The sequence below is a fragment of the Xiphias gladius genome, chromosome 1 (genome assembly GCF_016859285.1).
Source record: "Xiphias gladius isolate SHS-SW01 ecotype Sanya breed wild chromosome 1, ASM1685928v1, whole genome shotgun sequence".
NCBI lineage: Eukaryota > Metazoa > Chordata > Actinopteri > Istiophoriformes > Xiphiidae > Xiphias > Xiphias gladius.
In genome coordinates, this window is record NC_053400.1 from 29417521 (window position 1) to 29560410 (window position 142890).

A 142890-nucleotide genomic window follows, 5' to 3' on the forward strand; every position below is an offset into this window, starting at 1 on the left:
TTCTATATTCATTGACAAAAGTTTTAAGCCAAAAAATAAATAAAAAAGCAAAATAGGTTTTAAAAAACAGCAATGTATCTGTCATTTTTCAAAAACTGATGCGCGATTGTTGCTACCTGGCTGTCCACCACATTACCACTGTTTTGAGACTGTCATGAAATTTATTTTGCACATTCACACTCCAAAGAGGAAGAAGTCTATCAAATTTGGTGACACTGTGACCTTTACTTTAAGGACACTGTCTAGCTGAGAAAATTACAAAAGTGACTGCATGATTGACCATTTGCTAGGTTGACTGACAACATTTGCTCGGCATATTTACACTAAAAAAAGGATCACACTATTAGGTTTGTTGACCTCATGACCTCTCTCTAGTGCCACCATCAGGTCATAATACCTCTCCCTTACAGTCCCACGTATCTTTCCTGTCACTCATTTGCTGTGGTGTGAAGAGGAGCCGGAGAGACGAGGTCGAAAAAAAAAAATCAGACTTCACCGATGTCGCGCTAACATCAGCGATAACAGAAAAAAAAAAAAAAAAAAAGTCTGGCAGTTGATTTGTGATATGCCAGTTTCTTTAAGCATCTCTGGCACTCAACTTTTTGGGTTTTCACAAATTTGGAAGTTATTCCAGACGCTTGACTCTTCCAACATCTTACTGACACTGAGCTGTGGACTGAGTTGTGACTGACAAAAAATACTATCGGTAAGATTAAATGTCCTTGTCTGAGACTAAATAATAGTTCATGTTGATGCGTAATGAATAACGTTGGATTAATATTTCTTATCTCAAGGGCTACTTGGGATTTTTGTGGTAATGCACATATAAATAATAATTTTTTTAAAAACGCAGGATTCAAATATTGATTTAAATAATAGAAACACAATAGAAAACAACTGTATAGAAAATAGCCCTAATGAAAATGTCCTGTTTCTGCAGAGATAAAAGAGAAATCACTCCAGGGAAAATGCTGAACAGCCACTGTGTAAGCCCTGCAATACGTCATCAACTTGAAATCCAGGCATTGCTCTTTTCATCACATTATAACAGCAGATCACAATCTGTCAGAGGGAGCAGGGCTACAGTGTAAGATGTTACACTTGACTGCACAATACGCAGATGAGTCATACACACATACAGGAGACGGGGAGAGAGAAACAATGATGTGGACTGATGTTAAAGCAATATCTCACCATTAACATGGAATTATTTCTATGAGCTGCACTCACACACTGCTGGTTCTTTTGGGATTTTAAGTCTAATCAGCTGAAAGAATAGCTGCTAATTTATACAATGCAAACAGTTTTAAAGAATGTAGATATAATTGAAATATCTCAGCCTGCTGTCAATTCACAGTCAGTCTTGGGGGACATACAGCATCTGTATCAAAACAGCCTTACGTCGATCCTTTCAAAACGATCTTAATGTACACAGTTCGTCCCTTTAGGACTGCAACTAACGATCATTTTCATCATGATTAATCTGCTGATTATTTTCAGTTAATCGTTTGGTCAATAAAAAGACGAATACAGAAAAATGCCCATTACAATTTCATAAAGCCCAAAGTGACATCTTCATATCCTGTTTTGTCCTGTTACTAAACCTCTAAACATCTAGTGGCTAATCCTTATAAATGAGATTTTGGAACTAGGGTATAATTGGCATTTTTGCTTAAAGAATTACTTAAACACTTGATCGGTTACCCAAATAGTTGCCTACTTTTTTTCTTTTGATTGACTAATCAATCAACCAACCAATTCTTTCAGCTCCTTTTCACCGTCCCTGCCAGAGACGTTATGTTATAAAGAGAGGAGACAAACCACTTAAAGAATCCTGAGTAGAAAAGTCCGTAACACCAAAGATGGCGGTTGTATGACACATATCCCGTCTAAAAAGGACTTTGGTCCAGCGTTACTGTCATATCGCAATCACATCAGAATATTCCTAAAAGACCAAAAAACGTCTGTCCGTGAATTGATATATTAATATTTATACGTTCAGTAAACAAGACCTAGCAGTCCCTGTTAGTTGGGGAAAATTTACAGTGTTGAAAACAGGGGCGTTTTAATATTAAAAGTTTTCTTGTTTTGATTTAAGTTCAATATGAGTCTACACAAAGTCATTTTCACAAAAAATATTTCACCCAGCTTCTTCCTGATAAAATTAATAATTTAGACAAGGTATCACCTCCACGATTCAATTAAATGTTAATTTACAATCTCCCGGTAACAGCACTCTGCACTCGGGAAGCACAACAGTGTTATTTAAATTACTGTGGTTTCATGATTTTCAGCTGAAAATATAGGGACTTGGCAGCATGAGCATGAATAAGGTAGGCTGTACTATATATCAAGCCAGATTATGCCACTGCCTGGCTGTCAGGCAGAGGGAAGTTCCTTTGGTTTCTACAGTCCTGTCCCTGTCCCTGTCCCTGCCCCTGTCACTGCCCCGCTCGGGTTTTCATTTCATACGTTATATCATCTTCACAGCTCGTTTCATGGCACTCGGAAAACTGAGGTCAACTCGGGCTAGCAGGAGCCCATCCTCAAGTGTGCAGTGAAATCCTCGGATGTAGGTACAGTCATGACGTTGTCACATCGGATTTAGCAGTGGCAGAGCACAACACAGCCTAAGGTTGTCAGATTAGTGTCTGTAGTGAATGAATTGCCATGGTCATTTTTAATGAGAGGCAAGAGATATTGCTCTTTTCCCAAAAGCATGATTCAATTTAGTTTATTCATACTTATATTAATGTGTGTCAGATATAAAAAGCTAGGTTATTGAATGCTGTTAGGGAATCAAAAAAAAACAATGCTGACATTTTTCTTTGTTGTTTAAAAAAATAAGGGCATTTTTGTCGGCTATAACCATTGTAAATGTATACATTTCTTTTCATCCCAACACAGACAATTTAAGGGCTAATTCAGAATTATGAGTTTCTTCAGTCTTTTAAAAATATGTTCAGGCTTACGGATGTGTGTGCCGCTTAAGTATTCTTCCAACTCTAAAAGTTTCTTTTATGTATGACATTCTTCATTTCTGGGCTGTTGGTGGTATGTAATGTTACAATAGAACTAATTTTATTACATTTTCATTACATTTTGTAGTGAATTACATAAAATATGCATGAAATGTAGGAGTTGCTCCAGTAACAGAACATAATGTGTTACACCCCCTAGCAATGCAGCCTAAATCAATCAGAGTGCAATTCACTGACAGTGGGACACTTTATTATGCAATGCCTTCAACTATTTACTTTTTTTGTTAAACGAGTGTTTGCATGAAATTTTAATTTGCGCAATTTCTGCAGTAATCAATTGCCACTTGATCACTTTGTTTCACTGAAACCTCTCAAGACATTTACATACACGGCTGCAGGTCATTGTACAAGGCAGACACTCAACCAGACAGACATTCAGCCCACTCAAGAGCGGCTGGAGAAAACAACGCTCCAACGGACTTCCAACGCTCCAAAGCCCTCCTTTCAAGGCGGGATAACGATCTGACAAAGAGTTAGAGAAATGCTGTTTTTTTAAAAAGGCCAAATTTACAAGAAACAGACCATTGCATATCCCGTTATTCACGTAACGGGCCCATCTGTGAGTCCAGTAAAAGTTTGAGTCACTCTCTGTCCTTGATTAATAAGTCTCTCTCTGGAAATATTTTGAGCATTTGGTGCTGGTAAAAATATTACCACCCCTTTATTCATCGTCTAAACACTATTTTTCCTGAATACTGATTGCAGTAATTTCGAGTGTGACTGGAAATCATTTTTAAGTTTTAATGCAGTTCAACATTCACAGCCCCCACTTACCACTATTCCAGGGAAAACTCCATGGCCATAACTTTGCATTAGCTCAGTCAGCCAACTCACAGGACACTTTGTTCTGTGAGCACAAAAATAAGTAGACTTGATATTTGGCATATAGTCAGACACTGTCGCTACCCAGAAGCAAATTCCAAGCTCGGCACAGCAGAAAACTGGGTAGTGACGATAATAAACATACCCCGTCCAATCATCGTATTAGCTATTAAAGTGAGATGGATCAATCTAAGGCCTGGAATCCACCTCATATGCCTCAGCAGCAGCAGCAGCAGCAGGATAAAACACACCACACTCTGCAGCGGATAATTTTTCACCCAGTCTTATCAAAAAAATAAAAATAAAAATCACAGAGCAGACAGCATCTTCATATGAAATGTTATGAGGTGTTGATGTGCAGCAGATGACCATCGGTACATGGATATACTGTAGGCTTCAGGTTGACAGAGTGCGGCCGAGCGAAGCAGCAGTGTAAGAACAGGAGCTCAGCAGTATAGATGTAATTACGATAAGAGGAACAGTAAAGCAGGCTGTCACAAAAATGCATTGCTGTGAGTTGAAATATTTCTCTAATGTGTAGCTGAATATAAGGTTTGTGGAGATAACGTGAATTACTCTCCAGCCCGAGTATTACACTGTTACAGAGAAATAATTTTGTTAATCTCCCCCTGAGGCCAATTTACGGTGCAATTTTACGTTTTAAAGAGACCCAAGTTTGCAGTGAGCTAATCATAAACCCCCCCCCCAAAAAAAAAAACATAACATGAGGAGAAACTTGTTCAGCTGATAACACTCAAACATGAATTTTCATATTTTACCACAACGTGAATAAACAATTGCCAAACCACAAAAAAAAAAAAAAAAAACTAAAGGAATTCCAAGTCAAAACATTAATTCGCCTCAGTAACTGAACACACAGCCACAGACATCCACTCACAACACACAGCATATGTTAGCAAAAAGCACCAAGTAGCCTGCCTACCTTGCTGTGGTGAAGCAAGGACTCCTGACATCTCGGCACAGAGGGAATTCCCTGGGAAAAGTCACTGTGGTCCAAGACTTCAATTCCGTCTTGAAGGGGTCTTTGAGGCCCACACAGAAAAAGTAGTATATCATTATATTATTGTTATCAATATCATTATTGTTGTTATATAACATTATTAGTCCGTCGGGGGCAGTTCCGCGAGCGAGCCACAAATCGTCCCGAGGCTTACCTGATTAGCTTTTTTTTTTTTTTTCGGAAACGCTCCGCGCGCAACAGGTGTTTTTCCCACGAGCTTTCTCCAAACGCGCTGTGACGCAGCGGGAAAGGGGCGGGGCGAGTACGGTTTTAGGGGGGACGGATTTTGTCGGCGACGCGGCCACCGACGGGAAGTAACGCGGGAAGTAACGCGGGAAGTAACGCGGGCTGGGCAGTTCACAGACACTTCAGGGGGGGGGGGTGGCGCGGCTGGCAGGCCAACAACAGCAGTCCACAAAGTTGTAAATTATATTTATTTACGTAATGTTTTATTTAAAAACATAACATCCGTCACTGTCATTGTAGGCGCTACAGCCAAACAGCACCACTTGTTCTCTGCTGCCTGTATCATTTCGCCCTGCGGTCATAAAGCAAGACTGTAAATAAGCAATTTTACCCGGATGAGATGTCCCTAAAAAGTCTCCCCGTTCCACATATAAAGGTATGTGAATTTTTTTATTATTTTTTTTTTTTTGATTTGCGCATGGATATGACGCACCCAATCAGCCTTGCTGCTCATTTGTCCCTGTGGCCACTCAAGGTATTGCAATCCAAAAAAAAACCCTGTGGCCCAAAAAACTTTTTTTTTTTTCTCAGCGACCACCATCATAGAAGAGACATCTGTAAAATTGTGGAAAGGACACCTGAAACTGCAAACAAGGCTGATTACTACTCTTCATATCACAAATCAGTGGAGGTTTTATACTTGTAAAACTTTTCCAGAGCCTAGAAAATTGATTTTCATTTGTGTGACGTTGTACCGCTAAAAAGTAAAAACAGATGATGGAAAAAGTTTGTGTCTAATGTGCCAGGCACGCAATTTTCATTCAAATGCCTGGGAGCCATGTTTAAGTCCAGTAGCTCTTATAATACATCCATGGTCTTGCTCTGCGTATTCTTTGTTGGTCGGCGCAGTATTTACCACTCCAGAGTTCCTGGTGGCGTTGTAACGTTACTAAACAGCGCCACCTTAGCTACAATGCTAAAAATTGCTAGCTGTAACTCAGACTCAAACAGTATTTTTTGTAACTAGCTAGGTATCTGCGGCTGCTTGCTGATATATCTCCAAGCAACCATCTTTTTTGGAAACACAAGTAGTTTATTTGTCCATCTTTCAGTTCAAGCAGTGGTCAACGGTAACATCCGTGCAGAGCTCTTGCAACACACCGCATACTAAATAGTGACAAGGCATGTGCAAAAGCTGTCATTTCACAGTAATGTGAAAACGCCGTTACTGCAAAGGTGTGTTGAATATGAAGTCTGCTGCCAGTTTATTAGGTACACCCAACCAAAGCTAAAGCAATAAAACAGCCTTGTAGTAAGACAGTGAAGGACTGACAGACCTGGAAGAAAATGAGAGACTTTCTTCTACAGTAGTCTGAGAAACATCAACCCCTGTTTACTTAGCGATGCTAATCAGTTCTCCTGCACCTTTCTGGGATCATCTGGTCATGTTACTGTTATATTTGTTATATTTATTATGGGTTTATAACAATATGATATGTTAACAGAAGTTGTCTGAGTGGCCTTTTAATATGTGTGTTACAGTAAATCTTTTGTCATTACACAGAATCACAGTGCTTAGTTGCACTATTACATCTGCTTAGGTACACTGTTACACCAACCCTGTCTCCTAGAAATTACGTTTATATACATCTAAACTGCAACAGCATAACACATGTTGTGTAGGAAACATAGTTGCAACCGGATTAGCCTGTGTTTTCCATGAACACAATGTGGATATGTTGTAAATTTACGTATCTGACAAGTCACAAATACGTTGATACTGAGCAAATCAGTAAAAGGTTTTGATTTGTTGTCCACCAAAATATTCAGTCTTGCAGTACAATATCCACTTGTAGTGACTAAAACATTATTAAACTTTTTTAGGCACTGGAAGCATTTGGTTAAAGGGGCAATGTGTAAGAATTTACCAGCGGTCAAATTCATACTCCAAACAAATAGGGGGCCACATATTACCAGAAAGTTGGGGTGTCCACCCCTATCTTAAGAAACAAAGAAATGCACTCTGTGGTCCCCGCTCAGCCCTCCTCTTCTCCTGTGCTCTCTCACAAAGAGGACAGATCGAATGAAAATTATAAGCCTTTATCCACACAAATTTGAGCACAAATTTTAATTTCCATTGACTGACCTTTTCAACTTTGAGGCAAACCACTTCCAAAAGGAACATTGAACAGTTTCTTAAATAGCCAGTGACAGCTGACAAAAGAACATGACTGCCTTTAATCCTCACAAAATCCTGCATAGTGGGTTATTTAAATGTTAGCTTGTCACCCTTCATTATGTCGACATAATGGCATGTTTTTAAGGGCACTACAAGTCTGCAAATTGGCGACATCTTATGTAGCCAGTGGGGCAGAATAGTTCCAATTTAGATTCACCAAAGAGGATTTTGAGCAAAGCAAGAGCCAGTTAAGCTCTGTTACTGTGAGCAAATATCAGGAAATATAAATATAGACCATGTTTGAATAACATTTTCTATATATAAAGTGTTGATGTATGTTCTACAGACTATGTTCTACAGAGCCAGAATGGTTTTGATTTGCTTCTCTAGCAATCCTATGAGCAATTCTCTGTGCAAGTTTTCTTGGTCTTCCGGACCTCGACTTGATCTCCACCATTCCTGTCGACTGCATTTTTCCTAATTAGTCCTAAAAAGTTAATTAAGGTCTGAGACCTCGGTAAAAGTTATCTGAGAGCTCAAATCTCTTGGGGTGCCGAAACGTTTGTGTGGTGTTCCCTTTTTTTTTCAATCTAAACTTGTACAAAACAAAAAAAATACACTGATACTACTTAAAAGGTTGAAAAAAATGTTTCATCTTTAACTTTATGCCATTTGGAGATCGGTTCATCTTCCTCTCACTCAACTATTCACAGTAACAGAAACTTTTTCAAGCCACTGTAAGGAAGGACTAAGGAACTACTGATTGCATTATACTGTGCAGGTGTTCATATTATTTAATCCACCCCCAGTGTATGTGTACAAAGGGTTAAGCTTCCGAGTTCGGGAGCCTCACATAACTGTGCTGACTCTAAGGCTGAGTTGAACCTTCTCAGCCGTATTTCCGCTTTGCTTATCCCCACTTGCCATGTGCTTGAATCCGTAACTAAAAGATACACAACACTATTTTCAAAATATAAACAACATGTCCAACATCCATTAAAACTAAAGCCAATGAGTCAGTATCATCCCTCCCCACCTCCTCAACTGCTTTTAATTGAATTGTATCACATCCTTGAGCTACTTCAAAATCCTCTTGGGACATTGGTGCCTTTAGGCCTCATGAGATGGACTGATTTTTGTTTTTAGAGTGTTGGTCACGTTTATATGTAGCATCAAAACCAAACGCTGCTATGACGAATGAATGGCACAGGCATTTAACATCAGTGTTCCCAGAGGCTTGAAAATATTCAAGACAGTTATAGCAGCACCTCGGATTATCAGAGATGTCGTCAAGGTTTGGCCTGTGATCCACTTATAGGCTTGATCCAATTTATGTAGCAGTTTGGAATAAAGGGATCTCAATGAAAACATAGTGAGTCAGAGTTACTTCAGTCAGTCCCTTGTTCTGTTACTGCAGTCTCTTCCTGTAGCTAACTCATACAAACAATCACTGCTCTTGCCTTCTCCCTGTCTTCTCTTTTTAAGAAATTCTCGGTTCAATTTTTGTTCCTTTTTTAAACTATTCATTATACATCACTCTCCCATTTCTTTGTTGTCATCCCGCTCTTCTTCTATCTGGCTCTCACTTTCCTTCCCACAGTTGCTCATCTCCCACCACAGACAGGACAGTGCTGTGTGATGTCAGGACAGGAAGGGACTACTTCTGCTTCATAGCACAAGACAAGACAAAAACCCACACAATGCACATCTCAGAGTGCTGAACATGCGGACTGGGCTTGCACTCGGCTGAGGCCTAGAGTCTTACAAATTGCTCTGCCAAGAAGTTGAGGCATTGTTTCCCTCATTTTCAGCCTTGCAAACAGCACAATGAAATTAAATCTGTGTCACACTGAGAGTGGACACGATGCCTGCAAAAACAATCTTAGAGAAATATCTTAATTGTAATGGCACACAGTAGGGTTAAAAAGTCTGTGACCACTAGTCCAGATAGTTCTCTTTTGCAATTGTTTTGAATGTAATACTATTTTTTTCTTTACAAATGAAAATATCAGCTTAACAATTTGAGCGAAAAGTTGAATCTTTGAAGAATATAATGAATTTCAGAATATCTTATAGAATATCTCAGTATTTGGTATGCCCCCCTTTTGCTTTAATGACAGCATGGACTCGAGCTGGAATGGACACTACGGGTTTGTGAAAAACCTGATGACCCATGTTATCCGAGTAGGATTTGTCACAGAATTCTTGGCTTCCTCAGTCTTCAAGTGGCCCCATAAATGTTCAGTGGGCTTTAGGTCAGGTGACTGTGGAGGAAAGTCCATGACAGTCAGGACTCCTTCACCTTTCTTGGTCTATGAGTAGTTTTCGCAAAGCTTTGAGGTGCATTTGGGTTCATTATCCTTCTGCAGTATGAATCCTTCTCCACAAAGATGCAAACAAGAGGGTACAGCATTTATCTTGAGAATAGAGTGGTACTTCTCCTTGGTCAGGGTGTAGTCAAATAGGTCCAACTCAAGAGTAGGCAAAACACCCCCAGACTTTAATATTCCCACCACCATGTTTCACTGTCTGTTTGATGCACTGCAGTATCATTCTCTCTCCTATTCGTCTCCTTCCATACACCCTTCTGTTACTGCCATAAATTTCAAGCTTGGATTCATCAGTAAATAGGACTTTTTTCCAGTCATCCACTGTGAAATGCTTGTATTTCTTAGCCAACCCCAAGTGTTTGGCCTTGTTCCTCCTCCTGAGAATAGGTTTAGAAACTGCTACTCATCTTTTGAGACCACTACGAGACAGCCTTCTGTTGACAGCACTTTTGCTGATTGGAGTCTTGCATTCTTTATTTAGTAAATTCTGTATCTGTAATGAAATTTGCTTTTCTCTCTCTCTCTGGAATTGTGGTTTTGTGACCGTGCTTTAGATCCAACTGATCCAGTTTCTGCAAAGTGCTTTAGAAACCTGCCTGTTTAGAAACCTTTAGTCTAGCCATTATTTGCTTAGAATAACAATTTGAAGTCCGACACAAAATTTTTTCTATATTATTAAATAACCTCCAAGCTGACCTCTAGTTGTTTAACTTCTCACCTTGCTGCAGTAATGTAGAAGTGTACTCCTGAGTGTCAGTGCACTGTGACATCACTGTTTGGCATGGTTACAGATGCGACACACTTGCAAATTTCACTTTGTTAGGGCAGTGAAACACAGCCTAACATTTAGTATATCTGTCAGTTCATCCATCCATCCATCTGGACCTTTAGATCAAGAAAAATCACCCAGAGTGATCTATCTCCACAACCACTGCCATGAAATTTTGTACAGACATCCCCAAAGGATGTCCATGAATGACTTTGCTGATGATTGTCATTTGGCATCACCAACATGTTAAAATTTCTACTCATGCGACACAAAACCTGCAAAAATTGATTTTTTTATTTATTTATTATTTTATTTTTTTTTGCCACTTTGGGGCAGCAGGAAAACCTGTGTCAGTACACAGTGACATTTTACATTGATTTATTATCACCATATAAAGTTGTTATGACAATTGTGGTAGAAAACAACTATTTACTCATCCAGCAGACACGAAGCAAGATTATCTTTTATTTAGACTTGTGTTTCTGGCCTCCTGATGAATGCAAGACCAACATTCACTCTCATCATAGCTCAGGTTTGGTCTCCACCAACACTTGAGGAAAATTCGTGGCTCTTTAGCTCCTGAGCGCTCCACTATGTTCACCAGTTATACACTGACTTTTTCACATTACATATTATATTACTGTTATTATAAATATTGTTGCTATATTGTTGCTTGTTATAAATATTGCTGCACTAAACTGTTTAGTGCAGCTTTAAAGTTACTCAAAGCAATAACTAAATTTGAGCCTCAGTTGTACACTGAGAACCCGGGGCTAACATTAGTATGCTAACATAGCAAACATGCTAAGTGTTAGCATGCAGCCGTGTCCGTTGTGTTTTGCTGCATTTGCACCTTCAACAGTACTCTGCCCATGTTCACACTGCATCCCCTCAACCACAGTGTTGCTTCACACATGGGAGCTTTTGACTAAGCTCACAGCCCAATTCACAATCACAGACTTACTTAAGAAAAAGACTTGAAGCATAAAAGATGCTTTGGTTGCAGTTATGTGCATAATGATGTGTGAGTTGTTAACACTGTGAGTGACAAGTGAGTTGTTAACGTGCCAGAGTCTTACAAGCTCCATCAGTGAGTTTTTCTGAAATGGCCACTGTGCATCCCATAAACTGTTTTATTTCAGTGCCACTTCCATCAAGTCATCTAACTGTGCAAAGCCTAAGTACACCTAATGTAAACGTTTTAATATATTGCAGAAATTCACAGACAAGCAAACCTTCACACCCCTTCCAAGCCCCAGCAGAGCACCTGTTCATGTTTAAGCTTTGACGAACACACTGAAACGCCAATTCAGGTACAGATCATTCTATCATCCAGGAACCTGGTAATGATTAGATTCATTGTGTATTTTAAAGACAGCCTAATGCTTTCACGTCATCTTGATTTGATTAATCTTGACTGTTCCCCAGTAAGTGGGTAATGCGACACTGGTAATATTACTGATAATAACTGCGTGATAGGATTGGATTTGATTGTAATAATTGACTGATCGCTTCTAATGCTTGACCTGATGGGGATCCTATATCTTCCATACAGTTTTTCTTTTTGTCTTCCTCTGATCATGAGCTTGTGCATTGCCTAAATTCCCCAGGCAGTGTAGTGTTCTTTAACTGGCTATGAATCATCACATACTGCATTGTTGATCAGACATTGCTGTATTGTGAGTTTTGCATAATGCTTAGATTGTTATCTTGATAAATTTAATAGACAGATTTTGCATAAAGTAATATACTTGGCACTAGACAGCGGTATATGCAGGTGGACAGGCTCCTAGATCTAGATGACAAGAATGAAAAGCAGCAGTAACTGGGACTATTTTGTTCTCTTAGACTGGATACCCATAAACACAATGTTCTATTGTATAGCAGCCCTTTATATTTTCCCTTCCACATTGTCTTACAGAAGATTTCTATGGGATTCATATTGCATAAAACTATTTTTCAGAACACAAGGCCCAAGCTAAATATAGACCACGTTTGGAAAAAAAGGCAATGACAGTATTCTCTACTGCAGCTGTATGCTATCATCATTACCGCAGGGTGCCAGTTTGACAATACAGTCGATCAATAATGACAGAAAAGGAATTCTCAAGCTCTGTGAGTAGTTATTTTACCCGAGCTTGAAGGGATGTGCACATGTGAAATAAACCATCATAACTGAGTTTTCAACCAAAATCTCCAATGACATCTATCCATCGATCTATTTTTCTATCAACTATATATATTTTCAGGGAAAACCCAGTTTTGCAGTTTCATGCTAGATAAGAGGAAGTAATGAGAGGATGCAGCTGTAGCTGAAGGGAAATATGACAATTTCAGCAACAGTAATTTTTAACAATTGTTTGATAGAGACTGTGTGTGCGATTCGACCTTTGAGAAGGATTTACAGTCTGCATTGCCTTTCAAAGCCTCCTTTTGGGAGATCTGTTTTACAGATTTTAGGTTTTTAGTCTTTAGGTTTTTAGTCGTTTTTAGTCTCTAACTACTATATGTTGCATTTTTAGGCAGTTCCTATACAAATTCACTCCACACTGAGAGAAGAATTCGAAATATGCTTGTTATCATGAAGATCTTTTGTTGGGATAAGATGCAAAATTTAATTTTGTTATTTTCATTTAAGGATCACTTTTTATGATGTTCATTAAAGTCCGGTATTATTCTTTATTTTTCGTAGTCATGAAATCCCATGAAAGGAACAAGACCAACAATGCTTTAGTCAATCTCTCGGTACTTTCAGGCTTCTCTTCACTGTCTCTGGCGCTCAGTCCCAAGCTCTTTTGTTCCTGCTAGAGATGTGCATCCTTAAAAATGGATAAGCAATATGTAGTTTAATATTTTAAAATGGCTAAATAATTTTCTACAACAGCTGGGCAATGTAGTTTTTTCCCCAAATATTACTCAAACAGGAGGAAATAGTGCAGTTGTTGGGGACTATTTTTGGCCATGTATTAAGACACATTTGGTTCACGAGTGAGTATTTACAGCAGCCGAACGTTGTATCTGGGACTGAGTCAAAATAGACTACAGTGCCCATGTTCACTGAAATGAGGGAACATGGCACCCGGCGCAATGGTGTGTCTCACTGATGCATTTTCATAATTTTTATGGGGCTGTATGGCACAGAGAATTAACAGGATTTGGTTAGACAGGAAATACTTGTTAGTAAAATCAACGTAATGTTGTTTTTGGTCTTTTCATGCGATTTGTTGACAATAAAATGTCACTGCCAGGTGGATACTGTATATTCTTGTCAAAATACAATAATTTCCCGGTATTTGTAGCCGTTTCTCACACTTCCAGTATGTGCAATCTTACACGAAATCAGATCAGCTTTAACAATATGCTTTCACAGCATCCATCTCTCTCCTGGGAGTATCATAAACACAGGCTGCCCTTGCTGCTTCTCTGCAGGCCACACGGCACGGGCGGCATGGGGAGCACTAGCACCCTGAGGACACAAAAAGCAGTAATTACACTTAACTCTTGGCATTTGAGTGACCAGGAAACTGATTCAGAAATAACCTATAGCAAAGAGTGGTGTTAAGTGCTAAGATCTTGCCTGAGGGGGCTATGAGGGAGCTGGGCCAACACATGAAGAAGCTGAGTTACTATTTTGAACAGAAATTGCTCTGCTTTGTGCATTTCAGAGGGCTCAACAAATATGGTAATCTGCTTTCTGAGACACAGCATGCTAACTAGATGAGACAACATATCAGCATGGATGATGGGTTTACCACTACTAAATCTACAGCTGTGGAATAGATACAGGCAGTTCCTCGGGTTGGATTTCAAGGACAGAGTGTTTAAATCATCCCTTTTGAATTTTCTTTACCCTCTGCAGTTCAGTCAGGTACGTGGATGGGCTCTGGGTAGATGGTTGTGTGAAAATATCCACATAATGGCCTGGCAAGCCAGTAAATCAATATTTATTCTTCCTGCACTGAGAGTTCTTGCTGTTAAAAAAACATTCAGATGTTTTGAAAGTCAGAAAAAGGTATATGTGCTTATCATTTTGCAGAATTATGTGGTTTGAATTAGTGACCAGGCAACATGCGCACAAACGTGGTGAGAATTATAAAAATTATAAGTAACTTTTAAAAAGCTTTTCTTTTTTTTTGTTAAATTTTTGTATTTTTGTTTTTTACTGGGATAGTCTGAGAGTCTCTAGAGACTTAAATCTATTTTGTGTTGGCTCTGGCTAAATTGGCTGTACATTTAAAAATTTACATATGCAAAAACATGCAAAAGGGAGAGTGATGTGAGGAAAACATATTGCCTTTAGCCATACATAAAAAGTATTGCTTCTGCCTAATTCAGGATTAAAAAGGTCAATTACTTAAAATCGAAGATCATTTAAAGCAAGTTAAGGTATTACAGCATTGTAAAAGGTTACTATTACTGTTGCTAATGTTAAAAAAACTGCTCACAATACACGCAGACATTCCAGATGTGTATATGTACACAGGTTACAATAATCTCTTTAGTCCCCACGTTAGCTGCTCCTGCGTCAGTCTCATCCCCCGCCTCCCTTTGTGTGTGTATGTCTCTTTTTCATATGCTGACATTTCCCACCTGCTCACCAGTCACCCACAGAGTGTTTTCCCTTGTGCCTGACTTCCTGCACAGCTTGTACTCCTCTCCTATATGCTGTGTCTCAATCTCATATTCTAAACTAATTGAAAATGTGTTTAGACTATGCAAAAAAAAATGTTATGTCCTGTTCCAAACAGGACATAACATTTTTTTTTTTTTTTAAATATGTATATTTAGCTGCCAGCCAATAAGAAACAACTGTTTTATAACAGCTGATATAATAGGAGGTAGAGCAAATGAAGGGTTGCGAAGCCACGTTTGGGTGATGTGGGTCATTAAAGGAGTACTATGCAGTTTCTTCCCGTTAAATAACACAAAACCATGGTTCTTTCATGTTGGCCAATCCTGAATTTGACCTTTGAGTAAGAGAAGGCTCATGTGCATCTTGTTTTCACAAGGAAGAGGAGCACTACGAAAATGATCACAAGGACAAACCTTGAAACAATAATCCTCAAATTAATCTCGACCGATGATCGTAAGGGTTATTGAGGGATAGGTTTTCTTAGTTCTGTATCAGTGTTGCGTATCCTGAATACAACATCATAACTCATATTTGTGGCTAACCAGGAGCATCCCTTTGTGGCCACGGTCGACCCGTTCTCCAAACGGATACGTCAGAGAGGAAAATGCAACAGGACGGTGGCTTCAGGATGGACAAAGATTTTTGTGTAACATCAACAGCTCTTTGTTGAGTCTTTTCCTTGAAGTATCTGCCATAAATCAAGGTGAAGAGCTGTAATGGTTCAAGTTAAGATGATAGATAATTGGCAGGCTACAGCACTGGTAAACTTCCAACAACCACTGCTTTCAACGTCATATACACTTGTCGACATTTTTGTGGACACTTTTTCTGCTGCTATTTTTCCACGGATACAGCTTCCTTACATTACGGCCCCATGCACATTAATATACCGTAGGACATTACATCACACTGTGGACACGAAACACATTTCAAGTATGATAATAACATCCAATACATTATATCAATATGACTCCAACTATTCCATTATAATGTTTATAGGCTGCAAACCAACAGTAGCATTTATGTGTGACTTGCTTTATTTGCACTTTTCAGTGGCTTTTTACCTGGGTCAGATCACTGGATGCATTTCGACCAATTGACCACATGAACTCAGAAATCTTTCACACTGAATTTCACCTTGATTTAAAAAAAAAAAAAAAAAAAATTGATTGAAAACAAAGTGATTTGATTCAGGATGGGCTAATTACATGGCTGCAACATGGCACAAAAGAAGAAAAAAAAACGAAAGTTTTATTTTCCAGCCAGCATCAGTCAAATCAAGTCAAGGTTGATTTTTAATTTCACATGGGAGTTCATGACGTTGGACTCTTTTTTTTTTTCTTTTTTTTTCTTTTTTTCGCCATCTACCGTGTGTTTTAGCCTCGAGTATCTGCGCATAGAATGAGGGGTTGCAAATGTACACCAGCCGCGTCCTTCAAATTTCAGGCAAAAGCGGGAACAACTTCGCGGGCTGCCGTCAGAGAAGCCTTTGGAAGGGGACAGCCTTGTCATATTTGGTCAAGAAACGCAGACCTCAGAGTACGCAGCTCCTGAATTGGGCCACAGCGAATATGTGTACAGCAGCATCGACTCAGTGACGCACATGCTGAAGACTCTTCATCATTATTAATTGGGTTATATCACCAAATGCAAAAACCCTCACCCTTCTTTACACATTATATACCATGGCTTGATTAGCCATGTCTTTACATGAATAGGCTTAGTCACTGATAATTTGTTTATAAGGCGTCGAGGGATAGCTCCCCCTTCCCTTTATGTGTTTATATTACTCATAAATATGGAAGACAAAACAGTCTGAGATCCCATGACTAATTCCTACTGACTGGGCATGAACGCTTGGACAGAGCGTGTTTGGAAAGGTTGTGTGTGGTGTACCCTGCAGAAACATTTCAACCTTATGTAACTGCCTATGAATTCAAAGCATTTATGAAAAGGAAGATGAATGTATTGGAAACTGCTGGCATTCTGCTTCTAATTTTTAGGAAGCCATCTCTCTATCTTCGCTCCTTCTCACTGTTTCTTTTTCCGTCCGACTCCGATTTTCTGTTATTTGAGATCATCAATTAATTACAGTGGAATTCAACCCCCCCAGTCAGTCAGATAAACTTACTGATTAAATGTTCTCCTGCTTCTTAAGTTAAATAAATCATTGTAAACCCCAGTGGATTAGCTGGAAAATGCATTGTCAAAAAACAAGGCGATTTTTCTTAGACCACAAAACGTCAGTGTGTTGGAAATGCATGGTTTTTTCCGGGACAGTGACAATATTTAGATCGCTTTGTTTTGTCTAGTGGAACAGTCCAACAACCAAAGGTATTCAATTTAATACCACGGAGGACTTAGAAAAATTCTGTCCTTCGCATAATCAAATATGGGAGCATGCTTGACCTTCAAGATTACTGCCCTTTCTGGTGGCACGGTGGTAACAGCGAGAAAACCAGTTAGAGCTTTCTGTAATATCTACCTGGCAACAGATCCTGTCATCACATGGCTGCCACTCGACTCCTGTTGAAATCCGCTGCAGTGAACTTGTTTTTCTTCTCCTTGAACAATCTTTGGCCCAAGGTCACTGCAAAAAAAAAAAAAAAAGAAGAAGAAAAGGAAAGGAAAAAAAAAAAAAAAAAATCCACAGGGTAACCTTGTCAAGCTAAGCCGCATGTGTCCCCCAGAGTTTCTTTAGATTGCACTACCACTAGGGCTGGTGACGTTACTTTCAAGCCAGAATTAATCAGACATAAATCAGGGAACAGGCACAATTTCATGAAATTTTTTTTTTTTCAGCTGTAAAATGTTGTATAATTCCTGCTCCTGTATGTATCAATGTGATAATATGATCTAATGTGATGTTATCATCTATTCATATAGCTGGGAGGGGGGTGTCCCCCCCCCCCCTTACTTTGAACAGCTCGCAGTGGAGGAAAGTAAGAGATTATGAGTGTTTCTGGTTGAAAAAGAGAACGGAAGGTTAAAACCCACAGTATATGCTCACAGTGCAGAGCTGCTCAGGGGCCGAGTTGCTCCGACTACTAATATTCACAGTCCCAGCAGTTGCACATCCGAGCCCTGTCGGTGACAGGAAACTGAGTACAGCGCCGGGGCATGCCCGAGACTTTCACACAGGGACCACTGCCTCCAACTTGGTTCCAAGTGACAGTTTAATGAGGGCAATGACTCATAGTCTGAACTTCATCTCAAACAATGGGAGGCCATTCTATGCACTTGTGCACAAATGAATTCAATGAATTCAAATCGTAAAATCCTTTCCTAAATAATACATTTGTTGTTGCAGTTCTACTGAATTCAAAAGACCTGTTCATGGATTAAGAAGAAGTGACAGCAGGTTCCAATCTTGCGTTTGGCGGGGGTCACCTTTTTTGTTTGCGTGTGTGTTAGGACTGTGCCTTTAGTTACCTTAAGTGTATAATTATCCGAGTGTGATGCAAGAGCTTTCTACCATATTGCAACACGATTCATTGGTAACCCCTGAGGTGTACAAGTGCTTTGTTTTCTGCTTATTCGGCATTGTGCTTCCAAACATCCACGCGTGGATAAATGCCCGTGAGGGTGACAGCCACCAAAGCCATTTTTGACAAGTACGACTGTCATCGTTCATGCGCAGAATGACAGCTGCACGACATTTGCGTTTACACGTTTGGAAAAATATTTTCAGTGTGGACTTTGTGTGAATAGTAATCATCTGGGAGAAGGGTCAGAGGTGTTTTTTTGTTTTGTTTTGTTTTGTTTTGTTTTTTTAACACATATCTGATGATGTAGTTCATCGGCTGCGGATCGATTTCGAGCGAGTTTTGCAAATCAGTGAAAGGTCTGAGCAGCTGGCGACCGACAGAGCACCGCCTGGCGCCCTCAGCTCTCCAGGCTGATAAGCGCTCCGAAAGAGGCAGGATATATTCATTCAGGGCTGAGACTCGCCATATCCTCGACAACCCAGGGAGCCGCAAAGTGAAATTAAAGAAACACCTTCCTGGCGATTTGGAGCAAAGTTGTGACAAAGTTTAGGTTGCACTTTTACGCGCCCTGGCGCAATCCGGCGTGCACCAGAAGGTGAGCGCACACGGGCGAACGTTTGTCCGTCTGAGTCGGTCACCGAAAAGTAACTGTGAAAAAGTTTACCCACAGACGGAGGAATAACGGGGGAGCTACAATGTCTCACTCCGCGCCCTATCAGGGGAGCACACGGAGGTCTTCTGGTGTGGCACGTGGAAAGAGACCACCGGATTTGGAGCTGTCGGAAACCACGTTCAGCGCGCCCGAAACGGGGACACCAGTGCGCAACGACACGTTTTCTGAAAGAGACAAAGTGCCAGAGGACGGTCACACTCCCACTGAGGTGCCCCCCGTCCACCTCCACCCGTACCTATCTCATCCTCGGATGTCTGTCCGGATGTCGGTGTACAGCACCGGGGTCCGACCAGCCCTCACCCGCGCCTACATCCAAGGACGCGTGTATAACTTTCTGGAAAGGCCGTCTGGCTGGAAATGCTTCGTGTACCACTTCACAGTGTGAGTGTTTTTATTTTCATAATCATCCAGGTCCATGGGGCATTCAAGGGTATAGTTGCAACTCCAAGATCCTAATTAAACAGGGAGGGAATAGCAGAGCCCTGGAAGCCCTGACAACTTAAGAAAGACGCTGCACGGACATAACAGCACAACTGGAGGTCCCTCTAGGAGCGCTGGGCTACATGGAAAGGGTAGTGTAGCCATAGCAGATTAAAAAAAAACAAAAAAAACAACACGTATAAATCATCATAGATAGCAGAATCCCAGGGGAACTGCGAGGCAGTCGTAAGGGCACCGGAGGAATATTAGACAGATCTTTCATTTGGGAGACAATTTTCCTCTGCAGCCAATATCATGAAGATGTCCCACTACGTTTCACCACCCAAAACTGATGTGACAGCTTTGTTAGGTAGCTTGAAAATCTTTACTTTTTGCCAAACGAAATGTTGTTACTAGTGATTACAGCGCCTCTCTACACCACTGATGTCAATACCAAAAGATACAGTACATTTCACTGTTTTCTGTTTGTTTGTTTGTTTTTTCTTCTTTTTTGTTTTGTTTTGTTTTGTCTTTAAGTTCTGTTTTGGGCACAACCCACGTCCGGGAAACCGACAGTCCAGTAGGATCCAGACTAGTGTTCAGACAGAGGTTAAGGAATGTGGGATGTGATCTTCCAGCTCACCCCCCTGTGTGTGCTGCCTGTCCCCACTTGCTGGCACTGATAGCAGGCAGCTAAACTTGGCAGCGCCTGTGCGCACTGTGGAGGGAGGCGGCGGCGGCCCTCTCTGGCGCTGCCACCCCGTGACCCTGCAGTGTCGGAGGGGACGCGGGGAAACGCAGGCTGTCGGAGCAGGTTAGAGTCTCAGTGACTCAAAGGGAGCGTGAGCCAACACAGTGCAACTCAAACACATTAGAACATTACCAAGAATAACTGCACAATACACAATAATAGGAGAGCCGGCGGCTGCTATGATAGCGGGAACATTTTTATTTAAACATCAGCATTTGATTATGATATTATGTGACTGCACATTAAGTGATGTTTTAATTTTTTCTGTAATGGCGACTACACGCTGATTCCGAGAAAGCTCGGAGTTTGCGAAATGACAGGAAACACCACAAAGTGTGTCTTAAAATACTAAATCTTTTTTTTTTTTTTTTTGATAAGCCGTGGCGTCAGTGGCAGTCTTTGCTGCCTCGGGCGTGTATGATGGTGGGGCCTTGGAAAACTGCTACTTCATTTTGTGGAAAGGATGAAACAAGTGTGTTTCGAGGTTGCCTTTGTCTTGTTGTTCAGTCTGTCACACTCAGCCCCGATGGCTGTTTGTTTGCTGCTACTTGGCTCCGCAAGGAGAGGCGGCTCTGTTTGACCTGGTTTAAAACGTTCGGTTGCAGTAAAGGCAGGGTGACATTGGCCTGCCATTGAAAGAAAAACCGCCCTGCACTCGGCCCTTGGTAATAAATATTGAACAGAGTGATCACAAACTCTAGACAGCCTGTGAAAGCGATGCTTCAGGTTCTCCTCCGACATTGCAAAATTGCGCAAAACCCGACGGTCCCTGCTAGAAACGTGACTTCCGCGTTGCTTCTATTGGCCGACTAAGCACATGCACATTTTCAAAGTTAACCAAAGGTGATCTTCAGACTTCGAGTCCACTGGAGGCAGCCGGGAGATTGCATCCAGACGGGGTGCAATGTCCTGTGCATTCTTTAATATGTCTGTTGCGTGGGCTTCAATTGATGCGAATGGGAGACGGAGCCAATATTTTTCAGGACTGAAGTGTAATGTGATCATACCCCTACTGACAAGGAAGGCAGGAAGCTGTACGCTCAGATCCAGTCTTCAAAAAAAAACACCTACAGCATATCTATAAAACACATTCCCTGCAGCGTTAAGCAATGCGTTCAGAGCTGTCAGATTTCAGGAGGTAGGTTCAGTTTTGTATCCTGTCTCGTAGTGTATTTTCAACAAAACTCTCAATTCTATAAAAGCACTAGGGGCTTTTTGTAAGAGCATGTAACCGGGATGTCTAGCCCCCCCATCGGGTTTCTGGGGTCAGTCAGAGTCATCTTACGCAACGGGAGGCCAATCTACACAATTTTGCACAAATGAATTCAGCCAATCGCCACATTTTCTTTAGAGATGAATCTTTCCTTAATAATAGTTGAATGCATGAAGAACGATGTGCAAAAATAAAAAAATAAAAAAAAGATATATTACGAGTGCATAGCTAATTGTGCATTTGTTTCAGTATAAAAGGGGGGTACACAGTATTTGCACTCACCTGCGGCAGTACTGGTTACTGCACCTGCTGAATAATACTGACAGTATGACATGATCAACCTTGTGTGAGACTCCAGTTACTTTTTACCTTAGTGGTTACACGTTCATTGTCTATATACCTTGCCGACTTTACGGAACTTATTCGAGAAAAATGTCTGCCCACAACTTATTCCTCATACGCTCAGCTTCAACATTGAAGCCCCAGTCTGTCATTTTGACCACATACACGTGAAGGTTGTTCACAAACATTATTGCAGCACTTCAATTACAAATAAAAGAGTTTACGTTTCCTGTTTCTGAACGGTCATAATTGAAGTTACAGACATATTGTCCCCGATTTTAGCACCGCATTTATGAGCAGCATAAAACAGGACTAATTCAAACATAATTGTCGTAGCTCGACTGTTATCTGGTGATTTTCTGATATCAAAAGGCCTGTTCATTGATTAAGAAGTGACAGCAGGTTCCAATCTTGCGTTTGGCGGGGGTCACCTTTTTTGTTTGCGTGTGTGTTAAAACTGTGCCTTTAGTTACCTTAAGTGTATAACTACCCGAGTGTGATGCAAGAGCTTTCTACCATATTGCAACACGATTCATTGGTAACCCCTGAGGTGTACAAGTGCTTTGTTCTCTGCTTATTCGGCATTGTGCTTCCAAACATCCACGCGTGGATAAATGCCCGTGAGCGTGACAGCCACCAAAGCCATTTTTGACAAGTACGACTGTCATCGTTCATGCGCAGAATGACAGCTGCACGACATTTGCGTTTACACGTTTGGAAAAATATTTTCAGTGTGGACTTTGTGTGAATAGTAATTGTAATTGGGGGGGGGGATCAAAGGTGTTTTTTCAGATCACGGGTCTGAAGATGTCGTTCATCGGCTGCAGATAGCTTTTACGCTGTATTAGTTGCGTTTGAGTGGGAGAAAAGCAGTTAAGGACAAGCGTGGCCTTATCACTGACCCAGAACTTGAATGTCTGAGTGACCCGAGGCCTTATCGGAGGTACCCTTGTGTGCGCATATTTGCACATGCATATGCATGTCAGTTTGTGTGTGCGCGGTGATACAGAACGCTTACAGGGACTCGCGTCTGTGTTATTATGGTAAAAAGAAAGCATTAGTGCATTCCTCTGAAAAGGAACATGGCATACATTTAGCTTTATGCAATTAATGAAGTAACACTTTAGTGAGAAAGGGCATTTGCTGGTTTAGCTCAACACTGGCTTGGTGTCTGTCCGCAGCGTGCCACAGTTTAATGGTAAACGCAGTATATTAGTCTGGAACAACATGGCTCTATCTCATATGCTGGTTATAAATGAGTCGACCGGGAGAGTTAAGAGAAAAACCCAAATCAGAAGAGTTCATGCTTTGTTATCCTTTTCAATTTGAGCAACATTTTTGGCTTGAGCTTTTCGGATTGTATCCTATAGTTTAGTAACCGGGGAAACGAAATCTGTGCTTTTATCTCTTCTTTCTTAAACTTCTTCAGTTCCCTACACTCCTGCCCCCTCAGTCACTCATCTTTCTTTCGAGCCGATTTTACAAAACACTGATTGACTACATAGACAAGGTCAATCACTGTTTACTACCTTTTATCTCTGAACTATTAACCCCATACAATCCAAAGTTTTGGCTGAGGCCCAGACAAGGGTTTCTACCGACTGCCCAAATTACAGACAAGGGGCGATTGGGCCTTGAAACCTCACCATAATACATTTCATTTTTTATCCTTTTATTACAGTGTACTTATCTTAACCTCTGTCTTGAGTTGCATTGCTTTTGGTTGATTTACATTTTGTCTATTATAACTCCAAAGCACGTTATAATGGCGAAAAAAAAAAAAAAAGGAATGATTGTTGTTTGACGGTAACAGCCAGAGACGTGGTCAGCAGCGTCACTACTAACTCTCATCCCGTCCCGTGCTTTGTCTCTAAACTCACTGCACGGCAGACCCCAAGTGACCCTGTCCATCAATAAAACCAGATAGGAGCGACGCTTTGAGCCTTTGTTTAGAGTTCAGCCGTGCCCATGCAGCTGAAGCCAGTGTGTTATTTTGTCTGTCGCCACAGCGGGGCCCACGGGTGCCGGACAGCGACACGAAGCCCGTGTTATCTGTAGGCCTGGAGGTAAGGCAGGTGAAATACCATGGTGCTGTTAGTAGAGAGAGGCTGACGAGTCTCTGATGGATTAAATGTCAAGCAGAAAAGTGTGTGCTCAGCATACTGAGTGTGTATGTTTACTGGCATTTCAAATGCTCCGAAATAATTTAAGCAGAGCTGCACTGACAAATTGCAACCATTAGCATACTGGAGTGTTTGGTGCGGAAAGTCTGATGTTCATTTATATTTCTTTTGATCCTCTTTTAAACTGCTTCTGTCGCATTTGAACATAAGGTTTTAGAAATTACACTGCGTCCTGACTTGTGAGCGTTTTTTGTTTTTTGTCCAGTCTGCTCTGCTTTTCTTAATAGACGACGTTGCTCCTCTTTACACAGGCAGCAGACTGTAGTCATTTTTGATGTCATGTTGCAGAAGCCACAGGTACCAAGCTACAGAGCCATTATGCAGTGTTGTATTGTCTACTGGTTCTTTCCTGTCGGGACCAGCTGCTTTGTTAGCCACGTTACACATCAGCCCATCTTCCCTGAGCAGGTCCCTCCTCTGTCTTTTATCTGTGTTGACGTGTGCCGTGCACATTCAAATCCGTGTGTGTGTGTGTGTGTGTGTGTGTGTGTGTGTGTGTGTATATGTGTTAGTTTAAAGGGGGGTACTTGGATTCCTGGCCAGTCTTCAGTAAACTCGAGCTGTAGCATGTGGTGATAAGGGCCTTCATAGTGCAAACACGGACTGGAAACTATATCTCCCTCTACACATAGTTTCCATCGAGCCTGCTCGTATAGGAAAGAGGGATTGGTTTTTTTAAAGGTTGTTTTCTGAACAATAGTTTAAAACAATGTCAACCAGACGAAAGTAGAGCGCATACGTCCACCGACGCTGGGCAGTATTGTCAAGATATGCTAGTTCCGTACCGGGTTTCTTCTATGTCCCAGTACCAACTGGATCCCCTAATGACTTTCCATGAAGTGCCGTCAGCAAGTCAATATTTTCAATTATCCAGGAAACAGGAAATGAGGGGAAAAAAAATACAAAAATACAAAAATCCTCCTCAGCTGTACTTTGTGTTTACTGCTAGTTAGCTTATGTTAATATGCTAACTTTTCAAACCGGAGATGGTAAACGTGGTAAACATTCAAACGTTAACACATCAGCGTGTGAGCACTGCCGCCCTGAGCGTCTTAGCCTGCTGACGTTAGCATAGCAGCACAGTGCCTAGAGCGGCTGGCGTGGCCGCAGACGCTCAGCCTTGTTATCGCATTTGGAGCAGCCTGGTTTGCGTTGGGTTTTAAGATGTTAACGTTTTAATTGTAACCTCCCCATTTTGCTTGTCACACTGCATCTGTCTTTTCCCTCATTTCCTTTTCAGGTCCACACTGTCTCTTACTTAGAAAAACAAACAAAAAAATCTGGCCACTTTCAAGCATTTTAGCCCATTTGTATGCCAACATATACTGTAGCCAATAGTGTCCACATTATCTTGATTAATATCTCATTGTTTTTTGCCTCATATAAAGAACAAACAAAGAAATGTATATGTCTTTTTAAATCTTTGAGTTTCCCTTTTTGAAGTTTTAAGAAATCTCACATGTCCATATCAGCCCTTCCCAGTTGCAGATATGCATACTGTATACACAAACGTATATGGCTGATTCATGCATCATCACATATGATAGGCTTAGAACTGCTCCTCTGTCCCTGGTCTGTACCAAGTTCTGAAATAGATACTGGCAGCTGGGTTCTACTGTATCTAAACAGGAAACTTGAAGCTGGAAGCTTTCCAGTGCCTCCATGGAAGTCCGTTCTGTTGCTGTCACATGAATCCATTCAGAAGTTCTGTCCTTCACTGCCACATCTTTTACGAGCGCAAATTAAAAGTTAATCCGCTTGTCCTTGCCACAGCGCCGACTTTTCTGCAAAGTTCCGTATAAATTATTCTTAATTTTAGAAGATATTCCGCTAACAGACAGAACGGGGTGAGGGCACACAGTTACTCCAACTTTAACTCAGATAGCAGAGGCACTACTGCACTAGCAAAAATAAAAACAGGAACTGAGGGCTGTTCCTGGCTTGGCGCGCTGAAGCACATGTGAACAAGGTTATGTGTTTTAGAATGACTCATTGCACTCAGCCCCGCTCTCCCATCTTCCTCCGCTACCATCAAATTAAACGGCATCTCTCCCCCCTGACTTTTATGAACAACTGTGAAAAATGAAAACTAAAATGAATTAGTTGTTCCAAGGTCCGTTTTTTGAAGGCCTTTGTTGTCAGCATTGGCTGCTCATTTTGCAAAAATAACAAAAACACGGTCATTCAAAAGATTACTGAAATCCTGTTGGTTCTCAAAGTTGTAACTTCTGCTGAAAATTTAAAAGTCAAAAACTGAAGGTCACGTAAGAGGCTGTCACTCAATGTTTTTGGTCCAGTGTCACAGCAGCTTGAAAGCCTTATCGCAAGGAAATGAAGTATACTACTCTCGGGTCAGTTGAGGAGTCACAGGCGTCTTAGTGTTGCTGCAGTTTAAACACCTGTGACCTTAAGGGGGAATAAGGAGAATGTTAAAGAACAGTTTAGTTGTTGTTGACACTGTGTGTAGCGTGTGTCTGCGAGCGAACCCGTGACGTCATTATCTGCCAAGTTTATCATGCACTCTGCGTTCATATGGTGGAGTTCAGAAGGTACACAGTATTTTCGCCGGAGGGCCGTCCTTGAATGTTTGCTTAAATCCAGTCACACTTTTCATGACAAAAATATAAAGTAATGTTATGCTGTCTTAAAACTTTTTTTTTTTTTTTTTTTTTTTAAAGTTGTTCCGAAGCTTGGACTCAAGCTACACAGCAAAGTCGACTGAAGTTTTTCTGTTTAAATCAAGGTGTGAAGTGCTGACATAAATATGAGGTGGAATGTTGAAAAGTGGAATGAGGGGATGTGTGTTTGCATGACTTGACTGATGACAAGGTATGTAAAGTTTTGATTTCGGGAAAATTACGTGTGTTAGTAACCAACAGCCAGTTGGACATTATTACGCAATTGGATAAGATAAGAATGATTGAAATAAAAATGACAAACATAAAAGTAATCGAGGCTAATGTATGATCGGCTTTTTTCCCTACAGATTCCTCATAGTTCTGGCCTGTCTGATCCTGAGCGTCCTCTCTACCATCGACGAGTACCAGGCCCTGGCTCACACAACACTCTTCTGGGTGGTGAGTGTTAAATTTGATTAAACTGAAAAGTAAGCAGTTTGTCTCAGATTTGTCAGATTGGGGAGACACCTCTGAGAGAGGCAGAGCAAAAGCTGCGGCTAAGCCGCCAGAGCTGAGAGCGGGGTTTGGTGTCAGATGGGTGGAGATGGTGCTCGTGGGTAGCTCGCTAACCAACAGGTCAATAAGTGAATTTAGTTCATTCGAGAGTCTTATTTGTATCGACTGCTCTCACGACTGTTGCATCTCCATCTGCATTGTGGAGCAGTTTACGCTCCAGCAGACCAGAGTTATATAAAGATGGAGTGACAAAACTAACATGATAGCTCTCTCCTTTTTTGGACACTCCGGGTCTCTGTTCCCTACAGTTTTGAACAGGTCTTTGATGTGAATTCTCAAGTCAACGTGGACTCCACGTGGAATTATTTTGCCGCGGAGAGTGGCTCTGGATCGTCTCCTTTACATGCAGGTGTGGCCAGACCGCTCCGGTTAAAGAAGGCCTGAAAGAGTGAAAGCTGAAAGCGATCCTGGCAACAGATAAGGAGAGTTTAAAGAAAAGAGATTTACTCCTTTAATCCCAGCTCCAAGACCTGTAGTATACTCAGTTAAAGATTATGAATGAATTAGTGCAGCACTTACAGGAACAAAACAACTTGTGTTCCCGCATGTCAAAGTGCCTCATGACGTGGCGCATTAACTGACCAAATCTACACACATCTTCCAAGTGAAGGTCGCGCTAGCACGGGGCAGCTTTGGCTCAGGTGGTAGAGCGGGTCGTCCGCTATCCAGATGGTCGGTGATTTGATCCCCGGCTCCTCCGGTCCGCATGTCGAGGTGTCCTCCGGCAACATACTGAACCCCAGTAATTGCCCCCGATGTGTCATTGGCGTGTGAGGGCTTGTGTTTACGTATAGGAAGCGCTGTGTGAATGTGTGTGTGAATGGGTGAATGTGGCATGTCATGTAAAGACGCGTTTTGAGGGGTCAGTAAGGCCAGAAGTGTATCTACAGTTGATGATATGCTCCATCAAGGGTAACAATGCACCAAGATCAAAAGAAGAACTCTCTTTATAGATATTTAATGAGATGGATGCATTCCACGAGTTTTTTTAAGCCTTAAGGATGCAGAGATTGTGTTTGTGTAAGACACACTGACTGTAAACAAAACCATGTTTGTTTACAAAAAAAAGAAAATCTCCACAGTGTACCTCCAGTGATCCTGATCAGCGGTCCATGAACCACATGTCCGAAAGACACAAATAGGGTGATTGAGATTTGAAAGAATCTGAATCTCAAGAGTAAAGCACAGCTTTTTTTCCCCTCTAACAGCACTGCTCACATTGTAGCTACAGCCTGTTGCCTTTTTCTCCGTCTGCTGCGTCCTGATCCGATCTTTCCTTTGACTTTCAGCCATCTGCAGTGCACTTCTGTTTTGTCTGTTTTTGTTGACTGGCTTCTGCAAACTGGCTTGGTTCTGCAAGAAGTAGAATATAAGTAAGTAAGGAGGAGTTCAGTTTCCATTCCGTGTCGAACAACTTATCTAAATAATTTAAAGATGATACTAATGCTCATTTTAAAAAAATGTAGTAAATAGACACTGAGTCTCTAAAAGGTCTTTGAAAAGACACACAAACCTTGTTTAAAAAAGCACACAATTACTTTGCAAGTAAACGGAGATGTGTAATTAATTCCAATCACAGTTTGTTGACTGTATATTCGTAAATGTGTTGCTGCAACAATCAACACCATGACAAAGATCTTTCTGAAACAACAAATATAAAACCTCAGTTCTTTTGTTTCAAAAGCAATTTCACGGGTTGATTGACCTAACCACTGTCTCACAAAAACAATTTAGGGACACATTGGTTGGACCTACATAGGCTTTCTCTCTGCAAACAATTTCAGGGTGTCCCGCTGGCCTAAGAGGGCAAAGGCACCTCCTCTAAAATCAATAGTAAATGGGATAAGCTTAACCCCGAGACACCAGCTGCTGTGCACAGGAACTGTTTGGGTGATGGGTGACTCACTCAAGATCACACAAAAGAAAACCCCAAGAAAGGATAAAAAGGACTTGAGGATTTTCTTCGAGGAGGACTAGAGCGGGCCACATGTGACAAGTTCACCTTGGCCTGAGGATAATGGGATGAAGCGGTCGTGGCATTTCGTGAGCAACAGAATCTCAAATCCTACCGGTTTATTATTGAGTCCAGAGAGATTCAGGCGGCGGCGGAAGCTCATGTCTATAAGTCAGACCTGTAATTAAAAAGAAAAGTGTGAATTCTGTCAGTGAAACCAGTTCCAATACCACAATGTCATGAAATGTTCATTTTATGGTAAAAATGTTTTTCTGCCTTAAGGTCACCCTCTGGAGACAATTAATCTTCTTATTTGTCTCTTCTACACAGATAATGAATAATTAATATTTGCAGTGCTACTAAACCTATAAAATCTTAAACATCCATCTTTTCCATCCTCCATCCCCAAAGGGGCTGTTTGGTACTTTGTGCTTTCCAGTTTAGAGATTTGCTCTGACCCTGCCACTCTTTCATTCTCTCGCCTCCCCCACCACAGATTTCCTTTGTCTTGTTTCTTTCTTCCTGCACACTCAAGGTTAACAGAGAGCTCTCTGTTATTTACATGGAGATGCAGCACTGGCTGACAGTGTTTGTAGTAGTGTGTTTGGCCAGATGCACGGTAGTTTTCCCAAAGGATTCAGATTCTCAAAATAATTTGTTTGCCTTTTGCTGTCAAATTGACTGTGAACTGTTAGAAAGTATAAGAAATCCTGGCACCATGACATGTTTTATTTGTGATTTCACCAACAAAGACCACTGAGTCACTTACCAATGCAAATTATATCATTGGAAAGGGAGGATGAACGAGGGTTGAAGACGGAGGGATGACGGGGTTGGAGATTGCAGGGTGGGATGAAATGAGGGTCGGGCACGTGGGGGTGACCAGAGGGTCGAATGGGGATCGATGATGGGTTTACATCGAAAGATGTTGTGGAGAGGAACTCAGGGAGCGAGACTCAGTGTGGGGTTGATGACCAGATGAGGCCGTCCTAGTTTTATCGTCCCCCTTGCGGTTCCCGTAATGACAGAGAAGGAGGAGAGGAAGCAGTGGGGGGAGGGATTGGAGGTGTGAAAACTGAGAGATAAGGAAGAGAAAGTGGTTAGGCACAGGTTGCTGGATGACATTTATCTTATAAATATAAATTATAACTCATGAAATTTTGTAATCGATGTATAATTTTTTAACCAGGTGTTTAGAAAAAAACATAACTGCAAACTGTTGACAGACACTATCAACACAAGGTCCACTAGCTCACTTGTTCTGGAGCTGTCAACTGTATCACACGGTCGAGGTCTTCATGGGTCCAAAGCACTGGACCTAATCTGAGATGGACCCACGGGACACCTACCTGAACCTGACTTACGTAAATGGCTTTTCGAAAATGTGAAGCCCCGATCCAAATAGTTTAATAAGACTTGATCCAAAATACAGAGTCGTAGACACAATTTTAAACAATTTATTGAAATAACTGAAAGTTTCATTTTCACCTCCGCCGCTAACAATAAAACATTCTGCTCCCAACTGGGCAATAGATAGACGGAGGATAACAGTCTCCTCCATCTAACATCTGCGAATCAAATTCCAAAAAAAAGAATTATCATTTAATGGAAGAAATCTTTTAAATAAGATAGTGATTTTCTAATGCAGCGATGGTGATGCACCATGTGCTCAGAGCTGATAGTGATATGCTCAGATCCATTAGCCACAGACCAAAGGAAGTCAAATAAGGTCCTACCTGAAACTCCCTAGACTGAGTATAGCTCGGACCCAGTTTCATTTTCTCAGACCCGTAAGGATCTCTATCAACCTGAACTTCGTCGGCAGATGGGACTAGCTCACTTGTCCTGTTGTGGGTGTTCAAACATTTCATTATTCCGAGCACTGCTGGCTCCAACGTTCAGCTGGACAGATCATTCTTGACGGTGGAATCCGCAGTTGACGGCGCAATCTAATCTCAACGTTCATTTTTGGAAATGTGTCACGCGGTCTTCGGTTTTTTTTAAGCCAAACAGCAAGTGTTTGATGACAACTGAGAAAATCCCCCCTGTTGGTGAAGATCATGTCATACCGTCAAAAGCTCTGGACAGGGCAGGTAGGTGGACATCAGAGTCAACTGCTGTTGCCAAGGTCAGAATGAACTGACAAGCTCAACTGTTTTGATTCTCCTCCATGCCTCTATGTCTCTGCGCCCTTCCTGTTTGTTAATGTGTTGCTTTCTTGGATTTGCTTTTCAACCTTAAGGCAGAAATCCTCGGTGAATGGATAAGGACATACAAAATTTCACATAATAGCCTCCAAGAGAACTATTTAACATATTATTGATCCAATTTTCGTTTTCTAAGATGCGCTGTTTTATATTCACTGACGTTTTAATCTTTTGCTCTAATGAAGAAAAACAACTCCAATATTTCTCCAGCATAAAACACCTCCTGCTGTACAATATGGAGCACATCCTCTGCCTGAATCCTCCAGTTTGTTGCTCCCATTATCCACTGCAAAAGGATTATGTCACCGTTAAAAATCAATGAAAGACTATTCATTTGCTTTCAGACAGCTTCCTTCGCAAATGCTTGTCAATTATTAAGAGAAGTGGAGGTAACTGCATTTTCATTCAGACCAGTTCATTAATTTCCAAATGTTGGTGTAATTGTGTGCTGTAATTGATTTTTTAAATCCATTTGTCTTCAAGGGGTACTGGAGGAAACCTGCACGGAATTGAAATAAAGAAGCTTTAATTGAGAAGCTTTAGTTGTATGAGCTCAGTGTTTGGCATTGGGCACATGCCGTTGTGTCTTCTTTTGGTTATGGTCACGTGAGTTGAAAATAATTAGGAGAATGACGAGAAGAAGAAAATTAGGAAGTAATCCAGATGCGCTACGGTGAATATGAATCCAGCCGGCAGCTTAGCACATAGACTGGAAACAGGGGGAAAACAGCTGGCCTAGCTCTGTTTTAGTCGTAAAACCAGAACGTGTCACTTTTACATTACGGATTTTGTATGGATTAAACAAACAGATGTGTTAATTAATGATCTTTAGAGGTACCAACCCTGTCTCCTAAAAATTATGTTTCTATGCAATTAAACTGCAGATAGCCCACGTTGTGTACAAAACTGAATTGCAACCGGATTACGTTTTTTTATTAACACACTACAGTTACACACTACTATGCTACAGTTGTTTTGTAACCCAGCTCTTAAGGCAATTTCATCAGCACCACAAAAGGCTTTTTGACGTGTGAATCGATGAAGTTCCTCTTCAAAATTCACGATATACAATTAAATATTATTAAACTATTCGTCAGGATACATAATCACTTATTTCATCTGTCTGCTCTATGTACATTTAACAGCTGAATTGAGGAATTAATCAATGATGTGTTACAAATTAGGAAAAGTGACAAATGGCATATCTGTGGAATGAGAATCAATAGTCCTTGATGAATTTCCGTGACATGATCAGGTTTGCGTGAGCAGCTGCAGAGCAGCTGTGCAACAGATGCATCTACGGTATAATTCTGCAGTATCTGTTTTAATGTACACTTTGCTGAAGTCTGAGCAGCTGTGCAGGTGTTGCACCGGATGACCTGCAACAGCATCTGATGTCTGTTTTTTTCCACCCGTCCTTAACCGTCATTTGTCTCTTGTGCTTGTCCCTCATTTCTCTGACAGGAGATTGTTCTTGTGGTGTTCTTCGGTGTGGAATATTTTGTCCGCCTGTGGTCAGCAGGCTGCCGAAGTAAATATGTTGGCCTGTGGGGCCGACTGCGCTTTGCCAGGAAGCCAATATCTATTATAGGTGGGAACCCCCCCCCCCACAAGCACCTATCACTCCCCACCCACACACAATATCACAATATGAAACAATGTCAGTAATATATCCTGAGCTTAATCCCAAAATGAGATAACTCAGACAAATTCAGCATGAAATTAAAACTGTCACTGAGATATTTTTTCAATTTTCAACCTTTTATGCTTAAAATTGGAAACTCTAGGTGTTTCCGAAAATTTCAGCAATGAATATTAGTGTTAATATTATTTGTAACCCTTGTCACCTCAATTTATTTATAGAATAATTTATGAAAACCAATGATAATTTCTTAACAGAGCACTTTCCCTATACTTTATATCTGCACTCTCCTCTTTGGCATATGGAGGACAACTCTTGTTTTGCTACTCCTCTGTATATTGAACAACTGCATGCTTATGCCATATTCATACTCTAAGCATCTTATTCTCCATCCATACAGATCTGATTGTAGTTGTTGCCTCAATAATTGTGCTGTCAGTGGGCTCCAAAGGTCAGGTGTTTGCCACCTCTGCTGTAAGGTAAGAGACAGTGTTTCTGCAGGTGGAAACTATATGGGCCAAAAGAATGTGGATACCTTGTGTGCCTCTGGTCTGGGGCTGTTTTACATGGTTTGTGTTAGGCCCCCTAGTTCCAGTTAAGGGAGATTGTAACGCTAGAGCCTATGACGTTTTAGATATTGGCGTGCTTCTAAATTTGTGGAATAGGTTTGGGGAAGGCCCTCTCCCAATCCAACATGACAATGCCACCCTGAATAGAACCAGCTCCATAAAGAAATGGTTTTCCCAGTTTGGCACGGAAGACACCAAAGACTAACCTGCACAGAGCCCTGGCCTCAACCCAATCCAACAACTTTGGGATGACTTGGCCAACTGTGAGCTTGGCTATATTGCCCAGCATCGGTGTCCGACCTCACTAATGCTCTTGTGGCTGAATTATGAGCAAATTTTACGGCCAGGCTTCAAAGTCGAGGGGAGGGCTTTCCCAGAGGAGTGGAAACAGTTACAGTGGTAAATGGTTTTGGAATGAGATGTGAAACAGTCCCATGGGTGTGATCTTTTTGGTCTTCACATACTTTTGGCTTAGTGCGCCAATAGTGTGCGTGTACATACATATCTGCATGCATTTGGTCTGAATACAATGTCAGCTCACTTTTGTTATTTTCCAGAGGGATTCGCTTCCTGCAGATCCTGCGTATGCTTCATGTTGACCGGCAGGGAGGAACCTGGCGTCTGCTGGGTTCTGTTGTCTTCATCCATCGGCAGGTACACAAACACAGCTTTAAAAGAACATTACATGTCATGTCCAAAACCTTCTGGGCTTCTAATTATTATTAGTAATCTGAAGGCTTTCTGTCTCCTATGGAAATACATCAGACAGATAAACGAATATTCAGCAGAAAGCCACAAGAAAAAAAACTACTGCGTAGTAAGTTAGGTTTTTAGGGTTATAGACTCTGCTTGAGAAGGCCCTGTCTTCCTCGAGGGTATCGTTCAGCTGAGACAGAGAGTGATTATCCCCAGTGGCCACAGTAGCTGTCTTCAGTGACTGTGTAAAAAGAGAGAGTGATGAAGGCGAGCAGAGTGTCAGAGATGTTGCTCATCCAGTATCACCTACTTTGCTTTCTTGTACTGGCCTTGGCTGGTGACCATATTGCTCACGGCTGATGCTGGTCGTCAGCAGTCACTGACCTCAGCTGTAAAGGAAGTGAGTGTCGGTGCAGGGAAGTACTGGGGCCTCTTCCCAAACCGATTCCTGCCAGGTAGCCATTCGGTGTCACTCTGCATGAAATAATGCCAAATTCACATCGTAATTTTTGACACAGACGATAACGCCCACTTGATGAAAAGAACTACAGATATGTCAACATACTGCACAACTGCTGGCAGTTACATAGAACTAATATCCAATATTAACACTAATTCAATCCATTCAGCTGATTTTATAGGAACTATACACTGTTTGCATCTTGTTTCACTTGGTAATGAACTCCTACTAATACGTAACACAACAAAAGTAGCTAATTTAGGCTGTTTATCTGGTGTGACTACAAGGTTAGCACTGGGGCTAACCACCTTTGAATAATGCTGTAATCCAGACAATTCGAAAGTCGAGATTTTCCGACCTCCTACCAGAAAAAGTTCAATGGAACGCCTCTCAAAGTCAAGTCAGAGCGTTCCTACTTGTGAATTTGGGGCAAATCCATCTACACCATCTTCATGGAGAAGCAGTTGTCTGATGTCACCCAACAATGGTGGCACCCACACAAGCCATTACCATTACACTGTAATGGTAATGGCTTGTATGCGTCAGCTGTGAAAAATTCACCCAAGAGTGTTTTTTCCTGCTCAGATTGCTTCATTTGAAGTATTTTTTTGAGGCGTTTTTGGTTCCCCGATGATGGAACAAGCTACCAAATGTTATCAGAGCAGGGGCGTCCCTCTTCCGCCCCCGCACACCTCTAACACCATAACGTGCCTAACTAGGACTTACTTCGCAATTTAGGTGCATTTCCTCACATGATCTCCTTGCACTTTGTCCTTTGAACAGACCCAGTACTTCGTACTTACTTCAAAGTCTCCTGCTGCACTGAAGTTTGTAAGGCAATTTGGAGAAAAGCGTCTGCCAAACGAGTAGACTTAATGTAATGTAAAGAAAGTATCCAATATTTCAAAGGAAACAAGTAAAAGTTTTGAGAAAGATCAGAAAAATTAACATAATTCATGTAGTAGAAATATTTTTATTTCTTATTCCTTTAATCATCTTGTGAACCGGGACTGGCCTTGAAAATGGGACCGGCCTTAATATGGTACACCCTTCACACGAATGCACAAATTCGTGTTCATGTTATTCTCTAGTATATGCGTATATGCTCTGTTAGGGCCCCTTGCAGTGCCAACAGCCTTAAGGGAAATACAGTGTGTACTCATAGGACAGTCGGTACAGTAGAGGCCAGATTGCCATCAACCAGCTTGACACTGGTGCATTGTCCCTCCAATATTTGTTCGTTGGCGATTATCTGACTGTTGTGGTTAAGTCAACACAGAGCCTGGATATTCTGTTCAGCCATTCCCTTGGATAGACACATGAAACCGCAGCCCTGTTTTTAAAGCCAGTGGAGTTTCATTCAGTCTAATCAGCATCCAGTCTTCATGTTATAATATCATTTAAATACACACTGAGCAGCATTCCGGCGCTTGTGGCTTGTAAACAAAATTTGCACAGTTGCTCCTCGCTGGCTCGCCGGCAGATGGGAAGCATACATTCCCTGAATGTGTTTGCCAGATCACAGCATCAGCAACACATATACTAAACCTTTGGTCGTGATTCAAGGAGGATTTACCTGAATTTATTTAAATCTGCTGTCTCAAGAATCACGCACTTATAAGTTGCAAGCAGTGATCTTAGTTGAAGTTGTTGCGGGCTACTCCGAAGGTTCGATGCCCATAAATTTCCCAAACTTTACGACAAAGGGTTGTAGTCACATAAAGGAATACAGACACAGACGCTGAGTACCAATAGGCCATAAGTTACATTACATTATTTGTGTTATATTACACTACGCTATTTTGGCAGTGTAATGTAAGGACGGGTTTATGTTATTTAGAGTTAGGAAAATACAGCTATTTCCCAGGTTGTTTTTTGCAATAATCTGCTGCTGCTTCTCCTCTCTGAAAAATCTGGGAGTGACAGAGTTTTTGGGCCGAGACACGAATAAGAATTTTGCTCATCAGGAATTCAGTCCAGTTTATTGCAGTCAGCGCTCGGGCACTCTGAGTGGTTAAACACAATTTAAATCACGTAGCAGGTGAGTGCAAAAGGAACATCCACTTAGAGAGCTCTTTCACAAATCAGTAGCCCAATTACAGTCAGACAGGATAAGAGCCAAGCCCAATTAGACATCCTGAGCAAATCAGAGACATCAGCTCCTTATTGAATCGGCAATAAGATGCTACATAGTTACTTTGAATACACAGTGAGAGTTCAGCCGTCTGGGTTTCAAGCTAACTCATAATGATTTAGTGCTCATCTGAATTCAGTCAAAACCGCTGCAGTGATTAGACATCATTACTGAATATACTCAAAGTTTACGGCTCCTTCACAGCTGCGTAAAAGCACAATGGTACAGATATTTTTTGTTACTTATGTTGCACTTTCACATCAATTGTAAGATAACGAATAAATATATATGACAATGAAGTAGTTATTCTGTCATCTAATTTTAGATATAGTCTTAGTCCTGAGATCAGAAGTCCACGTTACGTTTAATCATAGTTAGTCAACTTCATTGTTATTTATGAAACCAAATCCCCGGACGCTTTTGGTCAAAAATCATTTTTGTCTAGTTTTAGTCAACAGAACTTGACATTTTATTTATCAAAAGATTAGTTGACAAAAATGTTTTGAACATTTTAGTCTAGTTGAAGTAAAAACCAAGAATGAGCATTTCATTTATAAATTTCAGAAAACTGCTTTCAAATAAGATTTCTCCCAGTTGAATTTAGGCTAAAATAACAGGTACAAAATATTACCCACAAAATGACAGATTTTATGATTACGAAAGTGCTGCTTTGCAGACAGGATGTCAGGTCTGATCTTATTTATTTCAGACATGAAACACGGTCTGATTTGCACTTCAACAAACAAGGCTTGTGGCTGAAGGAAATTTGGTCTGTAAAGCAGACACCAATTATAAAGACTGTCAACAACAGCAACAACAATCGACACCTCTCTGACTGTGTCAGTGATGCGGTTTCAAGAAATTTCTGAGCCTTTTTAAAAAATGAGACTCTATATTCGTGACCCATTTATAGAGAGTTATGTCTTCAGCTGGATCAAACGGGCTTGGGGGCAGGGGGCCACAGACGAGGCGAGGAAGTCCGAGAGTACTGAGAAGCTGGCTAATGCAGTGCTCGTTTTGGTCTTTCCATTCGATTTTTTTAATAATAGCTAACCTTATCCTTTAAGTACAACATCTTTCTTCCAAAACGATAAGTAGCTACTGAGCTTAAAGTGTGTGAGAAGCCAGCAGAGATAGCGGAATACTCGAAAAAAAAAAAAAAAGTTCATATTCACAGCACATTTACATGAATATTCACATCCATATGTGATGGTATTAGCAGACACTGACACACTAGATGAGACACAGCCACACAGATATCATTTCATTTAATCTTATGTTCTTTGAAATGATCCTCTTGTTAAGTGAGTTTGAAATATGTTATGCATTTGTGCATGTGTATTTCAGGAGCTGATCACTACCTTATACATTGGCTTTCTGAGCCTGATCTTCTCCTCGTACTTTGTCTACCTGGCAGAGAAAGATGCCGTCGATAGCAGCGGGTCCATCGAGTTTGGAAACTATGCTGATGCTCTGTGGTGGGGAGTGGTAAGAGTGTGTGCGTGTGTGTGTGTGTGTGTCTGTGTGTGTGTGTGGACCAGGGAGCCAGTATTTACATTTAGATCAGACCTGGTCCGGTCACTATTGCACATGTCATTGTTTGATGTTTTGGGGTAGAGATGAGAAGATTAACCGCATTCCCGTGTCTGTAGAGGAAATATCAAGCTGAATTGGAAGGAGGGGGGACACAGCTAGCTGGCTTTGTCCAGAGCTAAAAAAAAAATAAATCTGCTTACCAGCACCTCTAATGCTCAGTAATTAACCTGTTGTTTCTTGTTTGTTTAATCTGTACTAAAACCGTAGTTCAAAATCAGTGTTTCCCCCTCCTTCCAGTCTTCATGCTAAGCCAAGCTAACCACCTACCGGCCATAGCTTCACAATTAACAGACACACATGAGAGTGGCATCAATCATCCCATTTAAAGCTGGAGTGCGAGACTTTTACATATAAATGAAGGTCCGTTACATTCAAGCCCCTGCCAAACGAGTTCACACAATGCTGATGAAGCCTATCAGTGCCAGGTAAATCGCTCTGTAATTTGCAGTATGCCGGAGTTTTGAATCTGGTGTCTGTGCTGACATTCCCGCGCTGCACACCGGTAGCGACGCGTTTCAGGTTCACCAGCAAGTTTTGCCAGAGCTGAGGAGGGGAGCAACCGTCGCGACGGAGACGGAGTAGGCTACAGAAACCTGAGAGCCTATGGCGGAAAACCTAGGGGGCGTCAGAGAAAAGGTTCTGATGCTCCAGATAAAAAAGAAACTCGGCGCTAAGAGGACCGATTCCCAGTCTCAAAAAGTGATCGGTGGCAAAAACAAACACGGATTACCACTGGTGTGGCTTTTCCTCGCTGGAGAGCGCTGAAAGAAGAGAAGGGACTGAGGGCAGGCACGGATGTCGCCCTACTGCCTTTGGATAGGTTGGCATTTGTAAAATATTTGGAGCAGGCTGTGTAGCCATTACATTCACTCTACCTAAACTACTGTACCGAAATGTTGTCTTGGAACTGTGGACATTTCTCTGTATGTGACAGTGTTTGTGTAATTACTCTCACCGCCAGAAGGGGGAGACAAAAGTTCCACACTGCAGGTTTAACTCAACAAGAAGTCCAAGAGGCATATTTTGAAAAATGCCAAGCTATTCCTTTAATTACCAGTTAATTAAGTCAACTTTAGTAAAACATAAATTTGACTTATTTCAATTATTTAGTAAATTCTTGCAAATAATTTAAGATTATTTATTGCTACTTGAAATAACTGTCAATGAGAAGAACACTAATCTTAACTGTATTATGTTTCAAAGAAGGTTTGATTGACTAATCTCCTAATATTGTTTCAGTAACATTCCCATCTTGCCAAAAGAAGGATTTTGCAGAAAACATTGACTTACTGAGAACAGTATTTTGGCGAGTGAAAGGTCAAATATAAACTTATCTGTCTTATCTGTGCTGCTGTTGTTACCGTAGGAGTTGTGTCGAAACCCTTGGGCAGATCAAGTGGGCCGCTAGTACAAAGCAGCAAAACAAGTAGTGTAGAGAATACGGGATGAAATTTTATTTTCAGACAATAAGTCACCGCCCACTCTGCTTCTTGGAAGCTTCAGGGACTCTGATTCTAAAAAACGTACACACAGACACACACACAGCAGAGTCATTAAAACTCCTGTAATATAAATGAAGGTTTATTTACAATCTTTACGTATTATGCTAGTACTGTGCTCATATCCCGATATGGGTCATTTCATACATATCACGATATAGCACATTTTCTGTAAATTCAAGTAATAAATAGTTTCTATTAAATGAACACATGCAAAGGCCTATTTCTTACTACATTAAATTAGGCTTGGCATTGTGTACCTTGGGTCGAGTGTTAGCAGCAACTCACAAAACCCTTGTTTCTTAACCGTGTAAGGTGGGGCCATGTCTTAGCAGATGTGAATTGCACTGGCAATTGGACAATTGACTGGCAATACGTTTCATGGCCAGGTGTGGCCTGTTCCCTCATTATTTCATGACAAATGAAGCAGATAAAAGGTCTGGGGTTGATTTCAAGTGTGGAATTTGCATTTGGTAGCTGTTCATGGGAACTCTCAATTTGCGGTCTAAATTGTTGTCAGTGCAAATGAAGGAGGCCATCATTAGGCTGAAAAAACAAAACAAGCCTATTGGACAGATTGCAGAAACTCTAGGAATGGCCAAATAAACAATGTGGTACATTCTTAAAAAGAAGGAATGCACTGGCGAGCTCAGCAACAACAAAAGGCCTGGAAGATCACGGATCACATCTAAAGTGGATGATCTCAGAATTCTTTCCCTGGTGAAGAAAAACCCTTCACAACATCCAGCAAGGTCAGGAGCACTCTCGAAGACGTAGGCAGATCATTGTCAAAGTCTACAATCAAGAGACGCCTTCATGAACGTAAATAAAGAGGGTTTACCACAAAGTGCAAACCACTGATAACACTCAGGAACAGAAAGGCCAGATTAAACATTGCCAGAAAACATCTTTAAAAAAACCTGCCCAGTTCTGGAACAAGATTCTTTGGACAGATGAAACCACGATAAACTTGTACCAGAACGATGGGGAGAGAAGAGGGTGGAGATGGAAAAGGAAGGGCTCATGATCCAAAGCATAAAACATCATCTGTCAAACATGGTGGAGGCAGTGTTATGGCATGGGCATGTATGGCTGCCAATGGAACTGGGTCACTGGTGTTCATTGATGATGTGCCTGCTAATAGAAGTAGCAGCATGAATTCTAAAGTGTGCAGGTCCGTACTATCTGCTCAGATTCAGCCAAATGCTGCAGAACTGATAGGATGGTGCTTCACAGCACAGAAGGGTAAGGACCCAAAACATACTACGAAAGCAACCCAGGGGCTTCTCAAGGCAAAGAAATGGAATATTCTTCAATGGCTAAGTCCGTCACCCAACCATCCAATTGAAGGTGAAAGTCTACACTTCAATCACATCTTGATGGCTTAGTTTCAAATCCATTGTGGTAGTGTAGACAAAATTATGAAAATTGTGTATCTGTCCAAATACTTAGGGACCTAACTGTATACTGTCATAACGCACAGCCCTGTTATATACCATGAGTTTTATCAGGTTTGACTCACTCTCACACACTCACGGTCTGTATTAGGGTACCCTAAGTGCATGATGATGTAAATGAGAGTCAGAGCTGTGAAAAAGGTCAGAGTCCAAGTCAACAGACAAAGTTTTTTCGTCATTTGTGGCATCATGACGTTCACATTTTTGGTCTGGAGTGAAATGTCTCAACAGCTATTGAATGGAAATTTGCCATAAACATTCAAACTTCTCCCAGGGTGAATTGTAATAGCTCTGGCGATCTCTTTTAATCTAGTGTCATCTATTTGAATGTAATATATTTGTCCAGTGCGTTGGTTAATGAAGAAATACCTGCAAAACAAATGGCGTTTCCACTGGCCTCAGTTGCACTTTGTCTTAAGTGGTAATTAGCAAATGTTGGCGTGCTAACACACCAAACTAGGGTGGTGAACATGCTTAACGCTGTACCTGTTGAACATCAACACGTTAACATTGTCACTGTGAGCATGTTAGCATGCTGAGGTTATCAGCCTCACAGAGCTGCTAGCATGGCTGTAGACGCTGAGATTCAGGTCTAGTCAAGCCACTGGAAAGTCATTTCTCACGTCCTAATTTTTGTAATATAAGTTAGACTCAAGTCTCAAGTCTTCATTTCTGCGACTGATCAATAAATGCTTAAAAATGTTATGGATAATTTTTTCTGCTGATAGTTTTTCTTTATTTTCTCTTCAACAGTTATTAACCGAATGTTGACAAGTGCTGGAACAGCCTAAACAGCAGTGTTAGTTTTTCACAGAATTAAACAGCCAGAATGAAAATTCTTGTATTAATTCCCATGTGTTTTTCTCAAAGGTGACAGTGACTACCATAGGCTATGGAGACAAAGTGCCACAAACCTGGATTGGAAAGACCATTGCATCCTGTTTCTCAGTCTTTGCCATTTCCTTCTTTGCCCTGCCTGCAGTAAGTGGAAAGAGAAATTGCTGAGCCACAGCATAGCTCAGGCTGAGGTCGCTTACATCCGCTCGAAGTGTTGTCCGTTGTGTTCAAATGATCAGGCCCTTCTCTAATGTTTCCTGTGTAGTGAGGGCCGTCCCTCCACAACCACTCAGGTCCTGCACAAGACATCTCTCAAAGTTGAGATAGGCTGGAAAGATGAACAGTAACAGCGACTTTGCTTTTAAACAGAATTGCAGTCAGGTTTTGTGTGTAAAAGGATCAGGATTAGGGAGGTAATGTTTGTTTGCATTATTAATTACTGCATTATTCTCTGGGCCAGTATTCATAGTGTCCTGCGTAAAATGTTAGATATTGTTAGAGCTCAAACAATTTTCAATCTGCAGTGATGTGAAATTTGGAAAAGCACGGAACCTTCATTTTTGTTTAACTTTGTGTGTATTTCTGTCTTTACCTGCCACGACAGCGTGGCTGTGTGTGTGTGTGTGTGTGTGTGTGTGTGTGTGTGTGTGTGTGTGTGTGTGTGTGTGTGTGTGTGTGCGAACATGTGTGATCATGGCAAAATGCGGTCCTGGAGACACCGACTGTAGCGGGAACTACCACAGAGGTGGTTTTGAGTACTTTGGCAGGTATCTGTCTGTGTGTCTGTCTGTCTGTCTGTGTGTGTCTGTCTGTGTGTGTCTCTCTGTGTCTGTGTCTGTCTGTGTCTGTCTGTCTGTCTGTCTGTCTGTCTGGGGACAGCTTTCGTCTCAACAATAGCATCACAACTGCGCGAGACGCAGTCACACAACGTTACAGTTGCGTAGCTGAGATCACAATGGAGGCCGAGTTTCGAAGGTGGGTGCGGCCTGACCCATGAGCAGTGAGTACTCATGTCTATTGAGTACTCACGTAATGATGTAATAAAGACTACTGAGTACTCATGGGTCGGAACGTCAACATGTTGACGGGGCGTCGTTGCCGGTGCGATTCACAAGACGGTCTAGGGCTCGGTTCATGCTGCTGCCCGTGAGTGCGTCGTTAAAACTGAAGTAATGAGCGGTAACTCTGCTGTGCTGCTGTTCACAGGGAATATTAGGCTCGGGCTTCGCCCTGAAGGTGCAGCAGAAGCAAAGACAGAAACACTTCAACAGACAGATCCCTGCAGCTGCCTGTCTCATTCAGGTATTTGACCAAAAAATACTGAAACAGAACTAGAATACAGTGGGGGCACTGAGCTGTCTCACATCCCCAGTCTGAGACCATCCTTTCATGTGAGCCTGATTTTCTTTCTTGCATGGCAGACAGGCTGGCATGAAATTTGTCCTGTCCAACCAATGTATTGCTTTTTTTCATGCCCCTCCAGACATCTTGGAGATGTTTTGCAGTGGAGAACTTCGATTCGGCCACGTTCAAGATGTTTTTGAGAAAGCGATCCAACATCCCCGCCTCCTCTTTGTCCAGCCCCAAGCCCAAGAAATCGGTTAGTAATCATTGTATAGATTCAGCTGTAGCTGCTTCTTAGACTCAGTTTCTGGTTTATTAAGGTACACCCAGGCCAATCAAATGCAGTCTGAAGCAACAGTCCTGTAACACTGTAAATCCTACTGTCATTGAGATTGTAATGTTTTGTGTTATTTTTTTTTTTTCCTGGAAACCGTTTTAGGGAGGTGTTGATTCAACTTTATGCTAATTTTGATTGCTGGCTAGTTTGTGGCGTTGTGGAGTTGTTTGTCTCTCTACTGAGAGATTTTTTCTAATATTTAGTCCACCCTCATCGAAATCCGTTGGACAAAATAACAGACGCACCTCTCACCGCTCTTAGTATAACACAGGTTGCAGGAAATAAATCAAAGTCAAAAGAACAGTGACTCCTTCACTGACAGCGCAGTGTCAGACAGACTCAAGATTCTACATTAAATTACTTAAAACTATTGAAACCTTTTCATAATTTATTGTTGTGCTGATTTGAAGGACTAAAAACCATCCAAATGTCATCGGCATTACTGTGATAGCTGCCAGTGTTGGTGTGAACTCTCCGCGGGGAAAATTTTTTAAAAATATAAGAAATTACGGCAGAATAGGAAAATAAATATGCAACTAGGAATACAGCCAGCAGCAGTTCAGCTCTCATATTGATTATTCAGTATTGCTGCAACTCGGGTATGACAACAGGCCCCCACGAATGCATACATTGAAAAATGGTGTTCACATGTCAAAAGTGTTCCCTCCAAACTATGTGGGGCCTCACCTTATAGTTGAGAAATGTGTTAGTGTAAATGTGAACAAGTAAAATATATCAATATAAATCATTTTACCCGACACTGTAACAGTCATTCCCGTTCTGCTGCGTTTAGACTCTCCATCAAATCATTACTCTATGTTCACGTATTAATCATCTACAAATATAGTAAAAGTGTTTTGTTTAAAGTGTAAAAAAAAAGATCAGGTTAGCATGGATAGAAGACCACAAGAGACGATCAAAAACAACAAAGTTTTCAACACAGGGTGAACATGGCTTTCCTGTTGTGTCACTCAGTGGTCAAATACCTATGTTCCTCCACAGGAGCGCTTTGTTGAGCTGAGATGTTTGCATTTCTTTGGGCAGGTGAAGATAAGGAAGAAGTTGAAGAGCAGCGACAAGGACAACGGCCTGACTTCTCCCACAATTCCCAGTATCACCTTCGACTCTGTATTTGACTGTGGGAAGGAGCTGAGCTCAGATGTTTACAGCACCGTGGGCACAGGTACTAAAAAACAGGACAAACTGTAGGATTTGCTTAAGTCCGATGCAGTGGGTTGGTTCCTAGGTCGCTTTAATCAGTGTGAAAAACTTTGTTCCACTGCAGAACATATTTCAGAAACACACGTCCTCACTCTTACATGGACGTCACAGTAAACCGTGCTCATACGTTAGTGCCAACATTTCTGCTTTGCTTCCGAAATCTAAAAGAGTCTGTAGATGTTAAACCCAGTTAATGAATTTCTCAGGTCGTGTACATGGTTTCAATAAAATCAGAATAAACTCCCGCCATGACACTCAAGCACGTAAGCGTAGAGAAGAAAAGACTGCATGCTGCACCGGCGGCACACCACACATTCAGGGACGGTACAGTAAAGAGGAGTAGTTGAACATGAACTTCAGTTGCAGCGCTGTGGCCACAGGAGGGGGGTGGAACAAAGTCCAAGCATTAAAGATGGATGAGCACATAGCAGCAGGAAAACATGAGGTTGCACTGACGAGGACGAACTTCAGCATTGCACTGCTGAATTTACAGAACTCCGTACAACGTACAGTATCGCTGGCTCAATGATGCAGCGCTGAGAGGGACGCAAAGAGGCAGGTTACATCCATACACTGTGTCCTTCCAACTTTCCATCTTGTCAATGCCTTTGCCCTCAGTGCCGGGTGTTACTGTGGCCGTGAAACGTGGTGGTTTTCGGTGACGACCGTGACCGTGAGGGACTTATTCAGGCTTTGACGATCTGATAACCTCTTCTAGGTTTTATCCACGTAAGCAGCGTGGCTATAAGGACGGAAGTGTCGGCCTGTCTGTCGGACAGTTGGTCCACCACTGTGCATAATTAATGTGTGCATTGGTTTGCCATGAGATTTTGTACAGACATCCATGGTCCACAGAGACTTGGATGATCCCGTGGCGTTTCTTCTAGTGCCATTAGCCAGGTCAAAGTTTTCAAACCATCCCAAACCCTTTGCTCGATGACAGAAAATTGCAAATGGAGTTATTCGGCCCTTGTATCTCATTCTAACCACTGTATAACATCAGCATGGTTTTATTTCATTTTATGAACGTGCACCCCCCCAATACTTGCCTGCCATTAGTCACTGGCATCCCATAGGTAGATAGATAGAGACCTTCTGACAGTCCTTCTCACAGGCTGAATAAAAGTAACTGAGTTGTTTTCATCAAACCTAAGCTGGAAAACACCAATTCAATATCATCTTTGAAATTCTCTCATTAGTTTTTTGCAGTCATTTCATCTTTAATTTTCTCTTATTCTCCCCCTTATTATGTCGCTTAAGAAATGAATCGAATGAAACATCATCGCGACTGTTATCGATGCTGAAGGCATTAATGGATTTTCTGTTCAAAGTAGAGGAAGAAATTGAGATACTGGAGAGGACGGTATTTTACTTTCAAAAGGTGACAGGTAAAAGCACTTTTAGCATGCCCAGAATATGAAAACACCTCATTTGATCACACTCTACATTGTGCTTCGTTATATAACATTTTTCTTTTTACACCAGCTGGTAACCTGGAAACCCCAGCGGCCTGACTGCAGAGCAGCGGCTTTGCCTCCGCTCCGTTCTCGGCACAGCGGACCAAAAAATTAAATTTTTGCCCAGTTGTACAGATGTATGCATGTCCGTCCGCTTCATGTGCGATGAAAATCGATGTGTCTGATTTGAAGCTAAATGGATTCCACAGGTCTTACTGCAGATGTAACATTTACAGCATGCTGCTTTTAACCATGAATCATTTAGCTAAATTGCCACAGTGCCATCTGGTGTGTGGTCATACTGGCGCCCCTGCTTACAGAGTTGTCAGCTAACATTAGTGTCCTGAAGTGATTTTCATAAAACATAACCCGAGTCTTTGCCATTTAAGTGTGTTGGTTTTGTATTTTTGAGATGTTGGCTGGTAGCTAATGAACAGATTATTAGACTACGTTATACAGATACAGTCAGATGCAGGAAATAGTCGATCGCATGCTTGTCTTCGGCAGTGGCGCAAATCAAATAAGTTCTACTACGGCTTACACTCAGCTGCCAGTTTATTATGTTTTATTAGAAGGATACTTCCTCCATGACTGGATTTCACTCATGCTCAGAAGAACTGTAAAGATTTGGTGATTTGACAAACCCGTCTCCCGTTCCTGTGTCTCTAAATCCGCTTCTCTCAACCAACCTCACTCCCTATTTCCTTGCTTGTGTCTTCTTTCCTCTCTCGATGTTTTGCCTGTGGACCCCGGTCTAGCAGGATCCCACACTCTGGGAGGATGTGGTGAGCTTCTGTTAGTGTCCATGTCCTGCACGGGTCCTTAGCACGCTCACTGTCCTCTCTTACTCTCTATTTTAACAGTCTCCTGTGCAGTCACGTTTTTACTTTCTCAATTAATATGACAGCATTTATGTTTTTTTTTTAAATCAGGGCATGATCGTGTTATGAGGCTTTTTTATAGAACGAAAGCAAAAAAAAAAAAAAATTCCATTCTAAGCACCGTCGTTTTTGACTAACATCCTTGCTGTTGTCATTTATGTGCTGTGTCAGTGTTGACGGCATCACCATGTCCCTCTTCATGTGTGCTTCAGATCACCAGCGGTCGTGGACGTCTTTGTCGTCCCTTCAGTTCAGCTCGCCACCTCCAGGTAACGCCGTGCGTCGATATGAGTGTGTTTCTGTTGCTCTGTCTCTCCCGGGGGGGAGAAGGGTTGGCTCACATGGTCAGGTGCAGAGTTAACTTTGAAGTTTAAAGCGCTGATACCTCAAGTGCCGGGGCCAGGAGGACACAAATGGCGGATGCGCTCAGTGGATCCGTAACGTATTGTTTTAAGTTGGCATTTGTTTAAAGCAGAGTTAACAGACCTCTCACTGTGGGATACAAATTTACAATTTGTATTACGTATTTTTCTCCCCCCTGAGTTTAAAGCTGTTTTTTTTTTTTTTAAAACAACAAAGAGAGATCATAGATCCAAATGTGTGGTGGAGCATCACACGAACCCAGCAAGTGGTACGAGCATTTCTCCGCACTCCTGTTAGCGAGGAAATATCAGTTGGCCTGTCAGGAGTTGTCATGACACACGACATCTGACATCTGTCCTGGCTTGACAGAACCAATTAAGTCCATTCTATTCAAAGTCCCCTTTAAGGCAGACGCGTTTCACACCACGTTTTAAGTTTCACACGTCACAGGCGAGCACAGGACCAGCTGGATCCCACACCTCTCTCGCTGGTGCAGTTTCAAAAACACTGCATCTGCAGCTTCAAATATTTAATAGGTTTCCACGGCCTTCCACAACAGCTCTGCTCTTTGCCGTAGATCTCTCCCTGCCGGAGAGGGTGACGACATGCACATGATTTCCGATGATGGTAAAAATGGGAGATTCTCTGTCTCCTGGAGTTAAAGTAGCCTTTTTTGTGTACATATCTTTGTTTTTATTTTATATGACACAGACACTCACACCTGACCAATTCTTGTGTTTTTAAGACCCGACCTTGTATGTTAGTTTGTTCTTTCCTCAGAAGGAAAGATATGTTCTCTTCACGCAGTAAGGTCTAAACCATCTGTTCTTCCTGCTTGTGGAAACGAAGCCCTGTTTTATTCTCCCTCAGTATTGGCCACTGGGGCTGTAAACTCAGATATTTTTTCCCATCTGAAAATGACAGTTCTGTCATAATCCAAACAATGTTCCCTCAATGAGGAGGCCTTCCCCAGGTCTTTAGGGAATTTATAAAAGCGACTAGTATTTTTTAAAATTTGTTTCTGCCATTTACTGTGGCTGTGATTTTTACGTTACTAAGCTAATGCAACAAATTGGCTCATTTCTTTCTCTCTTCCTGCTGCGCATAGTAGGATACATGCCGATGGCACGGCAAGAGATCAGATGAGGGCAGGTACATAAATTACACTGTAAATCACCAAACCTGAAACCTGAGCTATAGGTCCAAAGCCGTATGCAACAAACCAGCTCGGAACAGAGGCGGCATAAACCTAGTCAGCAGCATCACTGAAAGGTCTGGATGCACGGTTATATTTTAGAGTAAAATCTAATGTGTGTGTTTGCATCTTCGTCTGTGTGTGAACGTGCAGTGAAAAGAAACCCCGGCCCTTTGGATATCCACTCCCCCAGCCCCCTCCGGAGGAACTGCAGCTTTGCAGACGACCTGGAGCTGGAGTCAGAGCGCTACAGCGAACTGGCTCCCGCCACCTCAGTGTCACAGTGAGTTCACCGCTACTCCGCCGTTGCGTTGATGCTGTGCTTGCGTGTGAGTGCACCTTAATGAGCATTTTAGGGAGTGTTTCGCTCGTATCTTTTTGCTATTTGTAATTAACCTCCGTTATGTGCCAAACCCCGGAGCGCTCCTGTCCGCTCTCGTCGCGACATTCTGTCAGGGAAAAGCGCTTGGGCTCGCCGAGGCACTTGCACAGCGAGAGACTGGGAGTGATGTGAGGAGATGAGGGGTTAAGTAACCGCAGTGAAATGCAAGTCCACAGTAAGCGAAACAAACGGAGCGACAGTTTCGGCTGGTGGGACTTACTTTTCTAAACGGTGGGGTAATGATGCAGAGTGGGGATTGGATGCAGCGGCGTTGCTGGCAAAGATCACTCTCTGCTCTGCTGACTCCAAAATACCGACACCAAATAGATTGAGCCATTATGAGATACTACTGCTTTTTTTTTTTTTTAATCCGTGAACACAGTGTCTAAAAAGGCTGAAAAACGTGCTTCTTTTAACCACGTTAACACATTTCTGTGAAAACTCTTCGTTTTTTTTTTTAAGCTGGATCGCAGGTTGAATTCAAAATTCTCCATATTGTCTACAGGAGTGGAGAAAACTCAGTTAAGTCCTGGTTATGAGGTGCAGCAACAGTCGTATTTCAGCAGCTGCCTGGGTATTGACATCACCGTGCAGTATGTTTTGGAAAATTGAAAATGATTGAGGTACTGAGAGCTTTAACAAAATTACCACACAATTGTCGCAAACAAACAAAAATTACACTTGAAGTAACAGCGGGCCTCTAAAGTGAAACTAAAAGAATGGGGCTCGTAGCAGTTAGACTGACGGGAGGTCAAAGTTCACAGCTTATCTGCAACATTTTTCATATTGCTCGGTTTTGTATTGTTTTGCTAATAATCTGCCTCATTAAAGCCTTTTGGACCGTAAGCAAGAGAAAACAAACATTAGCTGTTGGCTTTATGCACTGGGGAGGCAACAAGCCAAGAGAAGGGGGCTGGACGTTCCCACAAATATATTTATACTGTAGCAAGTACTGAAACATATAAACAGCACATGCGCTTGCAACACCCAGTGTACTTGTATTAAACAACACTTACAGGTACCCCCTAACACTTCTGAAGACAAGGCTTCTCTGAGGTCAATATCCGTCCCAAAATTGTCAAGTCGTGCTGTGGGATTAAAAAAAAAAAAAAAAAAAAAACAACTTAAAGAAGTCACTCAGTGTCCAACAGAGACATGCATCATCTCCCGTGAGTCCCTTGTGCATCGGCAATTTGAAGTCCAATTCAGCGACAGTGACGACTACCGGCAATTTCTAAAACAAATGTCATAAAGAGGATCAAGAATTGGGTTGGATGATGAAAATCTTAAAGGAAGAGTGCAACATGTTTGGGGGGAACGCATTCTAGCTTCCGGTCAGCCGGCGAAGTCTCCAGGAAGAAGTGGTCTGGCATGTCCAACGCAAAACCCAAAAGCGGTTTGATTTCACATTTCAATTGTTCTATTTGTTTTTTTTTGTACAGATTTAACAAATTGGATTTAATTCGTTAATGAGTGAGTTTTGGAAGTGCAGGCTGGTGGATTGTTTTTAGCTTTGAATCGAACCAGCCGAGCCCATGTAATACAGACTCTCCCATCTAAGTCTCCGCAAGAAAAGCGAACAAGCGTATTTCCCCAAATGTCGAATGTTTCCTTTAAGGATTCTAACTTGAATGTTAAAATTTACACATGTTTGCTTATGTTTGGGTAAAAATAAGGAACACTTTTTCACTATTCAAACTTTACCTTCAGTAGAGTTCAACCTCTTTCATAAGGGTTCAAAGAAACTGTGTCCCACTGTTTGCCACACTGTCTATTTCTGGTTATATCACCATCACACAATCCCCTTTGTGCCGGAAAATGGAATTCTATAATAGCTCACAGGACACATTATTGACATTTCTTGATCCAGTGCTAATTTGACGGAATATTACGAAAGCTGCATTCGAGAGTCAGCCCATTGTACTGCCTGTGAAAAGTCCATTATGAGACACACACAGACCCTCTTTCACCTAACGAGATCTGACAAAGGGCTCACCGCTCTCCCCCCTCACATACTCATTTGCTGCTTTGCCAGGGTAATGACCCCCGATGAGTAATAGGACCTTAATAATTCCCGCAACATAACAGAGGCTAAATGTACTACGGTCACTCTGAGCTCTTTATGAAGGATTTTCAGAGAAACACAGAGACCCCAAGAATTCGCCCTTCCTTTGTTCTCAATGTAACTCACCTTGATCACATTCAAAGGAAGACAAGTCGTCAGGCAGAGGCTTTTGATGTAGACCGAAAAATAATCAGGAAACTGTGCTGCACTGAATATTTTCCCCTAAATTGATGGGTGTGAAGGCCACGCCAGCCATCTTTTCGTCATTCTTTTCATCGTTTCACAGTGACATTTGTTGCACACAAGAAAAAATAAAGCAACGGTCTAAAGCTACGGTTTCTCTGACGCCGCTGTTTCACGAAAAGCAATTTCGACGATAATTTTCACCACACTCTCAGTTTCATTACTTTCCCTCAGGAGAAATTTTCAAAGTGGCATGAACACATTCCTGCGAAACTCTTTTGCACAGATTGACAGAGTCGCACCGAATAGCCATCCGGGTGATCCAGAGAATGCGCTATTTTGTTGCCAAGAGAAATTTCCAGGTAAGTGTGGCACTGTTTTACAGCTAATAGCAAATTGGAAAACAATGATTTTTTTTTAAACGTCTTTGTGTATAATAACATAACTTCAAGTCAACTAACCCCTTTGTACTTTGAGGTGACTGAAGACAGTTTGGTTTCATTCACTCGCAGCTTTTCCACCCTTAACGTTGTAGTAATCCAATAAACCCTGAGCACACTAGTGCGTACAGTTGCTATTTGGTATCCGCACTCTGACTTCTCAGTACCTACAAGCAAACACCGAGCTCCGCAGCAGAGACTGGGGAGTGACGGGACCGCAAGCGACATAAGTGCAATACCATTACCTAAAAATGTAGTGTCCTATAATGACGTTATTTTATATAAGACAGACCGGTAAGTGTTTTACGCCAAAACACATTTGTGATGCAACTGTTTCTGTTGCAGCAAGCTCGTAAGCCATACGACGTGCGAGATGTGATTGAGCAATACTCCCAGGGTCACCTCAACCTCATGGTGCGAATCAAGGAGCTGCAGAGAAGGTAAACGGCTTAACCACTGTGAGCCTCATATGAAAAGGATCCCCTGAGTAACGCATGGACAAATTGTGTATGATGGGGGGGGTTTTTTTTGCAACCATGACAAAAAAAAAACCAAACAAAAAAAACAGAGAAATAATAGATAGTGGGGGGGGGGCAAGAGGGGAAATACAGAGAGAGTGTGCAAATGTGCAATATACTCTTCTGATCTGAGCCTCCCATTGTGTCCCTCAGACTGGACCAGTCTTTAGGAAAGATCACTTTGTTCCAGACGGGCTCAGGTAACGAGTCACTCCATTTTCTCTCTCAAAACATGTTACGGTAAATATGGAAAAAAAAAAAAAAAAAAACCACAGTCCTGATTCCTGCTGTCTTATTATTTACTTGACTATCTTCTCCCCCTGAAGACAGAGCCAGAGACAAAGGCAACAACTCGATCGGCTCCAGACTCAACAGGATGGAGGATAAGGTGGGATTTGTGCCATTCCAGTGGGAAACTGGAGCAATATTCCCTCGCCTTCTGCAGTTTCACTTCATTTCTTTTGTTTGTGAAGTAGCGGCCAAAAATGTACACGATCATGTTTGTCTTGTATTTATAGTTTTCACTTTTATGAAAATGTAACAAATAAGCTTTCAAGAGGATATTGACAATACAGTGGCACTTTCACTTCACCATCAAAATAAGCTCAAACTGAGAATAGTTTTGGATAATGCAACAAAAGATCCTGTCTTTTGTTGCATTATTATTATAATTGTCTTCAGATCCTGGCCCTGTTATTGTTGTTCAAATATAAAACTCTGACAGCTTGTGCCAGTTCTGCAGCGCAAAAAGGGAAACTGCGAGATTGTTTTTCTTTCATTTCTATTTATGAGGTGTCAAAACAAAGAAAAAAAAAAAAATTCTAAATCAAAACCACCCCTAACTCCGTCTCCAAGATTGCCTTACGTTCCTGAATTTTATGAATAACAAAGAGATTTTCTGTTTTACTTGTTATCAAATGAAAAAAAAACCAAACTTAAACAGTCGTTAAATAGGGCTGTTACAGTAAAGCTTACTTTGAAATGTAATTTTGTTTGATCTAATCATTATAAACCACGTCTAATACAACTGTAAAATAATTTGCCACAGGTTAAGAATCAATAAATGTGTTTGAACTCACATATCAACATTATTAATTTAGTTTGAATGACTAAAAAGCACCGTTAGTGGTGCATCCAGTGTGACGTGAATGCTTCAACTGATCAAAATGTATTCCACTTTAATAGATAACACACATGGACCAGACGCTGAACCGCATCGCAGAGTCCCTCGTGTTTCTGCTGGACCAGAGGGACATCGGCGGCGGCGAAGTTGGGGGCGAAGGCGGGGGCAGGCCGAGGCCGCGGCCCGGGCGGACCTTTAACATCGTCCCCAGCCAGGATAGCCTGCCAAGCTACGACCAGCTGTCTTCGTCACCTTCATCCTTCCCCTTCAACACCGCCAGCCCGGCGGCCGGCCCCAACCCGCCCCTTAGCACCAGCGCCAGTCAGGATGAGAGCTGCTGAAACCTGAAGCCAAACAACCTCAGAGTTCTTCTCTTCTTAGGGTAGTTCCTAAAATGTATTCACATCTATCTATCTACCCATCTATGCAGTAAATATTGATAGGCACATCTACCGGCTGCTGCTTTGCTGAATGTTGGCATCATGATATTTATGTGAAACATCGTATCAGAGCACATGGGATGTAGGGGAACGTACTGTATGTGACAGAGAAACAACAATTCAATGCTGCAAAGAAATGATTTCCCTGTTGGATTGTTGTAAAGTAGTTTTCTGCTTTTGATATTATACTTGAGATGTATTCAGGTTAATGCGAAAACACCGCTACTGCCACGGCACCATGTACTGTGATTCAATATCCTATACTTTTTTAAATTGCAAATTTAATAATATTCATCTTAGAGGGGACGCCTCATATTTCAATATTTCACTTGAAAAGTTTCAGTTTAATCACTGCTTTAATTTCATTTCACTTTTTTTTTGTAAATGTTCAGAAATATTCTTCTGTGGCAATAAAGGATTGTTGTAATTATTACGAAGTTGTTTGTGTAATTTGTCTGGTGCCTTTAGGGGAATGAATCTCTGACTAAAACAAATGAGGTAAATATTTCAGTTTCAGTCAGATTTTTTTTTTTTCAGAGGTGGCTTGAAAGAAAGCAAACAGTTGTGCCCCCCCCCAGTTGTGATTATTATTTTTCGTAATAATCATGTCTCGCCCCTGTTGGCAGCAGAATTTCCTTCACTGCCGTGATGTGGGGGTGCCTGTCGTGTCCCCACTGACTTATGGAAATGGCCCAAAGCGTGGCTAACACCATGTTCTTTGCACATGTAACCTTTGGGCAGCAGATGGTGACCTTTTCCGGCGGGGCGTCCGGGCATTCCTTCACACAAGTGGCCATGTGGAGAAAAAGGCCCAAATGACCATCTGCCTCTGCTGTCCACAACAATGGGCCCCACCCTCATTAAGTGTGCTGGGGGGGGGGGGGGGGGGGGGTTGGCCTTTGTGCTGACCGTGGGTTGGGTGAGGGGAGAGTTTCATTACAGCGAGGGTGTGGAGGTTTTAAAATGTTTTTGCCCCTCGGTTACTGGTGTTATTTCGGGTGCCGGGAGAGGAACTCAGTAATTGGTACGACAGTCATAAACACTCAAACAATGAGAATCCAAAAAAAACGGCAAAACTAAACAGCCTTTTTGCGTGAATAAGCGCTTTGGTGAAATAGTTACTGTGCAGATGGAGAGTAATATTTGCGTCGATAGGCTGCAATTGACCAAAACGCTATTTGCTGAAGCGTCAGACTAAAATGCACAAAGCTTTAAATGTACAGAAATTCAGAATGATTTTTGATGGATTTCACTTTAATCCTTCAAGCCCGTACATTTCTGAATCTACACCTTCGACGGCCAATGTATCAAATTAAGTAAAACTTAGCTCAGTTTTGTACCGACAAGTCCCAATGTCCACCGTCCCTGCAGTTTTCTCATTCAGCAGAAACATCACCTCGGTTTTCGTAGTGAAAGCTTCATTCACCGATGATGTACTGAGCCGCTTACAGTCTACATCTTTAAGAGAATCTAATTAGGTGTTGGGCAGGGAAATTGGGAACCCATGGGACCCCTTTGGACCCATGGGATAATTTGAATATTGATTTCTTGACTGGTAATTAGAAATAGAAAAAGAGCATCTGTCCCCAATTCAGAAATAACACACTTAACATTGGTTGTCCTTGTCACTGAGGCATTTAAGAACGCAAATGCGATGTTTGCTCTTTCTTTTTGCGCTCGTGCGCAAAAGTGACCACAGCCTCCTTGCTACGGTGGCACGCGAGCCCAAGCGAGAATAAGCCTGGCACATGTCAGTGATAATGGCTGCTTTGACTGTGAAAAGGGACCAAGTGAAAAGAGAGGAGTCGAGGAAAGGACCTGGGGAGGGGGGTCGAGGAGCTCCGAAGGCTGATTTGCAGGTGAAATAGATGGCGCACTCTGCTTTGTGGCCATTGTCCTGCACTCAGGCCAGATGGCCTCTTCCACTGCTTTAGAGCTGAAACCCCCTGCACAGTGCTCTGTGGGCTTTGGTTTCACTAATGGGCTAATTTGGCAGTTACAGCTCATATTAACGGATATAATTTTAAGCCTGACAGCACAGTTCCTTATGACTGTGATTATGAAAAATCTCATAATACATCCCAGAAAACGCAATTACTCTAAAACCTTTCCCTTTTGATAACCAAACTTGCAAATTGATTTTTTTCTAGGACTTCAGAGGGACACTTACTATCAACGTACTCATCTGTGGCTGCCACAGATTCAGCGTTACAACCAAAGATGTATGTTCTCACAAGACTGCAGTCATATTGAAAAAAAAAAACCCAATCGTTTTAAAAGCTGTTCTCCAGCCGGTGTAATTATGAATCCCAGATCACTATTTAGTAAGCCCATCGATAAAGTGTTAGTCAATCTCATTATGAGGACAGTTTTTTTTTTTTTTTAAATACCTGAAACTGCAGGTAAAACCAGCTGCGGTGTTCAACACTTGAAGGCAAGGCTGACAAGATGTGTGAGAAAGTGCGATTAGAAAGATGAAACTCTGCTCGGTGCAAAGTTTTTGGCTTCAGGCAAATTGTCGCGATGCAGAAGAGACGTGTCGCACAGGAACACATATTACTTTGAATGTAATTACAAATAGAGTAAGTGTTATTGCATCCTGAACCATCTGCAGTATGCGCTGGAGGATCCAGCCTACTTGGAAGCTTTAGACAACCCGGCGCTGGACTGTAGATGTGTGAAGCACTGACTGGAGAAGTGATGGGGCTTTCCTGAAATGTCTCGGCACCTTCTGTTCACGGTCGATGACTTGGGGAACCTGGTAAAGATGGGTAAGAATGCTTCAACTCGATTCGCATGTATCAGCAAGTAAATAGGGATCGTGGACGAGCGTCTAGTCGTCTGTAGCAGGAAAAGTTTCTGTGTACTGCATGTCCCGAAGCAGACTGCAGAAAATGCAATGAGCACAAAATAAGCCGTACAGCTAGTATCGCTGATGAGACAGTTTATTGAAAATGCAATGTTTGTAGGCATTTACAAGGTTCCTGATCTGCATCTCAGTTAATTTAGGGGAAAAAAAAAAAAAATAGTGCTTTTTTTATACAGTTGACAGAAGCAGCTCAGTACATCACATTAAGATGAAATGAAATATACAGGAACAAAAATTCATCCAGTCGTTTAAATCGTTTCTCGAAACCTAAAACAGTGATGCTGATGAAAATGATGAGAAAAAACAAAAACATCTTGATAAGTTAACAAACATGTTCGTGACATCACCGGCAAAGAAAATGGAAAGACATTAAATAAAAAAACAAGTGTCCATAAATAAAATAAATAACACAAAATTGCAAAGATTTCATCCCAGGCACAAATACCTAAACTAAACAAAAAATAAAATTAAAATAAAATCCCTTTGGTGCAGTGAATAGGCCTCGGTCCAGTCCATCAAAGTGTATGTAGGAATATAAAGTACAATTCCACTTTCAGCAGCATGTTCATCTTATTGTTTTGCACAGAGCTGCTTCACTGGAACTTGTGTGTAAAGGATTCAGGATGCTCTTGGTTTCTGTCGTCCTCCTCCTCTTTGGGAAAAAGTCTGCCAAGAAAACAAGAAGACGTTTGGTCACGTGATATATTTATAATTTAATTATATTATAATTTAATGAGTGGGGGAAAAAAAACGCTCTTTGTGGATCTGCAAGACCTGTTACTCACCTGTAATCCGCGCGTTGTTTCTGGGCTTGGCTGCCGGTTTGGAGAGAGTCTTCTTCCTCCGGACGGGCGTCACTTCAGCGGGACGCTTGTGCGTGTTGGAGACGCGGGAGCAGTTCTCCTGGTCGGTCCCCTCGCTGCCGTCGCGGCCGCTCAGCCCGCCGTGCCCCTCGGCGTCCGGGGCGCAGACGGCGTCCTGCGGCCGCGCGGACCCCCGGTAGAAAGCCGCAGCGCAGCCTGCGGGGATTTCCTCCCACTCGAACCTGCCCGGGAGCGGCGTCTCCGCCTGGAAGTGAAAGTTCCAGCGGCGGCTGTCCTGCTCGGCGATCTCGTTCAGCTTCAGCTTCAGGTCCCGGCGCAGTTGGTCGTGGTCCACGGGGCCAAACAGACGCCTGCAAACCGGCTCCCTGCGCCTGGCGGAGTCCATCCCCGTCCAATGGCTGTGGTTGAGTTAGGTCGGTAAAAAGTCTTGGTCCTGGTTGAAAGGGAAGCCGTCGCCGTCGCCGTCTCCCTCCGGCCTGCTCTGGTCGACACGCGGCTGCAGGGCTACTTAAAGGCTGCGGGGCGCACGATGTTCTGTTTGTACACAATGAGCAGAAGCTGTTGATTGGCTGCAGCTGTCTGAAGTGGAGGAATGATGATGATGATGATGGTGATGGTGGGGGGGCGGTCACACAATTCATTCATTGTGTGATGAGGACCCCTGACAGCATCAATGAAAGCCTCCGCTTCCGTTTGGGTTACTTTGTGTAACGATGTGATAAAGTCTGCCCCCACAAGGAGAGAGAGCAGTTTTAGGATGGCTAAGTGTACGGTCTAAAAGGAAAAAAAAAGTAGTTCAGATGGAGAGGCGAGATTTAGTTTAAGTCACATGCAGGTCAGGATTACGGTAATTAAAAAGCCATTGCATTAATTGCTTCTCGTCCCCACTGAAAGAGGCGTTTTCTCCTCGGGTTGGATCTGTGAAAAAGGTTCTCGGAGAAGAGCATTGACATTAGAAACCCGAACCAGTTTTCCCGCTCTGAGTTAATTGTGCTGTAATTCCTGCTCGATTAAATTGATTTCGCTTTTAAACTTTGGCTGAGAAACTTGAGGAAGGCCCTGTCCTCACTCACACTGCTAAACACTCTGATGGCTGCCGCTTAAGCCTCAGTCTGATTGGCTTGGCACTGGGCAGCTCCACCGGGGAAGATGGGGGTTGGGGGTGGTTGGGTGGGGGTGGGTGTGAGCTTGGGGGGGGGGGTCATGGGCCTTGCACAAGGCCCCCTTAGTGATGGTAATGCCGAACAGGGCCATTCACTTTCCCCACCTAGGTTCTGCTGATCACTTTGGTGGCTTTTAAGGCCCCCCACCTCCCGTCTCCAAGCTTTTGTCCCCCCCCACTGACTGGATTCACACCTGCACAGGGCCGGTTTTATGCCAGTGGTGTGATAAAATGTCGGGCATATTGGACCACGGTCCGGACGAATCGCGGCTTATCTACGTATCCGCCGTGCTACGATGACGGCTGAGCAAAGGAAAGTAGCCGCAACACGTGTGTGGAGCCACTCGAGCCGCCATGTGATGATGGCACACAGCACTGATCTGGAATTGGTCGGACAATCCCTCCGATATGTGCCGCACATTTGTCTCCCTTCAGCCCATATTGACTAGTGCAAAGCTGTCGCATTGACAGAGTGGTGATCAATGCTAAAGCTAATGGGGAAAAAAAACAACACTTTTTATGTTCATCTGTTTTCCATTCTGCTGTTTTGAAATTTTGATTCATAATTACGTGTCGTTCTTTGGCTGCGCGCCAATGCCGAAAAAATTCAGAGAGCAACACAAAAGTTGTCCAGCAAAGAATCCTCCTGAAGCCCGAAGCGTATCTTTGGGCAGCAGGAGCGTTTGGTCCTGATGAGGAGGGAGTGCAGCGGCCCGGCCGACGATGCAAAGTAATGCAGCGAGGCCGCGCCAGGATTGGCCCGAGGGAGAGCCCCACCTCTGTCCCACTTCCTGGTGGCCCAGGGGGTTCACCTGAAGGGATGGGAGGGGAAAAAAAAAACACAAAAAAAAAAATCCCTCAGTCCGTACAGGTGTGGTTTGGCAGGAGGAGTTGAGGAGCGTTCATTTCAGCCATGCAGGGGGGACAAGACACACCTCTGGTAAGTATATGCTGGCGTCGTTCTCTTTATCTATAAGAAAGCTCCCAGGTAAAATATATATTGTATACGATGACAAATGTGCGTCTGCTACTACTCCTCCACTCCTGCTGTATATTGCGTGTCAAAGGGTGGTAGCGCAATGTGGGAAAATCGTCCTAAGAATTAGGTGTCGTGCAGTGTGGAACTGTGTATGATTCCATATCTGGAGGATGTAACGACACAGTTTGAGGGGGTGAAGCAGAGGTTGTGGGTTCGAGCCCTACAGACTCAGGGAGACGCACTCACGTCCCCCTTGCGTGTCTTCACGAGTGTCACAAATGCAGACGAAGATTTCATGCATTTTCTCCCAAGCAAGGCTCAATCGATACTTACATTGATCATCACTCTCATGGTTTGTGGTGTTAAAGATTGCCCTTTTTTCCCCACAACGAAAAATATCGGGAGCCGGGTCGTTTGGTTGGATTTCATACAATATTGCTGCCCAATTACGTCCTTTCGTGGCAAAGACACTCACATCAACTGCATGCAGTCAAACTGCTCGGACTGCCAGGATTTTTCTGTGCTGAAAAGTTTGTTATTTCAACTATACGTGTTTCAAATTTGAAAAGGAATGGATTTCTGCTGGGGCCCTGCGGATTTACACTCGACCACGTACTGTGGGTGTGTGTGTGTGTGTGTGTCGATGGCTGCTCAGGCCCAGAAAACTGACTCGGACACCCCACGTCACGCTCTTCTCCTCGCGCGGAAGGAGGAGTTCATCGTGGCAGGCTCCGAGCGGCCGCGTTTGCGTGTGAGGGCGCGAATGGGCCCGTGAAAACACGCACGCACGCAGCTGGGCGTCCTTCCCTCTACCTTTGCATGCAAATCGTCCTGTTTGCATGCCCACACTCGGGCCTGTAGTCAAATAAAGGCGCCCACAACAAGCTGCTCACTTACATTAAAACAGATGGCTAAACGCTAATTGACTCTCAGTCTATGCGTTAACCATTGTACCACAGTTCTGCTAAAACACTCTCTTTAATTCAAGGTGCAAAGGGATATGGCTGCTTTTTTGTCAGAGAAAATATGCACTTTTGTTGCATTTTTGTTTTAAGCATCCTTCACAGGCAGCTCAAGTGCCCATGCAAATAAGGCTGGCTGATAAAAGTCTGTGTTTACTCAGGCAACTGGATAATCTTATCAATAATGAATGAGTTTCCTTTCTGAACTCGGTGCCATTTATTCGTATGAAAAGAATCATTAAGAGATAAACAGACCGTGGCTGTTTATCAGCGAAAAACAATAACTACACACAAGCCAAGTTATAATGTCAAAAGCACATTGCGCAAACTTCACATTGTATCAGAGGGGTTTTGTGTCCAGAGGTTCAGGTGGGAGCCGGCAATATTGTGGATCAGGTTTTTTGGTGTATTTCAAGTTCAAGGCGGGAAGCTCTTTGCATAAGAAGCGTGGATGAAAATCCTGCCAACTTTGCATTGACCACAAGAGATTTTAAGAACCTGGTAAAGCGAGTCACGGCAGATTTAGAGGAGAGTTAACCCTAATGTCTGTGCATTCATTTGTTTACAGGGGACACCGCAGCCGCGGACGCGGTGCCTGCGATGCGGGGACGCACTGGAGTGGTCAGAGGAGCACAGGTGCGTGCGTGGAAAGTCAGAGATAGGCCTGTTCCCTCCACATGAAGTGACATATACAGTACACTCGGGAGAGCCGCTAGAGGCTCTTATCTGAAACAAATTACCGTTCGTTTCGGTTCAGCCTTCACGATAAAGAACCCGCCATCAGCTCGTCCGGAAATAGACGTTTGCGAGCGTTCAGATCAGTCCAGCCGTGAGCAGGCCGCATGAGGAAGAGGTGCTAGAGCAAGCAAACATTTGTAGCCTTAACCAGTTCCAAGTATGTTTTCGATTTAAATTATTCACGAGAGCTGGTCATAACTTCCCAGCTGTAGGATGGAAGGCTTTAAATACTAAGAAAAAAGGCAAAGTGCTACATTCTCCATGCAGCGCATTTGAGGACAAAGCAGCCAAACTATAAAGCACTCCCAGTACGTCCAACACGGCCAGATCGTCCAAATGGGGTTATTTTTAATGACAGAACGTGTGTATAGACTTTTAATCCACCTCTGCATCTGGATGTGCTTCATTATAATACGTATCGTGACCCTGTCTGGAAATATTGGGGCTTTCCTCAGTTAAGGATGAAAGTGAGGATTTTATTCTGTGTGCTTTTGTTTATTTGTTTGTATAGTTTTTTTTTTATTGTGCTTTGGCCTGTTTACTCTATAAAGCACTTTGGGCTGCCTTTGGGTATGAAATGTGCCATATGAATAAATTTGCCTTGCCTTACAGTATAGTGGAGATTAATAAATTATGTTTCAATTATGTGTCAAACAAAAGAAAAATAAAATGTCACGTCAAAAAAACAAGGAATAACAGTGTTTTGGGATCTTTCTCATTGGAATGGAGCCATTCTTTGCCTCGCTGATCAGGGCTTATGATCCAGGGGGAATTCATAAGTGGCACTAATCTTTTCTTCGTTTGACCCACGGCTTTACTTGACTGCAAGCGTTTTTGAAAATCTCTTGATTGGCTTTTGAGACCCCCTGCTAAATAACACTCAAACAAACGAACAGAACAACACGATAACCCCTTTGGCGGACCAAACTGCAACTTATTGCAGTATAGGTCAAGATGAGCCGATGGTTATAGGACAGATTATGCCTTTGCATTTGGAAAAAGTAGAGACTAAAAATCTGAGCGGTGAATCTTGAGTTTGCGTTCAAAGATATCACAGTACTGTCCAGGTGCTAGGTGCACTGCCGGAGAGCAGGATGTTCCAGGTGAGCGGGTTTTTTTTTTTTTTTTCTTTTTCATGGTACAATGCACGTATCAATTTAATGTGTGCTTCTCTCAGTGTCTTTCGGGGCTGCTCCTACTGCTCCGCAGCGGATGGGAAACTGGAGAATGTAGCCAGAGGCCTGGCCAGCAGAATGGAAAGGCAGGAGGTTCACTGGGGAGCTGGGAGAGTGGGCGACATAGACTTCACTGGCCCCACTAAGACAAGAGGAAAGGTGAAACCAGATAACATATCAATTACTGAGGGTTCTATCACAGCGAAAGAGTTTGGAGGATAAATGTTTTGAGCAGAATGCCGACATCTCAACTCGTCTCTTTGTGCTCAGTTCGTGAGGGTGTGCGGCAACACAGACCCGGTGCTGATCTACCAGACGCTGACGGAAGCGTGGGGCCTGGCTCCGCCCCACCTGGTGGTGGCGCTGGTGGGAGGAGATGAGCTGGCTCAGATGAAGCCCTGGCTCAGGGACACGCTGAGAAAAGGGCTTGTGAAGGCTGCACAGAGCACAGGTTATAATCAAGGGGCCAAAACTGGGGGCGGCTTTTGAGATCAACACTCAGAGAATGGGCTCTCGGTTGCCCCCTGTTGACTGGTAGCAGAGCTACCAAAAACACATCACAGAGATGAAAGTTGGTCCTTTATTTAGATCTATAAGGTCTAAAATAAGAGTCATAAATTATTTATATTTTTTTCATGTGTTTTTTAATTGCATGAGTGTAAAAATATTTTCATAACTTTTAATGTATGTAAGGAGGACTAACACTGAATTCTTTGTTGCATTAACCAAATAAGGCAATAATCTAATTAGCATCATGAGTAGACCAGCTGATGACGTGCACTCCAGGACGCAACTCTCTAGTTTGATACACACAGATTTGCTTTTAGCTCCCCGAGACCCCGCTACCAAGTCCGCAAAAAACTGCCAACACCCCATGCGCACACGTATGCAACTGCCTCTCTGTTCTCTAGGGGCGTGGATTTTGACTAATGGCCTTCGCTTCGGCATCACCAAGCAACTGGGCCAGGCGGTGAGAGATCACTCCTTGGCCAGCACCTCCTCCAAAGTACGCGTAGTGGCCATTGGCATCGCGCCCTGGAACATGATCCACAACCGAGAGGCACTCCTCACCGCCAAGGTTTCAGCACGCACACACAGGGACGATCCAGCGCCAATAAAAAAAACCAAACAACAACAACAACAAAACAAAAACAGCCGCGGCGTCTAACAGCAAATATTTACATTTTTCTCATCAATGCGTTCATGCTGGGCTCTGTCTTTCCGCATACCTGTATTCATGTTCTCAAGGTGGATGAGCCTGCTGTGTACAAGCCACAGGACCTGCCTCATGGCTCAGTGTATTCCCTGGACAGCCACCACTCTCACTTTGTGCTGGTGGAGGAGGATCCCAACAGGCCCGGGGCCACCAGTGAAATGAGGGTGAAGCTGCTCAAACACATCTCTCTTCAGCGCACTGGTTATGAAGGTAAAACCCTTTAGGTCACAGCTGTGAACTAGGAACGGAGTCAGAAATCCTTTACTGAAGCGCCAAAATAACAATAACAGAATTTAGAATTACTCAATTAAATGTTAAAATCCTGCATTTATTTTTCCTTATATAAAACGTACAGAAATATAAAGTCAAATATTAAAGCGGAAGTACTCGTTCTGACAAATGGTCCCTTTCACGGTGTTGAATTATAGATGCATTAAGCGGGCACTGTGGCGATGTTCATAGCACAGGTAGCTGCTTCATAAACTGATAGCCTAAAATAAAGCCCTGCTTCATAATTTATGACCTCTTCACATGGCTTGTTGTAAAATCATATGATTCGAAATTGCACACAAGTGCAGTGGTAGAGTAAATGCACAAATCTGCTCAGATTTCTGTTTCGTGGTATGCCAGCGAGTGACATTCCGGTACAGACTTTTCACTGCCCATGGGAGGTGAAAAAAATAATCTGAAATACAGACTGTCTCCTAAAGAACAGCTAGTGAGCAGACTTGGATGTTTTCTCTCACTAGTCCCCATAGTATTTGGTTTAAAAGTGCAAACTAAAGATAGATTAGTGGTGCTTCTTCACAAAATTTCTGAGTAATCAAAGGTACTCTGGAGTTTTTCTTATAAACAAACAAAAGTTTGTGTTTACACTCAGTGTTTCTCGCCAAAATGCCCCATGTTTATCCTCGATGTCTAACAAATGTGTGTAGTGCATTTCCTTCCTCATAAAACATTTGTCAAGCCAATTTTTGAATAATTTAAATGATAAATATTAATATAAACTGTGCCTTGTTCACATCCACGTCTGTTAGCTTGTAGTCTCCCTCTCTGCTTCTGCAGGGGCATTGTGAAACGATTAACAGGAAATTAGGGGTAAAAAGCGGAATGCAAAAGACTTTACTCTACACTATTTTCTTTAATCGTTGAACTCTGGACAGTTTTACCTCCTCAGGCCTCCAAAACTGTTCAAATGTACCAATCTGATAAGGCAACATAATTCTTTGGTTCAACTGCTTGCAACTGGAAGACAAAGGGGAATCTGCGAAAAAAGGTGTCACTGTGTGTACAAAAAAACACTTTGGTCAGACAGGGGGTTGTTTTGCAGTTGACTGGAGACGCCCATGCATCATTCACGCAACGGTGGGACGAAAAAACCAGAGTGTTAATCATTTCAGACACTCTCAGACACAAACAATATTATTATGAATGGGATTTTCGGTGCTTTCAGGCGCAGGCAGTTTTGAGATCCCTGTTCTGTGTCTCTTGGTCCATGGAGAACCCAAGATCCTCAAAGTAAGTTTTATTTTCTTACGCAATTAGTAACTCACCAACTTTAAAGACACGACCTTTTAAAAGCCAGATATCTGTTTTGTCATATGAATGTGCGTAATCTCACTGTGATCAGTGGCTTGAGCAGGCCAGAGCCAGCCTATGAAACTAATTCTCTCTGTTTACTCAAAACAAATCTGTTTGACTAAAAAGCCTGTCAAAGCCACCTGTTTATTTTGCATAAATAGAACCACAACTGAGGAGATTAGAGACTACAGTTTACACTGATCAATATGATTCTATGCTGATGTTTAGTTGGAAGGTTAGTAAGTAAAAATGAGGACTTTTGTGAGTTGGTCTACATGTCTAAACACCGTGTCTCTTTCTACAGAGGATGTATAACGGCATTGGCAATTCAACACCATGGCTGATCCTGGCAGGCTCGGGAGGCGTGGCCGACATCCTCGTCACGTTTATGAATAGGGGCTGCTGGGATACGGACAGTGTTCATGAGCTGCTCCTGGACACCTTTCCAAATGCCCACCACAGCACAGACATTAGTAACTGGGTCAAGCTGGTGAGAGCGATGTGCACCGCACGGAGACAGGCACATACACAGATATGCACATCACAAGACTTTGCCAGAAAAAATGGGGCACAGTGGGAAAGACTGTGAGAGGCGCTAATGTAGGATTTTCATCCTTATCTTTGAAATTTGTATGTGATGACCTAATTAAGGATATGAAGGAGGAGGGAAAGATACCAATAATGAAATATATTTTTTCAAGCTGACATTCACAGTGAAGGGATTGTAGTTTTAGAAAACAATGCTTTAGTGATTTAAAAAAAAAAAAAATACACATCACCTCATTCCAGTGAGGTTATAGTAATAACTGACTGTCAACCTGCCAATCAGATCCAGAAGATACTTGATCATGGGCATCTCCTCACCGTCCACAACCCTGAACAGGAGAGCTCTGAGCTGGACACGGTGATCCTCAAAGCTCTAGTCAAGGGTAAAGTTCTTCTTGCGAGAGATATGTTATCAAGAAACTTGCAATTTTTTTTCTAAGGCTGCACAATTATATGTTTTGTGACTTGACAGTCGCATGCAGAGAGAGACCCTTGAGATTTGGAGCACTTGATAAGTTTTGAACCTGTTGACATCTCGTGTGACCTTTGTTTGTTTGTACCAGCTTGTAAGAGCCAAAGTCAGGAAGCTCAGGACTTCCTGGACGAACTGAAGCTGGCTGTGGCCTGGAACAGGGTGGACATTGCCAAGGGTGACATCTTTAATGGAGATGTGGAGTGGAAGGTGAGAGGAATACAGAGTCATTTGAATGGAGGTTTGTCACACTCTGGTAAATAGACTTGTCTTACATTCAGTGTGGTTAACACTGTAAAGTTGATTCATAAATGTCTGAACAAAATTTCATGGCGCTCCATCCAATAGTTTTTGAGTAATTTTAGTCTGTACCAAAATGGTGGCCCAACGGGCTGACTGACTTAAATTGCCATTTGACCACGTTTGTATTAAATCAATATGAAATTGACTTACCGACTATTGACTCACTAAATAGCACAGAAATATGAGGGGCAAGCCAGTGTCCATTGTAGTAAAGAAGAAAAGAACTCAACAATTAAAAAAAACCTTTTCACAGGAAGAAGAGAAGACTGCTTTATGAGTCATTGTGACAAAGACACATGATCTTTGCAGGCATGCGACCTTGAAGAGGTGATGATGGACGCACTGATCAATGACAAACCGGACTTTGTGCGCCTTTTTGTGGACAACGGTGTGAACCTGGGGGAGTTCCTTACCTACGGTCGTCTGCAGGAGCTTTACCGGTCTGTGTCAGAGAAGAGCCTGCTTCACAACCTGCTCCTGAAAAAGTACGAGGAGAAGCAGCTTCTGCTTGGAGCCGCCAGGACACCTGGCCCACCCGGGCACCATCCGTCCGAGCACGGGAAACCCCGCTTCACCCTCTACGAGGTTGCCAAAGTGCTGAAAGACTTTCTCCATGACTCCTGCAAAGGCTTTTACCAGAAGATCCCCACGGTGAGTGTACTCTCTCACTAAAGTTCCAGTAAATCGTGTACACTGTGCTGAATAAGAAATCCTTTCAACTGGTGAATTAGGTTCCACCTTGGACTGCGTCTTGCAGCTGTTCTCATCCTTTTTGGCTTGTGACACCTCAAAGTGAAGCGAAAAGAGGCAATGAAACAGACAACATACAGGCTTCACGGTAAACTCACTCCCTGGAAAACGTTGAGTGACCTCATCCTGCACTAGTGGGAGTGAAACATAGAATCAAACCAGTAAAGCCATCGTAATTTTAGTTAATCCTGCCCTTCTGTCCCTCCTTTCAAATCAGCCATTCTCTCCTAAATCTCTCCTGAACTATGGAAGGATCTCCATCTGCATTATGTCTTATCCCAAGATACTATATCAACAGGAATTACATCATGTTATTGAAGTCATGGAAAATCGGACAGGCTTTGTGTAACAGAACTATGTAGTTTTCCTGCCTTCCTTCCTGTTCGTCAACATGCAACCCCTCAGATTTTTTCCTCAGTGGCCCTCTCAAGGCCCAGACCCCAAGGGTTGGGGACCACTGGGCAGGGGGCCTTGAATTTCACCATAACTGCGGAGAGGAAGAGCTGGATCATCATCGCAAGCCAAACCTGCTGTCACATCCTGAGAAATCTTGTCTAAATATACCCTCAGGCTTTGCAGTTTAATTACCTCTCTCCGTGTCGTGTAATGTATGTTGCTTGTATCATGTTGCACAGCTTCAAATTAAAAAAGAAATTATACATGAGACCCTGACCAAAATCAAAGTCTTTTTTAGCTGAAGGTTTGTCTGTTCAGCATATTTCGTAGAGATCACTTCATGCATTTTCTGAAGTACCTATATTTCCTGTTGACAGACAGACAGAGAAACAGACTATGAGGCAAAAAATAACCTTCTTGGCAGAGGAAGTAATTGGTTTTGCAATAATGACTGCCATAGATTGTATGACTAATGTAATAATTGCTTGTTCTGTAAGCTGTGTAAATTTGACAGATGTAATGTACTGTCTGTGTGCTCCAGGAGAAGCCAGCAAAGGGTCGGCTGTTCCACAGCCAGAAGAATCTGGCTGAGTTAGAGGAGCGCTGTGAACATCCTTGGAGGGATCTTTTCCTCTGGGCTGTCCTTCAGAACCGACAGCAGATGGCTAACTACTTCTGGGCCATGGTCAGTCTTGTCAGCTTCTTTAGTCGAGTTCATTTCCAGCCTGTGCTATCTCAGCGCTGTGTAGTTCAATCGATAAAAGTCTAGCCGTGCCTGGCATTGGCAAAAAACACTCAGTCCAAACTGAAATGCGCTGAATTACACTCTGCTAGTTTGTACTCTGAATTCAGTGTGGACAAGAATAATATGGGCCAGCAGGTGCAGGTCAGTACTGCCATATGAAAATGTCACTTTAGATAAAAGAGCCCAACAAACAGCATATTTATCAAGAGCTAAGGTGAACTAAAAAGCTATCTTATCTCCAAGAACATTATTCAAATGAAGGTCATGCCGCTTGCTGGGGTAGTATATCCAACCAGCGGTATACCAGCGGTGAGGTAGTGTCTGAGGCAGACACATCTGAAGTCCTGAAGTTAATGAAAAATATATCCCGATATATAATTGATGCTCTTTGAATAGTTTAAATGACACCAGTCAATGGTAATTGCTCTTTGTTTTCAGCATCTTTTCAAGGCACCTTTCATTTCTTGCCCTTCCCTGAAGTAAGGGAACCAATTATTGTAATCTCACAAGCGTTCACCCTGATGTGCTCCTTTCCTTTCCTTCGTCTTATTTCAAACATTATCTGAAATTATGGTAATTGCATTCACTGTGTGTACATCCCCCTCTGAAAAATCATTTTACCACGCAGACTCTGGCCGGGATATCTGCATTCATGATTTGATTGTTTGAAGTATCTCTCATGTTGAGGGCCTCATGACAATTATCCTTGCAGGCTGTCTTGTGCAAGCAAAACATCTCATATTTAATATGTACATATATATGAACCCAGGAACATTATACAGCACAATATATAAAAATCATTGATCATTTAAATAAAGAGGTATGAGGTCTGCTCCACTAAGTTTAACTTCAAATGGAGAGCCCTCTGTTTTAGTATATTGCTCTTCATTTACACATTTGTGATGTTAATCCTGTAAATGTTTCTCCTACAAAGTATAGGGTCATTAAAGGTTCCCCTTACCTGGTGATTATAGAACATGACAATATAATACAATAAAGATAATGTACTATAATGGCATAACAGACAATGCCAGCCTCTGTCTAGAAAGGACCATGAAATGGTTTTCTTTGTAAAGAAGAAAAAAAAAAGAGATTACATTGGTTATTGGTTGGCCTGTTCACATAAACATATAAACATCCCATTCCTTCTAGCCTCACATGTATGTGTGATGGACAAGAAATCAATCTGAGGCTAAAACACTGGTTGAAAGAAACAGTTCAGCAATTCTGGAAATAAATTTATCTACTCCCTTGCCGAGAGAGAGATGGGAAGATTGATCACCAGATCAGTTTGCACTTTCAAGCACATCAGCATGCAACCACAATATATATAACTTATAGTGAAGTTAGTGAAGACTTGATATTCAGTAGGATGAATTACGGTATATTGAGGGAGTCTCGAGTTGTATTTTCATTGTGCGCTGAAGAGAACTGAAACAAGAACCCCTTGAACGTGGCAAAAAAATGCACACAGAAAAGGCTTTACACCAGGGGTTTGCTATAGAAAATGGCCAACATAAATGTAAATTGTTGGTGAATTGTAATAAATAGGCCAACATATTTAAAAACACTGGTAGGTCGCTTCAAGGGTGAAGGTAGGTTTCTCTATCTCAGTAGAAGACGCCACTTTAGCCACATCCAAGGTGGAATTTAAGACATTGATGTTATCTGATTATATGCTGTCAGAGCTTTGTTCAGATCTATACCGTTGGTAAACGTAGAGTGGATTATACACTGTATGTGAGTATAGCTGTAATTTACATGCTCAAATCAAAAAGTGGACCTTCAAAAAGGGGCGGACTTGCAGGTAGAAATGCATCTATTGCAGGCCGTTGCGCACAGCACGCCCATGTAGATGCAAAAGATGCAGCTCCCTTAAATTGTCAACTAGGTTTCTCAGATCCCTCTCATAGACCCATTTCTTGGCTTCGGCTTTCTTATAATTCTTCAGGGCCCCGAGGCGGTGGCGGCAGCACTGGCGGGTTGTAAGATTCTGAAAGAGATGGCACGGCTGGAATCTGAGGCTGAGTCTGCACGTAGTATGAAGGAGGCCAAGTATGAGCAGTTTGCCCTTGGTAAGTACATAAACCATTCAATGACAACGGCTGACAGCGTGATCAGAAGAAGTAGAGGTCAAACATCGTAAGAGTTGCATTCACTGATCTCAAAACAACACGGTCTCTCGCAAGCACAAGCAGATCCTGCTGGAGGGGAGTGAAATATGTACCTGAATGTGCGAATTCTTCAAATGTAGCTCCCTGGTTGACACGATCTAACAATTGTTGTTACTGTGACAGATGTCTTTGGAGAGTGTTACTCCAACAGTGAAGACCGGGCTTATGCTTTGTTAGTGAGGAGAACACGCTGCTGGAGCAAATCTACCGTCCTTAATTTGGCAACTGAGGCGGATGCCAAATCCTTCTTTGCCCACGATGGAGTTCAGGTAACAAAGAGATACCATCCATATGCTCATTTGGCTCCAATTTAACTGATTCTGTCAGCTATTGTGAAACATTAAACTTTCATCCAACAGTTTCAAAGTACTGTGCGTTTGATAAAGGGAAGTAGGTGATTTATTTTGCTGCCTTCTGTATTGAAATACTGTTGCTGCCCTGCAGTGACTAAAAACTTTTCCAGGGTATTGCATACTAATTTCACAGTCATATCGTTTTTGCTGCTCACTGAACTCCATTCACTGCACCGTTTTGCCAAAATATCCCACCAACAGAAGTTGAAGTAATATTTTATTTAAAGCACACAGATGAAATTAGCTTTTAAGCCTTTTTGGTTTTTTAAAAGGGAAGCTGTTATGGTTATGATTCAGTACCTGTGTAATGTTTCCAGAGAATGCGGATTTTACCGGTCTGTCACAAAGGGTGGACAACCCCTTGACTAAGCATGACATGTTCTTTCATGTAAGTGACCTCATTCCGAACTAGACAGTTGTGAAGATGGAAACGGTCCACACATCATGGGAAATGGTTTGATGAAGAGGGGAAATTATCTTTTTAATTTTTATTTTCCTGTGAACCAGCTGGGGGCAACTCCCTATATGATGCTTCAGTGGATACATATTCTAAGGCCTGCGGTGCCCTCTTGTGGTTAATTCCATTCACCTGTTAAATGAGTTTATTCCTGCTCTGAAACCCAATCCGATTTCTAACCCTAAATGATACAGAACTAAACTTGCACTGCAGGCTCTCCTCACAAAGATTTGGTGGGGGGCGATGACGACGGACACAGCCATTTCCAAACTCGTGGTGTCTTTCTTCTGTCCGCCGCTCATCTGGACCAACCTCATAAAGTTCAGGTGACCAATGTTATGCCGACCCACGTGGATGTGCTGTAAATCGTTTTGTTGCGTGCACTGACGCACGCATGTGTTTCTCAGTGATGAGGACCTTGATAATCATAACGGCCGTGAGCAGTTTGTGGAGCTGGACAGTCTGGATACGGAGAAGGCTTTACTGTTAACTGACGACGATGACCCTTTGTGAGTTTGCAATCATATCATACCTAAGTTGATGCTAAATAATCTGCAAATTATCTTATTATGTAGCTAGAAAGGAAGTCGCCACCGTAAGCATTATTTTAGTTGTTTTTCTGTTAAATTTGACTTATTCTTATTATTTCTTTCTAAAAATATGTAGCATGCCATTACCCTGCATTATATATTGACAATAAAACTGTACATGCCCTCAGCCAAAATTCAGATGAAGTATAAAAGTCAGATGCACTACACCAATTCACACCTTCATTTCAACTTCAATTTTATTCTTCCCCGAGGGGAATTTCCCTTGCAGCCAGATGAAATACAGGACACACACTGACTCGAAATAAAATACATAATAAAATGCATAAAACATAATAAAAATGAGTAAAACACGTGCTTAAACCCACCACACAAGCTCACATAAAACAATGTACATCAGTGACAGCACAACATAAAACCTGGAGTACATCCAGTCTGCATCAACAAACCCAATCTTCAAAGGTTAAAACAACATCAGTAATCTTCCAATGTTCCATTTTACGAAGTCAAGGATATAACCAGTGCTTAGATCATTATGTACTTGTTAGTTATGGTTAGTATGTAGAAAGAGTTTGAGAAGCACTTGAGTGTATTTTCCACTGTTTGATTTCCAGGGACTCTCAACCTGGAGATCCAACAGCTCAGAGCTGTGCCTCTGTCTGGTGGCGTTTCTTACTCCGCCGCTGGCGTCGCTTCTGGAGCGCTCCTGTCACTGTGTTCCTTGGTAATGTCGTCATGTACTTCGCCTTCCTCTTCCTCTTCACCTACGTACTCCTGCTAGACTTCCGGCTGCCTCCACCCTCTGGCCCTGGAGTCCCAGAGATAATGCTGTACTTCTGGGTCTTCACCTTGGTGCTGGAGGAACTTCGACAGGTGACCATCAAAGCACCCAGTCTCACTGTTTCTTTTAATATCCCATCTCATGTTTTCAAAAAGATTCCAAGTTCTCAGATCATCATTTAGTATTTTTTTTAGGTATCCACATCTGTCAGTCTATGCAGTGTGACACCTATTTTGAAGCTCTGCCATTTTTATTAGATGTGTACGCATGACAGCGTTCATGCCGGACAAGACCGACACATCTGAGTAGGAGCTGATGTGAAGCGTTACAATGAGCTCATTCTCTCTGGGGTTTTAAGGATTCATGAGCCTTTCACCTCTCCGCCCGACTCTCTCCCAGTCAGACAAGCATAAGCCCATATTGCACTGTTCCCACTGAGGCTTTGTCCCTTAGGCCCCAAAGCCCCAGATGAGACACCTCTGTTCCCTCAGCTTGCTGTTTCAACGTGCATCTCAGAAAGTCCCTGAGCTGAACAGAACTATGGTACAGGTTTCCAAAAAAAGAACCATACTGCCACAGGCGGCCCTGGCGAGCTACCAGGGCCCAGCAGGGCCCCTGTGCCTTCAAAGGGATGGCTCTAGGATGCATGCCTCTCCCTTAAGGGAGACTTTGCCACCAGGGCCCCAGTTCTTACCATACTTCCTATACATACCAGCTTTTTAAATCTGGTTGGTGCAAGACTCTTCTCTCTCACAAAGCTGTGAAAGCCAAAATGTTGTTGCATGAATTGATGTAGGTTGGGAGCAATGTGTTTATGTGTTTATGTGTATACACACACACACACACACACACACACACACACACACACACACACACACACACGTACATATATATAATATATATATATATATATATATGTATGTATGTATATAAGTATATAGACATACAGTTAGGTCCATAAGTATCTGGACAGTGGCACAATTTTTGTAATTTGGCCTCTGTACACCACTACAATGGATTTGAAACAAGTCCATCAAGTAGTGATTGAAGTGTAGACTTTCAGCTTTAATTCAACAGGCTTAACAGAAATATAACATTAACCATTTAGGAATTACAGCCATTTTTATACTTAATCCCTAACACTCATGGCCAGTTTCATAGCCAGGTGTGGCCTGTTCCCTCATTATTTCATGACAAATGAAGCAGATAAAAGGTCTGGAGTTGATTCCAAGTGATGAATTTACATTTGGTAGCTGTTCATGTAAACTCTCAATATGCGTTCCAGAGAGATTTCACTTTTGTACCAGAATGATGGTGAGAGAAGAGTATAGAGAAGGAAAGGAACAGTTAATGATTCAAAGCATAAAACATCATCTGTCAAACATGGTGGAGGCAGTGTTATGGCATGGGCATGTATGGCTGCCAATGGAACTGGGTCACTGGTGTTCATTGATGATGTGCCTGCTAATAGAAGTAGCAGGATGAACTCTGAAGTGTACAGGTCTGTGCTATCTGCTCAGATTCAGCCAAAAATTGCTAAACTGATAGGACAATACTTCACAGTACAGATGGATAATGATCCAAAACATGCTGCGAAAGCAACAGAGAGCTTCTCAAGACAAAGAAATGGAATATTCTTCAATGGCCAAGTCAGTCACCTGACCTCAAACAAATTGATCATGCTTTTCACTTAAAGAAGGCAAAACTGAAGGAAGGAAGACCCACAAACAAGCAGCAACTGAAGGCGGCTGCAGTAAAGGCCTGGCAAAGCATCTCCTGTAGAGTATTTTTGAGAGGACTAAAGGATCCCAAATGCAAGCTGCATGGGTAGCTGTACAAAATATGTGATTTGGTTTCTTTTCACTCCACCATCCCGGCCATTTGTATGATGCTATAGCTGCCATTGGTTACAGTGCAAGAAAAAGTATGTGAACCCTTTGGAATTACTTGAATTAATGTAGAAAATGGTCTTAAAATACGCTCAGCTCTTCATCTAAGTTACAATTATGAATGAACACAATCTATTTCAACTAATAACACACAAATCAATGTATCCTTTCAGTTTTTCCTTTTTTAACAACTTTGCAAAAATGTCTTAAAATTCTGTTTCTGCTTTTTCATTATGAGGTACTGAGGGTAGACTGATGAGGGAAAAAATGAATTTAAACAATTTTAGCATCAGGCTGCAAATTAAGGGGTCTGTAGAAGTGAAGGGGTCTGAATACTTTCTGAATGCACTGTATCTATAAATGGAGACAATTTAGTACTGTGGCTACTCTTCCTAGAAGTGGGTGCCCAGCCAAGACAGTTCCAACACAACAAAGAATGGCACAACGCAGAGTGCTCAATGAGGTAACAATAAACCCCGTAGTAACATCTAAAGGCTTAAAAGTATCATTTGAGCTGGTTAACATCTCTTTTCATGAAGCTACCATATGACAATCTTGGTGCACTGTTGCATGGAGCATGGTGTCCATGACAGGACATCATGGAGGGAGCCACTGCTCTCCACCTGAAGTCCACCAAAGAACACCTTGACACTCGACAATGCTACTGGGAAGATGTTTTGGGGACTGATGAAACTAAGGTGGAATTGTTTGGGAAGAACACGCAGTACTACGTATGGAGAACATCATCCCAGTGGTGAAGTACGTTGGAGGGAGCATCATGATTTGGGGCTGCTTTGCCGCCTCTGGGCCTGGACAGCTCGCCACGATCAAAGGTAAAAAGAATTTTCAAGTTTATCGAGGTGTCTTACAGGATAATGTCAGGGTGGCTGTCTGCCAGCTGAAACTTAGAAGCTGGACGATGCAGTAGGACAACGACCCTACACATTGAAGTAAATCTACTACAGAATGACTTCAAACAAAGAAAATCTACCTTTTCTGAGCGGCCTAGACAGAACCCAGGAATTAACCCAATAGGGATGCTATGGAATGACCTCAGGAGAGCTATTCACAACCGACATCCCGAGAATATGGCTCCGCTGAAGCAGCTCTGTGGGGGAGAATGGTCCAAAATTCCTCCTGAACGTTGTGCAGGTCTGATCCACAGCTACCGGAAGTGCTTGTTTGAGGTTATTGCCGCCAAAGGAGGTTTGACCAGTTATTAAATCCAAGGGTTAGCATACTTTTGCCACCAGTAATGTGAATGTCTAATGGGTGTGTTCAATGAAGACGTAAAATTGTTTTATGTGTTATTAGCGTAAGCACATTATGTTCGTGTATACTGACAGATGAAGATGAATCAAGTTTTATGATCAGCTACTGCAGAAAACAAGGTATTTTCATAAGGTTCACGTATTTTTTCTTGTCACTGTAGTTAGGTAGTCTATCACTTTATGACAGCAGCATACCTCTCTCAGCTTGCTCCCAAATTAATTGCACCATCAAGAGTCCAAGCACATTTTCTTGGTGCACTTACTGGTGCTCTGTTCAAGCCACGGGAGACACTCAATCTTACACTTGAGGTGCAAGAGACATTTCACAGAGTGAGAATGTGGGGCACTACAGGTGCTTCTACAGCAGCAGGGCTGTGTACCTGCTAACTCCCTTTTGGCCCTGCGGATGTGTCTTAATAGGGCTCCAGTGTGTGACCTGGCAGAGGGCATGTTAACAAGAGAAAAATATTATCTAGCTCTAATAGAGAAAAAAAAACTCTGTTCAGACATAGCTAATGGTTTGAAAAGGTTAAGAGGTTTCTTAAAGCCTCATTTATCTATAAACTCCTAGAATTAGTGAGGCTGTGAATACATTTACATATTAAATGAAAACTTTACACTAGCATACAACCTTCTTAGCACCAGCCGCGACAGCTGGGCTGTTATTTTTTTCACCTTGTGAGTCTGTCTCTCTGTGTGTGTGTGTGTGTGTGTGTGTGTGTGTGTGTGTGTGTGTGTGTGTGTGTGTGTGTGTGTGTGTGTGTGTGTGTGTGTGTGTGTGATCATGGCAAAATGTGGTCCTGGGGACAACTTCTGTAGCGGGAACTACCACAGAGGTAGTTATGAGCACTTTGGCAGTTGTTTATATGCCTGTCTGTGGACAGATTTTGTCCACTGTGGCAGAATGCGTCAGATCCGTGCAAGATGCGGTCAGAAAACTTTACAGTTGTGTAGTTGAGATCACAGTGAAGGCCAAGTTCAAATATAGGCGTGGTCCAAGCAAGGGTGCCGGAAGAAGGGGGGGCTGCAAGTAGGGAAGGGGCCCTCGGTCCCCCACTTTACGCCCCTAGCCCACATTCGTTTTAAGTCACAGATCACTGCATCCTAGTTACACTCAAAAAAAAAAAAAAATGATGTAATAGCAAGAAATGACACATCACAATTCTAATACCAAAGATAAGGCTGCTTGAAAATGAGTGGCTATGATTATCTTTTTTTAGATTTTCTTAAAAAAAATAAAAATATTTATATCCTAAATTAGCCTAATACATACACTATCTTTTATGACAGAGCTTTTTCACGGATGAAGAGATGAACATCTTGAAGAAGTTCAAACTCTATGTCGAGGACAACTGGAACAAGTGTGACATGGTTGCCATCTCACTCTTTGTTGTCGGGGTTTCATGCAGGTAATTAACACTTCATGACAGTGATGACACTGAAAAAATAAAACGTAACACAAGTTTGTGGAGGCTCTAGAGTCGTCGTTATGATGGTATAAGGCTACAGTATGAAGATAAGGGAGCGAGTGAATGAAATAATTACTGAATGGGAAGAAGGGGTAGAAATGAAGAAGCTATGTCTGTTTAACTGGATTTTTGCAGGATGGTTAATCACACCTATGAGGCGGGAAGGACAGTCTTGGCGATAGACTTCATGGTTTTCACTCTGCGTCTGATCCACATCTTTGCCATTCATAAGCAGCTGGGCCCCAAGATCATTATTGTGGAAAGAATGGTGAGTAAAACAAAAACACTACTATCTAAACATGAAGGTGATGTCCTTGGTCGTCGATGAAGACGGTGTAGATCTTGTGTAGCCCATTAAGAGGAGATAAAAAAAACACGATTGTGTCTCCTCAACAGATGAAGGACGTTTTCTTCTTCCTCTTTTTCCTGAGTGTGTGGCTCATCGCCTACGGCGTTGCCACCCAGGCTCTTCTCCACCCCAATGATCCCAGGATTGACTGGGTGTTTCGCAGAGCCTTGTACCGCCCCTACCTGCACATTTTTGGCCAGATCCCTTTGGAGGAAATAGATGGTAAATTACAGCAGATGAGAAATTCTGTATTTATTCAGTACAAAGAAGATGTTGCTTTTGTGACAAATTTCTGTCCTGTTGTATTTTGATCATTCATGCAGTCATGGATGGCTTTCTGTTGGCCTGAATGTTATGTCTTCTAATCTAATTTTGTTGTTCTTTCATAAACGGAGAACAGCTGCTCGCATGCCCGAAATTAACTGCACCAGTGACTCAGAGGAGATTATCATGGGGCTACGACCGCCATGTCCAAACATCTATGCCAACTGGCTGGTCATTCTGTTGCTGGTTATCTTCCTTCTTGTCACCAATGTCCTGCTGCTAAACCTGCTTATTGCCATGTTCAGGTCAGGGGATGGGAATCCGGGAAACCGTCCATATGTTTGTCTGTCTGATGAAATGAGTTGAGCTAGTTGCTTCTTTGTACACTGTAAAATCAAAAGACGCAAACCGGTTTTATTGGCTTTTTGATCTTTTTTCCCCCCAATTTGCAGCTACACATTCCAGGTAGTGCAGGGCAACACCGACATCTTCTGGAAGTTCCAGAGATACAACCTCATTGTGGAATACCACAGCCGCCCAGCACTGGCCCCACCCTTCATTATCATCAGCCACCTCTCTCAGATCCTCCTCAGCCTGGTCAAACAGCCCGAGTCCAAGCAGGAGCATCTTGGTATGAAGGTTCTATATGCTTAGTTCAGCACATTTCCATTAGAGGGACTATTAAGACATTCTACCTCATGTCAGGCAGCTGAAATACTTTCTTGTGGCTTATCTGGCTCAATTAACATTGAATGAAATACAGGCACACACACAGAACATGGAAATTGCCTGTTGGTTGATTAGTTGTTGGACTGCATCCTTGTGTGTGTGTGTGTGTGTGTGTGTCTGCGTGCGTGCGTGCCTGCGTGTGTTTTGCCAGAGAGGGAGCTGCCAACAGGGCTAGACCAGAGGCTGATAACATGGGAGACAGTGCAGAGGGAGAACTACCTGGCCAAACTGGAGCGCCAGCATTGGGAAAGCAGCGAGGAGAGACTCAAGAGTACCTCATCGAAGTAACTGTCATTTCGCAATTTTGTTGTCCTGGGTAAACTGTCATATACTCTGATTATAAGAAAATATAATCTTTTAGTAAACAAGCCCTGACAAGCTCACTATGCACTACCTGCCCAGCAACAAACCATAGCTTGTTTTAAAAGCGCTTCTGATCCCTAGTGGTAAAAATTGGTTACTGCATCATTGAATATGGTTTTAACTGATTTTTGTCTGTGAGCAAGGGTTCAGAGCTTGCTGAGGATTGTCAGTAGGTTTAAGGACCAAGAGAAGAGACTGGCATCCATGGAGGCTCAGGTAAACCTGGAAAGTGACCTCAACCGCACTGCTTCACACATAATGTAGTTGCATTTTCCAAAGACTATTTCACATAAAAATCTAGTAAGTAACCTGACAGAGTTTACATAACCCTCATTCATTTCTGGCTGACCTGTCTCTAGGTCAAATACTGTGGAGAGGTGTTGTCCTGGATGGCAGAGTGCTTTGCTCAAAGCACACTCAAGTGTGGGAAAGAAGCTCCAAGAGCTCCAAGTGAGTCAAAAATCAAACACAGGAAAGACTTCCTCATAATTGTGACAGTAGACAAAAACGCCAGTTATTGTAACACACCTTTGTACTACTGTATGATTTGATATTTAATATTAATGTGGCATTACATTTCAGTGCCTCTAACGGGCTGCAGGCTAAGCGGCGCCAAAGACGCACCTCAAAGTCAGCCAGAGAAAGAAGTCAAACGGGAAGGGGGAGCACCCACACCAGGTCACCCAGGATATGGAGCTAACAAAAAATTTCCCTATATTGATGAATAAAAGCAATATTAGTAGCTGGTAGCACGCAGACAGCTAGTTGTGAATGATCATACTATACGAAAGATTTTTAGAATATTTTGAGGTATGATGGTGTAATTGGGGGGGAAAGGGAACACTGACTTGATTTGGACTCTAAATTAATAAAATGATGTTGGGTGTATTCACAGATGTTTCCATGGTTTTTGATTGGTGCTAAATTTCGGGACACATTGACACTTTCTGTGGTTGTAAGACTCTCTAAACTCTAAACATGTTCTCAGCACTACTGTAACTGTACCTTTCTTATAGGAAACATTTTACCAGGTTCCTTCAGTGCAACAAAAGGCAGAGGGAATTATCAAATGAGTCACTTACAGATGGCATACCATTTTAGTTCCTTGGTTATATAACAAAAACATACAGGAATAAAACTCAGCTTTTTTTTTTCCCCCGCCAATGTATCAATGTATTGTCTAGAACAGTAGAAGACAATAAATGTTAGACACCACAGTGGCTGTGATTTTATGTATGCTTAGCTTTAATTTAAGGCTATTTTCATCAGCGTTGGATCATATGCTAAAATTCATGACAATAACTGTTTATACAGTCAAATCACTGAACGGCATCATATCAATACAGTGTAAAAGCAAAAATACAATCTACTATCCACATCTGTAATGTTTTAACAGGCGGAATATTATCTTAAAGTAAAGACACGGTCCCACGATGTTGGATTTATGTCTACGCCTGTAATATTTTACAGGTCATATTAGACAGCAGCTTGTGTGAAAGGCACCATGAATTCTGTCCAAAGCAAAATGAGCAACATGGTGACAAATCTGCTTCGCTGTAATGTATTCAGCAAAAGTATACAGTTCTTATGAAACTTAGTAAACAGAAAAATCCTCCATGTTGAAAAAAGGTGTTGTCAGTTTTTTGCTGATTATGTAACGGTGACACCCTAAGGACAGTCAATAGAGAATCATGAAATGCTGAGTTGGAAATGCATACGAATTTGACTAATCCTTACAATAATCTTCGTTTAAAAAAAAATACCCTGTGGAGCTTTTGTGTGAACGCAACATGTTTACATTCAGTGTTTCTCATCAAAAGTGTGTCCATGAGGTCCAGCAAATGTGACGAATGCATTTCCTTCCTTACAAAATATTTGCAAACCAGTGTTTTGAATATTTTGAAACTTGCATTGTTTCCAAATATCCCCGGATACATCAACTAGTAGTCCTCTTCTTCACCCTTTCTTGGAACGTTGCTAAACTGCTTACAATGTTACTGCCACCAAATATCGACCATGAAACCAGGGGATGTCATATAGCCATCCTTCTGTTTGATGAACATGGCCAGACACGTTTCTTTTCTTTGACTACAGCCTCAAACCTCCAGTTGACATAATACTCCTCTGTATCTTGTTTCACCCGCAGATATATTAAATAGAAATGTTCCAAGACAGCACCCCATTTATTCTGATGAATATTGGTCAACTGACACATACACAAAAGATATTTCTCCTGGCTCCCATGTTTTTGGCATAAAAAAATATATACTTGGACTAAGGTCTCATACCGTGATAAGAGGAGTAATTTCAGTGTGTTTGCAACACTTCTTCTTCGTTGTACAGCCATTTCTTTTCGAGGATCTGATACCGGAATATTTGTTTTTGGACCCAAACACGTCACGTTTCTCACAATTCCAACTGTGGCTCCGTTTCACCACTTCACCTTTCTCCTCATTTTTTATGGACTGCATGAACTACTCACTTTCAGTACCGCCCTCTGCACAATGTGTGTCACACCACTCCCATGCCCCTAAACCTACATGCGGATCCTTGTGTTTGTGCTGTCAGAGGATAACATAAAAACTAAAATGGGGATTTGCTTGTCGCAAACACTGCTCCATAGTGCCACTAGAGGTAAAAAACTCTACAGGGTATCTTTAACATTCGGTGCTGCCTCCAACAACAACAAGTAGAGACTAAGTTAAACCGACTATTTCTACAATTTGAACATAGGCTTACTGAATGTTGGTACCGTATAGCTGAGTACGTACATTTGGAAAGTTAATTAAAAGGTTTGTGCTGTATGTATCTATTAAAAACAAAAATTATACTGACATTTAAACGTTAGCAAAGAAATAAATACTAGCATACTTGCTGTTTCCAAATTTTTGACTGTGAACATGAATCCCCCTTCTCCTGATCTCTGCCAATTAAAATGAGCTGAACAGTATTGGGGGATGTATTGTACTGACATTTCAGCATAACGATGATCCCGTAGATATTAGTTTGATTTTAGTCCCTTGAAACTGATGCCTCAGGCCCTCTAGGCTGCACTGTTGGTCCCTCCCGGTGAGGCATATTGTCGTCAAAACGTGGTGTCACATCACAGCGGATAAGTAGGGTGTCGTCTTTGACAAAGGCTCTCTGGTTCAGCTGATGCAGGTGCATAAAGGTAACGTAGCCGAATCCTTTGGGGTTGCGGTGGATGGTGGGCTTCTGAAAGGCTTGCAGGTCTGGCTTAGTTTCCATCACCTCCATGTGGTGCTGACCCTCGGGACCCTGATCTAAGATGGCAAGCCGGAAGGTGCCTTGAAATGGCCAGGTCAACTGCCCGTCGAAAGCTCCTTGCATGGTGTGGACAAAGAGTGAGATGTAGTTGGAACAGCGCAGGGCATTTGGGGTCTGCAGGTGTAAACGCAAGCATAACTTGTAGCCTGGAGAGCCTGTGTAGAAGCTGGGGCTGTGCTCAACCACAGGCAGGCCTGCTTCTTGGTTTCGCAGATGGGCAGAGAAACCTTTGAGGCGCCAGATGAAGATACCGCGGCACTGCTGGGCCTCCAGCTCTTTCACTGTCTCCTCCAGCATCGACACCCTACGCCTGAGCTCTGCAAGCTGGCCTGCCTGTGTAAGAGATCAGACAGGGGCTTAAAGACAATCGTGACAAGATCTAAAAAAGTCTCAAACAGCCAGAGACAAGATGCTGCTGACAAAAATGAACTATCAGGAAAGGAAAAGGAGGCAAAACTCTTGCTCTTTAGAAAAAAATGTATACTTTTGAAGGTCCATGATGGCTTAAGCAAAATGTTTAAACTGATGAATGTTCCTACAGTATATTTTTCTACAAGCCAAGCTATACATCACCCCATTTATCTCCTTAAAATGTGGATACCTCCCCCAAAATGACCAAAGCCTAATTAAATAATAGTGACAACAAAAATAAAAATAAATTTAAAAAAGGGGGGCCCAAGAAGGTTCTGGGTTTGACCCCCCCCCGCCGGTTTTGCAGGGGCGTTCCTGTCTAGAGTTTGCATGTTCTACCCGTACCTGTATGGGTTTCTTCCGGGTACTCCGGCTTCCTCCCACAGTCTAAAGACATGCAGGTTAGGTTTATTTGGCAACTTTAAATTTCCCGAAGGTGCGAATGTGAGCGTGACTGGTTGTTTGTCTCTAAAGTGCGAGCCCTTTGACAGACTGGCGACCTGTCCAGGGTGTACCCCGCTTCACGCCCAATGTCAGCTGGGATAGGCTCCGGACCCCCCACGCCCCTCAAAAAGATATGCGGTATAGCTGATGGATGGATGGATGGATAGATTAAAAAAAAAAAAAAAAAAAAGGGTATCCCTGATTCAAATGTAATCTAGATGTAATCTTAGACATCCTCTACCTGTGTTTCTTTTAAGATGATGAGCTCACGTAGCTGGTGATCCTGCTTCACCAATCGTCCATCCATCTCTCTGAGCCTCTGCATCTCTTCACTAGGCTGAGATGGAGCACAGTTGCTGCTACAGCTTACAGCTCCTCTGGGCCCACTAGAGGCTGAAACTGATGCTGCAGCTCCTTGATCTTCAGAGGAAACAGAAGGTCCAAGCGCCCACAGGGATTTGGGTGTGGTGCCGTTGAGGCTAAGGCCACGCAGGAACTCAGCCATGTAGCGCATATGCATCTGCGTGAACTCCTGCATATGCTGAGCCAGGTTATGGCGCTGCATCTGCAGAGGCAAGCAATTTGTTTTTGTGACATCTGGTCTGCGGGGCTGATAGGACTAACAGTCGTGCGACAAACCAAGTTCTCAGGGATTCTTCTCTCAACAGTGTGTAAGAAGATTTGTAACACAAGAAACTTTGAATTTGATCACCTACCCTCTCCTTGCACCCAAAGGTGCTAAAGTTGCAGGCGATGGGTGCTTTTGGGCAATCTGTATCACAATGAGACTCCATCTGAAACAAAAACCTTCATGAGCTTGGTTTCATTCATGTTTATTTATTCAAATGGGGTTTTCAACAAGCGTTTCAAGAAGTCAGTTATTACTGTATGATTTTAGACAAATGTAATGAAGTAACCCTCTTGGAAGGAACTGATTTCCCACAAAGTTTCATACAAAACTCATTTAAACATCACTGTTTCCACTTAATATTGCAGAAGTAGTGGGTGCCCACAACAACTCTGACATACACTGTGACTGGATCTGGAATGGTTCCCCATTGTTTAACTAAAAGAGAAGTTCTTGTGAACAGACCTTAGTGTAAATGATTAACAATTCACTGCGTTGCACTAGAAACATTTCAATTGACCGTGGGCCTTTTTCATGGCAGACACTGTGGCACTCACCTGGTCTCTGATGAGATCCATCTCACAGTACTGGCACTTCACGCTGGCAAAGGGACACTGCTGCTCGTGAAGCTGCAGGAGCAACCAAAACCAGATTTTAAGGAGACTAATCCTCACTGATACACAGTGCAGCTATGTGACTTTGCTACGAGAACTATTCTGGAGCAATTACATAAGGAAGTCAACAGTACCTCTTTCTCCTCATAAACAAAGGCTGCCACACAATCTGGACATGCCACGGGTCTCCTTCGGCACTCGACATTCGTGTGCTCCTCTAGGTGGCTCTTTCTCACAGACTGTTGGCACTGTGGGCAAGGCGCAGTGGCAAACTGACACTGTGCCAAATGATTCTGGAAGGAAAACAATATATTGAAACAATGCAGTTAATTTTATTCTGTAGAAGGACAACAGTGGCTCATATATAACAATCTCATTGTCTACACCAGAGAAAGATGCAGCTCTTTACTTGACACCTATCCCATTTTTTACATGTCAAAACAAGGACGTATAGTGGGACAGGCCCCGAAAACCCTCATTACTCCTCAGTTGTGATCTACGAAGATCCTTCACCAACAATCCCTTAAGGTTCACCAGAGGTATCAGCGGTCCAGCATTTGCACATTTGTAACTCATACCTAAACTAAACAACGGTGGTGTTGACAGGAGAAGAGGCAAGCTGATCTGCCAGTATTTAACTTGTTGTAAGTTTTCTTTTAAAGTCATCTTATGGAGACCCTTCTGATTTGTTAAACTACAATCACAGAACTACACTAACCCTTTAAACTATGGTGCTATCCAAACCAGGCCATTCCAGCATAAAACACACACTTGTTCCATCGGAATCTCAGTGTACATACAAACTTTTGAAGACTTCTTCCTCATCTTTAGAGGCTGATGGTCAATGATGGTCTTCTGTGATTATTTATGGTCTATACAGTAAAATATCGCTGTAAATCACACTGACCTAAATATCATTTAAAACTTATCGTGCAATCCAGGGTCATATTAAAATCCTGGCTTTTTAACCAAAGTTTCCCGTTTCCATGTTCTTGGTTGAGCTGCATTCAGAATCAGAGATGACTGCCACTCGTAAAATTCTCACCTCTAAATGTCGTAGCTCCATTTTCTCAGCACAACCAGAGTTTGGACAGCGAACCGTTAGTGATAGAATCTCCCGTTTGGCAAAGTTATCAGGAAACAGCTGATCTTCTGACAGCATTTCATTGTCCACAGGGCATCTCTGTCCTGTATCACTGTTTTGCAAGAGGAAGAACAGGAATCATTTAGGCTGAGCATTAAGATTATCAGTTTCTGCACGTTGCTTTATATTTTAGCAGGAAAGCTATTGTCACTAAAAATATGGCATCATTTAGACACATACCTAGAGGACATTTATTTCTTAATTACTACTCAGAAATTAGACAGATTGTTCTGTTGCTAATAAAGGATTAACAGCTCTTCGAGAATGTGCCATGAAGCTGGTGATACCAAATGCATCATAAACCTGAGTTAGTCTTCTGTGTTATTTGGAGAGCTGCACAATAGCATACCGAATGGACTTCTCAATGCAGTTCTTGCAGAAACGGTGACCACAGGGTGTTTGAATGGCATTCCTCAAAGCCATTAGGCAGATAGGGCACTCATATTTACTCTCTAGGGGTGGGTCAAATTCCACGTCGTAGCCCTGGACGGGGGCAGATGCCTGAAGACTAGTGGAGGTGCTGCTGATGAAGGTGCCAGGGCTCTCTGACGGGCTGAGAAGGGATTCCCGCTCCTTTTCCAGCATTGCCAAGGCACAACCGGACAGCTCTCCACCAACAGCTCCTTCATAGCTGTCCTCCCCCAAACTGCCTTTATTGCTGTCAAAGCAAGCCATCTGTGGAGGGTGGGACAAAAAATTTGCAATTTATTGAAAAATTGACCTAGGGCAGCCAGGTTCTGTAACAGCACATATCCAGTGACTCCTTAACACCTAAAACACCAGAGGTGTAATTACTCTCCAACGGAAGATACTGTAATGTTATGTACACAATAGTACACATCATAGTTGGTTTATGGCGTTAATAGCGTTTCTATGGAAATGCTTTAGGGCTTCAACTAACGATTATTTTCCATTATTGAATAATCAGCAGATTTGTTTTTCAAATAATCGATTCACCATTTTTTTTCTTTAAATTGTCAGAAAATAGTGAAAACCTTATCTTCACAACATAAAGCCTGAGGTCACGTCTTCTAGTGGCTTTTTTTTTGTCCGACCCCCACATATTTAGTTTGCTATCACATAAGACAAATAAATACAGAAAAGTCTCACAATTGAGAACCTGGAACTAGGGACGTGTTCTAGTTTTACTTTGCAAGAGACTTGAATAATCAATTTTCTGTCGACCGTTTCAGCTCTACAATGCCATGGTCATTTTTTTCATGACCTTAGTCAAACAATAAAAACCATTCATGTTTTTGACAATTGTCTTCTGTGTCACTGAGGCAGGGCATGTGAGGTTTCTGTTTTGCTATTGTTTCACGTGAGGTCGGCCAAATGCCAAATACAGCACGGTTCTGAATCTCGAATCCCGAATCCTGAATCCAGGGTTTCTGCGGGCTTCACCTGGTTACATTTTTACGACTTTCGAAGACCTATTTAATACCGCACGGGATGCAATTCAATATCAGCTTCACGGTCATAATGGCCTCAGCGTGAAAAACGTGAGTGAAAACAGCAAGAATGACAAGGCCTAGACTTAATCACAAAGTGCACTAATTTACAGATATTTTTATGACATTTTTAGCGCAGCGTGTAACAGTAATTCCTAATGATATCATTTATTAAGCATTAACGATGACCTCGGCCCAGGTAAGCGGAACTAGCATCACTGCCTGCAGCAGGCTTAAAAGAAATGTTCTAACATTGTAACATGGCCTTATGTACATAAAAATAAGACTTTTTAATACCTTTAAAAGGACCTTATTGAGCAAAGAAGGTTTTTATGACTTTTCCAGACCGGCATCTGTGAATCTTGAGCCCTGAATTTGAGCAGAAAACCCTTTTCTGTTCATGGTACCTCTTCTTCTATGGGGAAGGATGCTGTAGATTTGTAGCTTAACACACAAAGTAATGTCAGCGCAACTGCACAGCTGCTGGCATAAATGAATAGCCGTAGCCGTGCGTGTACAAAACCACATATACTACTCACGCTGTTGTCCGGCGACTTAGGATCCTAAACTATTACCGTCGAGGCGTCGGAACCGTAGGGCTGAGGTCCTGACACCTCCGCCTAATAAACAGCGTTGGCAATGTTGTCACTTGACGGACAAGTCATGCCCCTGGATGCGGAACTGCAACTTCGAGCCTGGCTGTGCCTAAAAGAGATTAAAAGAACGATACTGACCAAAAAAAAAAAAAAAAAAGGAAGAAGAAGAAGGCGGCAAACACGCGTCCTCATCAGCGACGCAGCAACGACAGTATTAAACTTCTGACGCACGTTTGTAAAAGTATATATTATTCTCAGAGTATACGCACCTTTGACTTGAAAACGTCTCACACTTTTCGTTTCTAGAGTTTCCTGTTTTTTTTTCCAAACGTCATCATAGACAACCGGTTGATTTTTTTTTTTTCAATTTATTTATATATTTATTTTTTATTTTTTTTATTTGCCCAGTGAGGTCATGAGCAGCGCCACCGCCCGACCGGAGGCTGTTTTTTTTTTTTTTTTTTTTTTTACTGTTACTGCCACAGAGCAAAAGAAGACAGAAAAATGGCGGACCTCAGGAAGATCTGTCCTGAGGCTTTGCCCTGTCGTGTCAGCTGTTCACGAAAAACATCATTCCAGGGGAAGCTTTTCATCCTTCTTTGCATACTGATAGTGGACACCGGAGGAGCTACGACTCACTGGGTTGTCACGGAGGATGGAAAAATTCAACAACAGGTATGTCAGTTAGCTAGCTAATTGCCCTGCTAACGCCTGCGTTAGGTGGCTAGCTTGTAACAGCTAACTATTTTTGTTAGCATTGACGGTACCGTTTTGTTTTGTGGGTTTTTATTTTAGCAGTTTAATCCGAACTCAGCAAGACTCATTGGTCGGGTTAGGCAACGTTACATACTACGAGAAAGTAGCATTAAAAGTCGTTTTGCTTGGCTGAGTCAGTTAGCTCAAACCAGCTACCTTTAAACTGACGTTATCGTTAGGTGTTTGAGGTCAACATGACCATAATATTCTAGGCCCATGTCAACGTCTGCGATGGAAATCGCTTATAAAGATGCCAGATTTTACGTTAATGTTGGTTGGTGCCAACTGCCAGAAAGGTCCCACCTAAATTTAGAGAGAAATAAGCTCAGAGTTTATAAGTGTTTTACATCTGCACTTAAGTTGGATGGACCATTTCTTACATGTCTAAACAGTACTTGAATCTTCTCATATCATTCGATTAATCCGCTGGTAGAATATTTTTCGCAGTCACTGAGACTGACATGAATAAGCGTACTGTATGTCAGACCTTACGGCACTTTTGTTTTTTTGTTGTTGTTTTTTTTTAAGGTTGACTCACCTTTGAATCTGAAGCATCCACATGATGTTGTGATCTTCATGCGGCAAGAGACTCGTGTTAACTACCTCAAGAAGCTGGAGGTGTGTGGGTTTCATTTTATCTCTCATGTGCAAGGATGTTGTCAAAGTTATTTTTCGCTGTTACGTTTCATTCTGGTCATAGAACTTGTGTGGTACCTATTCTGTCAACTGTCATCTTCTCTGCATTCATGTCGTTACTGATTGATTGTCCTTGTTGTTGTTGTTGTTGTTGAACAGAAGCAGCTAGTGGCACAGAAAATTCACATCGAGGAGAATGAGGACAGAGACACAGGGCTGGAGCAAAGACACTACAAAGAGGATGCAGACTGCATCATGGCTAAGGTCCCCCTGGGGGACCTGGACCTGTACGATGGCACTTATATCTCATTGGAAGGCAAAGACATCAGGTAAGTTCTCCTTAATAAAACGTATCATTGCCAACATTCATATTGTTATCTCTACAGTGTTTTTTTTAAAAAGTGGATAGGGAACCATTTAAATAATGCATAGCCCAATCATGGAGGTATTGTGTGTCTAGTGTGTGTTTATGATTATGATGAACTTGTCATCCTAAAGTTTTTTGTTTATTTTTCTTCCTGCCTCTCCATCCTGTAGTCCAGAAGACTATGTGGATTCCCAGTCAGCTCTGCCCCCAGATCTGGAAAAGCCTGACTGTGCAAAAGTGTTCGAACTACCTTATAGTATCCATGCTTTCCAGCATCTCAGGGTAAGTGGAGGTCAAACTTGTCAACACTTTTTCTTCAAAATTGAGCAAGATGGAAATGAATCATCTATTTAAGTTGCTTTTTTATTTATTTATTTATTTATTTTTTTTGTGTAATAATCTGTATGCTAACAGCAGTCTTGTCTCGATCAGTTCTGGCACAGGGTTACTAAAGCCTTAGCTAGTCACTGGAGCAAGTTAAGCATGGACCAGAGTTCAAGGACACAAAAGATGATGTATAAGATGGCCATTTTCTGGCATAGACTTAGCAACTAAACGCATACCAAAGGTTATTAAGTATCTCAGTCAGGGAAGCCCAGCCAACCTTATCGAACAAAATGCAGCAGTTAGTGTTGTAATAGTAAATAAAGTCTAAAAGGCTGATAGTGGTGGCAGCTGCATATCGGTAAATTACATCCCTCCTTGTGCCAGATGTCAAGAAATTTATATTCTGCGACCCCTTTAGAATAAAAAATGCGTTTGTGAAGATATGCACCTCACCGTAATCTACAACATGATTTTATCTTAAGGTTGCATTCAAATCCAACAACAGTTTTATAAGTGAGGACCTTGGGTAAAGAGTAAAGGGCAGTGTTGTTTTTGTGGGCAAGTACCAATTAATAAAGTTGATATTTGGCTACAGTCAGAGTGGAAAACCCCGATAACTCCAACACATCCATTTATCGTTTTCACTGACGTCATCTGGTTATTCGACTGCGTGGTCACCAGCACATCGTATCATATTTATGTGTGTATAGTTGCAGAGACATGTCAAGTTTGTGCTTACGAAATTAGTATGCTGTTTATGTAGTTGGGAAAAACTTCAGAATCTTAGTTAGCCTTGCTGCCAGGTGAGGTCATTTGTGCACTGCATATTATGTGCACTGCATATTATGTGCACTACAGAGATGTAGCGTTTGTGTTTGATTGATCACACGCAAAAATTCCAAGCAATTGATTCTTCCCATCTTTCCGTTCCAGGGTGTGCAGGAGAGGGCAAACTTGACCTCCCCACTTCTTTCTAAGGAGGATCCCATTTTTAGTTCACTGTCTCATAAGCTGGGTCGTAGTGTTGATGAGGTGGGCCACCGCATCCATCAAGGTTTACTGAGGGTAAGGTCGTCCTGTACCACTTTGCCTCACTAACCTACTTCCCTTTTGTTGCTATTGCACAAAAGAATAGAGGCCTAACAGTTAGCAGTTCGTCCTTAGAAGAAGTTTATAAAAAAAAGTATATTTGTGCATGTCTTTATGATTGTGTTTTCCAGAATTCGTCGTCCTGGGTACTGTACAATATGGCGTCATTTTATTGGCGTATGAAGAATGAGCCTCAGAGGGCGGTGGACTGTGTGGTGCGTGCTCTGCATTTCTCCCCAAGGTACTGTCAGGCTGGTCCGAAACCAACTGCACTAGTATACTGTACTGCATTATATGAGACTGCTCACAGGTGTCCACATTCTCATGCTGTGTGTGTGTGTTGTACTTGTAGGCAGCACAAGGATGTGGCCCTGGTCAACATGGCCAACATCCTGCACCGTGCACATTTCTCAGCAGATGCTGCCATTCTCGCCCACGCTGCTTTGGACCTTACCTCGGATCTCTTCACCAGCCACTACACCTTAGGAAACATTTATGCTGTAAGTCGAAGAGAAACCATTCCACTGCAGTAGAGGGTTGTGTATTTAAACCACAGACTTACCAACTGGTTAATCTAATAGTTAACACCATAGTATCACAACTTTTGTCTCCTGGATTTGTCAGGGCACTCCAAAAATCCACGTTCATAAGCTTGAAACTCTTTATCAGTAAGGTTTGAATGTGTTACAGTAAAAGCTTACTAAACAGAATAGTTTAGACTCTTGTGGTCTACCATGAAAACCATTTGAAAGTAAAATTATCCAGTGAACTGAATAATTTTTGTATGTAATGGTAGCGCAAATGTAGAAATGGTTTCTGTTTCCCTTTTTTTTTTCTTTCTGCTGCCCACCTGTCCTTACCGTTTTTAGGTGTTGCTAAGAAATAAATAGCTAATAGAGACTTAACCAATTAAATAACAGTAAGCTGAGTTTTCATCCCTTTTCTTTTTTTTTTTTTTCCTACTATTGAGAGAGTAGCTCACAGGAGAGTGTTGTGTACCTAATGTGGTGGCAGATTTATTGATAACGATTTTTGCTATCTCACTATCTGTAGCTGAGGTTCGGGGTTCCTGAAAAACAAACGAGATAGAATTTAGCTGTCAGTAATTTCTTTTCCCACTGGGAAGTATATAGTATATACTATTTACTGAATATAAACGTACAGTGTATTGCCAGCCAAGACCCCAAAATAACATTGTTATATTTGAAAAGGACTTAATTAAATCACCAGCATTTTACCAAACTTGTATCTATATAGTTTAATGGTTATTTTTGAGGTCCCCAGAGCTTTATACCAGTGTGTAGTACTCTGACATTTTTGGTCTGTTGTTTTATTTTTGTCCTAGTATGATTCCTACATGAAACAAATCAGTGTTTGACCTCTGCCATTTCTGTGGTCTTTACATCTCCTTTTCTATCGCTGTCTGACCAGATGCTTGGGGAATACAATCACTCGGTGCTGTGTTACGAGCAGGCACTGCAGGCCCAGCCAGGGTTTGAGCAGGCTCTGAGGAGGAAGCATGCTGTGCTCTGTCAGCAGAAGCTGGAGCAGCGTCTGGAAGCCCAGCACAGGTAGGCAAACACACACACACACACACACACACAGACACAATGACACACAGATAACTGAGACACACAGACACACATATAACTGAGAGACACACAGATAACTGAGACTCACAGACACACAGATAACTGAGAGACACACACACACACACACACAGATAACTGAGAGACACACACACACACACACACACACAGATAACTGAGAGACACACACACAGACACACAGATAACTGAGAGACACAAACGATAAAATATCATTATACCAGTATACCGTTTGATCCTTGGTTAAGGCATTTGAGTAGGCATTCTAATAATTGTTTCTCTTCTTTTCTCTTTCTTTTCAATGTTCACGGTTTAAAAATATTATATTTATGGTCATGACCTATTCTTTACAAATGGGCTTGTAAGCACGAAAACAGGTTGTAGTACCTGAGGCTGTCTACCATAATTCTGTTTGAACAATGATTGGTTGGTCAAGGATTTCAACCTACAGTGGCTTGCAAGGAAAATGTAATGTATCATTCAGTATGTGTTGGGGATTTTTAATGATTACAGCAAAATCAAAATAAAGTCACCCTGTAAAGTAAAAGAATAGTACCCAGAGCTGGCAGAGAGTCAGTGTTATGTTCATGAATGTAGTGGATCTTTTTGCAGATAACCTGCTATGTATTTCTCCCAACTGTCCTGTTTTCCCCGTCCTCATTTTTCTATATTTGTAGATCCCTGCAGCGGACGCTGAATGAGCTGAAGGAGTACCAGAAGCAGCATGACCACTACCTTCGCCAGCAGGAGGCACTGGACAAACACAAGCTGCTGCAGGAAGAGCAGATCCTGCGCAACATTATCCATGAGACCCAGATGGCCAAGGAAGCCCAACTTGGTAGGATGCCATGCACAGCAACTAGACCACGGCATGAATGAGAACACTTAGAACAATCCTGAGGTGTGCAAGTAGTGTTATCTCGCAATTCAGTTGACCTGAGTATTGTGTGTCATGTGTGCTCCAGGGAACCATCAGATGTGTCGGCTGGGTCAGCAGCAGCGCAGCCTCTACTGCCCCTTTGACCTGCCTGTGCGCTATCACCGGGGCGATATTTTTGAACATGTCCACTATGTCCAAGTGAGTTTTCAAGATATTACAATGTAGGATGTTTATAAGAAGGAGGTGATTATTAGCCCTGGGTTTCCCCTGCAGGGAGAATTTAAACCACAATGCACTGTTCTTTCAACACAAAAAGAACATGTTGTGTGGTACAGCTTTCAGTGGATATTTATCAATGGAAGCGAGTAAAAAGAAAATAATTTATTTTTCACACATTACTGGGCAAAAGCTTTTGCTAGTTTCTGTCTCTCAGTTCTTCCTGTCTTTCTCTTTTTTCATAGTTTGCAGAGGAGGTGTCAGTGGCATCCAGTGTGGCGCTTGTGTCAGAGCGTAACTCAAACCAGACAGCGGCCAGCCCCCAGCTCCATCCCTCTGTGTCTGGAGACCAAGACCCTGCTGCTGCCCTCTGGGGCAGCCATCAGGATTACACACAGGCAAGAGAACTGCATGCAAATTCATTCTTTGCAGGTCAACTCCGTGACTTCAAAGTACACCATCAAGTTGACACCAAAAAAAAAAAGAGACATCTCTGTAATGCTAATGAACATTCAACAACATTCAGAGACCACATTGGACCTATCAAACAACGTAATACAACTGTAGGGATGCTGGATCCCATTTGATTTTGCATATGAATGTAAGGAGAGTCCAAAAAAAATTTTTTTTTAAGAAAAATTTGCTTCTAAAACATTAGATTAGTTGAAATTTTGATTAAACAATCACAAACTCCTGGAGAGACATTTCGTGTGTATTACCTCTATACCTCGGTATTGTTTAGGAGATCAAGAGTTGCTGACAGTACGTTTTTTGCTTTAGGACATTCAGAGGATGTTGTGGCCTCAGAGGACTGACTGTGCCCAAGAGTACCCAAGTGTTCCCCCTGCTCACCTGCTCCCAACCTACTACCTTCCACCTGAAACACAGGCCCTCAGGTCAGTACACATTACTGAATGGGGGTATTTCGTGGATTCCTAGTAGCAGGAAAGCTACATTCCACTTAAGTTTGAATCCTCGCAGTGATCTTCAAAACTACACCGCACGTCAAAGCAAAGGATAACAATTTAAAGCTATGTGAGAAAAGATTTACCACATAAAAATTGCTTGTGAGTGAAATAATTCTAATTGTGTATAATCAGCCCAGTGGCAACTCTACTGTATGGGAAGAGCAGTCCTCCTCAGACAGCAGCTCTGCCAGACTGTGGTCCCATCCCCCAACCATATCCAGCCCTCCTGCCAGCCTCACTAGACTGGCCGCTGGAAGAAAAGGAGCTGCCAGATCCCTTTGCCTCCCAGGTATCTGTCTGCCTGTTTGTTTACTGTATGTCTGTTTGTGTGTGTCAGTTTTAATAGGAAAATGATTGAGATAGATAGATACTATGTTGCAGTATGTTTACAGAATTATTTTGCCTTTACTTTGTTTGTCGGAGTGTGTGAGTGTTTTGTATGATATGTGGAACTGTGCAGAAGAATATCCACTCGTGAATATTACTTTGTGTGATTACAGATACTGCAGTTGCGCAGTGGAGGATGGACACTGGAGCAGATTGGCTCCAGAGTAGCTCAAGCTATGAAACAAGTAAGAGAGCTCCTGACTCCTCTGTTCTCGTAGCACAATAATGTATCTCACTACCTAGTATAAAAAGCTTGAAGGGCTGAATTTGTAGAGAGTGGCACATAAAAGGTTTTCTGTCTTTAATAATTGAATGGGAATTTACGCTTTATTGAGGCCATGCTCACACTCTAACTTAAGTTGTTGAGTTGATAATAACTGTCCATCACATCTCAGATTTGGGAATTTGATCATGAACCACTCCAGCCACTCTAAAGTGCTCAAAATTCAACCCATCTGAAGTCTCTCTCAGAGCTAACAGAAGTTTGTTTGTATATATAGGCCACTATACCCAGCTGGCAGGTCCACAACGAGGCAGCTCTATTTTGGCGGGCCAAAGGCAATGGCAGCCGTGCCCTACAGTGCCTGCGCCAAGTGTTGAGCTCGGCTCCGCCCTCCCACCGCCACTTGCCCCTCACCAACGCCGCTAACCTGCTGCTACACCATGGTCTGACCACCCACGCACACACACTGCTGGAGCAAGCATTGACACTTAATGCATCAGAGGTAAAGGCACTTTGGTAAATAACCGTTTACCATTTTTTTTACCATCTTGGAGTTGCACACATACGCTGTATTACGTGTACTCTACACCTTTGGCCCAATATAGGTACATGTTTGTTGACACAAATAAGCAGCTCCTTCAGACAGCCAGTCATATGTTTGTTGCTTTTTGGAGTATACAACACTCAATACATCAATACACCAGTGAATCAGTATCGGTAAAACCCCAAGATCATAGTAGTTATCACACTCTTCATCTTCTCTTGCTTAATATGTTTGTATAAACAGATTCTTATTCCTCAGGTTAGCAAAAAACACTTTTCCAATTCTACCATTATACCACACACTATTATGTCACATTAACTGTGGATCTCTGTGGTAAGAGGTAAAGATGTTTGAATGTTAATAAAAATAGAATTGTCGGATCATTGCTTTTTTTTAAACATTTATTTATTTATTTTTATTTCACTCTACAAGCTTATGCATGTAGTAGTTATGCAAGCCTATATATGACATGTGTCTGGGACAAAATGTACTTTGTCCAAACTCCTCACCAACCATACAAAAGATACCCTTTCCTTAATACCAGTTGAACAATACGTCTCATCACGCAAACGATGCTGACTAAGTGCATCTTGTAATAGCCATACACTGATCTCTTTGTCAAATGGAGTCGTCCAGCGGTATGCTGTGCCATGTCAAAAAGCACTCATCACGTCATGTTGATTCCAAGAACACCAATTTAGTGCTCTCCAGTACACTGCAGATTGTTCACATTTTAAACCCAAAAGAGTAACACGGGAAGATTTAAAGCATGAGTGTGTGGCTGGAAAATGTGCTCAATCTGCAAGATGGTATCTGGTCAGTATGGAATAAAATCGATTGGGGACATTTCCAAAGTGTCAGTAAATCAAGCCTTGAAAAAAAAACAGGGACTTAAAAGTAAAAGGGGTGTACCCAATAATATGGCCATAAGTGTATACAATTCATGTTGATTATATACCAATCCAGGAAACACAGGTAGAGAACTATGTAAGAACTGGAGATGGTAAGCTCTGGTATGGAATTGCAATGAGTCATTAATATATGACTCAACCAATCGCCATAAACTGCAAAAGTGTTGTTGCAGTTTCAGAAAAAAATGCATATACCTTGTTTTGTCCCTATATCACTGTAGGATGTATAGCGATGTCTGCTAAAGCTGAGTGTCAGTTTTCACTCTTTACCCATCAGCTTTTTTTTTTTTTTTCTCCCTCAGCCCCACACTCTGCTCAGCCTGGTGAGTTTGCAGTTGGCCCAGGGCAATGTGACAGGTGCTCTGGCCTTGTTCCGCCACATTCTGGTGATGGCCCTTTCCTCCTCCTCTTCCTTCTCATCCTTTGCTGCCTGTGAACAGTGTCGCACTAGCCTGCCTCTGCTGCGTTGTCTGCAGTTCTACCCGTTCCTTTACAATCTTTCACATCGACAGCCCTGCTCAGGTGAGTAACACAAACACATACAGGTGTATTTTACAGTATCTCTGAAGTATAAAGGACTTGATCCCTAGGATTTACTACTTTTAAAGGCATATTCCCTGATTTTTGTTCAACTGAACTCTGAACAGCAGTACAGATTCAGAACATCAGCAATGATCTGAAGGCACTGGGGAGTTACAGCAAGATCAAGCAAAATTTTTTTAAAGAGGGCTTTGCACGATAAAAACAATATGTATTGTGGGTTTTTTAAAGTCTAACAATTGCTAAATTGTACGGTGTTAAAGATGTGGGGGAGCCTGAAGGATTTGTAGGTTTCTTAAACCTAAGCACTATCGTTGCTTAATCTTTCTATATGTAACAAAAATGCAGAGATAAGAGTGGTGATGAGCATCATTCCCTGAAGTTTCATCGAAACCTGAGCTGTGTGGACAGATGGACAGATCTAGGAAATGAATCCCTTTCCGATATTTGCCCTATATTACGAACAGTTTACATATAAAGCGCACTATATTTGGAGTATTGACATTTGGCTTTGATTTCAGCGGTGGTCATAACACATTAATATGCAATATAGCCACTTAAGCAGAACCTGACAATTTGTTTCTAAATTTTTTTATTTGTTTTCATTATTTCTAAAAACATTACTTAATTTTTTTTATTTTTTATTAACATTCAGTAAAAGAATGAATGCACTACCCTGCAACCTCATGGTGTTTATTAGAAGCTGGTCAGTCTATCCCTCTGATTTTAAAAAAAGTAGTTTTGCAAAGTAATTTCATCACAGCTTACAATTAGAATGGCACTCAGAGGAGCGCATACTTTGCCAAGGAGAAAAATGCCCTATCTAGTCAGTTACGGAAAGTGATTAAAAAAAAATCCCTGGATCCACCCTTTTAATCGGATCCGGGCCAAAATTTAATGGGTTCTTTTCTGGCCCATGCCCCATCCCCTTCACCAAGTTTGGTGCAAATCCGTTCTTCACTTTTTGCGAAATCCGGCTGACAAATAAGCAAAACAACAAACGCACAAACCAACAAACAGACCCGGGTGAAAACCCAACCTCCTTGGTGGAGGTAAATATTGTTTTCTGTAATTCCCAACTCTACCAGTGGGCTATACTGAAACTGAAAATTAGCCATGGACTCAAAATGCACTCACATGCTGTGGGCCTTACACTCAAAACCCCCATGTTGTCCATTGAAGCTGCAAGAGTGGCTGTGAGAAACAAGTAGTATGTTGTGATTCTGATTTGAGCAGCGACTGCAACTGCTTCTTTATTCATATCAGTGGGAGTGAAAAGAAAAGTGCTTTGAAGTGGAGAAATTTTGCCACTCAATAATTTAAGCTGCAGAAAATAGCTGATGCCAAATTTAGAAAGGTCTATATTTTATTCTCCAAAGCTAAATATTGCTGAGGTCACACAAGCACTTTTAAAACATTCACCCACCTTAAGTTGGGGCAAAAGTTTAAATAAACGCACAAAAAAGAATTAAAAACCTTTCTCATATTAAATTTTCTCATACATTTTATGGTGGCTGCAGTTTCTCCCACATGTTTTGATCCTTTTAGCAGTATTGCTACAGTCAAACAAATTTTTTTCAAGGTTGTGGAAAAACAAGCTATGATACATAGATTCATAATCTTGGTCAGTTGCAGATTAACTAAGAAAATGAGTGCCGTCATAACAAATTTTGACTATGTGAAGCACTTCACCTTGGCCCAGCTGTCTGTCAAGCTTCAGTTCAGTACAGTTTTTGAGATAGTACGGATTTTATACATTCCTCATTAAAAAATTAATAACTCATTAATTATAAGAGATAAACAAGCTGTTCACAAGCTAATATGGCATAGTCATGCTTGGATATTTAAAGTGGAACCATGTTTCTAGTCATCTCTATCTGGGGGTAGCAATGGTTCGTATTCAGCGATTTTTAGATCCCTGCAAAAAAAAAAAAAAAAAACCACATGGGCAATGTTTGGGGCCGTACACGCATGGTATGTACCAAGTTTAGGGAAGGGTGGATGAAGGATGTAAGATAGTGAGTCAAAAATATGTCTAGCAAAAAATTTTAAATGGTGGAACATTTTTTTTTATGATGCAAATGGGCGTGGCCTATATCCGATGGCATCACCCACTGACCCCATAGACACCAGACATTTTCTTCTACACCTCATAGTTGCTGAGATACTAGCCAAAACATTTTTCAATATTGGTTAGCCCATTTCTCACCACATATTGGCAGTATTGCCACAATTTTTGGGTATGTGAAGCACTGAAATATCTGTAAGTATGTCAACAAGTTTCAGGCTTGTAGCCTTTTATAGTTTTTGTGACATTCAGCATCTTTTATCATGTTTTGCTTATTCCCCACAGAAAACCATTAGAAAAAATGTACTAAAAAAAATTGATACAAAGTCAACTGTGACAGATGTCATCACCAACTGTAATAGCGTCAATCTCTTCAACACGGTTAACATTTAATCTTTGGAACTCTGTGTCTAGCTGCAGGCGCTAAGAACTAGTAGCACGCCAAAAAGAAAGGACTGATTTGTTTGGTAAAGTAAATATCCAAACTGCCTTAGTAACTTGTCTGTAATAACTTGATCACAAAATTCCACACACAAGAGAGGGATAATTTTTCAAGTCTCTGAATATTTATTTTATTCCAAATTTACTATTTCACTAATGTACATTACTATGATATCTATGAATATACAGAACAGTGTTTGGGAAGACGTTTAACATTTGTGTTTCTTTCATGCTATACGTCTTTTGTACCAGTCTTTGTTAATTAATTTGCCAATTGATTACGAATACAGTTGTTGTCAGTGCCACCTAGTAAATGTCTGCTCCAGGTCTACTATCGTGGTTAGATTTGGAGTAATAATTTTCCCTTGACTTGTGTTCATCCAGAGGGTGCTGCCTGCATGGCTGAGGAGGACCTTGGTATACAGCTGGAGGAATGGGAGGGCAGTGAAGAGAAGCAGGAAGCACCAACCATTTCTGCAATGGAGGACTCCTTGCTCTTCGAGAGTAAGAATATGATGATGATATGAAACGGACTTTCAGTTCAGTGCAGTTCCACGTGGCTCAAATTTGCACTACAAAATGTCACTGAGAATTAGACCACATCAGTGTCATATGTAACTTGACCTAATTGTCTGCCCTGAAAAAATATTTATGAGACTCCAAAAAGGGTTTCTCTCTCGCTCAGTTTGGTAAGTCCTCCTGTAGCTCAACACTACTGTAATTAAATTCTTTCATTTGTTTTCAGAGCTAATCTTGGACAGTAATGGGTCAGGTGAGGCAGCTGGACAGCACCAGGCTTCCCCCTCTGCCTCAGGGACAGCTAAAATGGCCACCCCATTTGGAGGTGGAGGAGTGGAAGGGGAGGAGGAGTGGCAGCTGAAGGAGGACCTGATGGGGGCTTTTGAGGGAGCACTGGATGTTGGAGGCAAACGAGGGGACCTGCGAGGTATCCGGGTGCTAAAGAATGACCGTGTCATGGGTGCCCGTGCAGGTGGTGGGCCCTGCTTTGGAAACTGTGAGGACGATGAGGGAGCAGAGTGGGTAAGTGTGAAAACTCACCCTTTTGACAACAAAGTTGAGTTTGATTAGCAGTCACCAGTCTCCTGTAGTTATGAGTGGAACTGATGTGACTGAAGTGTGTAGAGTTGATCTGAAGGTTCGAGTGCCTTTTTGTTGTTGTTCATCAGATCACCTTCCAGGTAAAACGGGTCAGGAAGGCTAAGGTGGATGGGACAGAAAGTGTTGCTAACTCTGATGACAGCCAGAACGGGGAGTCACTGCCTGGGGGACACTCTGTCTTGGAGATCAGCGGGCCAACTATCCCATCGCCTGGCCCTTCAGGTACCGCAAACACCTACATTTCAGGGTTGGGTGGTGGTGGGTGGTGCAGCATGTGACCGATGTGCATGCAGAGACTCATGCAGTTTAGAGGGAGAGTGTAACCCAGGTTTTTTTCTGGAGCTAAAATTTACAGATGTTTCCTAAACGCGTCACAAGCAGGCTATCGGTAGACTCTAGCCAGGCGGCTGCACACAGAGAGGCCTGTAGTCCCCACTATGTCACTGCAGCGCACGCAACTCACAGGTGTGTTGCCAAAAATTAATTACTTTGAAAAGGGTAAAATACAGCGTTCGGTTGAAACTGAACGATTTTATCTACCTGGGCGGGTATAATCTACCTGGACACGCTGCCCAATTAGAGCCTTTGTATGAGAAACGCTGCTATCTCTAAGAATGCTCCTTCGGTTGTTTTCAACAACAATGAAAGAATGATTAAAATTAAGTACAACTACAGTTATATTTGACAGTGTGGACGGGCGCGGCGTCTCCCTCCGTGTTTCGGGAGAACTTGTGAGCGAGTGGTTGGGCATTCGCACAGATGCAGAGGGAAAGTGGGGGCGGGGTTGTGCGGAGACTGGCACGGCTCTATGGAAGAAACGGGCTATGTAACGCAACATCCAACTATATCAATTCAAACAGTATTGTCTCATCCTATATCTCATTTGAAAATATATACCGATTATACCTTTTAAAAAGTTGATAAACCATCCAGCGCTATTATATTTTACACAGAATAAGCACCAAGGTACTGGACTTAAACCAACTGAGAGAGATGTCTTTGTGGTTTTTGTGTTTCCGGGCAGGTCGCTGGAGGGACTACACAAGTCTTGGCTGGCCAGGGCCAGAGGAATGCCAGCGAACACGAAGGGTTGACCTCACCACTGTAGCTAGCACCTGGTTGGCTGTCTCTGCCAAGAACATTGAGTAAGACTCCCACTGTCCTGATCATGGTCTCGGTTTCATCTCATGTTATCTTACAACAAGTCAGTTCCAGAAGAGGATTTATGTACCTCATTATTATATAACTGCGAATTTAGTAGGTGCTGAAATATTGACCATGTACACACAAATTTGTTTGAAAAGTAATATCCACAAAGCTTTTAAGATACCTTAGATATGTGTGGAGTGGTTTTTAAGAAATACCTGTTGAGTGTTTTGAATTCGAAAACAGGAGTAGGAAATAAAAGGTAATATACAGGCGTCAATTTGCGGGTTCTAACCTCAATCGCCAAAAAAATTAAAGCCGCAAGCAGCAACGAGCGGGTTTCAGGCCTGACAAAGACGAGCAAAATCACTTCAGCTAGTTTAATTCTGTTTAAAAGTGTCCATGTAGTAAATATATTGAGGAACTCAGTGATAGAAAAAAATATACTTTAGTGCTGTTTAGTAATATTTTCCTCCAAAAAGAATTAGGAAAAGAAAATACTTTGACTGGAGTTAATGACGGGCAATGAAGAGAGAAAAAGGGTATTGTAACGGAAGGTACTATTATGATGCCTAGCTGTTTTTTGTTCTGTTTCAGCTACAATTGATCCAGGTTGCATGGTATGCGTATATGTTTTTTGATTGATTGACAGCCATGTTTTTTTGACCGAACGTGTCCATTCATAATAGAATTGTGTATCTCAGTCCCAAAAGACTATCTACTGAATTTGTTGTTGATACAGTCAAAATCCAAAAAGTAGCTGTCACTTTACAGTCTTTTCAAATTGTGCAATTTAGCAAAAATTAAAAATCCAGCATGTTGGACTTTAATGGTTCAAGGGGCTTTTTTTGTAGAGCACAGCGAGCTGGACTGGTATGTCAAATTTCAAGTTGGTCGGACTTACAGTGTGTTTTTGTGTTTTTAGGCCTTAATTACAGCGCCGCCATCTGGCAGATTGGGGTCTTGTTTCTTGGGAAGCGCTTGCCCCTCATTTCCAGTTGTTTTATTCATGTTTCTAGCTCGCTCCAACTCAGCAGTCTGAGCCACAGGAGCAGACAACAAATAATCATAAACCAGCACAAATGCAATTTAAAAAACTAATAATAATAAAAATTATTACAACAAAAAACCCCATTGTTGACTCATTGACATTCTTGCATCATAGCACATCAGAAACTAAAATTCAGTAAATACAGTTTTTAGTCTTTTATGTTTTAATTTTACGTTTTCCCTTCACTGTCTGTCTTTAGCATCACAGAACACATAGACTTTGCCACTCCACTCCAGGAGCCAGCTGCTGAACCTTTATGTAACGCCAACCTAGCTGCCAGTATGCACACCCTCGACCACCTGGCAGGGGTAGCCAATCGTGCCGCCATCCACTACACTGGAGAGAGTCAACTGCGTGAGGTAGGCTGAGGCAGAAGCCATAGATTACAAGAATTAACATGCATCTTCTTCCCTTCTAAAGAGGTTGTCATCTCTATCACAGCAGTAATAAACAGAATGGTAGATAAAGTTATAAAAACTAATGAGAAAATACTGCACACGTCTAACATTCGCATTCAAACGAGTTTGAATTCCACAGATATACTTCTATAAACCATGTGTATATATATATATGAATATGCAAACTTAATTTGAAGAATTCAGATTTCAGGAGGAAATGACAACTTGTGCTGGGTGCCACAAAAAAAACCAAAGAGCAGGTCCAGTAGCTAATGTTAGAATTTGCAAAGCCAAGGTTTAACAGCCAAGACAGTCATAGGTTGATTTAAAGAATATGCAACAGGGGTAGGTAATGCATGCCCAGAGACAGTCCTAACGTATAGAAACTGTCAAATGGAAAATCATTGTTACACTCTATAGAAAAAACGACCTCATTGACAGTCACACTATTAAATAATCAGCGTAGCAACACTTCTTAAGCCTCAATTATACTCCCTTGTGGACGTGCACACAGACACCTGTGGACACCACGGACGGTGGTTTTCATTATAACACTTCCTGGTCTGTTTGGAGTCACCTCGGTGCGGACCATGTGCAGTCGGTGCCCTTGTAGCGTAGTGGGTCACAAAAAATTGGAGGGTACCCTGACGTCTGCACAGAGCCTAGCGTACTCCCCCTGATGATGAAATTTATGTCACTCGGACCCTAGTGGACCCTCGCGTACTCGCAGATGCAGAAAGTGTAACACTAGCCTTAGTTAATAGTCTCACACGTGTCTTTTCATGTCCTCACCCACAGGTCCTGCAGAACCTCGGCAAGGATAAGTTCTCCCCTCAGTCCTTTGAGCAGGTGGGGACAAGAATCGCTAAAGTACTGGAGAAGGTAAGGGCTCTCTGGTGGTCCCAGTTTCGGTAGAAACATTTGCATTAAAATAACTTGTGTTTTCACAACTATCACCAGAATGTGCAACAGCACAGCAATTTCATATACCCACAATCTTGGCTGCGTATTTTTTTTGGGGGGGGGGGGCGGTCAAGATCAAATTTTCTTGTGTTCCTTCCTACAATGCTGCATACCGCTCCACAGTTAAGCATTACTAAACCAATAATAGTTATGTGCAATTTGAAATGGTGACATAACACATTGCATTCTGCACTATATAAAATACACTCAGTTGCGTAACATTTGCTCATTTGCAAACTTTCAATTTGTCTTTGTCTTGAGCTGTATGAATTAACTCTTCATCACTCTTCTTTTTCTCCAAATGTAGGATATAGGTATATCAGGAAACCAAACAATCAAAGTTATTAAGGCAGATTTTCCCACTGAGGAAAGAGGCGAAATGCCACTAAGTAAGGACGGGAGTACACATTCAAACTTTTAAACGTGTCTTCAACGGTGTTTGAGAGACGCCGAAGGCTGCTCAGTGTCATTAGCCATCCCAACCCTGATCATGCACTTACGACAAGCATGTTTTTGTGCTATTTTGTGGTAAATTGAAATAATGATGAAAAATTGCAGGAGTGCAAGAAAGAAAGAAATAGTTATTTGGAGAAGGTGCCATTACTGTGAATAATTTATTAGCAGTAACACCCAGCTCTTATAGCCTTGAACTACAACACCAATAGCACTCAACCAATTCAATTTCAATTGTACATGTTTTTCCATTGTCTAATCCCTGAAACTGCAGAATCAGACATCATGGATATTATCCAGCATGGCTGCACTGTACTGGAGGGTGAAAGGTCAAGGCAAGAGAGCCATCGACTGCCTACGACAGGCTCTCAACTACGCCCCCCATCATATGAAGGCAAGTTAGACATCAGCTGTTCCCAACACTTAACCTACCTAGTACGTTTACTAAATAAAGGATTGTTTTAAACATTCTTTTTCCTCCTGAATTGTTAACCAGGATGTGCCCCTTATCAGCCTGGCCAACATCTTCCAGAACGCTCGGCTATGGGACGATGCCCTCACAGTCGCCCGTATGGCAGTGGAAATTGCCCCGCACTTTGTTGTGAACCACTTTACCCTCGCCAACGTCTACATAGCAATGGTAATGCCTACCTCTCTGTTACTATTTGGTCGTTATTTGTTTCCTTGTAGTGACATGACCTACTGCTCAGTTCCTCAAGATTGCCCAGTGCTATAGCAGAACGTCAAAGCATTTATCGAGCAGTAGCGGAGGTCGTGCGTCCTAACGGTGACGTGGTTGTTCTGTTTCGTGACGACAGGAGGAGTTTGAGAAAGCCATGCGCTGGTACGAGTCTACGTTGAAGCTGCAGCCGGAGTTCGCCCCTGCCAAAGATCGACTGAGAACCATTCAGTGTTACCTGCTCACCAAGAGGGAACGCCGTCAGCCCTAGTCCACTCTCCTGGTTTGATCCCAGGTGTACCCCGCGATCATGCACACGCCGGATAAGGAACACTAGGAGCACAGGCACACGCACACACAGACACTACCTCACCTGGAAACCACAGATAACTTAAACAAAATAAAGTGCGATGAGACTTGAATGTGGTTAAAGGTGAGGTATCAAGATTCATATGCAGACATATATGGCTTTTTCTCTTTGAGGTCTAACTTCCCAAAGAATTAGTAAACGTCACAGAGTACAACTGTAGATAATTTTGCCCCACAATCTATCTGTTAAATGCAGGATGCCTCCTGTTATCTAACAATCAAGAAGTTAAGACTGTCAAACTCAGTTTTTTCTGGGTTTGCCTGACTTGCAAAATGGAAGAGGGATAAAACTGAATAAGGCTCTAAAGTTTCTGTTAATTCTTCTGCAATATTTTGATCTCAATCTGGGATAATTGGAAGAATAGCTCACACAGTCATTCTTGAAAACCTTTTAGCATTTTGGTATGTGGAGGTGGCATCTAAAATAAAGGAAATACAAGAATATTGTTCCATTGTTCTCAAGAAACAAACATAATACAGACTGGAGTTGCTGCCATGTTGTAATTGAACGTTAAATTGGGTTTTGTTTTGTTTGGAAAAGGATATTATACAGTATTTGCATAAATCTTCTGCTGAGATGGTAAGGAATGTGCTTCTCAACTCAGAGGTTAAATGAGTTGAACAATAAATGCTGTCACTATTTCTGCCTCATAAAATGGACGGAAATTCTCAGTTTTTGCACTTTTTTTCTATAACATTCCTATTTATAAGGGCCCTACAAACTTTGATTTTGCTCAAAGCTAATTTAAATACAAAAGAGAGAACATGAAATATGCTATTACATTTGCTTCTTAACTTATGAAAAGCATCAGGCAGAAAAAGGATTTGCCATTGACCATCTATTTAAAAAAAAAAAAAAAAAAAAAAAGTGGAATCTGTATTAAATGTACAGTATTAAAGGCAATGTGTGGATTTCATTGGTTCGTTTCTCTTCATCAGTTCTTCGTCTCGTTGGGAATTAAAAACCAAGTGTTTGGAGTCCTTTAAGCTTAAACTGCGGATGTTGTAACATTCCACTATTATCACTTTACCACACCACACAGTATGAATCCCTGATTGAAAACTCTGCATAAACACAAACGTGACTGCATTTTTTATTTATTTTTTTTTCTAGTGAAGATTTTAAAACCAACCTAACGGTGGCACTCTCCAAGCTTCTCAAGACTCATTTTATCAGCTCCTACAGTCTCCCTATCTGATGATAGTCCAAAATGCATTCTAAATCCGGTTCACTTTTGTGATCAGAAACAAAAAGAAATTCGCATAGGTTGTAATATCTCGCATATTTTTAGGGAAACCAGAAGCCACAAGTCATCAGTTCTGTAATGACTGATACATGAAGTCAAACGTCCAAACTGTAGCTTAGTTATCACACTCAAACATGGGAATACTTTGATTTTTTTTTTTTTTTTTTTTTTCCAATTTAGTGTTTTATTTTTTTAATAGAATGGAGAGTAAGTAATGTCCACCCGACCTAGACTTGTATTTTTAGTTATGATGGTAAAACTCTTTTACATCCACTAATCAGATCATTTCAAAATCTGTGTATACAGTACAAACACGTACGTGTAAAGTACACTGTATCATTTCACTCTGGGTAGAAGTCATTTTTACACCTTTGAAGTTTGGCAACCATAAACCTGAAAGTGATAGTAAGTCATTAGTCATAGCACTGTGCCAAACGAAATGCTTTTACTTCCAATCTCACACGTTTAAAGCAATAAACATGGGAGACGTAAATTTAAACCTGGCAGCTCAACGCTGTTCTATTTGAATACCATACTGCCGAAGCAGCGTGGAGCACCCATCCAAAGATGGAACAGCGTGTCCGTTCACATAAAAAAAAAAAAAAAAAAATAAAAATGCACCCATGTGAAACAGCACTTTTTTTTTTCTGCTGCCTTTTTTTTTTTTCCCCTCTCACTTTAAATTGCAAGACCTAAAAATGGCACAAGCACAGTGTGCAGCCGGCTATTTTTAGAATCCTGTAAAGGAACAAGATGGTTGCAGCGGAGCTGAAGTGTATGCACAGACTCCTACAGTGTATAAATACAAACGCAGCACATGAGGGGGCAAATTTGCGGTGCCCGCCCTTCTCCCTCAGATTCCACCACCGCTGAGGACAAAAGGGAGCTGCTGCATCATTGCTAATGGACGCTGTTCATTGAGAGCCCCTCGGCCTATTCCCGTGCAGCCGGCCCCCGCTCCCCGCTCCGTTTCGGAACGTTTCTCAAGGAATAATTGACTGGAGTGGTATTTTTGACCGGCCCAGTCTCGGGCGCAGTATATAAATAGCTCATGCGTAGCAAAGCGTGCATGGATTTGCCAGGGGCGTGAGGCCCGGGAGTAGGAGCCCTGTTATGTAATAGCCATGTGAGTTGGCACACCATACAGACACTGCATTGAATGGGTGTGTGTGTGTGACGCTCTGTACCCATTGAGCGTTTTTGGAGTGATAGTATACTCACTGGGAGTCCTTTTGTTGAGTCTGCTGCAGCTGAGGCAGCTGATTTCGTTACTGCATTCGCTAAACATGAAGTTACGTGCACCTTTTATACATTTACACAATGCACTTTATTTAGGTTTGCGCACACACATAAATTGGCAGTGGAGTGTGCTCATCCGTGTTAAATATCATCTAAATAAACAGGTTCATCTTGAAAAACTAGCCTTAACATTCATTTGAGCTTATAGACTCCATGTATTTCACTTATAGTTGAACTACCTGCCGCCGCAAAAAGCAAATATCGATATTGATGTAGAGCTGCTGTTGTTTATACTGTGTAATAATGTGCACTGATCTCACAATCTCATATTTATCAGTTGTTTGTTTGTAACAGGGCAAATGTTTTATTAGGTAAGTCATCTATTTTTGTGCAACACCCCGGACAGGTGGGATCAAGGTTGTTTACTTGAAAGCGTTATTTTTACTGACGCAATTTTGTAATGATCCAGCCCGGACATTTTTCGCAACTACCCATTTATGTGCCAGTCAGTCAGACTTTGCTGCTCTGGCTCGCCGCTGCTGAATATAGCAACGCCGAATGGATGTTGTTGCGAGATATTATATAATAATAGTAAATTTCCTACACGGACATGAAAGGAGAAGGCTATTTTAAAGGCACGGTGATGTAAGACTGGATCGAGGTTTCAACGCACGAGGGAACAGTGTCGGCTCATTCGAATGGGGCTGTCTCTCGTTGATGGTGTAGACTTACTGTTGCGTTATCGTCTGACGTGAGACGGTGGCTTCCGGGGCCGACCTGAGACGGGACATGTAAGATTCGGGGGATTTTCTGGGTATCAGAAGAAAACTACAGCTCATTGCTTCAACGCGTCAAAATAGTACACGGCCAGAGAGAGAGAATAGGATATGAAATAACCAATAATGAAACCGCGAAGTCAGGAGAGCATATGTGCCACATGAAGTCGCGGCTGGCTTTTCCAGCATGTCAAGTTGGCAATGGGAATATTTTGATACGTACATGTGAGTTCTTATTGCAAGTGTAGACATATTTATTAAGTCTGCATATACACACGTTGCAGTAAAACACCATCAGAAGGGTTTTTTACGTGCAGAACACATGGACGGTCTCTGGCCGGTTTTGACCTGGGTTTTTGGGGGTTTTTAGGGTTGAAGATGTACATCCGAAGATTTCGTGACCTGGAACACCAGTGTGGTGGCAGAAAAAGTCTTATTTTTCTCTCCACCGTCTTCCCTTGTTTTGTTTTGGCTAGAAATTCTGTGTCAATGAGGGGTTTTTCTGGGCGTTTCTTCAAAGTTCAGTGTGATAAGAATGTAACTGGCGGTGTGGAGACTGGCATTAGCACCACGGTCCCTTCTTCTCGTCTCCTCGTCCTCTTTGCTCTTTCTTTCCCTGCGGCCTGAATTTGTTTGGTTCTGTGGTTAGTTAAGTTAGTCCCCGTGTTGCTAGCCTAACGTAGGGCCGCAACCAGTGATTATTTTCATTATCGTTTAGTCTACTCTATTATTATTTTCTCCTTTAATCGTTAATCGTTTGTTCGAAGAATTTTTAAATGCTCGTTGCGGTTTCCCAGAGCCCAGAGTGACGTCTCCAAGTTGCTACGTTTTGTCCGACCAGCAGTCCGAAACCCCAAAGGCATTTCATCGCTATCATAAATGACAGAATGATGCAGAAGAGCAAAGAAAAGCAGCAAAATCCTGACCTCTGAGAAGCTGGAAGCGGAGAATGTTCTGCGCGTTTGCTTAACGCAACTGGAAAGAAGCCTGGAAAGCCTGGAAAGACTGCCCTCACCGTCCCTCCAGTACCACGGACAGCTCCAAAGCAATGCCATCACGCTCTCTCCTCAGCCCGGTGCTGTGCCACTGGAGTTACAGAGCTGGAGCACACGGACGACGGACGGAAGAGGAAAAAAAAACAAAAACCAGCTGACAGTGCCTCAGCACGAGCTTCCAGGGCGGCTTCCATGCGCCTTCATGCTTAGGTCTCGGGAGTTCCACTGAAGAGGCGAACGCCATCCTTCCAAAGGATACTCCCTCACTTAGTGGTTTGGTGATGGCGGTGGAAGAGGGCGCCGTCTGACACTCAAAAAATAAATAAAAATAAGTGAATAAATAAAGTTTTGCCATGGGTGTTCCACTGAGCTGGGATCTGGGGGCTTGAGAATTACCACAGGTTCACATCATTTTCACACTCGTCAAAACCACTCAGTGGCCTGCGGATGTGTCCCCTATGTGCACGGGTGCAGCGGCCTTAGCTTAGTCTAGAAACTGTCTGCCAGACCTGCTGTCAAAATATGTGGATATTGAACTTTTTTTTTTGTGTAAATTGTTCCTTTTGTAAAATCTGAGCTGAACCAAGTCATTGTTTTTGCAGGTCACCATTAAAACTGAAATATTTACACCGTGAGTCAAATTCCAGGTCAGGACGAGCAGGTTACAGTAATTCCTGAGTCACAGGCAGTCTTTGAATTTCAAGTCCTGGACTTGTCTGTAAACAAAGTGGCTTCCATTTGTAAAACTAAAAACAGAGTAATAGTTAGTAGTCTCTCAAATGGATGTAAATGCTTCGTAAAATTTGTGTTTACCACTTTTTTCCAACCTTTTACCACAATGCAAGGAGACCCTGATGGTGACATATCGCTACACCAGGAAAGGAGTGAAACTGCTGATAAACCTGAGACATCATAAAGAAATCCTGCCCCTGGCTCGCGGAGGGTACCAAGTCTACCATTTCAAAAGGCCCAGGTCTGAGCAAAGTCTGGCGTTATTGGTGTCGCAGTCAAGTTGGGAGTCTTTTTTTTTTCTTCTCTTTCTGCCCCGGGACCTCGAGTCTGGCTCTTGAGCCTGTTCCTTCTCCTCTCACTGTCGGGGCAGCTTTCAGGACCCTCTCAGACCTCAAAAGCTTCGGGGATGGAGTCTCCCTTTGGACAGTCATGCACTACATTAACCAGGCGGCTCTGTCGTTCTCAACTGTGTGCCGGAGCCGCGAGGTAACCTGCGTCGGAAGAAACGTCCGATATTCGTACGGGGGACCTCTGAGCGCCTGGTATCGTGACCCCGGGCCCTCCCTTCATTGTGTTGCAGTTTCCAGCGGGACCGGTTCGTCGGCCTCAGCTCCTCGTCCGATCCCATAAGCCTGGAAAGACTCCCCGGGAAAAAGCTGAGCTCTTAAAAGCTGCGGGTGGACGGGTGAGAGCTGGACTACCTCACAGCATTCGGTGGAGCAGAGGTTTACGTGAACAGCAAAGCTGCCCGCCGCGGACTGTGAACCCTGCCAGGGAGCTCCGCCACTGTCGGATGGAATAAGACCACACTCAGCTTAAAGTCGGCGTCTTTAATCACTCCCACTTTCTGGCTGCGCAGTCTGGACCCGATCCATCTCTGGCAGTCCCACCGCCTTCCACGAATGACTTGCATGATGCCGGAGAGCAAAAACAGGGCAGGGTGACTTTCCTACCAAATAAGCCAACTAAAATTTCCTCAGTTTGGCCGGTGTGACCTTTTTTTTTTTTTTTTTTTTTCCACAGCAAAATATCACTCAATTCACCTTACTCAAGTATTTATCATACACAGCACACCAAGGATCCCGCTGGTGTGCACCATGTGTGTGAGGTGTCTGTATTATGTATTACAAATAATATAATTTGATCATAAAATAAAACTATATATATATATATATATATATATATATATATATATAACTATATAGTATTGTAAAAATATGAATATAAATCAATGCTTCAAGCATCACTGGTTATTACAGAACTTCATAAAATGTCCAAATAAAACACATTCAGTAGAAAACAGTACAAAAGTTGAATCTCCTGCAGATGTGATGCCATGGAAATCCCACAGGTTGCAGCTTTAATGAATGAGGCAGGGTCTCATTCTTAAAGAGATACAGTGAGGAGGAGGAAAAAAAACCATCTCGTTAATCTGACCGGGATTATTTTCTCGCCACCGGGTCCGGGCCGCTCCTCCGCCTGGAAGCTGTCCCGTGTTTACGTTTTTAGCCTCCCGCGCAGCGGTGGGGCCACCTTGAGCAGAAAGACAAACAAACAAACAAACAAACAAACAACAACAACAAAAAACCCCGCAGCGCCAGGCATGTTGAGTACGAGGGTTAAAAATAGCATCATCGGTCGGCCGAGCGCCGCTCCGTTACTACGCGCTTCAGCATTCTGCCCTGTGCGGTGGGGGGGTGGGGGGGGGGTCTGCAGGACGGAGACCGCGGCAGCCTGTAATGAGCCCTCCACCTTTTCTGTGCAGCTCCGCATCATCACGCTGGAGGCCTCTCTTTTTTATGGGGGGGGGGCTGGGCTGTGTGTGTGTATGTGTGTGTGCGCGTGTGCATGCGCGTGCGCGCGCGTCTGCTGGAGGGTAAACCCAACCTGGAGTCGCTCTGCCCACCATCGCCGGCCTGCTCCTAGCGCTGCTCACCATCGTACTTACGGGTGTCGCGGACCGCTCCTCCGCTCCCGGTGACACGGGAGAGAGGTTCCACCACGGCCGGCTGACAGAAGGCCGGAGGTTTGGTCCCTCCGTCCCGAGGAGGAGGAGGAGGAGGAGGAGGAGGAGGGCGGTCATCTGCAGCCGGCCGCTTCGCTGGGTTGCTCAAGCCCCATTATCGTTACGGCGGAGGCTCCAGCAGCCTCCACCTTCAAAAGGGGGAGATTCTCCACCTGACGTCAATGCCCAGTGACTGACGCATCGCCCGGGAGAAGGAAGTCTGTTCTCCGGTTCCACCGCGTTTTATTGCTATTTTATTTTTAGCCTCAGAAAGACGCCGCCTGAAGATGGCACAACGTGCCAATTAGCGACAGAATTATAGGCTCGTGTGTGCATTTTTTTTTTTTAATAATTTGAAAGGGTGGGGGTGCCTGTGCGCGTGTGTTTGTGCGTGCGCGCGCGCGTGTGTGTAGTGGGGGTGGGGTCATCGTGAATTAATAAAAAGCGAAAGTTCCGCGCGCTTTCAGCGACTCCGTTCAAACGATCTGCGCGCGTGCAGATCTCCACGGTCATCTCGTTATTAGGGAGACGCCGCCGTGCGCGCGCGTTTTTACCTCGCGACGGGAGGGCGGAGCGACGGGAGCTCGCGCCGGTTCTCAAAACGCCGCACGCTCGAAATTCCTCCAAGGAACCTCTGCGAGCTTTTTTTTTTTTTTTTTTTCTTCTTCTTTTTTTTTTTTTTTTTCCATCACGCGCGGGCTAAAAATAGAAACGGGGTTGGATCGTGATCCAGAAATAGATAGGGGGCATCACTGCTATAAAAGGCTCGCCATTCAAGAGTACAGTGTGTGCACAGTTTGAAGAGGAGAAAAGCGAGGGCACGCTCTTAATGGAGGAACGAGCTTCGCTTTATCTCTCTTTTCCTCTCTCGTCCCTTTCTTTCCTTGTGTGGGGTCCGTTTGGTGTTTTCTTTTAAAAGAGGAGGCTCCTCTGCTACAACGGTGAGTTGTGTCAACCTTTCTCTAGCTGCTCCTGTTCCTTTGCTCTTCTTTCTTTTTATCAAAGCTTTGTTTTATATATATATATATATATAATCTTTTTTTTAATCCCACTGCAAAACATTTCCAAAACGAAGGGAAGTTGCAAACGTGCTAGTTTAAATAAGGCGGGATTTGCGCGGAAAGAAACGCGATGTCACGAGTGTTTTGTGTGGATTTCTGCTTTTCTTTCTTTCTTTTCTTTTCTTTTTTTCGCAGTAGCGTTGGCAGCGTGCTTTGAAGAGCTATCAAACCGGGCTGCACGGGAATCACCCTCAGTTGTGACTTAAAAAACAAAAACGGGGTGGACGTTGTTCTTCGGTTTCACTGTAGTTCCTATCGCCACTGTAGCTCCTGACATTAGACCCGCGAAAGCCCGGGGTTCTCGTGGACCCGCGTCGGAGCGGAGGCTGGTTTCCGAGCGGGGAGCTGTCCTCTTGTTGTGGTGCTGAAGCGGCGCGAGCCCGGGTCCGCCGCGCCGCTCCACGCAGCGTCCTCGAGCCACCACCGTGGGCATTTCGGATAAGTTGGATGCAGCAGATTTCGCCTCGAGGGCTTCGGGCTTTTGGGGGTGTCTTCGCCTCGCGCTCTTTGACCGCGCGGAGCTCTCAACCTTCGCCTCCGGTTTCGGTGATTTTTTTTATTTTATTTTTATTTATTCATTTTTTTTTTACTCCTGCAGAAGCCGGAGGGCGAGCAGCTCCAGCAGCGTTTCCCGCCTCGGACACGCCGCTGCCTCAACAATTTCGACGCTTGGTTGCAGATTTTTTATTTTTTTTTTTCTCTCTCCTCATCCTTTTGTGCACTTTGAGTCTCGAGTCGTGACTGCTAAACGTGAGTAAGGCGCGTGCTGCGTCAGTGGCGTCTGGCTCCGGTGCGCTCGAGACAGATGGGGGGGAATCGTGACCGGCTGGGAGACGCGTCCGCAAATGAAATGGCCGGACGGCCCAATGAAAACGGAGCGAGGGTGGGGCCCCTGCTCCGGCAGCTGGAGGTTTGGATCCAAATTAACCCTTTGCCAATAAGGAAAACTTTACAATTAACGAAACTAGAGGCACGAATCGTTTTCAACTACTGTTTTTTTTATTTTTTATTTTTATTTTTAGTGTAACTGGATCCACAAACAGGAAACCACGAACCGGGTCACGATGCTGTCTCACGTCTTTTCATCTGAGAGGACTCTGTTGTTGGCCATTGTTTGGTATAAAGTCGCACTAGTGTCCACAGTAAATGGGGGGGGGGCTGTCAGGTGCTTTGGCCTCCTGCTTAGGTGTTCTTTTCCTCCGCTTCGCTATTGGCAGATGGCGAGTCGTCCTGCCCAATGAAATCGCGGCCACCCCTCTGCTGCGCGTTAAAGTCTGTAACGGCAACGAGGTGCCGCGTCTCCCCGTCGCCGCTTCTCTTTAATGACCAGGGCTGCGCGTTGCTGCACAGCGACGCCGGTCCGGCAGGGCTTCCGGCTCCGGCGGCTGCGCCTTCGGCGGGCTTGTGCAGGAACCACCCTCACGCACGGTGTGTTTTTTTTTTGTTATCTGAAAACACTCGGAGGACGGGCCCCCCGCGAGTCGTGGACTTGACCGGAGTGGATGTGGATGAGGATTTTTTGGGAGCCGCGGCAGTCGTCCGTCACGAATCTTTTTGCGGTCTGGGCTTGCTGTGCATACATGACTCTGGGAAGCCCTTACCCCAAAAAGCATTTGTGGAGGACACGGACGTCGTTCGTGTTGTCCGGTGCCGAGAAAAAGTCGCCGGTGCCGCCGCCAAGACGGGGCCGAGGGGTCTGTTGTAAACACCGAGGGCCCGGACTCACAAGGTGTCCAAGTGTGACCCGTGCCTTCAACAAAACACGCGCGCACGCACGCACGCACACACACACACACGCACACACGGATGAAGGACCGCTCAGTCAGTAGTGAAAACATGATGTAACACGTTTAAAGGCACTAAAATATTAATCACTTGCTTCTCCAGCTGTGGCAGATCATGGAGGGGGGCACAGGTCAGAGAGGGAAACCCAGAAAACACGGAGCGTTGCCTGGCCACCTCTGAACACACGGCCCCCCGATCTGCGACCTCACGGCAGCGTGCACTTCTTCAGCAGCCCCCCCCCCCGGGTTGCCGGGTGTTGCGCCTGCGACAAGGCCCAGTTATGCACAGTGCTTGTTTCTGCTGTGCTATAAATAAACACGTGTGAAGGAGGAACAGATGTGGGGGATTTTTCATCTTTCAACACTGTAAAAACTAGTTTTTTGTTTTTTTTTACTGATGAGTTATTCTGCATCAGAATCACATCACCGGCGTAACAGCTCCTCCTCACGTGTGATGGCTTCCCATCGGATCGGCTGCTTTTCGTGGGAGCCTCAAAATGAGGCCCCCTTTTTGTCGCCTGAGCGAGCGGGAGAAAAGGGCGGACGGGTCCTTTTAGTGGAAGCCAGAAGTTTTTTATTTTTTTTTTATTTTTAGTGTAACTGGATCCACAAACAGGAAACCACGCACCGGGTCACGATGCTGTCTCACGTCTTTTCATCTGAGAGGACTCTGTTGTTGGCCATTGTTTGGTATAAAGTCGCACTAGTGTCCACAGTAAATGGGGGGGGGGCTGTCAGGTGCTTTGGCCTCCTGCTTAGGTGTTCTTTTCCTCCGCTTCGCTATTGGCAGATGGCGAGTCGTCCTGCCCAATGAAATCGCGGCCACCCCTCTGCTGCGCGTTAAAGTCTGTAACGGCAACGAGGTGCCGCGTCTCCCCGTCGCCGCTTCTCTTTAATGACCAGGGCTGCGCGTTGCTGCACAGCGACGCCGGTCCGGCAGGGCTTCCGGCTCCGGCGGCTGCGCCTTCGGCGGGCTTGTGCAGGAACCACCCTCACGCACGGTGTGTTTTTTTTTTGTTTTTTTTTTATCTGAAAACACTCGGAGGACGAAGACCCCCCCCCGCGAGGAGTCGTGGACTTGACCGGAGTGGATGTGGATGTGGATTTTTTGGGAGCCGCGGCAGTCGTCCGTCACGAATCTTTTTGCGGTCTGGGCTTGCTGTGCATACATGACTCTGGGAAGCCCTTACCCCAAAAAGCATTTGTGGAGGACACGGACGTCGTTCGTGTTGTCCGGTGCCGAGAAAAAGTCGCCGGTGCCGCCGCCAAGACAGGGCCGAGGGGTCTGTTGTAAACACCGAGGGCCCGGACTCACAAGGTGTCCAAGTGTGACCCGTGCCTTCAACAAAACACGCGCGCACACGCACGCACGCACGCACACAGACACAAACACACACACACGCACACACAGATGAAGGACCGCTCAGTCAGTAGTGAAAACATGATGTAACACGTTTAAAGGCACTAAAATATTAATCACTTGCTTCTCCAGCTGTGGCACATCATGGAGGGGGGGGGGCACAGGTCAGAGAGGGAAATCCAGAAAACACGGAGCGTTGCCTGGCCACCTCTGAACACACGTCCCCCCGATCTGCGACCTCACACGGCAGCGTGCACTTCTTCAGCAGCCCCCCCCCCCGGGTTGCCGGGTGTTGCGCCTGCGACAAGGCCCAGTTATGCACAGTGCTTGTTTCTGCTGTGCTATAAATAAACACGTGTGAAGGAGGAACAGATGTGGGGGATTTTTCATCTTTCAACACTGTAAAAACTAGTTTTTTTTTTTTTTTTTACTGATGAGTTATTCTGCATCAGAATCACATCACCGGCGTAACAGCTCCTCCTCACGTGTGATGGCTTCCCATCGGATCGGCTGCTTTTCGTGGGAGCCTCAAAGTGAGGCCCCCTTTTTGTCGCCTGAGCGAGCGGGAGAAAAGGGCGGACGGGTCCTTTTAGTGGAAGCCAGAAGTTTTGGGGTTTTTTTTCCATCTGGCAACGTGTGGTGTTGATTCCTGTGTCTCCGCTGACTGAACATTGGGGAACGTAGACTGGATATTGGACGGACAGATGTCAGGGAGAGCAAGATGGGGGGTTGTTTCCTAGTAATGTACAAAGCAGTGCCCCGACAATGTTACAGATTCAAGAAAAACTCTGAATTACTTTAATCTACTACCTGAAATCAGGATTACGGGGGTCTTGGGTCTTCTGCATAGAAGTAGAATAGATGAACTAGAACTCCTTTAATCACTGGAGGAACCTGAAGTGGACTTAACGTCAGTTCTGAATTTTCTTCAGTCAAGAAAGTGCAAGAACCTCTATACTGCATATTGACAGTTTACGATATACAGATGTTCTTATTGTTTTGAGTACAGTCTGCTGCATTTCTTCAATTTGTATTTGGAGCAGTTTCCCACCCCACTCACCTCGTATCACTGTGTACTAATTTCCAATCCGTTTTTTTTCCCCCCTTTTCTGGGGCTCAGCAAGTAAAAACAGTTCTCCGTACTATGAAAATATGTTTGCGTTTGCTTTTCTAATGTTATTTTTACTCTCTTTTTTTTTTTTTTTTATTGCCTTTCGAACTTACAGGTTCTCCACATCACAGACACACTCCGCTGGGAAACCGCAGCGGTGACCAAGCCCACAGCGAGGTCAGCAGGTGGAACCCACAGAGTGAGTGGGAAGAAGTATTTTAAGAGGGAAGTAAACGACAGTTTTTCATCATATTCACTAACAACAGCTGCTAACACGCTTATGCGGCATGGATGTGACCCCCCCCCCCCGACACTGCATTTACCCTGTGTCAACCTTTGCTGTATTTTAAGTTCTCTTCTCCTTCTTCCCCTCCACCTTCTACTCTTTCTTCTTCTTCTTGGTCTTCTTCGTGTTTATCCCCACATATTCCAAGAAGGGAAATTCATATTGTCTACTCAAGCTTTTCCCTCTTTTAAAAGCTGATTAGATGACAGCAGGCTTGCTTAGCATCATCATCTGCCATAAAAAAGGGGCCCTCCGCTTATTTTTGGGCAGGGCTGGGGATGAGCCCGGATCACAATAGTTACCAGCCGTGGAAGTGATTCCACTGGTTCCTTTTCCGCCTCAGCACCAAAACAGAGCGCGGAGGCGCCGCGACATGACATCACGTTTTACTCTCAGACATTCGGAATATTTCAGTGTGCGGACACTTCGACTGGCAGCACACACGGTGACTTTAATCCCCCCACGCTGCCACGTGAAAACCAGCTGTTTGATCACATCCCCACAGAGCGGCAGAGTCTTCGGTTTATTGCATACTGTTAATAGAGATTAATAGACCTGAACACCCTTTAGAAAATCTGAGGTGACACACGACGGCTCCTCTCTCGCGACGTCTCGGGAGTGAATGTTTGAGCGACCCTCTCGGTTTTAGGAATGTGCTTTTCGGTAATCTGCGTTTGAAACGAAAGACTGACCCCCTGCATTAAATCCTGAACCTGCACTGTCACTTCATACGAAGGCACTGGCCTAGGGGTCCCCGGCCCTTGGGCCCTGGGGTCTCACCCAAGCCCACGGCCAAGCGCTGGACGCCTCTCAGCTCCAGTGGAGCGGTCCAGCGGCTCCTGGTTTTTCGGAGAGTGAGGTTGTGTCTAAGCCTCCCTCTCACTGCAGTTTCCCAGTCCAGGCCATTTCTTTTTTTAATCAGCTCACCCGCTTACGGCAGAGGCCATAACAAATGCCCGCGCGCTGGTCAAGAAGGCAGTCCGTTTCTGGAGTTGTCCGTCTGGTGAGGTGTGGCGACAGTAACGTGGTAGAAAGGCAGAAGAAGTAAAAAGAGGACGTGATGTCCACAGTGAAGGACAACCAGTTTCAAGTACGTCTGAAATTATTTATTGGGACATGCACAGAGTTTAGATCCAGGAAGTTAAGATGTTGCGCGCGTGTCCTTTTTCTTTCTACCGGCTCACTTTTTATGTGTCGCTGTCGACATATTTGGCGTGGAATCGTAAATCAGAAGGCGATTTGGGGTTTTTAGGTTGTAATCTGCTGTAAAGGGTTTGGGACTGGACACACACTTCACACAGAGCTCAGCAAAGTGACATTACATCCATCTCCTTTTTGTCTTTGACTTTTGTTTCTGCCGTGCCAGTAGTATCACTGTTTAGTTACGACGGTGGAGACCTTTTCCTTTTTTTTTTTTTATGTTTATGGCAAAAACGTGCAAATATGTGAGGGTAATCATTTTGCAGATGTAGGAGAGTGTGTGTGTGAAGCGTGTGTGTGTGCATGCGAGAGAGGGCGAATTAGAAAGAGAGAAAACGTCTTTACAGTTATTAGTAAAATGCAGTCTGCCTGCATGTGTCCTCCATGTGCAAACGTGGAACTTCTGCAGCAGCCTGCTGCGTGTGTGACTGTTCAGTCTGTCACCAGATCCACCAGCTGATTCCCACTGTTTGCAGTTTCCAGACGTACACAGAAGCAGACAGACACCTAACTGGGATTAAATGGAAATCTGCAACCATTCATCCTCATGCTCTGTAGGGTCGAGGACATATTCAGAGTGTCTTGAACTGGGAAAAAAAAAAATTCAGTAACGTATTTACTGTTTAAGGCTCCGAACGCAAGTTTGTCACAACGTGGAAGCCCCTTGAAATACACCACGAAGCTCAGCTCCCCATTTGCCCCTGAACTCACAGAGAGCAAGCTGAGCGCATGGAGTCACTGTAGATTCTTGTTATGGTCTTTAGACGTAGGAATTTATAGGTGAGTGTGTGTGTGTGTGTGTGTGTGTAGTCTTTGTACTTTACACTTTTCTTTTCTCTCTTCATGTGTGTTCTCCCGTCTCCCTGTTTGTTAACATTTGTTTAACTACATTTCACGTTTTTATCTCATACGCTCTGATGTGGTCATGCCCCTTTCTCTTTTCTCTGTTCAGATGTGTCAGAACGCCTGTGGACTATATGACAAACTTTAGATAAATAGATTTAAAAAAAAAACAAAAAAAATCTCTTATTCATATCCCGAGAATGACTGAATGTGTTAATGGTAAGTTCAGCTGATTTGCTGTGATTATGAATGGAGATCCTGTCAACGGTGCGTGTTTTGTTTCAGAGGGCGCTGAGTTTCAACATTTATCGATGCCCTGAACCGTTTACGCAGCAGCTTTGATCTGTAATAAAAGCAGTGTGAAATCTTTTTGTCATGTGTCCTTCATTGACTTTGCACGTGTAGTTTTAGTAAATAACACCAGAGCATTTGGAGTGCCATGTTTTAAGGAACTTGTAACCAGTGTGCACCTCTACGTAAGAGTGCCCACTCTCTTGCTCGTAAAAGTGTCTGGTGTTTGCATCTGTTTATGTTAATTCTAGGTTGACAGTTTTTAGTTTCGGTCTGCAACCATTTTGCTTTCTACACTTGTTACTGTTTTGCACACTCACTTAACTTTTGCTCTGTGTTGCACTCTGGTCCATGTGGATCGGCATTTTGTTTCCCTGTGTGTAGAAGATGCACGTTTTGTGGAACTAACCATTAGGCTGAATTTGAACGTGATGTCTTTCTGTAAAGCAACGCATGGAAATAAACATTAAAAAAAAAGAACACAAATGATGCACAGTGTTTTGTGTGTGTGTCTGTGTGTGTGTGTGTCCGGCAGTAAAGAAGACACAGAATAAAATGTGTACTGTTGTCCTTTAAAATTAAAAAAAAATACAAGAGTGTTTAATAAGTATATTATTTGTAACAGCTGCTCAATAATTTTAGTTTTCTTCCTGTATGTGTGTGTGCGAGTGTGTTTTGTTCGATAAAAGGCAGATTGTGAGTGACTGAGTGTTCACAGTTTTAAATCTCTCGAAATTTTTCGTCTCTCTCTCTCTCTACCAACGAGATCCATTCGCGGAAATAACAAACAAAAACAATGACATCAGGGACATTTGGTGCTGAATTTGCTGGCTGTCGTGCACCGTGTTGTGCGATTAAAAGACGTCCACACAATTTAAATGTAGATTCGTTAAACAACTGTTTGTGTGTGTTTGTGTTTTTTTTTGTTTTTTTGTTTTTAGCAAAGCCCCATGCACACACACGTTAACTGTCTCTCTCGATTACTTATCGGTGCAACAGTTTGAAGTCTCGCTCGTCCTCCACCTCATTCGCACTCAGCCCCCCCACACGTGGACTTGGGGCCCACCGCCTGCAGGCTCTCCTGGTCACCATCAGCAGCTTGTCCATTTGCGTCCGAGGTGGCACTTTAATCTAAATTTCACTCAGGTTCCTTTGAAAGCTTAGAGCCAACAGTTTAGACTCCTGTTTACCATTGCTGCATTTCTATTTTTAGATGCAATGCTCTTATGTAACGCTCACTCTCACATTATGGACCACTGCTGTCTGCTCCACTTGGCTGAATTGTGTGCTCCGTGTGTGTCTGTATACTAAGTTGGATTGAATTGCGTCTTGTAACTTCTATGAACTAAAAAGAGATTGACAGGACACTTAAAAAATATACTGTATATATTTAAGGCTAAGCATCTATCATACGTGTAATTGGGGAAACTGTAGCATCAAACAAACATTTTACAGCAAACACAAAATATGTAATGCAAGAAAATCCTGCGTGGGGCTGTTTTGTAGACAGTTGTATCATTTAGACCCTTGTTCGGGACTCTAAAATGATTCTTGCAAATTCAAAAATAATTCTTACAGTTTCCCAGGGTGAATATGGATGTACACGGCCGGAGTTCGGCGTGTTAATGGATTTCTCACAACACCGTAAGTATATTTCACGAATACTGCTTGTGATGGTGTAACCAAGAACCCTTACCACATTTCCAAACGTGTGAGCCCTATCTACAGTTTATACACTGTTTCCACAAAGCCCAAAAAGCACAAGGCAAAGCAAGATTAACGCTGCAATCTAGACTGCTAGTTTTCATTAGAAAAAAATACAGAATCCACTAAAATACACCAGGGGTGTACGATTGGACAGGGCGCTGACTTTTAGGTTTAGAGAAAACACTCTATACAGTAAAAGCAAACCGAGTTGGTTGATATATAATCCACAGCCATGGATGGCTGGAACTTCATATCGGGTTTTTGTCGTTGTATTCTCAAGCAAGGTATTTCAACCTGCTCAAAGTGGAAACAAAGAAACAAAGGAGCAACTCAAAGGTCGATTTTTCATAACCTGTAAAACATCTGCAATCTGCTCTGATCACTGTGATCAATAAGGCAGTCGATAACAATCAATACACTGTCAATGAACAGTTTGGGAAGTAATATTTTGCACACCCAACACATCGGGTGTAATAATATATATATATATATATATATATATATATATATATATATATATATATATATATACATATATGCATTTAGTGTTAGGCTGCAAAAAAATGAGAAAATCTAAGACATTAACATCTTATATACTGTAATGCAAAGAGTCAAGCCTTTTCCCCATTAGGTTATCTACACAGCCCGCGTTGCTTTGGCATGACAACTGAACTCAAAGCCAAGTCAAGTCGAATTTATGAATAGAGCACATTTAAAAACAACGGCCGTCCAAAGTGCTGTACAATCAAAACAGAAAAAAAAAAAACTAAACAATAAAATCACAAAGACCAGTTTAAAAGACCATAAACTATTACAAAAAAAAAAAAAGCAACTATCATACTGAGTTAAAAGCCAAGGAATAAAGAGATGTTTATGATGGGATTTAAAAACTAGCAGGGTAGGGGCCAGCTTGACATGCGGAGGCAACTCGTTCCAGACAACCACAGGCAACTGGTCGGTGGACCTGAGTGACCTTGATGGGACGTGTGGTTGCAACAAAAGGTCGGAGAAATAGTTTGGAGCTAGCCCAGTTAGTGATTTGAGGACAAACAATAAAATCTTAAAATCAATGCCCAAAACGTACGGGGAGCCAGTGACGGGAGACCAGTACCGGGGGGGAAAGGGGCTCTGGCTAAAAGACGAGCTGCAGCATTCTGGACCAACTGCAAGCGCGAGAGGGAGGCCCGGCTCGCACCGACGTGAAGGGCATCCCAGCAGTCAGGTCGGCAGCAGAGAAAAGCATGTACAACCCATGTTAGGACTTCAAATAAGTCTGTGCGATGTGCGACAAGACAAGAGTGTAAAATTCAACTTCCCAAGGATGATACGGAGTGGACTGTAGAAAAAAATGTTAGTTTGAGTATTGCGGATGTTTCATTTTATTGGCGAAGGAAAAGCAGAAGGAGAGAAAATGAGAGACAGATTTAAGACTAAAATAAAGCTGCCGAGGCTTTGGGATGAAGAGTCAAATATATAAGATGTTTATCCCAAGTAAAACGTAGATTATTACATGAGGAGCGTGAAGAGAAAAGTGGTAAGAAAAGAATAAAGTGTCAAACAACGTAACAGCTCAGGAAATGCCTCATCATATTCATTTTAATTTTTACAAAATAGGCAACAGGCAAGACTGTGACTGTGCTTTACCGAACAGTAGGTGGTAGTGATGCTCCGGTTTCTTGCCATTTGCGCTCAAAAGCCGCCAAAAGAAGAAGAAGATGGCCCAATCAGAGACAGCCAGGCGCCGATGCGGATATCCGGGATCCTCTTTCCGACGCGAGCATTTGCACTTTTGGCACTTCTTTGTACGTCCGTCCGGGGAGCAGTCGTCCGGGCGTTGGTGCCGACAGACAATACAGCCAGAGGCGTGTGAGTGCGGTGCAGTGCGGGGATGTCGTGCAGCGGGGAAGCCGTGTTCCGGGCCGTGGAGACGCCGCTGTTCTGGCTCGGTGCCCTGACCGCGGCCTGGCTGTCCGTGTGCTCCGTGTACAGGCTGCTGTCCGGGGTCAGGGTGTGGATGCTGGGCAACGGACGACTCGTGTCACCGACCAAGCTGGGAAAATGGGCAGGTGAGAAACTGTGTGGGGAGACGTTGGGGTCTTACGTTAAGATGCTTTATGTCTTGTTTTTAATTATTTTATTTTTTTTAATTTTTTTTTAAATTATTATTATTTTTTAAATTATTATTATTTATTTTATTTCAACCGTTAAAGCATCATATGTAAGCTAAATAGCCAAATCTCATTGTTTAGCTAGATTTGTTGGTACCACTTTCTCACGAGGCACCATTTATAAAGGCCTCATAAACTGCAATTAATGTCTTTATTAATGGTCAGTACATCGTTTACTAATTCCTTTCAGATTGGTTATAATCCATTTATTAACAGGAACTTTCGGGTTGCCAGGTTCCCTCCTTTCACCAGGACCCTTACACTCATTAGGGAGACCCTAATGAGAGTCTGCAGTTGTAAGTGTTAATGAGCAGTCCAGAGATGAACTTTGGCCCAGGTGTCCCGCAGCGCCTTTTCCAGAGGCTAGGCGGTCCAGCAGTCCATGGCGGAGGACTGGCAGTCTGGCGACACCAAAACGTTGCACTTCTATAACTGATCTGTAAAGTTTTAGTGAGTGATAGTGCCCCTAGCTACAGCTTATAAACCCTTTTTAAATGGGCCCTCGTCAGAAAGTGGTACTGGTCGGGGGGGGGGGGGGTAGTTCCTGTGCAGGTGAGCATCGACTTTCTCTATACATGAATACATGAATACAAAAACTTGCCAAACTTCAAGGAAAAAAGAAATATCAAAGTTTTCTGTCGCTGATTCACAAAACTCACAATAACGGTCGGTATCAAATCTAAAATTCTCCGTCACTCGTTTTACTGTTTGTATTCAGTGTCCGAATTCCCGTAATAGAGCTGCAACGATTAGTCGATTAATTGATTAGTCGGTTAACAGAACATTAATCAGCAACTATTTTGATAGTTGATTAATCGTTTGAGTTGTCTTTTTTTTTTTCTTTTTTTTTTTTCAAGCAAAAATGCCAAATATTTGCTGGTTCCAGCTTCTCGAATATGAGGATTTGCTGCTTGTTTGTATCACATGTGATAGTAAATGAAATATTTTCTGGTTTTTTTTTTGACTGTTGTTGGGATGAAACAGGCCAATTTAAAGACGCTCGTCAGGGACACTTTGGGAAGCTGCCATGCGCATTTTCCACTACTTTTTGACTCTTCGTAGACTACACTGTTAATCGAAAAAAAACAATCGGCAGTTGAATCAATAATGAAAATGATCATTAGTCGCAGCCTTTTCCTCTAACTTCATTACTAGTATTATTATTTTTTTTAAACTTTGTAATCACTTCTCACATTTGTTTACCCTTTTGATTATTCAGAGTCTCAGGCCATTGAGCAATGAAAGCCTACAAGCCTTGACACCAACCTGCCCGAGGGACTGAGATTAGGAAACACCGTGAAAAATGACTATAACACTTCTATCTATAAATACTTTTACTACTTATAACATTCCTGTAGATTTACTTCATTTTCCCTGTTGGGACTCTGAAATGGTTGAATTTATTTCTTTTTCTTTTTATATGAGAAAATTATTATTTGATGCTATTTTTTTTTTTTTTAGGAGTTTAATGAATAGCTCTGTAATATGCAATGACTAATATGCATATGACTAAGTTTGAAGGCATGGCAGTATTGAAACATAATCTTTAAAAAACAAACATCACAATCAGACGACAGAGTCTTGCGTAATGAGTTTTCTCTGTGTCACAGTTCGAACTGGTAACTGCAAAGCCTCCGCTCCTCTCATATTTCTTCAGCGCACAGTTGACACACCCCGGGGCATCTGCGCCCCAGCAACAGAAGACTACAGTGTTAGTCTTTGGTGCTTTTGACAAGGAATAAAGAATAGGCAGTGAATGACCAGCACTTTGTCACTGGGTGTAAACTGTGGTAAATCTTGTGAGTGGATTATGGCTTGGGGGGGGGGGATTATCAAATCAGACTGAATACTGTCCATCTGTCCAGCCTGCTCACTGACTGAACCTTGAAGTTTGAACAGACCGCTGGGATTGATGCAATGTGGGCATGTCTGGTGTTCAAGGTTCACATCATAACACAAAAAGAGCCCAAAAACTCTCATATTGTATTGTAGTGTATATTTACCAATCGTAAATTCTTTTATGTGTGAGTTTGTCTTTTTAGTTCAACACTTGGCTCGTCAACATTTATATATTTATATATTTTTCTTTTTATCAGAGTGCAGATTCACCACAACAATGATATGATTTTTAATTTAATAGTAAATTCTGAGCAGCCTCCTTCAGCCTGTGTAGTCACAGTCACATCAGCCTGCTGGAGGAACCCAAAACGTTTTGAGGATGCGAGCTGAGGTTGCCTCTGATCTTTTTGTGCGCCGCTTAATATGGAAAGGCATCAGACGGGTTTGTATTTTTGGATTATGCACGGAAAACGATTCCGAATATGCAGTGAGTCAAAGTAGCCCGTTTCGCCTCGGCTGCTACTTTCATTCACAAACTTTGTCGCACCGAAGTGGACTCGATCGAGAGGACGGCCGGATTATGTAGCAGGACCAGAGCCATTCAGAAATGAGTTTCACGTGAGACGCGGGATCCTCGGGATTCTGGTTCACTGGTGCCCACATCTCGTTTGTGTGTGTGTGTGTGTGTGTGTGTGTGTGTGTGTGTGTGTGTGTGTGTGTGTGTGTGTGTGTGTGCGTGAAAGAGAGAGAGAGACACAGAGAGAGACTGTGATAGTATGACAGAGCCACTGGAGTAGTATTCTAATCAAATGGCATCTTTGCTATTAACTAATTATTAATAATATAGCTTCCTTATCATATTGTGATAATAATGCAGCAGGTTTATAATAAATCAAGTTAGTAAGAATAAACATCTAAAAAAGTTCCTTCTTAACAAAATAATTAAAACAGCAAATATTCACATTTTAGAAGTTAGACCTGTTGAATTGAATTGAGCATTTTTGCATTAAATATGACTGATGATTAATTAGTTATCCATGTTGTTGCAGATGTAAATGTAAGTTGTTCTCTGTAAATTTTCTAATCCATTTCAAAACCCTCAACCTACACAAGTGCGAATAAGATTTCTTGAGTAATGATGTTTGCGCAGGTGCAACGCTGTTGCAGGTGCAAATGTAAAACCTGTGAGGGTCTGGTGTTCAGTTCCCGCATTGACATTGTAGGTTACAGACCGTAGCGCTTCGTGAACACAAGCCTGTCGGTGGCCTAAAGTAGCATCCGTTGTGTTGAGTCACTCGGTTGTTTTGCAGTTTGCTCTGTACTTTTTTAATTATCTTTTGTTTTTTTATTTTCATCATTGTCAATCTCTGAAAAGCTCTGATTTCATCTGGTGCACCTTTTTGTTTCTTTCAACTGAGTCCAGTCCGATTAGTCATTTTGCTGTTTTACAGAAAACAGTGATGATTTCCCAGAGTTCAAAGTGACGTCTTCGAATGTCCTGTTTTGTCTGAACAACAGTCCAAAGCCACAGGGATATAAAACAGAGGAGAAAAGCAGCAAATTCTCACATTTGCAAAGTTTGTCCCAGAGAATTTTTGGCATTTTTGCTTTAAAAATTATTAATCGATTATCAAAATAGTTACTACTTAATAGTCAGTCGGTAAACTAATCGAATAATTGACCAAATGTTTCAGCTCTACCTAGGATTTGCTCGATCTGTCACCGTTAAGGGCTACTTAAGCCACCTGGAACTTCGCTTCAGGTCACCTCCTGAACCAGGCTGAAAACCGGACTCTAGAAAACTTCTTCCCAAAGTGTGCGGCGGAGAGCGGCCGTAACTAAAGTGGAACCTGCGGCCATGGCAACACATTAAGCTACAGTTTGTTCCGATCATGCGTTGGAAAAGGAGAAACTACAGAATGGGTCTACACCACACGGGCACCTCGGAGCTGTGGCTTCTCGTTCTGACCATGACATGGCTTTAGGCTGACACGCGGGTAGTTTAGCAAGTACATACTGCAGATTGCAAGTTTTTGGTATAGTTTACTTACATGTCCTCCACCAGTAATTTTTTGTATGACATCTTTAGTTACAAGTAAACTCACTGTGACTCCCCTAGAGCAAAGTCTGGAAGTCTAGAGTCTAGAGTCTAGAAGTAGGGCAGGACATTGGCACATATTTGTCTAGACTGTCTGCTGAGTTGCCTCTTCATTCCTCTCCTGCACGTTGCAGTGTTTACCAGTTATTAAAGCAACACCATGTGTTAGATAAGGATTATTATGTCCCTGCTTGTGCAGAGAAGCAGCTGCGTGCTGGTAAAGGGGCAACACTGACGATGCAAGCCTGACTATAGGCAAGAATATACATACTGTGTTCTGGCCCGATATATTGGGCAAAACGACTTCCTTTGAGTAGCGGCGATGTAAGAAGCTGATGTAGTCCCGGTCCTTAACTCCTGTTCGACAATTAAATGACGTCGACTATCAAATCCAACACCCAAATGGCGGAATGTATTAGCACTATCATCAGAGCACCTAGCCAGTATAACCTACATTTGCAGAAGACAGCAGTTCCTAAAATAGACCTTGTTTTCTTTGAGTGAAGGGAACATGCACTCAGCTGTGAAAATCTTTTTTTTTTTTTCTGTTCTGACTAAAAAACAGTTCATTCTTAAAACAACTAAAAATAACACGGCCTCTGTTCTGCTCATCATTGTGCCTGCAGACTCTCCCCCACTCTCCCCTCCTCTTCTCTGTGCTATTTTTAGTTGCCCCCAGGATCCCCCTATGTTCGTGTTTGTCATTTTCTGCCCTCCCCTTCCCTCCCCTACTCCTTTCTGTTTGGCTCTGCTGCAGCCCCAGAGGACGCCTGGCACCTCAGCATCATCTGTACGCAAGAAGATCACATAAAGGGGAGTTGGGTACATCAAAGGGGTAGAGAGACACATGAAAAGAGGACGGATGAATAGTATTGTCAAAATAGCAAAATATTCGCTTAAAATAAACATCGTTTCTGCAGGGGTGTTTGTGTTAGACATTAGGGCAACAGCACAAAAAAAAAACCTTTCATGAAAACACCAACCATCAGGTGTGTAGTGCTCAGCAACCTGAGCTTTATCATGATAAAAAAAAAATCCCATTTATCGGCAGTATCAGTGTATATACTCTGTCTTTTAAATAGTTATAATTCTGAAATATAAAATATGTCATGTGATACAAAACTTTTTCCAGGGATGCACTGTGGCGACATGCCAGATTGGAATCAACGCTGATACTGACCTCATTAAGAGGATCAGAGGTCGGACATGATGTGTGGATAGTGTTCTAGTTTAGCGAGCTAACAGTGGTCTCCGGCACTAAAGCTTGTCCTGGTTAGAGATTGCACCTTGCACATAGTATTTAATGAGCCCCAAGAGTCTAAAGGCCCCGCTAGCAGACCCCTAGAGGCCGCGCTGTCGAGTGCACCCGGCCAGACTGATGTGGTTTGACCTAACCAGCCCACCAGTATTCCCATTTTAAGTGCTCTTCACTCTCACAAGTAGGTCTAAACAACAGTGCCGAACCCCCCCCCCCCCCAACAAAATAACGGAAAGTAAGAATAGAGTAATAATTACACACAACTGACACTTAAAAACACATGAGAAGGAAGAACAATACACAAGTTAACACGAGAACGTGGTTAATATTGCTCTTTAAGTCGGGCTTTAGAGGTTACGCCGGGACAAATTGTAATGCTCTGCCTCTCCATCCCATTCCCCGTCCACTTTTTGTTATATTTAGCCAGAGGTGTGATGAATAGTTGTTTCTGAAAGATGGGACTGGCTAAAAATAGCCCCCTGCTGCTGCTGCTGCTTTTCGTGCCAGGCAGTTCCAGGGCATCCGTTCGCTCGACTGCCACTGATGACAGAGAGCACCTCACTTTCCCTCTCCCCCCTCCCTCCCTCTCTTTGTCCTCCTCCTTCACCTCAGCTGCTCTCCATGTACCTCATCCTGCAGTACATCTGTCTACACGGACGTTCAGACCTTTACCCTTGAAAGTCAATTTATTTGATTTTAAAGCTTTCTGTGCTTGGCCACCCTCGGTGTTTTTGCACCGCACTTTTGCAGCGATCACTCGTGAGTCAAATCGTCCACAGCTCTGACATCTTTATCACTGGATTTCTGTGGTGATAATGTTCCTGTGGGTGGCGCTGTTTGTCTGCTCCTCTGTGGAGGATAGCACTGCTGTGTTTTTTTTCTGCACTGTTTTTGCAGTGTTAAAGTTCTGTCTTCACCTTGATTTCACACCAAGGAGGATAAAGGGAAAATACCCTGGCCTCAAGTTTTAAAATGTTTTCGTCTGTGGAAATATTTCTTTCAACATTTCAGACGACAGCGAGCTCTGAGTGTGAAGGCCTGGTCTGACACTGACCTAACACACAGTTTAAAATGTGCTCCCGGCCGAGGCTAAACACAGAAATACATTAAACATGCGGCTACTCCTTCTTTATCACCCATGTCCACATAATTTTGTCTGACATTGGTCCAGAGCTTTTCAGGATTTGGGAAAGGCTGAATGGGAGCAAATCCCTGAAGTCCAAGCGTTAAGCGGACAACCTTCCCGGAACGGGGAGGCTGTTCTAGCAGCAGATCGACGCTTACGGTTTGGTCCTGGAATGAGATGGCCAACAATCTCTCATGGGTGTAATGCTTTTGTGTCCACATACTTTTGACCATGCACCAGAGGACTTTTTTTTTTCTGTGACAAACGCTCAGTATTCAGTGTGTAAGGGCGTCTCGGTATATTGATTCCCTCACTGTTGTGTCAAAGGTCAAGGGTGTAGCCTATACACATTAATATGAGGATGTGATATGGTAACGGTGTCACATTATTCATTTTGTCTGTGGTCAGTTTTCATCGAATTAAAATCTCTATTTTCCATCCTGTATTATTGATCCATCCTGATGGCTGGTTGTGAATGAACGTAGAATTATAAAAATATACAGGGGCAACGTGTGTAACTTCCTCTTCTCAGTTTTGATGAACCAGCCAAATGAGCCGCAGTTTTATCTGTGCATTGTCTCTGTATGTGAATCTCCCAGTGAATATGGAAAAGTTTATTAACCTCGTTAAATTCTCTGTGTTTTCAAACTGGATTCTGAACAGCAGAAACTTTTATCCTGCTAATCTAGTTTCTATTTTTCCCCTTTAGTTGTGACAGGAGCCACAGACGGGATTGGAAAGGCCTATGCAGAGGAGGTAGGATTCCCTGGACTCCCTGGAAACTTTCTGACTCTTGACCAACAACAGTGGGCCACAGTGAAACGAGAGGGAGCTGTTCCCGTCACTTACCCATTCACTTTTATTTTATGCCACTCACACTCTTTTATCCATGTACCAACTCTGCTAAAGCAGCACGCCTGCTTAACTGACTTTCTGAGTCTAAAAACTTGTTGAAGGGGATTGTAGACCACATTTTGATCATCGCTACAGTCCAAAATAATGACTTGTGTTGCTCTGCTGCCTCTGTGCAATATGTTTTGACGTACACGCATCGCCTGTTGTTGACATGCTTTTTTTTTTTTTTTGTGTTTGCAGCTTGCCCGCAGAGGCTTTGCAATCGTGCTGATCAGCCGCTCTCAGGAGAAGCTGGATGACGTATCCAAAGCGATTGGTGAGTTTGTTTTATTCATTTATTCTTTTTTTTTTCTTTTTTGTCAGACGTGGAAAATTGATGGAAAGTAGAGATACTTGTGAATGGGTTTTGTATAAATCACTGTGAAATACAGTGTGTGGCTCGATATTACTCTGTTTAATTCATCAGTCAAATTAATCCCACGTCTCGCACTCAAGGGAAAGTCAACAGCGCCTGTACTCCAAAGGCACCGGACTAATATAGTTCATGTGTTAAGCATGACAGCTGCTTGACTGGAGTTCAGTCTTACTGATCCATGCAGCCATACAGCCTCATTTCTCCTGAACCCGAGATGTTGCATCCATATTGCACTGTGTGATAGTCCAGTAGGGCTAAATGACTAACAACTAAATGATGTTGCGTTGAATTCTGTGTTTTGCGCGAGCGATCCTTTACGGAATGGAGATTCAGCGGGACCCTTCTGCTTCTGGTTATGAGGCCGTAAAGCCTCCTGCTTGAGCTGAAAGTGAATCTGTCCAATTAAATGAAAGCTTTCTCTTAAGGGGGAGAGATCCTCATTGACAATGAAGGATTATTTCAGGGCTTAATCACTTTTCTCTGCTCTGCTCTTCGCTTTCCAAGTATCTAATTTTTATCTACGTGGTCATTCATAAATGCTTTACACACGTGAGTGCTGGTTTCTGGCATCTTTAATTGTCGCTCATATATATATATATTTATACTAAATTAAATTGTTTATGCATATTTGTACCCTTAGGAAGCAAATGTGGTGTGGAGACCAAAACGATCGCAGCCGACTTTAGTGCTGTAGATATCTACTCCAAGATTGAAGACGGACTGGCGGGGCTGGAGATTGGAGTATTGGGTAAGACTGCAGCAGGTGCTCGGGCAACCTCACTTTTCATAAAGTTCGATGAAGCTGGTCATGTGAAATGGGAAATTCAATGTGGACCAAAGCCTACAGACATCAGGAATGCTATATAATACTCTATGATAAATGTAAGGTTTTCATACACTCATAAAGGTTAATTTATCCTGGCTTCTTCAGCCCTTTGCTGCCCTCCTTAGATTGGAGAGAGGAATAACACTCTGAATTCCACATTTACAAAAATGTAATCTTCTTTCCATCCATCAGTTTGACACACTATGTTGTGTGTTGAATGTCACAGCGCTTTTATTTTTCTCTTGTTAACAGTGAACAACGTTGGAATATCCTACTCTTACCCTGAGTTCTTCCTCAATGTCCCCAATCTCGACAAAGTAAGTTAAAAGTATATTATGTTCTATTTTCCATTAATGTATAATTATTTTTATCATTAAGGCATTTGAGGGATAAAATGTTTTGTGAAACATTTTGTAAGATTGTAAGGACTAGAAGTGGTAATAAGAGCACATAGTTTGTCTTCTTGTTTTTCATACACATCTTAATTCGGATCCGTTTTCTACCTTGTTAACGTGAACTGAATAGAAAAAAGGGCCTTCATGTGCAGACAGAACCCGAGCTTCAGAAAAAAATGAAACTGGACAAAGGTGGCCAGCTGAACAAGACCTTGTCATTGTTATACTTTTATTTTAACTAATAATATATTGTAATTATACCATCTTGCTTACTTGAAGCAAGCCTATGTCATTGTGGCTGAAAAAGTAACCGTTGTGGCCACAAGTGGCAGATACCAGACAATGCAAAAACATAGTGTAACAGTAGCACCAGTGGAGAGGAGTCATAAAGTCAGCAGACTTTGACAAGTGGGAAAACAAAAAGTAAGTGTTACACAGCCATGCCTAGTTTGTTTACACTGGCCACCGTAAGCTACTGGTCATACAAGACTGTAGGAGCAAAACCCCTGAGTGCATTTAACTGAGCAATGGTGAGGGTTTTTTTTTTTTTTCTTTTCTTTTTGTTTTCCAATTCTTTATTTAGTAGATAGTTGAGAACATTTCGCCACCTACAAAGAAATAGCCTTGCAGTTACAGAGAGCATTAAAAGCCTGCAACAAATGAATAGCACGACTTAAAACTCTTCCCTTCTCAATAACTATTCTATATTCTGAAAGAGGGATGTAAAGTAGCAAACATGTGCATTAACACGTTGGGAGACAATCCAGTCAGCGATCTAACTTTTTAAAACAAAAAATTGGTCAGGAGACCAGGCGGCCTTTCCCTTAGACAGTTGGGAGAAAAACCCACAACAACAAAGAATCTATAAATTTGTTAACTCCATTTAGTGTGGCCGTCACTGTCGTACGTAGGAAACCCATTTTGACCATAACTTAGTAAATCTGTTCATTCGTAGGCGAAGTGAAAAAGTATTTTTTTCCATTATGTATACTTCATTAACTATATCTGTCCATTCCTCTATAGTGGGGGAGTCAGGGAGCAGCCATCGCCTAGTGATGGTTTCCTTACCAGCAGATATCAGAACAACAAATAAATATCCGTTGAGGTGCCCCGAATGAAAGTCAACTTTTCTTAAAATAAAAGTGTTAAACTGGAGCGGTGTTTTCGTGTTAAACATGCCTTCCAATGTTTTGTGCACCCCTGACCGGTAACGTCTTATTACTTGGCAGTCCCGAAATACATGCCAGAGACTGGCATCCTGGCTCCCACACAGTCTCCGGCACTTGGAATCGTCTCCTGTAGAGTGTGCTTTCTGCCTTTTGGTAATAAAAGAAAAATCTAATAGGACACTTTATCCAAATTCTCTCCACGTATGCGAGTTGGTGCACTTTCATTGAAAGTCACAATAGCTGTACCACTCCTCCTTTGAAATCTCAAAATTACCTTCATTTTCCCTTTTTTTGTTTTTTTTTTTTTATAAAACATACACTGTAGAATGAGATTTCTTTTGTCATGATGCCCTTATACAGTCTCGATATAATATCTCTGTGTAACTCTGACGAATAGGCTCATAAAACTCAGCGCTTGGTCAAAATAATGACATAATTGTATATACCTATACAAGTCTTGCTTTTCCAGAGCATATTGTTCTTTTAAAGGTTGGAAATCTTTTAATGGTCCCTTATGTTGTTATTCCTTTGGTTATCCAGTCTTTAAATCTAGGATCCAACTGATTAGGCTTAAAATCGGGGTCACAGGCACACCATCTAATTATTCTTAGTTTATCTAGTAATGTTTATTCCTCCCAGACAGAGTTCCGGACTTTAAGGTGAAATTTTATCCACGGGTTTTGGATACACTTTATACATTTTCCCAAATCATTGCCTAATACGGCCTGAATTGGAGGGATCCTTAATTAGTGACAGTTCAATGTCTTTCCACCTGGCATGGTAATCTTGGTTGCACAGATTCATCAGTGGCCTAATATGAGCTGAGTAGAACTAATCTTTCAAATGTGGTACAGTCACACCTCCTTCCTCCTCTGGGAGTTGCGGAGTTTGAGCAATGGCGAGTTTTAATTGCTTAGCTGTTAAAGTTGTCATTTGTAAGGGAATGTATTTGCTATTTTCTCTTTCAGACGTGACATTGTGTCGCTTTACGGTGAACAGCCTTAAGCATTTCAGAAAATAATTTCTACGATCTAATGCTTTAACAAATCACTAGATAAATACTTTACCTGCAGTTGATACTTGAACGGATAATATTAGTCCACACTTCTGAGCAATAATACGTTTGAGTAATTGCACAACGATACTGCCCAAGTTGTAGTAATGCTCGTGTTCTTCTCGTTTCAGTTCATCGACACAATGATCAACATTAACATAGTATCGGTGTGCCAGGTGAGTGTTGTTATTTTAAAACATTGATGTAATGAGGCTTTTTAAAATCGAATCACTGAAACTACACCTTTTTATGTCAAAGAGAAAACAAATCAAACTTGACATCTGTGTGAGTATTTCCCCTTCAAGTTGATATTTAGTGGAGGCACGTTGGCAATGATTAGTCCTGTGTCAGTGCGGCAAGAGAAATCTGCTTTGCACTTTAGGGCACAGCAATTTTTTTGAGCCTTTTTAAAAAGAAATTCAATTCAATTCAATTCCTTCCATCCATACATACATACATACAAGTTTCTATTTGGAAAAACTGCACAAGTTTAAAAGAATTAAACAAGACCAGGTCAAAACCTCGTATACGGCTGGACCAGCCCTTTATCCGTTTGCTTCTCTCTTACTCTCTCTGTGCTCACATATACAGGCATTTAATACAACTGAATTCCCAATAAAGCTGTTCTCATTTAGATGTTTTTCTGTTTCTGTTATCAGACAATAGAGCAACTATCAAATAGTGACTGAAACTAAGACTACATGTTAACCAGCAGTCACTTTCAAGCCACTTCCAAGCTGCTGCTCTGCACTGCTAAAATCCTGATTTTTATAACTGCGACGTCGTCTGACAAAAAATCAACCATACGCACAAGTTAGAGACAACGGCTGCGCTGTGGTTTCGGCTATATTTACCTGTAAAGTGATCACTGAGGGAAACTTAGAAGCTCATTCACGTCTGTGTCAGCTGCTGTGCAGTGTGCTGAATGAGACAAATGCAGAGGTGTGCCACCTGAGGGAAAGCCCGACCTCACACTCGCGGGGGAAATACTGTTGACACTGTTCTACAGAAAGTAGCTAAGGTTTGTCCAGAAAGTCGTTAGATTTGTCACTAGGTGCTTTTGTGAAGATAAGTAGCTATAGGGGTCTGTAAAGTTGGTAAATCTACTGACAAAGGCGCTAAGTTGGCAATGGAAACCATTTCATTTTAAAAAGAGCAACGACCAATGGGGAAAGTCAGCACTCAGTCACATGGCATTCGGCCGACCGATGCTGCAGTTTTTTATCGCCCACTCAATCGGGCCAAAAACGATCAAGTGTAAGGGGTGTGAAAATGTATAGTCAACTTGGAGACCCCTAGCAGCAGAGGTAATCTTACATTAGTGGTTCAGTCCCAGTCTGCACAACATGGCCAGTGACATAAAGCATAGTAAGTCACTTCTGTCCCCCTTCTCCATGTTCGGCAGTTCCCAGAGCAACAGCTGAAGTCCACCCTCTCTCCTAACACTTCGTTTATGTCATTCACTATTTCTTTAAACTGCTCTCTCTGCTATCGTTATCATTTCCTTTCTCTCCCGACCACCTCTTTCATAACCCACACCTACACACACAACCCACACACACACACACACACGTTTACAAATGTGGATGCACTCCCCCACACATTTGTCAAAATCCCACACACAGTGATAGTTTTTTGTCCGTCGGATGCTTTTACTCTGTTTCTCACCCTTGCCACCTACGCTCCCTCCCTCTCCCTCTCCGTTGTTTTCCTAGATGACGCGTCTTGTTTTGCCTCGAATGGTGGAGAGGTAAGTTCGTGTGACTGATTAAGTAAGTAATTTGTTAACACTAAAACTAGGACTGGATGTTGAATAGGTAACATTGTTTATCAACTTGGAATGAAATGGTGATACAGTATGAAGTTGGGTTGTCCTAATGAATGATTCCCAGTTCATTTTAATATTTTTTTTCCATTCGCACATGAAAAATTTTGAATAACGCCACGCTTAACAGGTAAAAATAGTTATACATTTTGGGAAATGTCCTCATTCGCATTCATCCTGAAGGTAGATGTGAAGATCAATGCCACTTTCCTGTCTGTTCGCTAAATATGAAGATACAGTCGGCGGCGGGTTAGCTTAGCTTAGCTTAGCATAGCACAAAGACTGGAATCTACAGCTAGCCTGTACGGTCCCAAAAAATGAAATGCTGACCTAGTAGGGTGCCCACACTTTTGCACATGCCCCGATTACTCTTTATTTTTTTTTCTACTTTTCAAGTTCATGAAATAAAAAGCGACGGCGTATTAATATAGGCGCATTTTTTGAATGTGCATTTGCTGTCAGGGTTGTATTTACTTCTTTGCGTACAACTGTAAAACACTGGAATACGTGTGCATGAAAATGTAATATTATAACCGGGTTCGAAATAGTTAATTCTTGCATTAGCTCTCTACAGTGAAGGGTTTAAATGAACTTTTTGGGAAATAAAACATACTGTACCATCTGTAATTTTGGTAATTGTAATGTGATGGAGCGTAAATGTCTCGAAGTCTGAATAACAGCCAATTTTTACAATTGTCTGATCATTTTATACAGTTGTAGCTCAGGGAAATTAAGTTTAACTAAGCCTTCACTCACTTGGCCATCACATGCACATACACAATGATTTATTTCTCAAGATATCGTCCACCTGTAGTTTAGATAGAATGTTGTATGAAAGCACCACAGGCTGGAGAAAAAATATCATCAGATTGTAAATATGAGGTATTGATGTTACTGTATGTTTGATCTTATCAGTACCTACACGCTCTTCTTTGATGTACAACACATGCGGTTTTGGCTCAGCTTGCCAGCACATATAGATTACATGTTCTGTAATCATCCTTGGATTGATTTCAGGGCGAAGTGTTTGTTGCATGTCTCCCTCTTCTTTCGTACTTTCTGTTCCTTTCTCAGCGTAAAAGAGATTTTGCTTATACTCCTGTGTTTCTAGGAAGAAAGGGGCCATCCTCAACATCTCGTCTGCCAGCGGGATGTACCCTGTTCCTCTTCTTACCGTCTACTCTGCCTCCAAGGTAATTGCAATACATGGTTCATGACCTTTTCTTCAAGCGTTAGCTCAAGTCTTATCTATAGACGCATCCCAGCATCATAAACATCTTAACATTGTGGTCCATGAGGAGAAATCCATCTTTTTTTCTCGTGTTATGAATTATTCTCTGTAATCTACCAACATACATTGAGCCAAAACTTCACTACTGATGACGCCAGGTCTTTGTTCAGCTTTTATTTTGTTGCAGGGATTAAGTGGGGGTCGTCTTTTTTCATATTTGCTGTTGTAATTGTTGAATATAAACAAGTCGGCGACTAACTCAGGTCCCGAGGTAGCGTACCATTTACAAATGTTTATAGGAGCACACGGCGTCATAATGTTTTATAACCATCTCACGTGTGTGTGTGTGTTAGCCTAAAAATAGCCTGCTGTTCACAGTTTAGGCTGATTAATTTGCTTGTGTCTTAATACTGGGTCACGTTACCTACTAAATCCCAATTTCTGCAATGCAAGGTTTTTAAAAGTGCATCGAAAATGCATCCAGGGTGAATCTCTAGTTTATTGCTCAATTTAATGCTCAGTTTAATGATCACCTCAGTTCACTGCAACTGCCATTATCCAAACCCCAAGGCATTTTGCTGTTTGGTGTTTGGGTGTAGTTTTTGCCTTAATGACCCGCCTTTATCTTATATAGGCATTTGTGGACTATTTTTCACGAGGACTGCAAGCTGAATACAAGAGCAAAGGCATCATCATCCAGGTAAATCGTTGAACCAACTTTACATGGTTTTAATAAAGTTTGGTGGTTCATAACTACAGTTAAAAATGCAATTTGAAGGAAAATCTTTTTGTGGGCTTTAAAAAAAAAAAAAAAAAGTCTCAACATGCCACAACTATACACATTTATGTAACCAGTGGTTTTCTCCCCCCCCTCCAGAGTGTTCTGCCATTTTTTGTTGCGACCAAGCTGAGTAAAATCCGACGGCCTACGCTGGACAAACCCAGTCCAGAGTGCTATGTTGCCGCCGAGCTCAACACTGTGGGGCTACAGACCCAGACCAACGGCTACCTGCTCCATGCCATCATGGTAAGTCTGGGAGCAAAGAATAGAGTCTAAATTACATAAAGTACATGCAATGTAAGTTTTTAAAATTGATTTTCCCATTTAGATTTTGGCTACATTTTGATTATCACAAAAGAAACTTGAGTTTCTGCTTAGTTTTAAATGTTAAATTAACTGCCTTTTAAATGATTTCCAAAATTCACCTATCACAATCTATTTTATAGAGTAAAAGTCAAACAGTGTCTCCGTAGAACTAGGTGAGACATACTTCAAGCTGCTGAAAAGGCAGGATTTGTGTAGCCTTTTGTTGACAAACACGAACAGTTCCTTTATACTACAGAAAAACCTCATTGTATCTCTAACTCTTCAGGCTTTTTATTTAATGTCTGGCAGTATCTGGCTATTGTTAAAAATGCTTGCGTGTCATGGAGACTGGCGCTGAACGCTAACCGAGGACCTTCACTGTTTTGTCACTTGCACACTACACTGACCGCTGACAGTGCGTCAAGACGCGACGACGCTCAAAATCACTCTGCGGGCCAAGATTTCCTCCGCATGTTGTAGTCCATAATATAATCATCCCTAACAGCTGAAATGTACCTTTTTAGTATCAGGCAATCTGAATGGTAGTATAAGGTAGGGGAGCACAGCTGGAGCATATGAGAGTGATACCATTCAAACACAACTGGTTTTTCCGTAGCAGTAATAGATCTGGTGCGGCGCAATACTGGTTTTCAAAAACTGTGACTCTTGTTACTGGTAGTCAAGGTCTATCCTGGCAACGGCATCGACGTCTCATCAGGCCGCAATTTCGCTTTATACAAAAGAGACTCCCACCAGCTCATCTCCGTTCACTTAATTAATTTTGTGACAACAGCTGCGAAAGCATCAGTCAAAAGGTAAACATTCTCTGAAATAATGGAGTGGGATGCTTCACCGCCTCGCCGTGTTGTCTGCATCCTAACACTGTAATTACCCTGTAGACACACGGGCATCAGAAATGAAACGGAAACACAAGTCTAGATCAGATTTTCCAGGACAAGTTTTCATTTTAGCAGAGGTCGCGGAGAGCAGTGTTGCGCTTTACGCCGTTGGACTACGTGATCTGAATATCAGTCTTCATGTGTACTGACATACATATCAATAACAGCACCGTCCGTTACAGTATACATGTGGTCAATAAATCATATTCAGCATAAACAGCCTTTGTTGATCCTGTGCAGTCCAGTGCAGACAATTTAAACTCGGCACGGATCTCTCCTGTCATCAGCCCCTGTTTTTCTCTAAACCACAGGCTGCAGACAAGTAGTGTCTGGCGTGATTATCTGATAATCCCCTTAACTGTGCAGCACAGCTCTCTCCATTTTCCAGTAATAATCCACAATTCACCAGTATCTAATTTAGATTGCTATAAATCTGCAACCTTCTGCATATTCAGAAACAACAATCTACTGTGTTTTCTGTCATCTTTGCTGTAATTCATTTGTTTAGAATTTTTTTTTTTTGGTTGCACAATTAAGATGTCATGGTCCACGACCTAATATAGTAAAACTAAATGGATATGGGAGTTAAGGACACCTAGAAATAGACCTACCACAATATGAATACAAGCTCAAATTAAAGTTTGATCGCTAGAAATTCAGCTGTGTTGGGACGTTTCAAACTGAGGTTCAGACAAGTTAGTTTGAACTTCTATCCTGGTGTCGGTCCACTGTGGCCATGTTTTTGACCAGCCAGGTAGCGAAACATTGTGCGAGGTGATGAAGTTGAATCGCAAACAACAAACGTCGACCAACATTTCTCAATGGCAGAGCGAGTAGAGGGTCTCTAACGACAGCAAATGTGCTCCTTTTAAACCTTTCACCACATGCAAATATGTTCATAATTCAAATTCAGGATCCATTATTATATACAGCGTGGTTTGAATTAGATATCAATTTAGAACAATAAAGTAAATCAACATGAAAGAATGGAATGGAAAATGTAAAGAATACAATTAAGAGGAAATCTATTGGTAATGAATTGTATATGGTGGTAATACGTCAATGGGAGAACCATTCATGATGCCTCATAAAACTGCTTCTTACTTAAAAAGAGGATTAAAAACAGTGGGGGTTTCGTCAGAACAAAATCAGCTGTTTGGTACTGTTGTCTGGGAAGCCGTTGAGTTAAAGCTGAGTTAATTCACATCACATTTAAGGCAGAAAAGATTTTTATCGCTGTAATTTGAACTGCCTACTAATGTAGAATATATAAAATGAGATGCAAATTTGGTGATATAATTTACCTTATTTCACAACCGACAACTACAAAGTCGTCCCTGTAGCTTTTGTTAACATCAGTGAGAAAAGGTTTTAAAAAATGGTGAAATGGAAATTTTCCGTTTTACAATCTATATGCAAAATGTGCAGCTACTGTACTGAGACTTGTACCACAGTGGGTGTAACTTTGGCATAATTTGAGCAGAGCGTAGGAATTAAACAGAACAACTTCCTGAATTTTCGTCTGCACAAACTTGCTTGCCGCAGTTGTTGCTCCTGTGGGTAGGAAATATGGTAATGAACGCTCACCTGTTTATCTGTACATGCCACCAGCTGACCATGTCATTTCCCTCTGTAGGGCTGGGTGACTACAGCTCTGCTCCCTGCCAAGATCCTCAACAGCTAC

The 142890-nt window shown here is 42.5% G+C and overlaps 7 protein-coding genes across 14 annotated transcripts in view; 4 read left to right on the forward strand and 3 right to left on the reverse strand.

Annotated features, from left to right (window-relative positions):
- Positions 1-4940, reverse strand: part of luzp2 (leucine zipper protein 2) — a 203837-nt gene extending 198897 nt beyond the window's left edge. Inside the window, exon 1 of the mRNA XM_040127445.1 lies at positions 4807-4940. Coding sequence (XP_039983379.1) covers positions 4807-4940 — 134 coding nt within the window. The remainder of the gene's footprint in view (positions 1-4806) is intronic.
- Positions 4941-18808: 13868 nt separating this feature from the next.
- On the forward strand, positions 18809-54648 carry kcnq1.1 (potassium voltage-gated channel, KQT-like subfamily, member 1.1). 3 transcript variants are annotated; one of them, XM_040125338.1, is made up of 18 exons: positions 18809-19523; positions 27038-27128; positions 32871-32997; positions 33449-33527; positions 34175-34271; positions 38255-38395; positions 42330-42440; positions 43503-43598; positions 43780-43896; positions 45022-45160; positions 47414-47440; positions 47749-47805; positions 49248-49377; positions 52011-52086; positions 52510-52604; positions 52836-52882; positions 53009-53070; positions 53868-54648. In XM_040125338.1, the coding sequence occupies exons 1-18, from the start codon at positions 19165-19167 to the stop codon at positions 54144-54146; spliced, it is 2130 nt and encodes a 709-aa protein (XP_039981272.1). In that variant the 5' UTR covers positions 18809-19164; the 3' UTR covers positions 54147-54648. The 3 variants fall into 3 exon arrangements, with proteins under 3 accessions (XP_039981272.1, XP_039981281.1, XP_039981291.1); XM_040125347.1 differs by having other exon boundaries at positions 47417-47440; XM_040125357.1 differs by lacking the exon at positions 47414-47440 and having other exon boundaries at positions 18810-19523.
- Positions 54649-57169: 2521 nt separating this feature from the next.
- cdkn1ca (cyclin-dependent kinase inhibitor 1Ca) lies at positions 57170-58523 on the reverse strand. The gene is made up of 2 exons (XM_040130896.1): positions 57900-58523; positions 57170-57780 (listed from the first exon to the last, which is right to left on the reverse strand). The coding sequence occupies exons 1-2, from the start codon at positions 58321-58323 to the stop codon at positions 57680-57682; spliced, it is 525 nt and encodes a 174-aa protein (XP_039986830.1). The 5' UTR covers positions 58324-58523; the 3' UTR covers positions 57170-57679.
- Positions 58524-59159: 636 nt separating this feature from the next.
- trpm5 (transient receptor potential cation channel, subfamily M, member 5) lies at positions 59160-80873 on the forward strand. Of its 2 annotated transcripts, XM_040124705.1 has the most exons (26): positions 59160-60040; positions 61610-61677; positions 62957-63113; positions 63225-63405; positions 63866-64032; positions 64203-64380; positions 65624-65688; positions 66056-66241; positions 66581-66680; positions 66861-66979; positions 67382-67723; positions 68760-68903; positions 70915-71038; positions 71261-71406; positions 72161-72273; positions 72355-72456; positions 73110-73368; positions 77727-77845; positions 78041-78173; positions 78302-78476; positions 78655-78823; positions 78971-79149; positions 79399-79531; positions 79754-79826; positions 79970-80060; positions 80193-80872. In XM_040124705.1, exons 1-26 carry the CDS (start codon positions 60014-60016, stop codon positions 80336-80338), a joined length of 3696 nt encoding a protein of 1231 aa, XP_039980639.1. In that variant the 5' UTR covers positions 59160-60013; the 3' UTR covers positions 80339-80872. The 2 variants fall into 2 exon arrangements, with proteins under 2 accessions (XP_039980639.1, XP_039980646.1); XM_040124712.1 differs by lacking the exon at positions 68760-68903 and having other exon boundaries at positions 80193-80873.
- traf6 (TNF receptor-associated factor 6) lies at positions 80833-88544 on the reverse strand. 5 transcript variants are annotated; one of them, XM_040124765.1, is made up of 10 exons: positions 88456-88544; positions 88130-88295; positions 87888-87959; positions 86489-86814; positions 86041-86191; positions 85130-85288; positions 84939-85010; positions 84470-84547; positions 83995-84318; positions 80833-83231 (listed from the first exon to the last, which is right to left on the reverse strand). In XM_040124765.1, exons 4-10 carry the CDS (start codon positions 86812-86814, stop codon positions 82623-82625), a joined length of 1719 nt encoding a protein of 572 aa, XP_039980699.1. In that variant the 5' UTR covers positions 87888-87959; positions 88130-88295; positions 88456-88544; the 3' UTR covers positions 80833-82622. The 5 variants fall into 5 exon arrangements, with proteins under 5 accessions (XP_039980699.1, XP_039980690.1, XP_039980661.1 ...); XM_040124756.1 differs by having other exon boundaries at positions 87888-88005; XM_040124727.1 differs by having other exon boundaries at positions 87888-88034.
- Positions 88545-88669: 125 nt separating this feature from the next.
- ttc17 (tetratricopeptide repeat domain 17) lies at positions 88670-107192 on the forward strand. The gene is made up of 25 exons (XM_040131929.1): positions 88670-88861; positions 89471-89560; positions 89738-89907; positions 90116-90227; positions 91206-91337; positions 91493-91602; positions 91714-91861; positions 92793-92932; positions 93646-93806; positions 93934-94046; positions 94310-94462; positions 94845-94960; positions 95165-95321; positions 95533-95604; positions 95920-96144; positions 97400-97619; positions 100531-100650; positions 100892-101187; positions 101334-101487; positions 102290-102410; positions 103662-103821; positions 104659-104742; positions 105551-105670; positions 105773-105916; positions 106095-107192. The coding sequence occupies exons 1-25, from the start codon at positions 88691-88693 to the stop codon at positions 106224-106226; spliced, it is 3621 nt and encodes a 1206-aa protein (XP_039987863.1). The 5' UTR covers positions 88670-88690; the 3' UTR covers positions 106227-107192.
- A 17503-nt stretch (positions 107193-124695) lies between these two features.
- Positions 124696-142890, forward strand: part of hsd17b12b (hydroxysteroid (17-beta) dehydrogenase 12b) — an 18848-nt gene continuing 653 nt past the window's right edge. Inside the window, exons 1-11 of the mRNA XM_040133181.1 lie at positions 124696-125027; positions 132160-132206; positions 132546-132621; positions 133361-133468; positions 133799-133863; positions 136296-136340; positions 137880-137914; positions 139101-139182; positions 139855-139920; positions 140098-140247; positions 142843-142890. The exon at positions 142843-142890 is cut by the window's right edge and continues 653 nt beyond it. Coding sequence (XP_039989115.1) covers positions 124850-125027; positions 132160-132206; positions 132546-132621; positions 133361-133468; positions 133799-133863; positions 136296-136340; positions 137880-137914; positions 139101-139182; positions 139855-139920; positions 140098-140247; positions 142843-142890 — 900 coding nt within the window. The 5' untranslated portion in view covers positions 124696-124849. The remainder of the gene's footprint in view (positions 125028-132159; positions 132207-132545; positions 132622-133360; positions 133469-133798; positions 133864-136295; positions 136341-137879; positions 137915-139100; positions 139183-139854; positions 139921-140097; positions 140248-142842) is intronic.

Coding starts and splice junctions, on each gene's coding strand:
- kcnq1.1 (XM_040125338.1), top strand. CDS start 19,165: ATGTCTCACTCCGCGCCCTATCAGGGGAGCACACGGAGGTCTTCTGGT. Junction 47,441..47,748: donor CCACACTCTGGGAGGATGTG/GTGAGCTTCTGT, acceptor TGTGTGCTTCAG/ATCACCAGCGGTCGTGGACG. Junction 53,071..53,867: donor TCAACAGGATGGAGGATAAG/GTGGGATTTGTG, acceptor CCACTTTAATAG/ATAACACACATGGACCAGAC.
- cdkn1ca (XM_040130896.1), bottom strand. CDS start 58,323: ATGGACTCCGCCAGGCGCAGGGAGCCGGTTTGCAGGCGTCTGTTTGGC. Junction 57,781..57,899: donor AAACAACGCGCGGATTACAG/GTGAGTAACAGG, acceptor TTTTCTTGGCAG/ACTTTTTCCCAAAGAGGAGG.
- trpm5 (XM_040124705.1), top strand. CDS start 60,014: ATGCAGGGGGGACAAGACACACCTCTG. Junction 65,689..66,055: donor GAGAACCCAAGATCCTCAAA/GTAAGTTTTATT, acceptor CTCTTTCTACAG/AGGATGTATAACGGCATTGG. Junction 66,681..66,860: donor CCTCAAAGCTCTAGTCAAGG/GTAAAGTTCTTC, acceptor TGTTTGTACCAG/CTTGTAAGAGCCAAAGTCAG.
- traf6 (XM_040124736.1), bottom strand. CDS start 86,814: ATGGCTTGCTTTGACAGCAATAAAGGCAGTTTGGGGGAGGACAGCTAT. Junction 85,289..86,040: donor TGGAGCTACGACATTTAGAG/GTGAGAATTTTA, acceptor TTTTCCTTCCAG/AATCATTTGGCACAGTGTCA. Junction 85,011..85,129: donor TTGTTTATGAGGAGAAAGAG/GTACTGTTGACT, acceptor TTGCTCCTGCAG/CTTCACGAGCAGCAGTGTCC.
- ttc17 (XM_040131929.1), top strand. CDS start 88,691: ATGGCGGACCTCAGGAAGATCTGTCCTGAGGCTTTGCCCTGTCGTGTC. Junction 94,961..95,164: donor CCTGAAACACAGGCCCTCAG/GTCAGTACACAT, acceptor GTGTATAATCAG/CCCAGTGGCAACTCTACTGT. Junction 101,188..101,333: donor ACGATGAGGGAGCAGAGTGG/GTAAGTGTGAAA, acceptor GTTGTTCATCAG/ATCACCTTCCAGGTAAAACG.